Consider the following 143,572-nt stretch of genomic DNA (forward strand, 5'->3'; position numbering starts at 1 on the left):
CGCGGGGGTATGCTGGAGCCTAGCCCAGCTGACTTCGGGTGAGAGGCGGGGTACACCCTGGACTGGTCGCCAGCCAATGGCAGGGCACATATAGACAAACAACCATTCACACTCACATTCATACCTATGGACAATTTAGATCGCCAATGAACCTAACATGCATGTTTTTGGAATGTGGGAGGAAACTGGAGTACCCGGAGAAACCCACGCACGCACGGGGAGAACATGCAAACTCCACACAGACATGCCCAACAGAGATTTAAACCCAGATCTTTCCGATCTCCTGACTGTGTGGCCAACATGCTAGCCACTAGGCTATGCTAGCACTAATAATATACATGCAAAACAATACTAGCCTTACCAACCTTTGTCTTGCATGTGTATTTGTGTGTAACTGTTTATTTCAGGTACAGTACATTGTGTGTTCCACATTTACTGTTTGTTGTTATTTTTGTTTGGCATTTGGGTTCACGGCCTCCAGGGCCCCGTTCTTCAAAACTCGGTTATTTTAACCACTGGTTAAATCCTAACCGCCGGTTAAATTCTTAACCCGCCGTTGAATATGTGTTGTTCAAAACATGGTTAGTCACGTCGTTAGTTAACGGCACCGTCAAAGTTAACCGTGTGGCTGACGGCACCGGTCAGCGCCAATATGTCCCACAATCCCTCATTTTGTCGACTTCCGGTTTAGCGAAAAAATTGATCGTGAACAAACGAAAATATTTTAGTTCAAAATGTTATTAATTAAAGTAAGCAATATTTAACATAGTTTCCAGCTGTACAGCAAAATGAACCTCGGGCCCTACGCCGAATACCGGAACTACTTAACCAGCCTTCAAAGTAAGAGCCCAGACGCGCTTAGCTTAAAAATGTTCAAATTGTACTCTGCAACAAATGAAGCTAAACGCCTTACGAATTAAAACAAGCAATCAATTTATGAACGACACAATTAAATAAAAATGTTTTGGGTTAAAAAGCACAAACTGTTTGTTTAGTTTGGAAAAATACTGAAAGTGGGCTAGCCTTCAAAGTAAGAGTCTTAAGGTTCAGCTTGATATTGGTGCCAAGATGATATTACGTATCATAGCTATTCTTGTATAAACGACACATGAGCAATATTTATCAAATGTGTCACGACGGGGGTTGCTGCTGTCGTAGACTTGACCCCCGGTATGCAGAGACGAGGCGGCAAGGTGCAGAAATAAAAATAATTTATTGCACAAGGCAACAGGAACAAAACTAAAAGTGACAAAGGAAAAACAATTCAGAAGTAACAGATATGGTAAGTCTAGGTGACAGCACTGGCAGAGCAACGAGGTTCATCAACCATGACATAAACAATGAACCAGCGCCGCACAAACGCTGGCGCTGGCCTTTTAACCGCCGCTAATACAAATTGTCCGCAGGTGTGCGGACACCAGGAATGAAGCGGCTGTAACTTCCACCACACCGGAAGTACACCTCGCCAAAATAAGGGCGCAGGACAGGAAACACTCGCTCCTGTCCTGCGAAACATGACAAAATGTATGTTGGATTTGTTATTGTTCCACAAGTGTACAGAACACAGCTCAGGCAAGACAGCGTACGCCGTCAGACACACTTTACTTACAATTCCGGCCGATAAAGCCTCAGATAGCTCTCTGTACAATTATTGCATCAAAAAAGTTGTTCATAAACATGATTAAAATAGAATTTGCAAGCTTAACACGGTTCAATAAAAATAGTTTCCTTTAAAATCTAGGCAGTTAAAAGCATGTTTTTCTGTCTTGCCAATATAAATTATTTGTCATGTGCTGCATAGCCCAGACATCAGCAACGCACGCAAGGAGACATGACAGTATAGCATCATGAAGGCAGCGTTAGTCGCGAACTCCATCTTGAGAGTTAACCACCTGGTAAAAAGTTAGCGGTGGTCCTTAGGTGTGTTAACTTTAATGTCAAGTTAACAGGCGGTTAAAGTTAACCGGGTTTTGGACAACAACATAACTGTGGCGTTAAAATTAACGGTCTGGCATATTCTAAAAATATAATAAAAAAAAAAACTACACAAAAAACACAATAAAAATGGAAAAATCTGCAGCCATTTTGAATTAGCGTTCATTTTAGTAGCATAAAATTGAAATATTAAATAAAAAATGTTTTTTTTTAACTCATAATACTATGAGAAACAAACAAAACAACAAATAAAGTCAAATTTTGGTATGTTAGGTTGTGGAAAAAAGAATGTTATGAGAATAAAGTCAACATATTACGGGAATAAAGTCATGAATATAAAAGAAAAAAAAAAGTTAAAAGTTGAAGTAGCTGAAGTAGAAACTTGGGAAATTGGGAAAAAATATGAGAAAAAAACAAAGTAAAGTTGTCATTTTTGGAAAGCTAGGTGAGTTGAAAAAGTTAGAATATTATAGGAATAAAGTCATAATATTATGAAAAGAAAATTTACGATTATTATTTAAGTAGAAAGTTGAAATATTAAAAAAAAAAAAACAACAACAGCAGAAATGGAAGAAAAAAAAACCTGAAGTGCGTACTAAGAAGACGCTTTGTCACCTCCTGTATATCACGAAGCTGAGATGCAGTTGTTTTCTTGAAATATATCTAAATTCTCAGCATATCGCTTTACAAAATATCACAGTGGCCCCTTCGTCCTTTCATTCTGCAGTATATGGCCTTCGGTGGAAGAAGCTTGGACACCTCTGGAGTATCGTGTCGTGTCTTCGAGCATACGAATTAAAAACAACAGACAAACACAACTGACGATCCTGACACGGAGCGTTACAGAAATGATTAGATACAACCACAAGCAAATTCCATCAATATTAGTTGGAGCTATACATACTCATAATGATACACCCCTACCTGCTACAGCGTGTCAACATGACCACCTACTATACCAGCGGGTATCGTTTACATATTAAACGATAGGTGCCAAATCAGTACTTTTCAAAGAGTTCCGGTGCTTAAATGGTGCCTGAATGGGAAAACATACAAATTTTGCCCAATGAATACATAAAATGAGCATAATCTGTATTACTATTGCTCTTGTCCCGACCCTCCACTATCGAATGGAGGTGCAGGCCAGTGCTCTAGCAACAGCTGTGTGTGTGTGTGTGTGTTCATGGTAACGATTCAGCATAATATTAGCATAGTTACCAGACAGAGCAATTAAGCGTCCTCGAGTCAAAGTATGAAGCCACCTCTATCAATGCCTCAAACAATGTTTGTTCTAAAGATAATTAAATCTTTTGAACATGAATTCGGCTTGTGTGCTGACTTACTGGCAGGAATTCAAACTTGCTCAACTTCTTCAAATGTAATCCACTTTCTTGAATAATCAATTTGATATTCCATTAATTAGATTTATGGGGGCTGCACCAAAACACGCGCACATGCACACACTCTGAATCCAGTCCATCAGTACCATCTGCTGCAGAGCTGTAGCGCATAGAAAGCATTTTGTGGGAGGAGGACCTTTATGTTGAAGGGACACTTGAGAAGCAGCATGTGGCTGCAGCAGCAGACCTCTTCATGGCTCAAGTCGGGGCAGGGGGCAGACGAGGTTGCGCAGGGTGAGGGGGTTCAAACTATGTTTGCAAAGTACCATTTGTTTCAAATGCAAATGCATGCATTGATTTCTGCACTTTTTTTTTACAGGTATTTATTTCTAGATGCGATGCAAATATCAGTGTGACTTATGCATCTTTATGGAAATGTAAATTTGAAAAATGAAGTCATGTATTTGATGAATTACCGCAGCCCGAGGGCACATCTTCTTCCTGTGTTCTCCTTCATCTCCTCCGACCTTATCTCCCTTTCTCTAAGTCATTAAAGTGAACAGCAGATGGAGTGTTGGCGTGGTTGCTGGGGAGATTTAAAGCGCTGATTGCTTTTCAGCTGGTCCTGCTTTGTGTGTGACAGTGGGGCGTGGAGGCGACGGCAGCTGTTGACTGCAATGGTGACTCAAGACTTGCAGGTCAGGGTGACTTTTCAGTTGGAAGACAAAGTCACAAAAGAGTCAGAGAAATGGCATATAATCGCAGATGAAATGAGGGACGTGCGCAGGTCCAAAAGATCCCATTCATTAAGCTTGTTTGGGTGGATTTTAATTGACTTTGCAATGAAAGCACGAGCACGACTTGGAATCATGATGCTGATTCCAGCTTGTTACTAAATCGGTACACTCTTACTAGCTCTAACGAAGTGTGTAGGTAGGCACGAATCCACCATCTAATGAGCGTGGGTGGGTGGACTGATCCAAATATTGATAATATTGAGGGGTAATATCAGCATTGGATCGATTCTAGTGCAATGACATCCATATTTTTCAATTCCCGTTTATGTGAACTTGCACAAATATTTATGTTTTTTGTTGTGTTGTGTTGTTTATATTGTTATATTTATATATTGTTTACAAACCAAAACGGGCACAAGAGGGATTTGGGGACCAAAATCTGGAGAAAGTATTTATTTACACTAGTATGTACAGTAGATCCCCACTTTTCACAGGGATTACACTCAGTTTGTCAGTTCGTACATTATAGCGATCTAATTTATCTTATTTATTATGTATTGTGTAAAACTAAGACATGAATGACATCAAATTAAAAGCACAAAATGAATGCCGACCCACCATCCACCAGTTCAAGTTCCAGCCAAGTTTTTCCAGAGAGATTATTACATCGCTGTTTGACGTGTGTGGTAAAAGGCAGTATGCTAGCATGAATTAACTTGAGACAAATGTGCACATTAGCACTTAATAAGTCATCAAAACTTACCTTTATTCATTCCCACATAGTATCAGCATTTGAGACCAAATATGAGGTGAAAGAAAAATGGTAAAAATACAGTAGTAGTCTATCTGTGCGACATGAGATACAGTTAGCACACGCACAATGGACATGCGTCAAGTGAGACGGATGTAACAGAGAGAATCCGGCCACTTTTCAAAATAAAACATAAAAAAATGAAATAATGGAAATTATTGGTACCAAATGACCCACGGTACCGGGCCGCGGCCCGGGCGTTGGGGACCACTGCCTTACATGTGCCGTTATAAAGTGTTTTCTGTATTGTGGAAAAGATTTGTTTTATATTGTTCATAAATAAGTTTGTTGATAAAAACATTTTTTTGTTTCTTTGAATGTGTTTCATTCTGATTATAGTCATGATCAGCAAATTATAGAAAAAAAAAATCACAAAATCATTCCATGAGCTTGAACGATGTTAAAGACATCAATATTGGTATTGAGAATACTGTCCCTGTATTTCATACCAACACAAGCTGCATCAGAACATCGGCATTGGCAATTATAATAATGCTCAATTATCATTGCCAGAGAGCATCATTCATTTATTCTTGGCTGAGGTGGAGCCTACCCCAGCTGACTTTGGGTGACAGGCAGGGTACACCATGGCCCAAACCCGGGACCATACATGAATGTTTTTACTCTTCTTCTCATCATGAATTGTTGACCTGTTCTGACAAAACTGCCTTCATAACTAACTTAGTCCAGGCTTTTTAGTGGCCAAACACCCATTCACACCTGTGAGTCTCCACTTAATCTAACATGAATGTTTTGGAGAAAACTCCTGCAAAACATATGGAGAACATGCAAACTCAAAACAGACTTGGAGCCACACATGCGCCGTGCTGCCAGGGCGGTAACCATTCATTGATTTTTTACAACCGGACTGCATCATGTGGAGAGCAACTGCGTCTCATTTAGCACGAGAAGGGGGACGATATTAGAAACAGCTCTCAGTATGATCCAACCAAGATGGAGTACAGGTGTACCTTTTAAAATGGTTTTGTGAGAGTACTCAACACATATTTTCCCATTTAAACATCGGGTCCCGAGTCTGACGAAAGTCAGAAACTTCAACTTCACTGAAGAGTGAAGTAAAATATGAAACAACGAAGTGTTATTGCCCACTTGAATGATGCTCTGTGTGTTTATAGCTCTAGAACGCAAGAACGTTGAACAGCTGTGATGCTATGTCAACACCTGGTACAAGCGTGCGTCTCCGTGTGAGACCACCGACGTGATTTTTAGTTCATGTTTTTTCTCAAAAAATAGTCCGTTTTTCCCACAGAAAATACATCACATTTATTTAGTTACTACTACTACTGTCACTGAGGGACTTCATGAGTTCAAGTCAAGCAAAAAGATGTATAGGGACCATTTTTGGACATTTCAATAGCTTATCACTAGGAGTTCTTATGGGTTGAATGTACAAAATTGTCCATAATGTAAGATTCAAAGGCCACTAAGGGGGTCTAGGCTTAATCCTATTTAACTTTTGTCCAGAATGAGTCCAGATTCATCAGAATCTATTATATATACTGTATATACAGTATTATAATGATATATGATATACAGTATACAGTATAATGTATACTATTATACCTCTATTATACCTCTAGTATTATTTTACTTTTTTTGTCTTCCATCACAGATTTAAAGTGGGAAATTTCAACAAATTTCATTAACAGTAGTTGAAAAGTGATCACAAATTTATTGATCCGAATATTGATAGTATCAGATCGATACTCAGGTAATGAGATTGATATTTTTCAGTTCTCCTCTGTGTTTATTTTTGTTCGTTGCGTTCATATTGTTATCTTGTTGACATTGTTGCATTGTCGACAGACATTCTTTTGCATTCTCCTTCAGGATTTTTTGAGAGACAACAGAATTCATGGCTCAATCTTCCATTTCCTGAAGCAGCAAAACAGCCCCAGACCGTCACACTACCACCACCATATTTTACTGTTGGTATGATGTTGTTTTTCTGAAATGCGGTGTTACTTTTTCACCAGATGTAATGGGACACACACCTTCCAAAATGTTCAACTTTTGTCTCGTCAGACCACAGAGTATTTTCCCAAAGGTCCTGTGGGTCATCAAGATGTTTTCTGGCAAAATTGAGATGAGCTTTAATGTTCTTTTTGTTCAGTAGTGGTTTTGTCTTGGAACTCATGCAGCCATGCAGGCTGTTTGTGCCCAGGGTCTTTTTTATGGTGGAGTCATGAGGCCTGCAGGTCTTTGGATGTTGTTGTGGGGTCTTTTGGGACCTCTTGGATGAGTCGTTGCTGCGCTCTTGGGGTAATTTTGGTTGGCTCCTGGGAAGATTCACTACTGTTCCATGTTTTCGTCAATGGTAAATAATGGCTCTCACTGTGGTATGCTGAAGTCCCAAGCTTTAGAAATGGCTTTAGAACCTTTTCCAGACTGATAGATCTCAATTAATCTCAGTTAAATTATGTTTTAACGGGGGGCAATCACTTTTTCACACAGGGCCATGTAGGTTTGGATTTGTTTTCTCCCTTAATAATAAAAAGTTTAAAAAAACTTAATTTTGTGTTCCGTTGTGTTGTCATTGACGAATATTGGAATTTGTTTGATGATCTGAAACATTTAAGTGTGACAAACATGCAAAAAAAGAAGAAATCAGGAAGGGAGCAAACACTTTTCACACCACTCTACTGTATATACACTTTTTTTTCCCAAATCAGATATTCTGTATATAATTAAAATGGTCAACAAATTCAAATCATCGATATCAAAATTTGCAGCATCGCCCACCCCATTTTACATCAAATATTTCACAACTGTTGATTCTGCAGTCAAGGACAGAAAAGCGAGAAATGATGACTTGAAATATTTTATTTGCACACTTAAAAATAGAATTGCATCCAATATGCATCTAATATGTTCATTCATTAGACAAAGCCAAACCTTCAGAAAGAACTACAGTTTTACTCTTTATGTACTTGAAAAAAAAAATTTTTTTTAGATCACACATTTTGGAGTTTACTTGTAAATGATACTACTATATCACCTATTAATAGTAATCGTATTCTTTTTTCCATTATTTTTATCTGCCATATTTTAAAGTGAAACCTTTAGCGAAAAGGCAGAGTTTCCTTCATTTTTAAAAGCATTTTAGCGTTTTTTTTTGTTTTTTTTTTGTCGATGTTAAATTTCTAAAGTGAAACCTTTAGAGAATTAAGACAATTCTGGAAAGTGGGAAACGTTTCCGCTGACTGCAACTGTTGTCATGTTGCTCAGCCAAGAGGCCATCATTAAAAAGTCCTTTTTTTAACAAGTCCTCTTCCTCAGCACCGCTTCTTCTCCTGCTGCGCGTGCTTCTCCTTCCTCTCCAAACCTCATCCGCACAAAGAATGAGGGTCGATGTGTCGCTCTTGAGGCATACCTGACCTCATTCACACAAAGAATGAGAGTCATCTTGGCATGGACGGGACAAGAGGCGACGGTTCCACGGGGGCCCCCTCGGGCCGGCGCCGTGCTGCCTGGATCGGGGAATCCTCCTCAGGAGTATCCAGGGATGAGCAGAAACAGGCTCATCCTGTCCATCAGGATGAGTATTTCCAGATGAGAAGCTTGACAGCATCTGAGACAAGACAGGAGCCCACATCAGCGTCCGGGGAGGCTGATCTCGGGGACCCAGTCGTTCAGACGCCTGCTCTCCTCGCAGAACAGGTGCAGCTTCTCCAGAGCCGGGTCCTCCCAAGAACCATCAGCTGGGTTCTGTTCAAACAAGAAGAGGAGACAGGATTTTGAGTACATAAGTGTGTTCACACTGAGAAGTAAGTTCCAACACGCCTTTAATCATCGAGGAGAGCACTGGCAAACTTGAGTGGTTGCATTAATACAATTAGAGAAGGAAGTGGATAAATAAATACATCCTCATTTCTGTGGACTGAGCAATTTTGGACACTAAGTACACAGTGAGTCCCTTTGAGAATGCCTTCTCCTGATTTTGGATCAACATTTGCAATAAAAGTGATAGATGTAACATGGATTAGTTCCAGTTCCAGTTTCTTTTTAATGTACATTATTTGCAAGCGATGAAGGAATCTAGCAAGCTAAAACGGTGGTTGCTAACTGACTAACTCACTAACACAGCGCCCCTAACGTTTGGGCGTGTGAGCCGCACGTACCGTGATGAGGACACAGTGGGCGTCTTCGAGCTGCGCCGACTTGTCAGCGACAATCTCAGTCAGACGCTGCATGTCGCTCACTCTGACGATGCTGATGTCGTTGTCGAAGCAGAAGGACTGGATGAGGGTGAAGTGGATCTGCAGAGCGATGTCACGTTCGAACTCCTCGTCCGTGGCCAGCACGCAGAAAGACACGCTGTCCGGATCTCTGCGCAAGCAAGTCGAAAGCAGGTGAGCTTCATTCTGACAATGAAGTAAGACAACTTGGAAATGTGCGACTCCAACTTACTCAGTCATGATTTTGGCGCTCTCGTAGACTCCCACAGTGAGTCGGTCCTCGCTCTGGGCGCAGACCAAAGCTTCCTTCAGGGATTTTCCAGGAGACTGCATGGTGAGCTTGTATGTGGCTTACAGTTGGGTTGATGTTGAAGTAGTTTGTGCTGCCTTCAAAGACTCTGCCAGCTTTTATATCACGCACCCAGCACACGCCGCTTCTCCCATTGGCTCTTTGAGGCACAATGGCTACAACAGGCCTGCTGGCCCCCTGCCTGCCCTCTGGGACACGTGCCTTTAGAAGTCTTCTAAAGCTGGGGCAGCTTTGAAAGAAAGGATGAAATGTAGAGACTTTCTGACCTTTTGATGATTCTTCTAATGAAACCACACAGGAGGATCACACTTCTGCTGTCACGCGCCATGCATAAGTTTACACACCATATGAGTCACTCATGCAGATACGTATGTCCACGGAGGCTATGGTAGGCTCAGTGTAGTTCTTGACAATGATGTTTTAACCTTTGCAATGCAATGATTACTATAAGTCGCTCCAGGGTATAAGTCTCACCAGCCAAAAATGCACAATGAAGAGGAAAAAAACATACTTAAGTCACATTTTTGGGGGGAAAATGTTGACAAGCCTCTCCCGACAGCATGCTGTTCAAGCACCCATTTGTGTACTTGTTCCTCTGGTCGTTTCCCCGTCAAGACGATTCCCCGCCACCAGAAGTCGATTCCCCGCCAAGCATTCGCCCACAAATATGGCAAGACGTTTCCCCGTCAGACTGCAAGGCGCAAATGTATCTAAATGGAACAGTAGGCTTTATTGACGCGTGTACGTACATTCTTACAACAGCGTAACTATAATGCATAAATATTTATAATGGTTTTTATGAGTGTGATAGTTATAGTTACACATTTTACAAGTATTCTTTTGCGTAGTAAGTAATAAGAAACAAACATTTTTGTAATAGGTTAGACCATAATCCTTCCCCGAGCTGTGGCCCTCTAGCTTTTAGCCCGCAATTAGCTTTTTTTGTTTTCTTCGTATCCTCTGCTTTTCGCCAGTCCCTCACAAGTTTCTCCTTCGCTCCAAACTTTCTTTCTGCTGCTCGAGTACCGTTTTCGTTTGCATATTTCACTTCTTGCAGGTTGTAATCTGCAAAATATGATTTTCTTTTTTTGGGGGGGGGTATTCGTGTTCCGTCTTTCTCAGTTGTCTTTATAAGCGCCTGTGAATAGTCGCGTAGTGACACGCCAAACCATAGAAGAAGAAAGAATGGATGCGGATAAGTCCGTCGTCTTCCGTTTACGAAAGTGGAATTACTTCTGCAAGTCATTATGGAGGATAAGATAAGAAAACATCAGGAGAACGTCGACTGAAGTGAGTCTGTCGGAATATTCAGATATTATGTTGGCTTGCCGTCAGAGCTCACTTCTGGTCACGTGACGGCAACGCGGCGGTGACGTCACCGTTCTCGTACTGCCTGTATACACGGCAACGACAAGCTGGCGTTTTCAGATTTTCCCACTCTAAAAGCCATTTTCAAAAAATAGCGTTTTAGGTCACCCGGGACGCGGTTCTCGTGTGGATGAGGGGCCGAAACGATAAAATATTTTGCCGTTTTGACCTGAAAACATTTCCGTGTGGATAGCCCTCAGTTGTCTTTATAAGTTGATGTTTACATTGTACATTTTCAGTGGTACAGGACTGATAGGAGTAGCAGATACCGGCACACAAGCCTAGAGCGCCCTCTCGCGGTTGTCAGTGTGAAAAAAAAACATATAGAAGTCGCTCCGGAGTACAAGTCGCAGGACCAGCCAAACCATGAAAAAAAGTGCAACTTCTAGTCCGGAAAATACAGTATATCTTAAAATATATATATTTAATAGTACAAAAATGAAATGAAATAAAAATTTCAACTATTTTTTCATGAAAAAATAATATTGAAATATTTATGATAAATAAAATTGGAATTGCTAACCGACCGACCTTTGCTTGTTTTGCCTTTTGAAACATCCATCCATCCATTTTCTATACCGCTTATCCTCATTAGGGTCGCGGGGGTGTGCTGGAGCCTATCCCAGCTGACTTCAGGCGACAGGCGGGGTACACCCTGGACTGGTCCTTTTGAAAAAATTTGTCACATATCAAACTGTTCTTCCCTCACTCAGTACTGCCAATTATTATTATTATTTTTTTTTTTTTACTGACTTTTACTGAGTTCTTAAGAGTCACTCATTGAAGTGACTCGGGTACTCGACTCACTTCAGTCACTTGTCATAAAGCGCATGCGCAGAAGTTGCATCCGTGAGCCAGCGAGGCTCGAGTCGTCTTCGAGCACCCATGAGTAGGGTTCAGATTCTGATTCCTTGTTTCCATTCCGGTTCCAGACAATTCTCAATTCTGATGCTTTTAAAGTGTCATAAAGGTTTGCATGGGTTAAATGAGGGCGCAAAACCAATTTTTTACAGAGCACTTTTTCAGACAGCGTATAAATATCAAATCATTCAACTGGAATATAAATGTTAGGAAGTTTCTTTATACAGGAGTACACTTTCACAAAAGATGTTTACTTTTGAGAAGTAGTATACTTTGTTTGCTACCTCAGTGTTGCTACCCAACCATGTTAAACGAAGCTCCGCAATATAGGATTCACTGTTATTTTTGTAGTTAGAGCATAGCAAGCCTGTTTATGACTTTCTAAATACAGATTTTAACATTATTAGACCCCCGTAGCCCTAAAATAACACCCCATCCTCCTATTATTCATTGTTTACACCACATTGCAAGTCTTATGTCGCAGGGACTCGAGACGGCCACTCGCTAGCAAGCTAGCGAGCTAACCAGTGAGCCTCGAATTTGTTTCTTGTCAGCCAAAACTGACCACTTCCACACAGAATGAGAAAACTTTTTTTTCACCCTATCATTGTTGTTGGACACCATGGCTGACTGTATGCAGTGTTAAGGTAATGTAAGGTAATGCTTTGTGTCATTACTGCCACCTAGCGACCAGAATACTACATATAACTTGTATTTCTATATGTTTTGACTAATAAATAGGCCATAATCTAGCATGAAACAGTGATCATTTATTGAGCTGCAATATTGCGAAGGATGACTGTCTATATATAGAAAGAGAGAATCAAAATATGATGAAGAATTTAAGAAATACTTTTTGAAGTATTTCACTCTTTGTGTAGTGGATCTATAGAATATGACTTTCACTTTTTGTACTGAACTATAACTGAAATAAACGTTTTGTTTTCTATTGAGATGCGCCTAGATAAATTCAAATACCCTTTGATTTTTTCTTTGATTAAAGATAAGTGAATGAGTAAAGAAACACCGGGGTATCTCAGAAATATTGTTGATTACAAATGTTAATTCATCATATAGTATTATGTTGTGCTGATGAATTCAGAAAACCGATCCAAAAAACAAACACACACACACACAAAAACGTGACTTTGACTTCTGTAGTTCCAACGGGTTTCTGCTCCCAATTGTACTTTTCCAACTTAGGACATGTTTGCGTGATGTAGCTTGTCGGCAGCGGCACACGCCACCCTGCTTTGCATGTGTAAAGACCTCAGCCAAGGCGCGTGGCATCTGCATGTATGTCTCAAAGCTTTATCTCGTCGGTCTGCATCCGTCTCCATGGCGACCGCGGGGCGCCATCTGTCCCCGGGGGAAGGTGAGGGGAGCGTGGACAAAGGAAGTCGGTCAACACCTGCTGCGGGCGTGGGCCGCACACGAGGCGCTTATTCATTCATTCCACTGTAGGGGACACGAGGGGGTGGGCGGTTGGATCCAAAGATCGATACATGAGTGGTATCCTTATCGGAGCGATAGGAGCATGATGTATGTTTGTGATATATGTTTTATTTTGTTTTCACAAATATCTGTTTAATTGTTGTGTTGCTCATATTATCACATTGTCGATTTATGTTTGAACGTAAGGACGGTATTGTTGCTTATGGTGAGTTTTTTGGCGCTATTGTATTAAACATTATTTTGCAGTTTTGTATTATTTTTGCTCAGTTAAATGTAATTAAAGACAACAACTGGATAACTGTGTTATTTTCTCGATATTGTTATTTATTTTTAATTTTTAATTGTTGTAGTTGATCTATTTTTGTTCGCCTAAAATCGTTGTCACATGTTTCTGACTTTCAACTCATTCAAATCAGAAAATCATCCAATGATTTGGAAACGTTTCAAGTAATAAGAATCAGTATCAGGATCGTAATATTGGCCCTGCATTTACTTGGTATCGGATCGATACCAACTTTGTGTTATCGCCCGCCTTTTGCGCCCAAGTTTGCAACACAGATTTCACACCCCAAAGTTATTTTAGTATATTTCAAGACTTTTTCTTTTTTACTTTAGCAAAAGCAATAATGAATAAAACAAATAATATATCACTTATATCTTATATCACCAAGCTTATTATTTTTTATTTTATTCATTTTATTTTATTATTTATATATATTACGATCATCATCTTTGAACATTTTTAATTACAATTTCAAATATGACTGTAATGAATAATCTAATATACATGGAATGAAGCAAAGTCCAGCCCGGGGGCCCCCCCACTTCAGAAAAAAATCAAATAAAATATAATAAAATAAGTGCAGTCTGGACTTATGATATAGTTTATTTCAAACATGCCTAACAAAGTTACACAAAAGAACCCAATTCAACGTGTCCGAAAAGGAGTAGGAAGAAGCAGATCTGATTTAATCCAACTCCTCCATGCCTCAGCAGTTATTTATAACCTGCAGCACTTTCTAGCTGACTTCAATTACAGCTTTGCAATGAGGGGGTGGGACGCAGCAGGCCACAAGCGAGGACCACTTCCCCCAAAGCAACATCTGCCGCTCACTGCCCCGGTGTGGCAGATGTGTTGCAGCCACAATGGATCGTATCGATTTTGCACGCGCCTGCCTCGTGGCAATGCGAGCGTATCAATCCCACCGTATCTCCGCGTGATCTAGCACGAGCGCACGTATACGGGAGAGAAACTGAAAGTTGCGTGTTTGCAAGTAAACACTTGTTTTGTTGCTGCAATAATGCCCTTGTTGTTGCACAACACAACACGCTCGACGTTCTCTGTGATTGCAACACACACGAGCTGAATCCGTGAAGTGATTTTTATCAGCGTGCGCTGCTGAGAGATAAGAAGACTTTTCAGTGTGAAAGTTTGCACCGTAAGCTAAGTGTGACCCCTTTGGCATTCAAATTTAATCAAAACTCAGACAGCAGGGCAGCACATGTAGACCTGTGCACAATAGATGGGGGCGCCCTGGGGTTGGGTTGACCTGGGTTTAGGTTCGAGGAGGGACGGAGGGGGGGCTCATAGCGACACTTCTCCATCTGCCGCTTTGCCTTCACTTTAACAAAAGAGTGATTGAATCATTGTTGCACCGCCTCCTTTTTCCACACAGGCAGTGGCGTGGTGCCGTTTGGATTATTAGGCAATTTAGCAAATAAGTGTGGACGAATATGCGGAAATAGGTATGCACCGATACGAAACAACGTGTGCACAAAGTTAAAGCGTGGATGCATGCACATTTGCATTACATTTTGTGTCCCCAAAAAAAGCATGCAAGGATTTTTGCGGACAGCTGATTATCACGTGGTCTGCGTGAAAGGCACGCACAAGGTTCTGGCACGCGCTGCTCATTTGCATTTGTATGGGTGCTCTGATAATAGAAGGCTTCTGCGCGCGCGCGCGCACACACACACACACACACACACACAATAGGGGCACAGATGGCACCGTCCACCTGCCCTTTCTCTGGACAGCAGATAGTTAAAACTTTTAAATGCTTTTTTTTTTACAATCATACAAGACAAATACTGCATACAGTATAATGCATGTGAGTGTAATATTTATGTACTGCATTCAGTTGCCCGCACAAAAAAAGAAAAGAAAATATTGTTGCACACACACAAAACGAGGGGGGTTCAGGGGGTGCGTGGCGCGATGACCCCCATCAATCTGCCACGAGCCAGAAGCGTGACAATAGTATTATCATACCAATGCATTGAGGAGCTGCAGCCAATCAGAGAGCAGCTCTTTCACTGCCCTCGCGCGAGCTGCTGTGTATAAAAGGAGTGGAAGGCTCGGAGGAGAGGACATTCCGCTCTTTCTACGGATATACTCAAAACCAAGCTTCCAAGCTCCCTCTCTGCTTTTTTGAGGAATCAAACCGTCATCAGCATGACTCTTGAGGAAGTTCTCACTCAGAAACCCACCGAGCGTGCTCAGTGCACCGGAAAAGCCCTGGAGGAGGTGCTGATGGCCGCCAAAGACAACGACTCCCTCACCGTGGGCGTCTACGAGTGTGCAAAAGTGATGAATCTGTAAGTATTGCACCTGAGGTGAATTCACATCACCATCCTGTATCTTTACAGGTGATATCTAACCCAGTTCATTTTTATTTTGCGCAGCGATCCAGACAGCGTGTCTTTCTGCGTGCTGGCCACGGACGAGGAGTTCGAATGTGACATTGCTCTGCAGATCCACTTCACCCTCATCCAGTCCTTCTGCTTCGACAACGACATCAGCATCGTCAGAGTGAGCGACATGCAGCGTCTGGCTGAGATTGTCGCTGACAAGTCGGTGCAGCTCGAAGACGCCCACTGTGTCCTCATCACGGTACGTGCAGCTCACACGCCCAAACGTTAGGGGCGCTGTGTTAGTTAGTTAGTCAGTTAGCAACCACCATTTCAGCTTGTTAGCGTCCACCGTCGCGAGAAATGGCGATTAAAGAGAAACGCAGTGTTCCTGGAACTGAAACTAATGTATGTGTCAGTCACCACTTACACTTAAATATGTATATATGTACGTTTTGTACTTAGTTGCAGAGGGCGTGAATTTTTACAGTGTAGTGCTGTCCCAAATTGATTACTGCTCTTGCATACTTACCGGAAATGACGGTAGCAATATTTTCCACTTCCTTTTTTCACTAATTATATCCGGGTAATTATTTCTCAGTTTGAATGCAAGTAGCACTCAAATTATGGAATGCGGGATTTGGACGACACATGAGTTGGATACAGACAGGAAATAAAGTTAAAAAAAAACAGTCATAGTCTTTAGTCCACTGTGCATGGGTAAGAGAAAGCGCATGTCAAAATCCTGTCTCCTCTTCTTGTTTGAACAGAACCCAGCTGATGGTTCTTGGGAGGACCCGGCTCTGGAGAAGCTGCACCTGTTCTGCGAGGAGAGCAGGCGTCTGAACGACTGGGTCCCCGAGATCAGCCTCCCCGGACGCTGATGTGGGCTCCTGTCTTGTCTCAGATGCTGTCAAGCTTCTCATCTGGAAATACTCATCCTGATGGACAGGATGAGCCTGTTTCTGCTCATCCCTGGATACTCCTGAGGAGGATTCCCCGATCCAGGCAGCACGGCGCCGGCCCGAGGGGGCCCCCGTGGAACCGTCGCCTCTTGTCCCGTCCATGCCAAGATGACTCTCATTCTTTGTGTGAATGAGGTCAGGTATGCCTCAAGAGCGACACATCGACCCTCATTCTTTGTGCGGATGAGGTTTGGAGAGGAAGGAGAAGCACGCGCAGCAGGAGAAGAAGCGGTGCTGAGGAAGAGGACTTGTTAAAAAAAGGACTTTTTAATGATGGCCTCTTGGCTGAGCAACATGACAACAGTTGCAGTCAGCGGAAACGTTTCCCACTTTCCAGAATTGTCTTAATTCTCTAAAGGTTTCACTTTAGAAATTTAACAACGACAAAATCATGCTAAAATATATATATTAAAAAATGTATGTCTGTTCTCTAAAGGTTTCACTTTAGAATAAGGCTGAAATATAATAACGGCAAAAAAGAACTTAACTTGTGCAACTATTGAAAAAAGTAAATTCCAAAATGTCAAAGTAAAAACAGTGTTATATTCTCAAAAGGTATCGCTGGAGAAATTAGCGACAAAAAACAAACAAAAAAAAACCCTATTCTAAACTATTCTCTAAAGGTTTCACTTTAGAATATGCTTGACATAATTGAATGTTAGATATAAAGACTTTTAGTTATATACTGAAGAATTAGTCATTGTTGAAAAATGTGTTAAAGAAATTGTTGTAAAATTACAAGTGGAAATAAACTGAGATAATAAGGATCTTGTGTATGCATTTTCTCTGGTAGATATCGTGTGTGTGTGTGTATAGTTGAGTGGGCTAAAGAGGAGGGTTATCAGGCTTGTGCTAACAAAAGTTTAAAGCACAGCAAATTTGTCTGAAAGGGGCTCTGGTCTGTCATCTGCTCCCCGTTGTTGTCCCCTGCAGCATAAAAAGAACAAAAAAAGACCCCCTCCTTTCCCTCTCGTCTAATCTCCATGTGTAAAGCCTGGTGCACAATGGCGCAGCTCTGGGCCTGTCAGCCCCAGCGTCCCGCACACAGCTCCTATTGTCTGGCCTGCAGATGTCTCTGCAGCCAAGCCATCTGCCATCCCTGCAGGTGCAGGTCAGTCAAGGCTGGGAGGGGAGGAGCTACGGTTTTAGTTTGCACTGCCTTGCCAATAGGGCAAGGATCTGGTTGGGTCTAGCTGGTTTGGACCGGTTGTGGAAATGGGAGTCCTCCCATGTATCATCTGGTGTCCTGCCAGCTGCTGTCTGGACTACTATTTACTCACAGCAACCTGCTGAAACTTTGGTAAAGGATCCATAAAATAAGCAGTTTCAGCTGCTCCATGCTGTAATAAGACCTGCATGATGCTTTTTCTACCTTTTAAGCTTTAATTGAGTGCAGCATTTTTTTTCATAAAGAAATAAAAAACGCTAGATAAGACAAAAAAATCATTTGTCATGCTGATTTTTGCTATGCTGGTATGGCAAATCTAACCCATTGCATGCAATTAACAGAAGAGAGAATAACATTTTGTTTGTTGTGTCACAATATACATACTGTATACTTCTAAGGAGTAGGCTTAATCAGGCACTTTCTTTGAAAGTCTTAAAAAAAAGTGGCCCCAAGGATGTCATATCTCAGTATGAATAATTCACAAAGTGCAAACATATTTAGGTTAATGTTAATAGAAAATCATAATGTTTGTATGCACTGTATATTTTTTAAAACTGCTTAAGAAGCCTATGAAAGCACACAGAGTTTGGAAGTGTGCCTGAGACCCCGATATGCTCGAAGCCCCTCCCGCTTGGGGTCCCGCACCATCCCTCGGACCACGGGCAGACTGTCGCAGCCCCGCCTCCTCTGGGCCCGGTGCAGCAGGATTCGATAGACCCCGGTGACAGGGCTACGGCTGTTGTTGAGCTGATTGTTCCGTAAGTGTTCTGAGGTGATCCCAAGCTTCTCCAGTGAGCTTCTGACCTCCTCCATTTCATCCTCTTCCACAATGTCCCTTCGCTCAGATCCTTGGAGAGGGCTCGCTGTCTCCTGAGAGGCCAACGACCAGGGAAACTCCACTGGTAAAAGCCAATCGCAGCCCAGCATCTGGTCAACTGCATAACGCTCACCGGGCTCTGGCTTCAAGATGCCCCTGATGAGCCTCTGACAAGGACCAGGAACCCAGGGAGGGATAGTGTAGAGGCCTTGGATGATGCAGCGTCTCAGTTTGCCCATGGTTTCAGCACGGAATGGCATGGTACCGGTCACCATGAAAAAAAGAATGACCCCCATTGCCCACACATCCACTGGGGGGCCCAGGTAGCACTCCTCCCTGAAGAGCTCTGGGGCGGCATATGGCGGCGAACCGCAGAAAGTGTCGAGGGCATCATTTCGGTTTGAAATCTGCGTGCTGAATCCAAAGTCTGCCACTTTCACACAGCCACTGGTGGTGAACAGAACATTCTCTGCCTTCAGGTCCCGATGGATGATGTTAATATTGTGCTGCAATGCAAAATATTCATTTCATTATTCCTGTATGACTAAATGCTTTGATTATTACAGATAGTATGATAGAAACAGGGGTTAAAATCCTTGGGGGGAGGCAGAGATAGTGTCAGGTCATACCACTCTTGGTATTGCTGGCTGAGCATCTAAAAACCTGTAGACAGGTAGGATACGGACTGAGAAGAATGACACAATTTGCCTTTTATTGCCAACCTAAGGCACACCTGCACAATAATTATGCTGTCTAATCAGCATCTTGATTTGCCGCACGTGTGGGTGAATAAATTATGAATGCTCACTTAACACAGCGTTAAACAGATTTGTGAACAATATTTGAGGGAGATAGGACTTTTGTGTACATAGAAAAAAGTTTTCGATCTTTGAGTTCAGCTTGTGTAAAATTAGAGCAAAAACCAAAATGTTTATATTTTTGCTGAGTGTATATAATAAAATATAAATAAATGATATATATTATTAAAATTATTATAATTTATTAATTATAGTATATATTTTGTTTACATTATTAGTGTATATTTCTTGTATTTTTATTTTTTTTTATTATATTATTTTTTAAATAATAATGATTGATTATTATTAGTATATTTTATTTTATTTGTACAATACTAATATTTTTACATTTTTTAAAATGATTTTTATTGTAATTAATTATGCCATTTATTTTTAATTAATAGTTAAATTTAAAGTTTGTTGTGTAATGTGTGTACATTGTGTCTATCAGACACTTGGCATCTTTTTATGTCCTCTTCATAAACTACTGAAATTTTACTGGTCATTGTGATGGTTAAAAATGATGCATGAAGTAAATATGTGGTTGAGATTATGCCTTTGTTCATCACTAAAAGCCATGTTTAACTTAAAGTCAGTTTTTATGACTTGTGTTCAACACAGGTTCCGCTGTTTGCAATCCAGCCATGATCAACCATCAACTGCGTGACAGGAAAACCAGTCAGATTGTTGCACACAGCATGGTCACCCACCATATATTTGATGGCAGACAGCATCTGTGAGAAGGTGATCTTGCTGGTGTTCTCAGCAAGTTTTCCTTCGTTGCAGATCCTGTTGTGTAGGTCCCCCCCGCCGGCATATTCCAACACCAGGTAGAGACGGCTCGGCATCTCCACCACTTCATAGAGGCGGATCACATTGGGGTGCTGCATGGAGTCCATGCTGCTGACTTCCCTGGAGAGAAGTCGCTGGGCTTGCGTGTCAAGCCTCGTCTTGTCCAAGATCTTAAGTGCCACTTTGTCTATGAGGACAAATGACAACAAGACTGTTGACGTTTTCAAAGGCTGATATTTGCTGATATTAGTGTTGTAATTGTAATGTGACCTAGGATACTTGTTAGATAACTATGATACTGTAGATGTGGTAGTTATTATAGCAAAATTATGGAGAATACATACAAGAATAATAACACACAAACAACTAGAAGATTATAGTACTAAGGATTACTGATAAAAGTGTAGTCGTCAAGGATCCTTAACTCCTATAACTAGGATAACTAGGAAATATAATTTTTTTAAGTACAAAAAGGAATTCCATTCAGACACAGTCACAAATGGCTCTATCTTTCACTCGAATGAGCGCTAAGAATGTTTTTTAAAAATGCCTCCACAAATAATACGTGATGATGGCAGTGGTTTGACACATAAAGAAGATTATTTATATTCCATCATGTCATGTCATCATTTTTTAAAACAGAAGCTTGATGTATTCAACCTTTGTGGTAATATACCGTAGTAGTACAATGCAATAAACTGAATATATTGTCAACTCAAAGCAATAAAATCACTAACCTCTAGTCAGAGCATGAAAAGCCATTTTGACTCTGGAGAACGTCCCGTGACCAATCTCTCCTCGAACCTTGTAGAAGCCCACCCTGCGTCCTATGATCAATTCCTTGATGGTCCTCTCATTCTTGTGCATTTCTATTGTGAGCTTCTGCAGGGGGGTAATGCGCAGTGGGGTATCTGCCTCTTCATCCTCCTCTTGGTCCTGGTCCGAGCTGTCTGTCAGACTGTAACGGCTGTGGTGGAACCTAGGGTTTGATACTTGGAACTGTCCGGAAGGCATTTCTGAAGATACTTGTATCTGCAAAAGTTTGACAGGCAATTGTACAGAGTATAACAGCAACGTACAAATCCACATACCTGTCAATCCCCCCATTTTCTCCGGGAAACTCCCGTATTTTGGCCTTCTTTCTTGTCTCCCTCCCCTTTAAAGACTTCCCCTTACGTTTCCCTTATTTTAACTTTCACACAAAAATGAATAAATCCTCTCCGGTACTGTGAGTAAGTGACAATAGTGACGGTATCCAGTCTTGAGCCAGAGCAATCTTTGAGGACCATGGTGCAGTGCATTGGCAGGGGGCATTCGGGTCTTTACAATTTCCCTTATTTTCCGAAAAATGTTCCTTATTTTACAAATGCCAACAGGTATGCACATCTTGTACTGTTACAATACAGTGTGCAAAAAGCCATGAGTCTTAATGTAACACAATACTGCTGCAAAGCTGAGTGCACTTTTTTGGCGTAACCACCTGAGGACACGTTTCCAGGAAATACCTTATATTTACTTGCAACATTCACTTACAGCACACATTACACTACGGTGCACACAAGTACGGTCAAACACATTAACCAGATAAACACAAGACATATTTAAATGAACATTTTCTACTTCTTACCAAGTTTCCGAATTTCCAAACACAGATGTGGAATCCTTTTCAAGGTGTAAAACTCAGACCTAACCTCGAAATTGTAACATAAAACCCATCCTTGCCTTCCGATGGACTGGACTACAATACTACTGATGGGTAACAAGGATTCTCAAGACACACCCCCTCACCTCTGCCCACCTTTCACCCTCACTGAGGAAAGGTTCCCAATTACGGTGTCATGAACTCTAATACTGTTTTAAGTTAGGTCTGCCCCAATCCCTGAAACAGCTGATATCAGTTCAGACTAAATAAAAACAAAGCCCAAAACAGCTGAGAAATGAGCTCACATGCAACTGAAAAGTATCATATGTCAAATGGTTGCTTTGGTTTAGCAGATTGGCTGTGTTAAATGCAGCCGATCAATTGGCTTTTGTGAGATGAAATGTTACGCAATAGTATTACACAATGTTCTCGTTGGGATTAGCGCTGTGTTCCCTCTCGACACTGGCTGAGCACCACAGGTAAAGGGATTACAAAGCATCATGTCAGCTTCACCAGACGGCGATTCGCCATTCAGTTGTGTGAGAAGTAGCGTGGGAACGGCTGAGATGTATAACTGCAGATTGTTTACCCCTACACGCCATTACGTTGCAATTTTGGCTCAACAAATGTAGATCTAATTTCATGGAAAGATAAAGGATTTCATGTAAAGTACAAATAACCCATCCATTCTAAAAGAAATACCAAAATAAGTTTACCTATCTGAATTGCAGTTAGGTAACCTTTTTTTTTGCTTGAAAGAAGATATACTGTACAGAATTGATTTCTTGAATGGACTTGAAACTGCCCTTGTGTTGTCTACCCCCTCCTATGTGGGTATCTGATTGGATTAAAGCCTTAGACAGGAATACCGCCTGTGTTTAACTGTGATCTCAGCACACTGGTCACCTGTCCGCATGTCGGTTAAACTGCACAACGGACAAGACAGGACATGAGCCTCATGTCCGTTAGGATAATCAAATAAATAAAATTCACGCACCCAAAAATGCTATCACCTCAGGAACCTAAAGATGAGATAAATACTTATACTTGAAGCTTAGCTTTAAAACAAACTAGGTCCTTCTTTTCTTCAAACGGTTGTCATTGAGGCTGCCAACACGCTGGGTATCTTCCAGCTCTTTGATTCTCTGACGCAGAGCCTCAATCTGCTTGGTCTTCTCTTCCTGGATGAACTGCAGCTTCTAAAGGACAAACAAGCGCCGTTACAGAATCAGAATAGTTTTATTGTCGATGTCAGTGAAAGGTTTCACAACCTAGGAATTTTGCACGGTGCGATGGTGCAACATAAAAACATAAACTAGCAATAATAACAAACAGTAAAATGATAAGGGCATGCAAATAAAAATAGACTAGGGTAAAGAAAAATACACATGATAGATAAAAATAGCTCAACTCTGTGCAAAATAAATGAATAATAAATAATACATGAATTATAATAATTATAACAATATAATTATATTTACAGTATGTATGTATATAATAATAATAGAATATTATAATAATTGGCATGAATTACAGTATAGGGTTATTCAAAAAGAATGAACTGACTTCAGTACATAATATTTTAGGAAAAGGAAAAACTCCAGCCAAGCCACAAGTAATTTACTAACAATCAAGTTTTATTTCATGTCCTTCAAGTGTTCAATGTGGCCACCACCTGCAGCACGTTCATTCTTTTTGAATAACTGAGTATTCCAACAACAATTTCAATTAATTATCTTTTTTTTTCCAATTCAGTGATTGACACTGATTGAGTTGATCTGTACTTTACATGCCAGAAAAGCCAGAGTTTTCCTTCCAGCATTGCTTTGATGCAAAAATATATTTCTTAACGTTTGTTAGGCTTTAAAGGTCAGTCCCTCCAGGATTTTGCAGGCTTAAAATACCTGAAAATACCTGATTTGACAACAGCTTTTTCAAAAGTTGCAATGTTTTGAGTTTTCTTTTAGCCTGCGATTTTACCAATTTGCTGTCAATGCTTTACTGTGAAGGCAGTTAATATGACAAAAATGTTTGGGTTAAACCATTTTAACAACGCCCATTAATAATGTTTAAACACACACCAGAGATGCAGCCAAATAATCACATGTTCCGTGTTTACAGTACATTTTAAAGTTATTCGCCTTGTTTATTTTAGTGCTTGCAAAGGCTCTGGATGCATCAATTTCAGTCCTGGTCACCTGAAGTGTTTGCGACACCGTCCAGGCATTGTTTTGTGGATGAAAAGTGCCAGTCAAGTGATAATTGCTTGTTTTCCACCACAATTTTGCACATAGTGTAAAACAGTTTACTGCCACTTTCATGCAAAACACCAGGAAACTGACTTGCATGGACTTTAGCTGTAATATGTGTTAACAAATGTGATGACTGTAACATTTCCAAGTAAGTGTGCCTTACCGTGGTATTGTGTAAAGTATCACAAGATTTGCAAGTTGTAAATATGGAACTAAATGCAAGGGTGGACTAACAGTCTAAGTGAAATTTGAGGTAAAGGTGCTGTGGTTGGATAAAATTGAAAGGGCATGAAAAAATGGCGGGGATTGGCCTTAATAGTGAAATCAAATTCCTGGAGAGACTGACTAGTTAAATATGGTGGCCACAACAAACTATCTATTTGGAACCAAACTTTCAATAGATTCTTGAGAACATGAACATGGCTTTAAGCAGCATTGTTAAAAAGCACACTCACCCGCTTGAAGAAATTATGTGCCGTGTTGTTGAGTTCATGTTGTTTCTGCTGCTGTTGCTGGTTACACTGAGCTGTGTTTTGCATTCTGCTTAACTTTGCACCGAACTGTAAAAAAAAATCAAATCAGCACCAATCAGCCTAACAAGCATCAAACCAAAGCAAATTATAACACAAGTCAATCTACATTTTCATTTAGGTTAATGATCTGCAATGAGGTGCAAGTCAATTATACTTATTTAGAGTTTTGAACATCAAGACTTCAATGGCAACTTCAACAAGTAAAGTTCTGTAATACCCCAAACCGCCTGACAGTGTGATCTGTATTAGTGGACCATTACCATTAAGACTTTTGTGCAGTGCTTGCACAAATGTTGCCATATAATCAGGTAAAATCATGTTATAATAATGTAAATGACCTCTAGGCTTTAGCACTTGCATGTGCACAATTTTTTTTATTTTGTTTTCTGCATATCATTCACCAAATTATAAATATGTGATAATACAGGTCAAATGTACAGCATATATGTACCACTTCTACAAAAGCCCACAATTTTTACATGTCTTTATGCTTCAATTGTTGATATTTCGCATTTTACTCACTGGGCTTTGAACGCACCATAGTTGTGTACTGTTGTTTACTACGGAAGCACTAGCTTTAATTGGTGTTTGAGGCATATCTAGGTCTTAAACTTGGATTGTGCTTCTATGCCTTCGTCAAGAGTGAACAATAGCAATTGAAGAGAGAAGGGGAGGATTTTGGAGCTGAAGCTAATCTAATAATTACAACAGTCACTGTTGATGTGTTGATCCAAAATCAGAGGAGAAGGTCAACATCAAGCTAGCAGGAGGATTTGGAGGGGCAGGTGCGGGCAATTTCTGTGTCAAAAATAGATATTCTTAGATATTCTATAGATATTCTTATGGGTGTATCAATTACTTGCGGATCAGCACCATTGGCTAATAGTACCCCCCAAGAAAAGTAGGAATCTTAACTACTTTAGGTTTGTATTTACCAGTGGCTTAAAGGTAAATTACTGCGATTGGCTGGCGACCAGTCCAGGGTGTACCCCGCCTGTCGCCCGAAGTCAGCTGGGATAGGCTCCAGCATGCCCCCGCGACCCTAATGAGGATGAAGCGGTATAAAAAATGGATGGATGGATTAAAGGTAAATTACACCTGAGAGGAAGCCAGGCAGTGGACAGTGGAACCTCAGTTAGCATGTTTTTCTGTTGTCAAAAATTTACGGCAAAATTTTGCTGTAAGTTTTCCATTTTCCGGTTAGCGTACAATATGGTGCACGTGTTGTCGTGTTCTTAATACACTGCGTGAGTCTAACTGTGCTCTTAATGCATTTTTATCACATAACGTCCTTGTTAGCAGCCTATTAGTTTGCTAATTGGAAACAGGAACTGGAAGTCAGCGCCATCGCCCATCTATGATGTCATCAGCAGTTAACTATAGTTCTTAGCTAACTAAGACAGTGACGCCACAAGTCCTTGCTTTTCTTTTGATCACAGCTGCAGAATAGTCCACCATGGCGCCAAAACAATGGCAACTGCCTGTATTTTGATAAAGGAGTTGAAAAACACTATTGAATTCAAGAAATAACTTATAGCAAAACACGAGGCTCCTGTGCGTGCTGATCTCCCTTCATCTTTGTCAACGATCAAGAGAAAAGTGACCTTAAATGTTCATTTATCCCTTTCATTCATCATTTATACGCATTTCCAAGTAAATGCAAAACTATAATTGTAAAACTATAAAAACGTGTAAAGCCGTATAAAAACGTCTCTCTGGAATGAAATCATTGCATTTACATTATTCATATTAATATGATTATTCACATTATTCTTATGGCAAAACTTGTTTCGGTTAAAGGACATTCTGGAAGGGATTCATGAACCTAACCAAGGTTGTCCATAAACAGAGCAATAAAATATCTCCATCTCATTCAGCAGCACTCTTGCACGAGTAACTTTTATTTTACCTCCATTTGCAACTTCAACAACTCGCTTTGCTGTTTTCTCTCCTGGTCCTTGAGCGTCTTCTTCATCTCCTCCAGATCCAGGTCTTTTTGCTCCAGTAACGCGTTCACTTCGGCCTCTTTAGCTTTCACTGCGGTACCAGTCAGACCACCCAAATAGTACAGTTAGATGGTTAAAGGTTGGAGAATGAGATCTAGAAGTCTGAAATTATGAAATATGGTTTTACATTCAAGAGAGAATATCCACTTCACCCCTTTTTTAAACCACATATCCCCTTTTGGTGGATATGCTGAATGTTGGCAAAAGCCAGACTTCACCCTGGATACTTCCAGTCACCTCCAGTCACTATTGTAGCTGACTTAGGGCGAGAGGCAGGGTACAAGAAACAAGAAGTAGGTTTTAATATTAATAAATAAAATATTTTTGTAGTTAGAGCATAGAAAACCAGTTTATGACCTTCTAAAAATGTTTTTTTAAAACATTATTAGAGTCCCATAAACATGAAATAACACCCCTATAGTCACCTTTATACTCCTTTTACTTTATACTGTATAGTAGACATGATAAACAATAATAAGACACATTAGCGTCGGGAAAGTTCCTCGTTGTACTGTCTCAAACATAATGTGGGTCGATCGTGAATGGCATTAAAAAAAATATCATCCATCACGACTATAACGTTTGTAACTTAACTTCAGTCTGACATTCATCTGCCATACGTAGACCTACACTCCGACATTGTGCACCACTTGTACGCAGGCTACGGCATATCTGAAGTGACAGGAGAGACAGCCATCGCTTTAACCATAGCAATACTGTATACCGAGCTAACTAGTTAGCCTCCAATTTATTTATCCTAAATATAAGAATGGGTTTGAAATCGAGTGAGGGAGAAGGACAAAATAAGCAGGCAAAAACATACTACTTCCACACCACAAAACAGTGATCATTTATGAATTCATTTTGGAAAAAACGCGAGAGTGAGGGAGCAATGTTCGAATCGCGAGGTAGCGTAGGGACGACTGTATATACATTTGTATGTATTAACACTTCCAAATTAACTGAAAATTCAAGTCAAGGTACCACGCATGTCTGCAAATCTACTTGCGTAACACTCGTCTCTTTCATAGTAGCAGAACATCCGAATCACACTTTAGCCCTGAGCAATGAGGGGTTGCGTTGAAAGACTTTAAATTGTGCATGTTCTGGATTTCTGAGCACACTTAAATAAAGCAAATTGTACTTCCGCATTAAGAGTTACGAAGCGAGCGATAAGAATATCCACAGATTGTACTTGTATCTTTGTCTTTCTGTTTATTTAGACCACACATACTCGCATAATAAAGATGTTCGGCATGTCCGTGTGTAACCCGCCCTGTTTCGCACTGCCCACACGGGGGGCACAGGACCTTCACAATGGGAGACGAGAGCGCTGACCACACAGCCAAAATCCCGGACTGTCGACCGCGTATACAGCGCAGCTCTCAAGGCAGGGGGAGTGAGGTTTACCAACGTACACTTTGCGCAGCCTCACAGGCTGGCGTCTGTTACACGTGGAATTGCACTGTTACGTTACAAATTTATTAAAGCCCTGTCCACATGGGAACATTCTCGGGATTTTTTTTTTTTTTTTTTGCCGGGTTGAAAAAAGTTGCGTCCACACTGTGGCGGATTAGTGTGTAGTTGCATCCAGACAGGAATACAGTACATCACGGAGTGAAAACGATGTAATACACAAGGTACACCTACGTGTGGCGCTGTGAACAGGCACGCAGACGGAACCACATGACACACCAAACCATTGAAGAAAAAAGAACGGCTGCGCATAAGTCTGTCGTCTTCCGCTTACGAGAAGTTACATTACTTCTGCGAGTCGTTATGGAGTATAAGACAAAATATCAAGAGAATGTCGACTGAGGTGAGTCATGTCCATCGTAATATTCCCATATTATGTTGGCTTGTCGTCATAGCTCACTTCTGGCCACGTGACGGCAACGATGCGGCGATGGGTCGGTGACATCATCGTTCTTGTATTGCTTGTCTGCAGTATTTCAAAAAATATCGTTTCAGGTTACCCAGAACACCATTCCCGTGTGGATGAGAGGCTGAAAAAATAAAACACTTTGCCATTTTGACCTGAAAATGTTTCCGTGTAGATAGTCCCTTAGTTACTGCGTTATTTTTGACAGCCCTAACTACATATTCATTTTTTTAGTATCAACATTCAAACTCTTTGTTACATTTACACTTTTTTGCAGTTGTTTTCTTGCATTTTTAGAACACTTAAGCTTCACATACTGTATGCCCTGTATCAGTGTCTGATAAAGTCACCCCTCCCTTACAAAGTTCCTCAAAACTCGATCAAACTGTGCAGTATGAGACGCCACAATGTTTCTATGCCATGATTGTGACTGCGTGGTGTACTACTGTCTTGATGTGTCTCACCTACCAGGCGGATGGATTATCTTAGTGAAATTGACGTGTATACTAATAGAGATTTCGACAAAGTGGGGCAGATTGCGTGAGTGAGGTAGACTGTGAGATTTTACATTGATTGCCGGCCTGGGTGTGGGCATCTTCCACCTGCTTCCTGCACTGCTGCATGACTGACTCTAGCGCCCTCCCGTGGCTCTGTCTCTGTGCTTTCATTTCACTGTGCAGTCGCAGGATCTCAGCCTCCCCATCCTGATGATATAGAAACAAGACGCGGTATATTACTCAGCCATGGCATGGTATGGTTTATTTATTTCCGATATGCTTAACAATGGAGGGTTACATTTGTCCGAAAAGGAGTAGGAAGAAGCAGAGTTGATTTAATCCGACCACTTCTCAATGTCTTATTACTTATAACTCATTCATACCATTTCTATGTTGATATTCACAATATTTTCTTTGTTTACATATTTTCATTTTAAGTTTGTTCTCTTCCTGTGGTTAAGTGTTACCATATTTAAGGAAAAAAATTCATAGATGCAGTGATTAAGGAAAGAAAAAGTGTCATAATATAATATATTAGATCCTAATAAGCTAAAATAAGTGAAAAAAAAACAACTGACAGTATATAGCCTCTGCAATATTAAAGGAAGAAAAAAAGATGTTAAAAATAGAATATAAATGCAATAGGATTAATTCCATATCATGATAAATAAATTCTAAAAATAAAATAAAGTTAGAAATATCAGAGATGTCATAAATATATAAAATGAAATATATATATATTTAGGATCTTCATGTGTTTAAGTAAGGAATGTGCACTTTGATATTTTTATGTATTTAAAACTTTTGTAAAACGAATAAAAAAAACTTTATATGTATTTACAGACAAAACTTTGTGTTATTATTAGTTATTAGTATCAACATTTCAGCCTCCTCTCTGTACATTGTTACTTTTTGCTGTATTTTTCCCACTTTTGCTGTTCATTTTCTGTTCAATTTTATTTAATGTGCCGCAGGTCAATAAAAAAAAACAAGCTGCAATTGACCCCCGGGGCGCTGTTTTTAAAATCCACTTACTGAAGCACTTTGAGATAGGGTGGATAAAAATAAAATATTATACAAACAATTATTATTATTAAACATATATTGTAGTAAACAGACAGAAACACAACATTTGTATTCAAAAAATCTTCATGTTAAAAGGCTGCTAAAAAATCTATAGTTTGATTGGTATGAGCAACCTCACAGAAGTAACTATCCATGTGATTAAAGTCCAAAAAGTGGACAATGTAACATTTATGACTTAAATTTGACTTTCACTTGAGTATTTAAACATGTAACAGTATGTATAAAGTTCATTTAGCTTGAGCTTTAAGGTCCTATATACATCATGCTTAGCTGTTTGACACATTGTCATGACTCCAAGATGGAGAATTGAACTAACTGGATCATTTTTAATGGGATTGCGCCAACTATTAGGCGAAAAGGAGCCATTTACCTTCGTACAGTACTTTAGTCATTCCCGTTCTTACCTCTGCTGTTCTTTCAATCTGTTTTCTTAGGTCGGCCATATTCATCTTCAATGACTCATTCTCCACTAGAACATGAGAATATGAGAATATGTGATAGTGATTGAAGACTATAACCTCAGTATAATTGTGGTGAGTCTGTGACAAACTCAAAACAAGTTCCAACCAAAACAGAGTAACTAAAATCCTCTTTCACAAGTTTCGACAAATCTTTGGATAGCAATACATTACTACTAAGTAGTAGTACTTCATTTAACAAGTGTACGAGTGTTATTAGTCACCTCTGAGGTTGCACTGCTCCTGCAGAGTCTGCTGCAGGGTGTTCACTGTGACTAACAGAGTGTCTCGTTCTGAAAGAGTTTGTCAAAAGGGCACAAGTAGATATTTAAAACACTAACCATACCAATTACCACCAATGTGTGTAATAATATAATTTATTAGAAAGTATTTCTAAGTTATACAAGCCACTTTTAAGACACGCATGCTAACTATGTGAACTACAACTATACCGCCGCATTAATATTATTTGCACGACTGCATTATGTTTTAATAACTCAGTTACCTGCAGGAGAATGTTTTTGAATGTTTGATCAAAACTGTCAAAAACTTCAAAACACGCATTTTTTTATTTTAATTTATTTTTTAAAATTTATTTTAATTTAAAATTAAATTTTTGTTTGTAAAAAAGAAAAAAGTTTTGTTCTTTATTCATATTTATTTTAAACATTTATTTATTTATTTATTTACTATTATTATGATTAATGTTGTTGTACTATAATGTATATTTTGTTGTATTATAATGTATATTTTATATATACATAGAAAACATGACATGGAATGCAGGAAGTGAACTACATGTACTGTACTAGATGTAGAATGGATGGGAGGTAGGATTAAATAAGCTTTGCTTCTTCCTACTCCTTTTGGACATGTGGAACTGTGAAAAAAATAATTCACGAGATGTATTCCATTGTAACCTTCATGTTGAAATAAACTAAACCAAACTAAACTAAACTAAAATTTTCAGGCAGCTGTTGTAAATTCCCAATGTTGTCAGGCATGGTCAGTTGTTGTAATTTGCCAGAATGACCACAAGAGGGTGATACATACATATAGAGTACATTAGTGAACGGGTTAAAACTCATCACTTATCACTTAGACAATGCAGTAGTTTCCTGTAACTTAAAAGACAGACAAGTACTGCAACAACAAAGGCATTAAAAACAAGCAACATGAACTCACCTTCGGTCAAACGTTTCTCCTTGATCTCATAGAATTTCACGAGTTTATTGGCATCGTCTAGCTTGCTCTTCAGCAGGTTGTTTCTACCATTTAATTCGGTCATATTCTGTTGAAACAATGATCACAAGCTGATTCAACAGTGACAAGATGGCCGTCAATTTTTTTAAACGGACGTTTACGTTTAAGAGTTTCATAGTTTGTGGACAAAATAGTGCAACTTAACATTTAACACAGGCAACCTCGCATGAAACTCTCAATAAGAATCAGGACTGATTCATCACTGTTGACTTCACTTTGTGTGTTCAAAGTTAAACATTACCTGTTCGACTATGGCGAATTCCTTTACAAATTTATCAAGATTAACACTGTTGACCTTTGACATTCCGAAAACAAAATGTTACAGATAAACCTTAAAATTGGTGGCGTGAGCAACTGAGAAGAAAGCTGAGTTCCATTTAATAATGCAGTTGTTCCTTTGATAATCAATACCAGCGGCGGGAGGATCGAGCCAAATATCGATAATAAAGATACCAAGGGTTGTATCAGTACCGATTTGATACTAGCGTGATTAAATCGATATTTTCAGTACTTATTTTCACAAATGTGTATTTGTTGTGTTGTTTATATTGTTATATTTATATTTTGTTATATTGTTAACATACAAAAAGGGCCACGGGAGACTATGGCACCAAAAAGTCAAATAATTTTGCTTTTGTTCATTTATTTTATTTTTATCAGTTGCATGTAATAAAATGAATAATTGTTTTTTTTAATATTGTTACATTGTCTTCTATTGTTGTATTTATATATTGTTCACAAAAGTTTGTTAAGAAAAAATGTTTTTTGTGGGGGGTCCACCGATAATTTTATGTATTTTTTTTTTTATTTTGTAAAAGGGCTACAAAATTTCTATTAATGATTTATTGTCATTATAATATTGTATGTATTATGAGACAAACGTTTTGATTTCACCAATTTACCTCCATTATCTTTTTGGCATCTACTTACACTCCAACTGAAATGCTTTTTGTCATTTAAACAATACGTATTTAAGAGCTTGTACATGATATCATACATTTTCAACAGTTTATACGCTGCCAACATCTTGAAATAACTCTTAACAAGAATGATGGCAATTGGCTGCATAGAACAGTTCTCATTTATTGTGGCTGTTTACAAAATGTAGTGTCACAATGCAAAATGAGAAGCATTTTGGACCATTCATAATCTATTTACATGCATTTGTACTAGGATATAGAATACAAACACTCTGATTTAAGCAACAAAACATGCTTTGGTATTTCCAAAAGATTTGCAGGATATACCGGTTTACATTTGAACGACTGCGTGCACTAAAAAAAACAGCAGAGGTAAAATGATAGCCCTTTTTCATGACTGCAGCTGTGCAGATACAGGAGTAAATTTGACTGAAAAATGGGCTCATAGCCCATAGTCTGCTGGATGAGACTGTGAATTTGCCTCAGAGTAGTCAGACCTCAATGTAAATTTCCTTCTTTTTCCTGAAGTAATACACACGTTTACCACTAAAGATAGCGTAAGGTTGGAGGATGTTGAGGTGGTGGCAGGACAAGCATAAGATTCTATTTTAGGTGAGCTGACATTCAACACTGAGACAGTCATCAATCATAAAGACTGTTTTAGAAATCTGTCTCTGCTGTTGACTGAACTTTGGAGAGATCACTACGGTGCAATACTTCCCAAAAGGTCAAGGGTCAGGTAACTGTCCGGTGTGGGCACGGCCTTTGAGGTTGGTATTGAATTTGGTGTCAGCACCAGGCTGTTTTGCATGCCAACATCCTCTACTACCGTGTAGGCTGGTGCAGGGGGAAGAGAGGGTGTAGGATTTTTAACTGATTCCGGGCAAGGCTTGTGGTAGTCCACCGATGATGAAGACGGGACAGAACTCAAGTCTCCTCGTGCCGAGCACATGTCATTCGTATTCATCGTCGGCAAGGATGGGCTCATTTTCCTTGCATTGATCTCTGAGGTGTAACCACTGCGATCGGTGGTTACCAAGAGCCTTAACTCCTTCTGGTCCTCCTTGTTTTCTTTGACTGTGTCTTTCTCCACCTCTTCCTCAGGGGACAGCAGCACCTTGCCAGACGCCTTTACCTCACTCACCTGTGTATACAACGCTTCTCTAACAGGGGCTGCTAAAGGAGGATCTCCCGCTGTGGTGCTTTGGCTTGCAGAGCTGGGTCTGGCAGCAGCCTGTTCCTTATTGCGGACTGGGTTTGGGATGAGAGGATGGAAATGCGACGTTTCCGCGTCACTGGGGAGATCCGGATCACAGCAGCTGGCATGACCCGAGTCGTTGTCCCGGAAACCGATGGAAAGATGTGAACAGTTGGAGAACAAGGAGCGATCCATGAGGCAGTCCGTGTCCAGGTTTGTCAGCCTGTCGTTCTGCTCCTCAATGTCCAGGTCGATGAATTCCACCCATGGGTCGTTGGTGTACAGCTCTGGTCTCAGATCAGGTGGGGAACCCAAGATGGACGTCAACTTCTTCAGCTTTCCTTTCTGTGAGATGAAAAAGTACAGCAACTACTACAAGACAACCTTTGTTTGATAAGCATATACCAGGGCTGTCCAAACTTTTTCCACCGAGGAAATCACGAGAAAATCAAAAGATGCATTTTTTTTAATATGGTAAAAATCTGTCAAAAAAATAAAATATTTTTTTGTAAAAGAAAATCATATTTTTGTAAAAAAAAAAAAAAAAAAAATCAAATTTTAGCAAAAAAATCACATTTTTAATTAAAAAAAAGTAAATCATTTGGTAAAAATGTTATTTTATTTGTTAAAAATACATTTGAGGACATAGATTTGTATTATTATTTATTAGTATCAACTTGTACATTGTGCCGTGGGTCGCACTTTGGACACCCCTACAGTATTTTCCAGACTAGAAGTCACACTTTTTTCATAGTTTGGCTAGTCCTGAGGACTTATTGTCAGGTGCAACCAATATATCAAAATATATTTATATAATTTAACATGTTAATGATATGGAATGTGGAATGGGATCTTATTGTGTTAATTTAGCCTTTTCAGTCTTTACGCTATTGTGTAGCTAATTAACTGTTAATGTGTTACGTTAACATACCGGACACCTGTTCAGGCTGGTATGCTGTTGTGCAGTTGAATAATTTTGCTTTCCAGATTAAATGTCTATTCTTGGTCTTGGATTTTGTGAAATAATTTACATTATATAACATTTTCTCACCACTTACGATCATATGTTAACTTGTGTTCGCTTCACTGCAAGTTTTGAGGACGGACTGTGATATATGTTTCATGTTTGCACCTCACAGCAACTGCGGTGCACTCAAGGACCACCGAACAAAGTGTGAAAAAAAAAAAAAAATCAGTCAAGCACAAAGACATAAACATGTAAAAATGTTGGTCTTTTCTAACAGTGGCACATGTATGCTGTACTTTTTGCCTGTATTATCACATACTTATAAATTATTAACACTTTTTCTGCAGCTAAATCGTCTATGTATCAGCTGATTTGAAAAAAAAAATAATTTATTTTTTGGACAAAAAGAAATTTGCAGGGCTGTCAAAGCTGAATCACATGCCTGTATTTCAATAAGGGGGAAGGGGTGCTCAAAGTGTGGGTCAGGGGCCATTTGCAGCCCACAGTTAGTTTTTTTATGCCTGAGGCATATTGTACAAATAAAAAGTTTGGACACCCCATACAGATACTGCTCGACTAGTTCCCTTTTGCAGAAAGGAGTGCCAAAGAGGCAGCGATAATGAACAAACATTGTGACTCACCGTAGCTGGCGCTAAACAAATCAAAAGCTCGCAACTAATTTGTCGCACTTATTATCTGCCCTCATTGGCTGCTACTGTCACATGTTGGCGACTCTTATTTCCCCAATTCTCAAATATTAATATCCAGTAGTGCAATTATGCATTACATAATTACAAAAGTAATTTATGATTGTAATAATTTGTAATTGAAAACATGTAACCTTGCATAACATGTCGACTTACATACACAACTCACAAAAAGCTAGGGATATTTGGCTTTCGGGTGAAGATTCAGGATGAACCTAAGATGCACTACAGTACAGTTTAACCTTTACAGGTGTTCAATGTTTCAGTACTTTTTGCACAACTTGCTGTTCTGTGACAAGGAGCTGAATGGAAGTATTAAAAAAAATTACTACTGATTGACTCTTCTTGATCTTTATTACTAACCATTCAGAATATGAACGGTTCTTCAGAAAATGAACAGGTTCTTCTGAAAATGAACAGTTCTTCAGAACATAGGCTTCTCTTGCCCACTCCATGTGGCCAGACACATGGCAAACATAGCATCGCTGGGAGTGCTTCTGGCTTCCCAGCATGTCTTGCCGCACTTGTTTTTCAAAAAGTTGCTAAAGTTTGTTGCCTACATGTTTAGAGTTGTTAATTATTCCTCATTGTTGTAGTAGTTGTCCCATGTGTGTTTTCTTACCTGTTACATGTTGCGCTGTCATTTTTGTATCGTGATTCTAGTAAGTGTTCTGTCTGTCTCGTGACCCCCTTGTTCATTCACAATGAAAGCCCAGTCATCAAGACATACAGGATGCCTTTATGTGGCTCTTCCAGTCTCTCTGAATTTTAGTTTAGTTTTAGGTTCATCCTGAAATTTCACCCGGAAGCCGGAATATCCCTAACTTTTTGTGAGAAGTGTGTGTTTTAATCTCACAAATCTCGATTGTAAGCCTCAGACTAATACTTCTGTGACCTCCTCAAAAGATCAAATATTGCTCAAAATGTCCGTTTTGTCAAGATTAGACGATGTTTCATGGGGATGTGTTTTTCACATATCAAGATCAAAAATAGATGGATACCTTGAGTAGCTCAGAGTCAATTCCTCTTATTTTAGGTCCAGGGACAGGTGGTAGAAGAATTACCATCAACCTTAAGTAAGCAAAAGAGGACATTGTCACATGTAAAATGCACTTTATATACTGTATAACAAAAATATCTGAGTTGGCACTGTTGGTGACGCCCTGAATCATTTCCTTTTTGTATTGTATTTTCATTGTGGGAATGACGAACCCGGAGGTTCATACAAACAAAAATCACTTACTTTTCCTGCTTTGAAACCACAACCACCATCACGATGGCCACTAAGCACAAGGTGCCAAAGATCAATAAAGCCACCAAAGGGACTTGTGATGCTGAGAAAAAAACAAACACTGCATTATGCATTAGTTTGTAAAAATGATGGACGCTTCAAAAATGCTTTTTTCCCTTAGGTGCGTCATTGTCTGACCTCTTGTGCGGGACACCTGGTGCATAAAAGAAAACAAGCTACACAGTACGGTGGATCCCCACATACACACACTGCTTTCAACATATAAAAACTTCAATAGCATTTGTCCTCACAAACAGTAACAGTTTTCCTATATACAACCCCTGGCAAAAATTATGGAATCACCAGTCTCGGAGGATGTTCATTCAGTTGTTTAAATTTGTAGAAAAAAAGCTGATCACAGACATGACACAAAACTAAAGTCATTTCAAATGGCAACTTTCTGGCTTTAAGAAACACTAAAAGAAATCAAGAAAAAAAGATGTGGTAGTCAGTAACAGTTACTTTTTTAGACCAATCAGAGGGAAAAAATTATGGAATCACTCAATTCTGAGGAAAAAATTATGGAATCATGAAAAAAACAACAACAAAAGAATACTTCAAACACACCACTAGTACTTTGTTGCACCACCTCTGGCTTTTATAACAGCTGGCAGTCTCAGAGGCATGGACTTAATGAGTGACAAACAGTACTCTTCATCAATCTGGCTCCAACTTGCTCTGATTGCTTTTGCCAGATCAGCTTTGCAGGTTGGACCATTTTCTTCAACTTCCACCACAGATTTTCAATTGGATTGAGATCCGGACTATTTGCAGGCCATGACATTGACCTTATGTGTCTTTCTTCAAGGAATGTTTTCACAATTTTTGCTCTATGGCAAGATGCCTTATCATCCTGAAAAATGATTTCATCATCCCCAAACGCCCTTTCAATTGATGGGATAAGAAAAGTGTCCAAAATGTCAACGTAAACTTGTGCATTTATTGAAGATGTAATGACAGCCATCTCCCCAGTGCCTTTACCTGACATGCAGTCCCATATCATCAATGACTGTGGAAATGTGCATGTTTTCTTCAGGCAGTCGTCTTCATAAATCTCATTGGAACGGCACCAAACAAAAGTTCCAGCATCATCACCTTGCCCAATGCAGATTCGCGATTCATCACTGAATATGACTTTCATCCACAGTCCACGATTGCTTTTCCTTAGCCCATTGTAAACCTTGTTTTTTTCTGTTTAGGGGTTAATGATGGCTTTCGTTTAGCTTTCTTGGATGTAAATCCCATTTCCTTTAGGCGGTTTCTTACAGTTCGGTCACAGACGTTGACTCCAGTTTCCTCCCGTTTGTTCCTCATTTGTTTTGCTGTGCATTTTCTGTTTTCAGGACATATTGCTTTAAGTTTTCTGTCTTGACGCTTTGATGTCTTCCTTGATCTACCAGTATGCTTGCCTTTAACAACCTTTCCATGTTGTTTGTACTTGGTCCAGATTTTAGACACAGCTGACTGTGAACAACCAACATCTTTAGTAACATTGCGTGATGATTTACCTTCTTTAAGAAGTTTGATAATCCTCTCCTTTGCTTCAATTGACATCTCTTGTGTTGGAGCCATGATTCATGTCAGTCTACTTGGTGCAACACCTGTTTAACTGCAGACTAACGAGCAGATCTAATCTGATGCAGGAGTTAGTTTTGGGAATGGAAATTTACAGGGTGATTCCATAATTTTTTCCTCAGAATTGAGTGATTCCGTAATTTTTTCCCTCTGATTGGTCTAAAAAAGTAACTGTTACTGACTACCACATCTTTTTTTCTTGATTTCTTTTAGTGTTTCTTAAAGCCAGAAAGTTGCCATTTGAAATGACTTTAGTTTTGTGTCATGTCTGTGATCAGCTTTTTTTCTACAAATTTAAACAACTGAATGAACATCCTCCGAGACTGGTGATTCCATAATTTTTGCCAGGGGTTGTAGTATGTTGAAAAATGACACTGTTCCCATGTTGCCCCATTATGTATTCTTATTAAATCTTCCTTGACAATGTTCCCACATCCCAATGTCTCATGATAGTAAGCCAATTTGCACAGTACAGTAATGAACCTATATGCGGTTTACAAGGATTGCCCCCAAACTTGGTCAATGGAGAGGCCATGGGGTAGAGAGTGAGGACTCTCTGGAGGGACAACGTGTCACATGGAGGTCTGGGCATTCCTACTTATACTGCTGCCCCCTGACCCAGACCAGGATAAATGGAAGAATGTGTGAATGGATGGATGAATTGTCCCCATGTACTAACCCAAATACACACCCTGATTATCAGCAGTTCTTTTACTGCTGATAATGTTTACCTTCGGCTGGAACGTGGACGAATATCGAGTCACTGAACTCTCCAAACTCCTTCCCACCGTTACTTCTAGAGCGGACTCGAACTTCGTAATTGATATTACTTTGGAGTCCATACAAGGAGCGATGTGTGCTTTTTACAAGTTCAGCCTGTGGTCAACAGAATAAAAGATAGAAATCAAGAAACGATTCCGTTGTAAATCGTATGACAAAAAATACTGTATTTATGGGTTAGTAACAAAAGTAACAACAGACATGCCTTGATATATACAGTACAGTGGAACTCGCTTATGTCGATGACCCTCAGACTGGCTGACAGATGTCAACATAAGCGGTTGTCAACATAACCGAAACTTACCATTGCTTGCACATTTACTTGGTGACTTTTGGCAGAAACGTGAGGAAGGGCAATCGTGAAGGATTTTTTTTAACCTATAACCGTTTTGTTGAGATGGTTTTCCATCACCTGTGCATTTTTTTTTTATTCTACTGTTTTCATATGATATGTTTTCATATGATATTTTATACTCTCCTTTGCTTCTTCCTATTCCTTTCGGAGATGTGGAACTGTGAATTGTAAATGCGATGTATTCCAATGGGCCGCACGGTAGCCGAGGGGTTAGCATGTTGGTCACAAAGTCAGGAAATTGCGAAGCTCTGGGTTCGAGTCTCCGCTTGGGAATCTCTTTATGGAGTTTGCATTATCTCCCCGTGTGTGGGTTGTCTCTGGGTACTCCGGTTTTCTCCCACATTCCAAAAACATGCATGTTAGGTTAATTGGTGACTCTAAATTGTCCATTTTATGAATGTCAGTGTGCGACCAGTCCAGGGTGTACTCCGCCTCTTGCCTGAAGTCAGCTGGGATAGGCTCCAGCATACCACCGCGACCCTCATGAGGATAAGTGACATAGAAAATGGATGGATGTATTCCAGTGTAACTTGTATGAATGTTCAAATAAATTAATTTTGTTGTGTCCCGACTACAAAGACGATAAAGCAGTTGTGCGGGACCAAATCTTTCTTCCCGTGACTAACAATCTAAAATAGGGGTGTCCAAACTCTTTTGCCTCCTGAAAAACCAAAAGGATGCAAGGGCCACTTTGATGTTTTGTAAATCAACATATGTAGCTAAACTAAGAAGTTCTATATATTTATAAAAACTGCATCTCAGCTTTGTGCAATAGGTGAAAAAGTGTATTATTAGTATGAACCATGGGCTTTGTTTTTTAATTTTCAAAATATTTCCACTTTCTTCTTAAATCATCTAAACACATTTTCTTTTTGTAATATTAGGACTTTATTCCCATAATATGTTGACTTTAATCTCATAATATTATAACTTTATCCACAGCCTAATTTTCCAAAAAACAACTTCATTTTTATTTTACAACTTTATTTCTTATAACATAATGACTTAATTTTTTCCGTATTTTGTCTTTAATATGCTCTAGTCTATGCTCTATGCTACTATGACTCTATGCTACTAAAGTGACATTATTTTTCCGCATAATATAAAACGTTTATTCTCGTAAAATTGCAACTTTTCCTCGTTACAATAAAACTTTTTTCTCTTGATATTTGGACTTTAGTCTTGTATAATTACAGCTGCTTTTTCCATTTTTGTTGATGTGGCTTTTTTTTTTAATTTCCCAACTATTTCAACCTTCTTGTAAATATTCTTCCTGTAATTATGACATTATTTCCATAATATTTGGATTTTATTCTCATACCATTAAAATTTTTTACCTCAACCTAATTTGCCAAACATGACAACTTTATTCCTTGTTTTGTGTTTCTCATAATATTACAACATAATGGTACAACAATTTTCTGTTCATATTTTGACTTTATTCTTGTAAAATTTCTGCTGATTTTTCAATTTTTGCTTTTTGTTTCATTTTTTTTTTTGTTTTGTTAAATTAGATTTTTACAATGTGCCGCGGGCTGCAAACGGCCTCACTTTGGACTAAAAATTAAATCGCATTTTGCTAGTTGCTGTGGTTGACTCAAGGTTATTTTGAAGCTTGCTTTGCACTGACCAGGAAGTATGTGCACGTGTTTTAATGCTATGTAACAGGACAGTAGTTTTGTTGCTGTTGTTGTTTCACACTGCTTAACGATCATGATGACGTTGACAATACTAACACCAGAACACATTTTTCAAAGAAATAATCCCTTAGGATCTCAGATTTTATGTTGGAAAAAGCGGTCAACCACATATTGTATGTCGCAGCGAACTTACGACGGCACTTTTTAGTAATAAGGAAAACAAGGTGGACCGAGTCTTGATGAGTTGGGCCACAAAGACGGATTGGCGGCATAAATGAGGCTGACTTCGACTTTGTGCACGTTTGAATGCTTTTAACTAGACGGCAGTTGTCGTTTCAAACGATAATGAAACAATACTATAACACGTCGACATAAATGGAGTCCTTTGGGTCTCAAATTTTATTTCCACAATAGTGGTCGAGAATGTATGTCGACGCCGACTTAAGCGGGCACTTGATGAGCTGGTCCAGGTTGGAGTAGACAACCACTTAAGCCGGTTCCACTGGAGGATGCAATAGTTCACACAAACACAAAATGTATTTTAAAGCACATAATTAACACCCACCATTTCCCAGTTGTCAAAATCCACTTTGCGGTATTGGACCTCATACTGTAATGTCATCCATCCCATCCCCACGTCTGCAGACGGAGGCGGCTTCCAATTGAGTATTATATCATAGAAGTTACCCGTCAGACTCACATTCAGTACTGTCCAGTTTAGGCTGACTGGTGGATCTGGTTGCACTGCAGGGGGAGACTTTTTTTAAATCCTTCAATCAACAGGAGGAAAAGGCTTCTTGAGACGTCATCTGTACTTCTGTGAAGAAGGTGTCGGACGTTTCGCTCCTCATCCGAAGAGCTTCGTCAGCGAACTAATAAGTGCTGGTACCTTAGGCCTTAAATACAGTAAGAGTGGGCGGAATTGGTGTGCCAACACCCTCCTACTATTGGTTCCTTACACTAAGCCTGGGCGGAGTAGTGGTATAATCCTATCCTGCTGTTAACACCTCCGATAAAAGGGAAGTGTCGCTCCCTGAATTGGGTATGAACGACTCTGATACTGGCTCGTTAACATTTATTGTTCTGGCTCGGCCCTGGCTTCACCTCATTTGCAAGACTAAGACCTTCTTCACAGAAGTACAGATGACGTCTCAAGAAGCCTTTTCCTCGATGGACAACTCCTGTACGACTGAGAGCCTACACAGACGCTTCAATCAACAGGTATTAAACAACACTCATGATTAAAAAAAAAAAAAAAAAAAAAGTCCAACTGTTTAATCTATCAGTAAATTTGGGTCATACTACTTATGCCTGGATGGATGATGATTGCTGGACAGCCAAACATCAGACTTACCAATATCCTGGACACAGAAGTGTTTCTCATCATAGAGGATGGTTTGATCCCTTGAGCGCAGTTGAACGCTATAATATACCCAGACGGATGTGTGATTTTCATTGAAGAAGCATTCGTTCAGCTTCTCAGTGCTGTAATGAGGACACTCACTCCACTCTTTAAGAGTTGCATGCGGAGGTCTGCAAGGATAAGGAAGAAAGTGATTGTATCTGATCAGATCCATGGCGGGAAGTAACAATTTAAAATAGGAACAAGAGTTTGAACCACTGATATCCATGACGTGTTTTGTTTTGTTTTTTTACACACAAAAGCATCTGCGATGCAAATCACCTTTGTGTTATGCCTTACTCAACAGTGTTTGACTTATTTTTACACTTGTGTCCCTGTTAAAGGATGTTGAAATGTAACTTAGTAGAAAAAAAACAGACATACGGTGTGCCTGTAATTCAACAAATCAGCTGTGATGATTGTCACAGGGAGGAGCCAAGTGGGAAAGAACAGCCACACAAACTCAGACTCGTGCATGCAAAAGGCTGAAAAAACCTGGATGACCCTATTTAATCAATCATGTTTGAAAAAGGGTAAACCTCGACTCTGAGTTGCAAATATTTACGTTAAGTGTAAATCCAAAGTGAACTTTGTGTCCATTCACCACTGATAAAGTGTGCAAGGGCAACTGCAGCGCAGACGCAACAATTGTAGTTGTAAAAAATGTGAGTACTTGATTGACCTTGCTTTTGCCACAGACGCTCCCTTTCAACTCAAACTCGAAAGTGAGGACTTGAAACTGCCTACAAGTCTTTAAATGGTGAAAATATGTACAGTACAGCGGTACCTTGGTTAACGTCCACCCCGGTTAGTGTGTTTTTCAGTTAACATCCAAAATTTCTGCTAAAATTTTGCCTTGGTTTGCATTAACCCCCCTGCTTAGTGTGCAATATGGCACGTGTAACAAACTGTGGTATTTATGCTTGGTTTGTTTACGCAGCCATGTTTGACCACACGGCCAAGACGAAATCTTGCGCTACACGTCACGCTTTACTACGCCAGCCTGTAAGGCAAATGTAAGGCATCCGGAATCAAGTGGCCCAACAATGGACTTTTGGCGTTGATTACTCCTGTCCGTGCATTTATTTATTGAGTGCGACAAACTCTAAATGAGCCGCTATGAGTTCAAAGAATGTTGCGAGTGACAGCAACGCCCCACGTGCCTCAAAACTCCACCATCCCTCTCCTTTCTGGTTGTGCCCAGGGTGTCCACGACAATTAAATATGACATTAAATGTTCATTTCTCCATTTCATATGCCATGTTTGTGGAATTATTTTTTTAATTTAAAACTCTGCATGGTAAAAAGTCATTACCAGACCTCTCTGCATAGAGTTTTGTGCCACAGGAGTGAAATAACAGTTCAAAAAAGGAATTGCCCTCCAAGCTTAATATCCTCTCTTCTCCCTCCTTCTTTGATAAACTCCACTTCAACCCTCCCCTCTCGTTGTTGTTTTAAACGAGAGCTAAATAAAGAGAAAAGTGTTCAATTGTCCATTCATTTGTTATTTTTGCATAATTTTTTGTATGTAAAACTTTAATTATTGTCTATAAAATATGTTTTGTGTAAAGATTTTTGGGTGTCTGGAACGGATTGATTGGATTTACATTATTTTCTATGGGAAAGCTTGCCTTGGTTAGAGTCATTTTTTGTTTGAATTGGACCTTCTGGAACGGATTAATGATGAAAAACCAAGGCACCGCTGTAAAACAAGATTTATGATCTCAGACATTTACAGACATTTAGAGAGAGAGAGAGAGAGAGAGAGAGAGAGAGAGAGAGAGAGAGAGAGAGGGAAAAAAATGGCCAACAGTCCCATCAAGTAGTCAACTGATGCAAAAACACACATCATGGCTTTGAAAGGCCAACATACTGTAGGCCTGACTTCTCCCTTTGGATAATCAAGAATGTTATATTCAGCTTTCTTGAGGTGGACCTTGTTTTTTGAAAGGGCCATTATTTGTTGTGTACATAGTTCGTAAATTACGTTTTTGAATTACCGTAAAGCACCGTGTATAAACCGCACTTTTTTTCCACTGGTAAGAAGCAAAAAATCGGGGTGCGGTTTATACACGATGACAGGTCTGTGACCAGACGCAGAAATTGATGAGAAGTCCATTTTAGAATAGCCGTCTGTGGGTTAGACAGTTGCTTTGACTTTAGCGCCCTCTGCTGTACAGTTGCTGAAAATGCTTGTGTATGCAACTAACTTATCTGACGGCTGTCTGTATTTTCACACAGTGAAATGATCTCTATATACACTGAAGCTAACCTAAGCTTCCAATGTAAAATACAATACAACGTTGGAGTTTATTCAAATTCACACTGAAGCAATGCAATAAAATAATAATAGAGAAAAAGAGAAGCAATGAAAGATAAGATATCAAAACATCTCTGAAAATGTCAAATTTCTTTATTTTGATTTATTATTATTATTATTATTATTATTATTATTATTATTATTATTATTATTATTATTAATATGTGCTTAGCCATAATATTAAAGATCGAGATGCCGAAGTTCAGATTTCTCCTTTATTCTTCTTTTTGAAATTGCTTAGCACCTTTACGCATGTTGATTTGAGATGAAAGAGTTGGCAAGCATTTATGAACTAAACATTTTTTTTTTCCCTGCCATGAGCCTGAAAATGGGGTGCACGGGTGCGATTTATACACGGTGCTTTACGGTATACATTTTATATTTGCATTCTTGGTTATACTGTAAGAGGGGTTTCCTACTCGTTACACATTTGTAACACAGACTGTACTAAAAAAAAAAAACAACAAGGCAATATAAACAGTTTTTAAGTTGAGATTTAGAGGTCAACACAAAAGTACATAAACATGTTAAAAACTACCCAAGTGGGTGGCTGTCCACTTTCTACACTTGTATACATTTGCAAAAATTGACCTTTTGGGGTCAATGCTCTAACCTCTTGCACATTGAATTTCTGTTGACCGGCCTTTTCCACTTACGTTTTGCTAATATAGAACAGACGCACGTCTTCTGGTTTTGAGAGGTTCTGCACGGTACAAACATCCCATCTGCAGTAGAAAGTCTCCATGTTGGTGGACACACAGCCAGTGAGATGAGGACACCTGGGGTGTAAGTCTAGGGAAGCACACAAAGAGAGCAAAAGATTGTATTCAAATAACCAATGACACATAAAATAACTGCTATGATCTACTAATTCATTGGCTTTTGGCCTTTGTGGGAAGCTGAGCTGCTGTTTAGGGAAGCTAGGGAGTAAGCTTTTGTGAAGCCGCAGTACAAACATTTCCATTTTTCTGGAAGTCATTTGACTGCTCTCCATTGAAAGCTGCCAAATCACTGCCGCACCTTTTATGGAAGCAGCTACTTGTTGTTCCCACTAGTACTAAGACTAACATTCTTAGATCCTGTTTTACAGGCTTCATGTGCTCAGCGGCAAAGAAGGGGGCATTCAATGTCTTGCTGAGGTTATGCACACTGACTTGTTGAACTGTAGCCACCAAACACTTGCCTGACAATATTAGCCACCATTTGTTTGGTGGGAGGCTAGTCAATCATTTACTAGGCTGCAGCACATTAGTTACAGTGTAAACTGGCTGAAGGTAAAAATGTCAATTAGCATCTGTTAGCTGCTGCTGTATCATTGCTATAAATCAGTGTGTTCCACTTGGGGTCAGGACCCCAAAATATGTCACATTTCTACTCTCCACTCTTCTTGGAAAAATGGGTAGAGTTCATTTAAATTTTTTTGTTTTCCTGGCACGGTCCCAGATTTATATAACGGGTGTCCATTACGTCCATCGCGAGCTAGCGGACGATCCCGACCCGTTTGGGTCAATCGCATAAACGTCACTTTGTAGATACCATATGACATCAGTCAGCTGTCGTTGAGTTTCCCTCCTGATTTGCTGTTGCTCCCCCTACAGCAAAGATTAAGAGGTGAGCAGACATGTCAAGCTACACACGGAGATGCAACTTTCACCTTTATTATTCTGACTATGCATAAACTAGATGCTTATATGTATTACAAAAGTTATCCGCTATGTAGAAAAAAACCTCAATTGTTTGATGGCTTTGCTTCGCATCCTGAATTCCGCTACAGATATGAATGTTTTCTACTTTTTTGTTTGTTACGCTATTATTTCATGATTAATTGGAAAATGTGCCCATTGCTGAAGCTTGTTGAATATGTTGCGTTGACTTCATCTTCATTGTCTTTTGCATAATAATTTTCATTCCTTGTAAGATATCACATGCGATATGTGTCTCGTGGCATCTCCTATACTTCAGAACTACTATTTTTCGTTTAAATGCTGTGCCGCTTGCGAGTCAGTGAGGAAACGGTAGCGCTTTCTTTGGCAGGAGCCAATCAGGAGCTATGAGGGAACTCACAATGAGCTTGTCAACGCAGGAGGTCATTACTCAATATAACAGTCTGACTCACGGTGTCATCTTAGGCTAAAGGCTAAAGTCATTGCACCGTAACTTAACACCCAAAAGGTAGCTAAGAAACCAGACAAGAACCGATACGAGTTTAAAATAAAAAACAGCAACTATTTTAACTTCTTCCCAAAATACATTATTCCCAGCAGAGCAATTCATTGGCCAATGACTGCCATGGCAGCCATCATTTTATGGCATTTTATGCTTATCAAAATAAAGCACAGTGAAACATTTTTTAGAATATTTTAAATAGTTTTGAAACTAATTGTGGTCAATATTTGCATAAATAATAATCTATATAGCATAAAAATCCATTCATAAAATATATTACTCAACATTTTTTTAAAGTTAAAATAAAAACCCTCATTATAAGATGGCCAACATGGCCGTCAAACACAAAATTTACAGCATGTCCAGAAGACTTTGGGCTTGTGAAGCACACTTCCTGTCCATGGCGATGTAAAACTGGCTTCACTGTTTACAGTGACACAAGTGTTCCAGCAGTTTCCAGTTCATGGCAGGCTTAAGCCTTGGAAGTCCTGACAGTATAGGTCTTTTTCCAGACTTGGCAAAGTGGTGACATATCCACATACAGGAGCTTGTACTTATGTATATTTTTTTAAATGATGATGTAAACTTACCCAATATGTTTACTCTAGCGCCAACGAGTTCCCATGACGCTACTTTTTTCTTTATATCTCCCTATTCTTGTTTTAGAAATGTCAAATAGCTCCGGGAAATTAATACGTTTCATGTTTATTTTAATTGTGGATCATTACAAATAAAACTGACTGTTTTAGTGAGTTAAAAAAAATTATATATAGAAAAAACTTGAAAACATTTACAAACTATTGATCACATAAAAAGATGCATCGATAATTGTTTTATAATCGCATCGCAGGCCTCTGAATCATAATCGTATCTGATCGTTTCGATTCCCACCCCTACTATCGACTGGATAAGAGCACGGCATAAAGAGAAAGGTCACATTATTTGGTGTGGGAGAACACCAGGTACAATATGACAGTACTGGAAGGCATTTCATGCCCAAAACCTCTCACTATAACTGTACATTTCTAATGGAGGACACAAATAACAGTAATGTATTTATATTACAACATGTACAAAAAAGTCTATTAGGCAAAAAAGTTCATAGACAACAAAATTTGTCCTGACATGACAATCACTAAAAGCTCTAAAGCCAACCCTCTGCTAAAAATATACACACATTTTCCAAGAACAGTTGCAAATGGGTGACCAATAATGATTTCCAACTCTAGTGAACACTTTGTAAACAAGCGTACATATAATTACCAGCAACCTCTCCTATTTACATTTCGGCGAAAGCAGCGGCAGTCAGTTAGCCAAGCACAAAATTTCAGAGAGGAACGATAATACAAGACTGTGCAGGCAGAGTACTAAGAACTATGAAAACAACATCTGAGAGGCAGCGGTACAGATGATTGATAACTGCCTGGCTCCAATGTTTCAGGGAAGGGGTGTCAGAGGGTAAAAATAAATCTGTTTACTATATGATAAACTACTCTTTGGAAAAATGCTGAGCTCAGGATTTAGAGAACAATCTAGTTGACACTCAATTCAGTATGCCATGTTTGTGGCTATCACACTACTTAAAATCTACAGGGGGGTGAGGCAGTGGATATTTTTTTTAAGTTGCTTAGGTTCATGGATGTGAGTGTCTTTATTAGCTCAGGCCTTTCTTTGTGGCGCTTGCATATTCTGTCTTTAATTGACTGGATTCTCTTCATTTACTCAAAGCCTCCTCTCACAGTCCAAAAATTGGACACTGGGAGGTAGCAGAAGGTGTTGTGGACCTATCCACTGCGTTTACATGCCCTAAAAAATGTGAATTATTGCATGAATTTGGTTGAAACAAGCATGTAAAAACCTCATTTAGATTGTTTTCAACTGTTTAAGGATCAGATTATCACAACCATAGACTAGAGATGCTTGATAATACAAGTAGATGTTATTGTATATATCTGGTATACCAACATTGTCCAGCACTTCATTACCGATACCGATATTGGCCGCAGCTCTTCCCTCAAACTAATGTCAAACATTATACTGTGATGCCACTGGATGCATTTCACAAATAAACACCATTTGTGCAAAATACCACAAAGACTGCAAGATGCAATGTAAGTCATGACCAATTAAATGAATTGAAGATATTTTTCCGGGAACCCTTATTTTGCTATATGCCATGTGCCAGGATGTAACGCGCAGCTTTTTTTTTTATTTATTGTGAAGACCAAAAGTGAGCTGTTTTGTCATTGGGCTCTTGATGGCTGTGTGGTGCATGCTAATAAAAAGTGCCTCCCCGGCCTCATAGCTGGGTCGTCGCATTGAGCTAGCACAACGTCTTACTAAAACAGTGTTTACACACATTTTCCTTCCGCATTGTCCCGCAATTTGCCATGGCAATGAATGCCATTTATTGATTAATTTATGGCACACCTGAAAAGCGTTAAGATTAGTTTGCACACTGTTTGAGTTCTGTTTACGTGTAAAATTATGCACTTGGCATATTCGTGACCGAAAATGGTATGCATTGGCACGGAACGACCACGCTCCTGCACAACTTATTTATTGTTCCTTCATGGGTATGCATTGAACGGCAAAATTGCGTACCACTGCGGGTACAAAATCCGTGCAAGTGTAAACAAGGCTTAAGAGTTCGGTTACACATGTATACAATCCAAAGGCGAAACTTGCGTACATACCGAACTGGCAAGCATGTCGTCACTTGCACACTGATATCATTATCAGCAGAAAAACCGATGCAGGTATGAACCAAAATCAAATTTTTATGGCAATATTGACCAATATCTTCCCCAATGACTGATGATGGAGGGTACCCACACAAAGGGTGCCATCACTCCCTTGATCGTTCCACAAAACGTGCAGCAATACGGTGTTAACATGGACTCTTAAGCTCCAGTACTGCTCAACAATCTTTGGTTAAGATGGATTTATAATGCAGATCTTGCACTGTCTAGTTGCATCTAATTTCAATTCTGTCACCTTATTTGCATTAAATAAGCACATGAAAACTACAGGCCAATACAGGAAGTGACATTCTGAGGCCAATAACACAGATCCAATGATGGGCATGTGCGTATATCATTGATTGACAAGTCATTGTTTGTTGATGGTGCTGATGCATTGGCGAATATACAGTTCAAATGTCTCAGTAATGCCTCATTGGTGGTCATATGTGTGCCGATGTGGGGTTCAGGAAGGGTGATGGACACATTATCCTTCTTGTTTTTAGGAATACACACAGACACTGATCATTTCATTAGGTGCAACTTCAAAATCTAACGATATATTGATATATTATTACATTACAACCAAAGACTGATTGAGACTCATGATAATTCCATTTCGAGACCTGTGCAGAACGATGGATGCTAATGTTGACACAATCAAATTAGAAGGTACACCACAAGCAGATGAAACTACACGGATGACACGAAGAACACAACAGCAGTCGAAGATCACATCATTAAAATAGCGTCAAGCTGCAAACTCATAAGACGACATTCCTTTGTTGCATATCAAAATCTGTGTTTGCTCAATCTCTGCCAGGGAACTTGAGACAAGACTTGACATCTGTTCACACTTGTTAGAGCCTCACAACACATTTCTGAGACGACAATATCCAGTCACACCTTCTAACTGTTATTAGATTTGTCTTTCTAAAGCCATAACCTTGAAGCAGAAACATGTATCTATACTTTTTTTTTTTCCACCGAAGGAGTCTATTTAACGGTGAGGCAAAGCATCCGCCTTCGCTCTCCCTCATGTCGCGCTTAGTTCTGATGCGCTTCTCTTGTGATCTATTGATCAGAATACTGCTGTTTTTGTCACATTTCCCCTAAAGGACTGACTTGTAGCTGTATGAAGATCATAGTTGTAATAGTTGTGATAATAACATATTGAACAAAATATTAAACGACCCTGAAAAAACCTGTAAAAACCTTGAAGGCACAATCAAAGACAAAATAAATGTTTTTTTAATTTTGTTCTCAGTATTAGTTAAATCCTATTTCATTCATCACATTTCATTAATCATATTTATTTATCATATATGCATAAATCTCTAGACCCCTAATATTAGACGCCCCTTCTTTTTTCTAGGGAAAATATATCATCTTATATTTGGGTCAGTACGGTAATTGGTGTGTGCTAATCGAATTTCCCACCGTGTTCTTATTAACGGTCTTTCCTATGAGCTCACAGTGCACACAGTGCCATGGAGACTCATATCTGTGTCCCCTCAGATGGAAATACGTTGACCTCCGCATTCAGGGGAAAATGTTCCTTTTAGCCACAATACCCATATCATATCATTACTGTTGTGGATATTTTTGGTGATTTGATGAGCCTTACGCTAAACAGCTGCAGCAGGCACCTCAGTTTGACATCCTGAGTTTAAATAATTCAGAATCAATTATTCCTGATACCAGAAAACAAGGGAGAAGGGAACTACTATCTAAAAAATACAAATAAAAAATAACTTTCCACAAAATGCCCCAGCAAATAAGCCAAGGAGCAACACATTAAAGCTTGGTGAGGGTCTAGATAAAGGTGCAAATACCGGAATGTATTTTCACCATTGGAGTCAGGGGTCACAAATAAATATACCTGTGGTCGCTGGAGGTTGAGTCACAAGGCATGATGGGAATGCTCCTGACATGCATTGCGGTACTTGTTTTGTAAAAAGTTGCTAAAGTTACAGTTGTTTATTATTCCCCACAGTAGGTGTAGTTGCCATGTTTTGCTGCCATTTTTGCATTGGCACCACAATTGTAGTGGTGTTCTGTACAGTGATTCGCCCAATTCATTTCACTGGACTGTGACAGAAGGTTCAGGCTTGGCTTGTGTTTGCCCTAGCAAGTACCTCTGAATTTTCCCAGGCTTCGCAGGCAGCGCTTACATTAATCGTTCAGTCAAGCAAATGGCCGCAAATGGACCGTGGGTAGCTAATTTGAGACCGCCGATCTAAGTCAATATGGCATCAATGAAACCACCAATGCCTTAGAATCATGGTGGCACCACCTGTAGAAGTAGTATACTAACTCAACAACTTCACAAGTCTCACTTTTGCTAAAATAGGGGATGGGGGATGTCTGATCTTGACTGTGATGTAAGGTCATTATAGCACTTTCTCCTTAAACAAAACAAAAAAAAAATAAGAAGTGCCATTTTAAAACATCAAAGAAAAACTCAATGAAATGTACGACCATTACAAGGGAAAACATCCTCCATCCTAATCACTTCTATAATGTGACAGTGTTACATAACAAGATTAATCACAGGATGTCAGGACATGAATGGTCAATGGAAACCTAATTTATACCAGGGACAAAATAACAACCCCCGTAGTTAAAAAAAAAACACTGCTTTTCTTCTGCCTTAGCGGGGATGAGTGCTCGCAAACAGGAGGCGCTACACGTTCAACAGCCTGCCATTGTTAGAGTGGAGTACTCTGTGTTCTGCAGAATTCCTGGGAAGCCACTTCACTAGAAATCTGCAGGCTACTCTCCGTGTGCAGGGCTGTGCAGTTGCGCAACATATTTTAACACCAATGTAAGACTGTCCAAGCCTGGACTGCTCTGTGATACTCTGGATTAAAATTTCCTTGCAGCCTATTAAAAGCTAATGTATTAGTACACAGGTAATATTTTCCTATTCAAACCACGAAAAGCAGTTTAAAATGCGTGAATCGCGTACAGCTTGTCTAGGGATCTTAAGTAAATCCAAAGGTTTAAAAAAAAAACATACCTTTGTCAGGAGAAGATTCCAGCACCGAGACAGTGAGGCAGCTCAGGAAAAGGAAGAGAACAGTCGCCATGGTGTTGAACTGTGGAGAAACCATATGGCAAATGTTAGTTTCTCAGTGCAGTCCACGTAGCTGAACCTACACAGCACAGCCCACCTCCACCGACAACACAGGGGCAGTCATTTCAAACAGAGCACCAGAGTCGTGCAACTAAAATACGATCAACTCACTAACAATAATCATTCACAATTCAAATGATATATTTTTCAAATCAGATTTTTCCCCTCTCAAATTTAAATGTGTTTAAATGCACATTAACATGATTTCAACACATTGTAGCAAATGGATAAATGGTGACAATCCACACTTTCAGAAATGTCAGAAATGCACACGTTCACAATACGCTGGCAGTGGACCTTGCATATGTTTAAAACAAAAAACCTGAATATATAAACATGTGTAGAATTTCAATGCCTGACAATTGAACACACAACAACAATGTGTAATACATGATACTAGGCCCTGTTTAACACATTTTACACAACACATTGTATTTACCAGAGGTTCCCTGCTCCAGCTCTTCATCAGTTACATTGTACTTGGCCTGAAAAATGTTGATACAAACAATCAAATAACTGCTGTCTTTATTTGGTAGATTAAAGTACAGAAGGGTCTGAGGCGTAAATGTTTATGACGGGGATAGCAATGAAGCTTTAAAAAGCTAAGAACTAAACAACAGTTTCAATGTAAGACCAGTGGGTTACCACATACAGTGGAACCTCTACGATCAGCCCCGATTTGTAACCATGTTTCCCAAACTGTTAACTAATCACAACATTAATAACAACGGCAGATGTGCCTCACGCATCCCATTAGATCTTTAATTGGAATAAAAAAAAAAACAAAAGACAAGCTAGTAAATCCCTTGAGGCTCACTTAATTGAGGTTTCATATGGTAGACTGATGTCTCAGGTGATCACGTAACGTGTTAGAAGCTTTCCAAACCTTGACTGCTTTAGCATTTACTCCATCATCAAATTACACTTCACTTTTCTCTCTTGCTAATTCCAAGTCTTAATGAACAACCTTGGACTTTTAAATGGTAACTTACCAATTCAATTTAGCCTTTACGTGAACATGGGGATGGTGGAGGGGGGGGTTGTCAGAAGACTTCAGAGCATTTAATGAAAGGAAAGAGGCAGACACACATTCACAACTGTATTGTCTCATCCTGTATCTCATAAAAAAAAATATCGGTTTTAAATAATAAATAACAGCCCTATTATGAGCCAATTTAAGAAGCAGCAAATGTGTTTACAAGGTACGGTAATCCCTTGTTTATGGCAGTTAATTGGTTCCACATCCAATGGTAATTTCTACAAAGTGGTATTCCTTATTTATAGATAGAATATTGTCATTGTTAGGGCATAGAAAACCTGTTTACAATTTTCTACATAGTTTTTTTTTTATCATTATTAGAGCCCTTTAGACATGAAATAACACCATATAGTCACCTTGACACCCGTAACACCCAATATAGTAGACATAATAAGAGTAAATAAGACATTTAAGACATAAATAAGACTAGTGCTCATGTGTGTTACTAGAAATATGTTCCCAAGGGGACCTGAAAAAGAGGCGGACAGGAATTGACATTGGGTGTTCACATTTGAGTTTTTTTTAGATAATTGCCTGTTGTCAAGTCTTATCCTTGTGTGTCAACAGAAACAATACTGACACCTAGTGACCAGTTTAGAATACTACATTTCATCGTCTTTGAATGCATCTTTTGAATGCCTTATACCTGTATTAGTATATTAGTTCATTTAGCCATTTTAATGCTTGAAAATGCTCAATTTAGGCAAAAATGTGTAACATTTGCTTAAATCTGTATATTTTTGACTCTTTTTTTTTACTATATTTATGACTAATAATAGTCCATAATTAACATTCATGCATTCATTTTCTATGCCGCTTATACCTCATTGGGGTCATGAGGGTATGCTGGAGCCTATCCCAGCTGACTTTGGGCAGGAGGTACACCCTGGACTGGTCGCCAGCCAATCACAATTGTAATATATTGTTGAAAAACTGATGAAGTGAAGCCGCGAAATTCAAAGTGCCAAGTGGCAAGAAGCACAACACTTAGAACCAGAGTGTCCGATATTATTTATTTCACAATTTACTGTTATTTTATATTATATAGTCTGCATTTATTCATTCAATTTACAATGTATCTGTCAACATTCACACTTGTATGTATTATTTCATTATTAAAGATACTATCTATTGATTATGACAGTCTTTATTCTTTTCTATCCCTACTAAAACATGTGAATATGTTAACATGTTACCAGCAATTGACATGGAGAAGGAGTAGATAAATTCTGCTTCTTGCAACTCTTTTCTGGACGTATTGAATTGTTAAAGTGTAGTCATATTATGTTTCGTAATGTGTTAAGCATATTTGACATAAATGAAACATACATGATGTTATACAATTCTCATTACAATGGGGATACTTTGGGTTAAAAAAAAAAAACCTAAAACGCTGACTGTGATGGCATTCCTTATCCCAGTCACATCCCTTAGCATTCTAAGTGGGGATTGCTATGATATGCTGCAATGTGTTCATTGGCTGTATCCAGTCAAACCTGTTCTCATTATTCCAAATCAACTTGTCAATATGGCGCAAACAAGTGCAGCTGCACAACACAAGCGACAATACACATTTTTGGTAATGCTACATTTGGGTAAATACAAGCTCCGGTTTTAAAGTGTAGTACAAAGTGTTTTTTTTATAGTCCGTTTACATTTCCAGATAGGTTTCACTACCAGATGAATTTTTCCACGGTGTGCTGACGAGGATTGTGTCACATCCCGAGGGAAAACGTAAAGAACAGTTGCAACTTGCCTGCTTAAAACACTTCATTCCATGAGATTTTAGTGACTATGAGTACTAGAGTGCTACAGTTCGAGATGGTTCAACGTATAGAGAAACATTTGAGAGAGCTGACTCCCACTACTCACCGCTGAAAACAGGAAAACAAGCGTCCCCGCCCGCGCGATTCCATCGGGTTTTTTTCTTCCAACTAAACAGAACTGGAGGACAACTTCCTCAAAAACATCTGGGACTACCTTCATCTACAACCGGGAATGTCAACGCACACCCCGCTGTATAAAAGCAGAGACACGGCCTCTTTTTTTCAGCTTGGCTATGAGCAGTTAAAAACAGAGTGGAGGAAGAGCGCACCACCTGTCGGTGATGTTTGGGAAGTTCATAAAAAAGCTGAGATTTCCAGCAAGGGTAAACCAGCGGTTCTCAAACGGAAGTACATCGTTCCACCCGGAAAAATAATTACATTGACTTGCATTAAATCATTTCCTTGGGTGAAAATAACATTTTGTCAGAAAACGTGTACATTTCTTTTTTTAGGCACAGTCCTTTGCAGTGGACTATTTAGATTTTAGTGCAAACCGAATGATTCTCTTAATAAGACATGTTCTACCAAATAAATGACTTACAATTGAAAGGAGTTTATGGCTCTACTTGCCATTTTGTTTTATATTGACATGAAATTTCATGTCACATTTTTTCAGTCCTATTATGTATGATGCTATATATTGATACTAGGTGGATACTATATTGATTAAACACTCAATTTAAAAAAAAATGTATTTGGTCTCCTGCTGATGTTGTAAGTTTACCCCCTTAGACAGATGGACAGTTCAGAAATTTTTATGGTATGTTTATTGTATATATTTTCAAAAACAATATTAAATAAAGTTTATAAATGAATTTGCATTTGCATTTTGGAGCACATCTTTATTAGAATCCCAATAGAGGGAACCTTAATTTGATAATTATTTTATGTGCACAAATCTTTATTCATAATTAGGTTAATTATTTCTTTGTTTACAATTTAAGTTATTTTATAAGTACTTTTATTTCCAAATATTTCCAACAAGAAAGCCACATGAGCACTGTATGAATAGTAATACATCAGATATCGTTTTTTTAAAATCAAAAATGCTTTTATATCAATAATATCCCATACTGATATAGATACTGTTGATATTTGGATGAACCCACACACCCCTAATTTCCAGGAACTGACTGAAATAAGGCTAGCTGATGTAGAGATAGAGCTAACATTAACTTAAATGGTTATCTAATTAATTATACTTCATACAATTGCTGAACCAGCATTTCTGCCCAGCTACAACCATGAATAAACCTAAACTTATCTGGAAGTGGATGTTCTCCACACAAAAAATGGAGGATTTGGAGCAACTGCCCGATAGAGTAATGTTCATCAGTGATAATATGATTGAAGAAGACTCCTCAAGAGTGGAGCATCAAAAAAAAACTAAACATCCGACCACCGTGTGTTTAAAATACCGTAGTCCAAGTAACAAGTAAACATGGCATAGTCAACATGTCAGTGAAATGGAATGATTTGTGGCGCAACCACACTATCCTCCCATACTCCACATAGCACACTTGCAGAGATGCACGCAAACACTTCTTTGAAAGCGTTGCAACTTCTTGTTCATCTGTCTTCTTCAGCCGCCAGCAAGGCGAATGTTCTTGTTAATCTGCCAGCAAAACAAGTCAAACTGTCTTCTTTTGCTTATTTTAAGCCGCATATCTCAGATTTCAGTATAAATATTTCTTAAGGTAACAAAAACACATTCTTGACACATGATTAGTTTATTTTATAGTAAGTAATTCTGGTTCAGAAATGTGTATTTGTAAGTATTCTTCCTATATCTTTTATTTCAGCAGGATCCTTCCGTTTGAGTGGGTTGAACTTTGAAGCTTTACTTTTGTTCACTTGCAATCGCTATGTTTTAAGTCTGCATACCAAATAGAAAGGGAAAGTTTAACAAACATGATACGGCAGTATCCAAAGTACAAAAATACATACAACCAGCGATAAAGCCTCATTTTCGGAGGAATACCCACTCTCTCACCCTGACACGCACGTACACTCACAGTGCGGGGATTGGAACACCAGTATAAATTAAATATTCAAGATTAAACACCTAACGGCCAACATAGTGGTCAAACATATTTGTTTATATACCTCACACAGAGCAATGAACAACGTCATGCTCTGTCTCCTTCCTTCTTTCTGCTGTGATGCGTTCAGGCTCTCTCGGAATTGTGAGAATTAGACACTAATTTGTTTTTCATTTTTATTCACGTACCTCTAAGCATTGGGGGTATGCATACCCCACTGAGTCCTTTTTGGAACATTTTATTTCTATTTTAGGGGGGTTTTGTTTGTTTTTTTTAACTTCGGTCTTAAACTTTTAAACAGCTGATGAACAGCCTATTTCACTTTAATGGTCCATTCATCCATTTTCTATGCCGCTTATCCGGGGGTATGCTGGAGCCTATCCCAGCTGACTTTGGGCGAGAGGCGGGGTACATCCTGGACTGGTCGCCAGCCAATCGCAGGGCACATATAGACAAACAACCATTCACACTCACATTCATACCTATGGACAATTTAGAGTCTCCAATGAACATAACATGCATGCTTTTGGAAAACATGCATGAAAAACATGAAAAAACACTTCAATGATTGTTTGCATTACTCAGATTTTTTTTGTTTCACTCCCATTTCTTTTTTTGTTTTTTTTTCATTTTTATGTTTTTTTTTAAATCATTTTGATCTGACATTTTTATCCAACAAATTCAGCTTTTTGCGTTGAGTACAGGGTTCCCTCGTTTATCACGGCAGTAAGTGAAATTCTCTTGTTTAGACACACTCTAAACTCAAATTTCGCTTGAACTGAAACGATCAACCTCCCAGGTTGGACACAAGATATTATTAAGTTACCGTGCCGCTTCCTGGCGCTGTTCGGCTGTAGCGTTTTTGTATCCTTGTGAAAACATATGACTCCTGGCATAGTATTTTACTCCTCCTCCATGAACCGAGGATTCGTTTACAGTATTTCGTATTGGCGCCCTACAGCCGCCTAACTTCTAGCAAACAGCTACCGATCATACAAACACGGAAGCACTGCATGAAGGAGATTGATTGACACTGGTTTACAGCCAATCAGAATGCAGAACACAATGGGCGGGTTTTCCCTTAGCCAATCTGGACAGTTGTAGCACTATATTTAGCCATATGCATACTGGGACAGGTTGAGGGACATCTTTACTCCAACACCCTCTAATGCAATAATAGACACATACAACAGAGCACCATAGATTGCTTTAATACACGGCAAGGACGCAGAACACAATGCACGTTCATTCGCTGTTAAAAAAAAAACATGCAAAATTGCACTTAAAAAATCTGCAAAACCTACGAATGGCTGGCGACCAGGCCCAGGTTGTACCCTGCCTCTCGCCTGAAGTCTGCTGGGATTGGCTCCAGCATACCCTCGTGACCCTAATGAGGATAAGCAGCATAGAAAATGGATGGATGGATGGAAAATCCGCAAAACAGCGGATCCGCGAGGGAACACTGCATTTACTCTTCATTGTACAGTAGACACTTGCTATTACGGTCCAAGGTTACGCTCCAACAAGATCTCAAGCGAAAAACCATCAATAATGGACACTGATAAAAAGCCTTAAAAATGTCTATTTTTAATAGTGTAAACCCTGTAATATGCCTTTTGCAGTTATCCAATTACAGGCGTACAGTAGGTCTACTTACAAAAAGTGCAGTTTCACAACATCACATATTGTTAAAGCATCTTCCTGCTGGCCATTTGGAAGTGACTTGTGAGATAGCGCCCTGTGCTTGATTAATAGCTGCAGTTTTCTTTTTGTTCCCCTGCGGACAGCACCATCAAACCACTTCCTATTTAAGGTAACATAAAAAAAGCAATCATTTACCATATAAAGCACAGAAAAGAAATGCGAGCAAATGGTTTGTGTGTTTACTCAGCAATAGTAACAAACCTTACAAAATTCTAATGTGCTGACCTTTGTCCTCTCATGCTGATGTCCCACTTACTCAGAATAAACAATGATTGCACAACAATATAGAACAGTCTGACAGAAAGCATGAAGGATTAAAACATTAGCTGGATTTGTTATTGGACAGGCTGTGATGTTTAAATAATAAAGTTCACCAGAAGTGAAGCCTTGGAAAAGAATGCAGTTTGACTCTGTGCTCACTGTGTACTCAGGCACTCGAAACGATAGACGAGATTTTCCCCATTTGGGGGAAATTCCAGGATATGGAGTTCTGTTGAGTAATCGCTCTCTGCTGGTCACATGACACTGACAAGTGTTACCGAGCTGGACAAGACAAGGACACCATGAAGGTAAATCCCTAAAATGTTCATTAGCCTGATTTGTTGTACTTTTAAATGCCATACTACATATAATATACTGTACCTTACATTTCAAGATGAAGCAAGAACAAGAACATTTCTGCACAGTTTTTGAAAATATGTCCAATATCGTCACTGTTATTTTGAAATGATTAAATTAGGTAGGATATATTATTGTTGTGTGTTTACAGTTGGCTGCAGCCTTGTCTCCTTTGGCTTTGCTGCTCGTGTTTCTTTTTCCAGTTTGGTAAGTGGTAAGGTACCGCAAGCTTTGGTCATGGTTCATACATATCTCAGCAATACGGATTAAATCTACGTGACGATATGATTTTTCATTATTTTGTCTGTTTTAGCTGTCTGCAGCCAATAAACTGCAGATGGGGGTCTTACAGAGATTGGTCTGACTGCGATGGGTGCACCAGAACAAAGGTAACATACACATTCACGTACAGTATTGTGCATACCATAAAACTGTAGCTAGTGCCGTGCCATAAATCGAATTACTTAATAAATCTGTCATATTTCTAATTTAAAATTAAACCTAATTTACATAGGCAGTATTTGATCATTTATCCACAGCACAGAAACAGCACTCGTAAAACTTACGACCTCCTCACCACCTCAGACAAAGGCCTCGTTTCAGTATTAGTTTTATTTGACTTTACAGCAGCATTTGACCACCAAATTCTAATACAGAGATTAGAACATGCCCTCGGCATTAAAAGAACTGTATTAAAATGGTTTCAGTCCTATTTGTCAGATTGCCCGCAGCTTGTATCCATTAGTAAAAAAGACTCCAGACTCTAGACAATTTTGACTGTTTTTTCAAGGCACACAGAATATTGTGTTCTATGGCTAGATAAACATGGAACCTACCAAATGAAAGATTAGACTCTCACCTTTCATCGGAAAAAAACGTTTCTTTCTACCTCCATAGTAATCGGTAGTAGAACATAGGTAAGTTACAGGAAAATATCAGTTCTCAACAAAAAAAGGGGGAAAAACTTTTTGTGAAAAGACACTAAATTTCAAGCATAACTTTCACTTTGGCCCAAATTTTTTGGCTTTTTACAGCTCAAATATCTAAAGAACTGTACCACTACATAAACAATAAAAAGAGTTGTTTTACGTCAAAATAACAATTTATTTGCAAATGTAACACCATCAACTATTTTTTAACTATTTTCACATTTGGAACTAAACTGTATATGTGCACGTGCACGTGTGTGTGTGTGTGTGTGTGTGTGTGCATGTGCATGCGTTAAAGTTTCCCTACAATGTGTAACCTTATGCACGCTACACTCTTTCATGCGCTTCCACGTCCTCCTTCCTGTTGAGTGTGTAAATGCATGTAAAAGATCCATGCTATCAAATGCACTTCTGCCAACTTGTGGCTGTTTTTATGGTTTAAAACTACAGTGAGAGTGACTTCTATTTGTCGGCAGTTGCGTCATCACCTCTTTTTGCATGTCAAGCAAAAAAACCTTAAAAGACGTATAAATATGTCTTTGGGAGCCAGTGTTTGGGTTTAAAACAACTTATAAATACGTCTTTGGTACTGAATGACACACAACACTGAAACAAATCAGCTGTCCAAACTCCAAGCGTGTCTTAAAGGTGGTCTTGCACTCCCCCCCTACAGTACAGTCAGAAACCTGGGTGTCATCTTTGATCAGGATCTTTCCTTTAGTTGCCAACTACAACAAGTGTCAAGAAAAGCATTTTTTCATTTACAAAACATCAAAAAATCTGAAATTTCTTGCCACTACCAGATGCCGAAAAACATGCTTTCATGACCTTCAGGTTGGATTATTGTAACTCTCTGTTAATAGGTTGCCCTAAGAAATCTTTAAAGACCCTTTAGTCGGTCCAAAACACTGCTGTACAAATCAGAAAAGTGATCATATTTCACCTGTACTAGCCTCACTGTAATGGTTACCTGTAAAATTTAGAATTGAGTTCAAAATTGTCCTTCTTACATGTAAAGCACTACACAGACAGGCACAGTATATCTTAAAGAGCTCCTAGTACCTTATCAACCCAGTACAACACTGCGCTCCCAGAATTTACACTTACTTGCCACTCCTACAATTTTTAGAAGTAGAATGGCAGGTAGCGCCTTTAGTTATCAGGCTCCTCTGTTATGGAACAATATCACTGACTCAATCCGGGGGATAGACACCCTCTTTCTATTTAAATGTCAACTCAAAACCCACCTTTTTTCCTAATAGCATATAGTTACTGACCCCTGATACACTGATATGTATCATAGACACTTTTCTATGTTCCTTGGACTAGGATAAAGACTCTCATGTGTTCTGGCTTGATCAACCATCTATCACTGTACTCTATTTTTCGATCTCAACCCAACCGGTCGAGACAGACGGCCACCCCACAGAGCCTGGGTTCTGTTCAAGGTTTCTTTCCCAGAGGGAGTTTTTCTTTGCCTCCGTTGCCAAGTGCTTGTGGGGTTTCTGTTGGTTCTCTTTTTTTTCATTTATGAGTGTGACCATGTTTAAAGTGCCATCAGAGAACTGCTGTTGAGATTTGGCGCTATATTAATAAATATGTATGCAGATAGTGTGTGATTATTATCATGATAAACAAATTAAAGGCAAGATCACCAAATCATTCAATGATCTTGAAAAATTTCAAGTAAAAAGTATCAGCGTCAGTATCCGTATTGGCATTACTGGGCCTGTAATTACTTGGTATCGCATTTACTGGGTAATGCATTCACAGTGTCCAAATGACCTTGTATACATCTTGAATGAAATTGCCTTCATTTTGCTTCATTATCAGGTGCGCACAAGGCATGTGGAGGTGTATGCCCAATTTGGGGGTGTGCCATGTTCAGGAGAAAGCACCCAAACTCACCCTTGCGTCCCACAGAAAGGGTGTCCTCTGGAATCAGGCTGTGGAGAAAGGTTCCGGTGCACATCAGGTGAGAATTTTTTTCTTGCGCAATTAACGTGAAATTAGAATTCTAATTTCTTTAAAATGTTGCCAGTCTATGGTAAATCTAAAATACCCCCAATACAGGTCAATGCATAAGTCAGTCTCTGGTGTGCAATGGTGACCAAGACTGCGAAGATGGTCTGGATGAGAGAGGCTGTCATGAAGATAACAGTCAGTTTGTCTGTGATTTGGATAAAACACCTCCAAACTCTGACTTGACTGGCAGAGGGTGAGTAACATTTTTTATTCAGGTGGTCCTCATGTTACGAACGAGTTTCATTCATACTAAATCGAGTTTAGTGTAAGAAAATTACTTATACCTAAATTATACCAAAATTAACTCCAAATTCACTACTACTTCTGTGTACTATTCAGTACACAGAAAACATGAAGGACATAGAAAATACAGTAAAAAAAAAAAAAAAAGATTACATACGAGAATTAAATGAAACAGTAATATTTTCCTAAATTTTGTCCCAGGCCAGTCTGGAAGCATAACCTCCTCTTCCTCCCAAATCGCTTTACAAGGCACACAAAATCCATGACCCCTCTAACATTCATTAACATTCAATAATTTGTTTTTATTATTGTTACTTTATTAAAAGAAAAATCTTAATAAATACCCAATTATTTTTAGTACATCAGTATTTGTGTAACCTGCCCTGCTTTGCACTGCCCGCACCGGGGAGTGAACACAGTACCTCCGTAATGGGAGGCGAGGGCGCTGACCACGCGACTAAAAGTCTGAACTGTCGGTTGCGTCTTCAGCACCGCTCTTGAGGCAGAGAGAGTGAGGTTTACCAACGTACACTTGCACAGCCCACAGGCTGGCATCCGTTACACTTGTTTTGTGAGCACAAGCTACGTTTGCTTATGTTAAGACGTTATGTTATTCATAAAAAGATAATAACGTGTTAGTGGAAATACACAACTTCGTGTGCTCCATGTCATAAATTTTAATGTATTTTTTATGTTGGTTTTATGTTATTTTTTGTGTTGGTCAGGTCTTTGATTAGAAGATTTTTTCACCTTTTTCAAGCATAATGCTTTCAACGTTTTATGCAAATATTGTTACCCAAATATTTGCTTAAAATATTTAGTTATTGTCTTACCATATTTTTGTGTGTTTGGTATTCCCAGGTATGATGTGCTTACAGGGAAGCTGAGGGCAGGTGTGATCAACACTCTGAGTTTCGGAGGGCAGTGTAGAAAGGTGTTCAGTGGCGACCATAAAATTTTTTATCGACTGCCGCAGAATGTCCTCAGGTACAACTTTGAGGTGAGTCAAACAAGTTACAAGTGCACACACAGACACACACACAACACCGCATTATTTAGCATAATTTACTCCATATTCATATATTTAACCAAATTAGCTTTTATTGTAGATTGTTTTGATTTTTGAGTATTTGCAGTATTTTCAGTACTTATTTAAAATGAAAAATATGCATATACAGTGGTGGAAATTATTATTTGATCCCCTGCTGATTTTGTATGTTTACCTCCTCACAAAGACATCAACAGTCTAGTTTTTTGTAGGTTCAACAGAGAGACAAACAATAAAAAATCCTGAAAATCAAAATGAACCCTATGGAGTTCAGAGTAGGATTTAGCGTTTTTATGTACTTGGGTGTACATTGGGCCTAAAATCACATTAAAATCTAAACTCTTCACTGTGAAAATGCATTATGAACCTTTCTTCCAACTTAGAATGCAAATGTAAAATGTATAATTGGAAAACAAAAGTACAAATTTTGCAAACATCAATGGTAAATGTAGTGAAATACTTATAATACAAAGCAAATGATTTTGTCCACTTAGTTAGCTGATTATATTTAATAAACAGCAGTGTTGGCTTACCTGCCCCCTCTCTTTCTATAACCAAACAGCCTCTTCTACCTTTTAAACACACATACACACACGCGCGAGCGCACATTTGCACAACAATTTCCCACAAACAGAGATCTATTTCGGGGCGGCAGTGGCTCAGGAGGTAGAGCAGGTCTTCCAGAAACTGGAAGGTTAGTGGTTTGATCCTCGCTCCCTCCACTGTCATTTTGTCCCTCCAGTGCTGCCCACACTGGTGTATGAATGTTTGGTGGTGGTCTGAGAGGCCGCAGCCATGTTTCCGTCAGACTACCCTAGGGCAGCTGTGGATACAGGTGTAGATTACCACCACCAGTGTGTGACTGAGGAGTGGATGAATAATGGGTTCACTTCATTGTGAAGCGCTTTGGGTTCCTTGAAAAGCGCTATAAAAATCTGATCTATTATTTGCATCTAATGTTTTCTTTGATGACAAACGTTTGTCCGCCAATCGGAAGGTGGTGTGATGTTTCATTGCCTGTTTACTTTCGCTTTCAAAGTGGGTGCCTTCCTGCACTGAAAGTGAGAAATAACGTGACGATACAATGATAATGATAATACTAAATAATAAATATTACTGGTTATAAGTCTGGTTTTACTCGACCGATTTACACTGCTTAAAGACTTGGATGCAGTGTGACGTCTACACTTTGGAGGTGAGTTGGAACAGAGCGTCTGTGGCTGTGTCATCGTTCTGTACCACCTATCATGCTGTGCCGTCATAGACCGCGGATATGAGGTTGTGTGAGGTTGTGGACACAGTCACCAAGAGAACCACTGGTAACACACATTGTCTTATTGTCTCCTGTGGTGCTCATCAGGTCACAGGGCTCAGTACAGACTGTATATACCAAATAGTCTCCAACGTATTTGGGGAGATGGTTCCACTGCACATACAAACACAGAGGCAAATAAGGCAAATCAGTTTTTCTGGTGGAGGAGACAATAACACAGCATTTGTATGTATTGCTTTGTCTTCTTCTGCAGGTGAAAGTGGACAATGAGGAGATCGATGAATCTTACGAAAGCTCTTGGTCCTACACGCAGCACATCCAGGCCAACTCTTTAGTGGGACATGACCGTCGCACCTTTCACAAAGAGCTCACTGAAACAAAGGTACAGTAGCAGTGTAGCTGTAGTAGCCTTCGTGGCAAACAAGTCAAAATGATTCCGTTTCTCTTCATTATCCTACAATAACCTCCAGAATCACAGACTCTTAATCCTGAAGAATAAAGTGGAGTTGGCTCAGTTCCAAAACTCAGCCCCCCAGTATCTGCCCCTGGCTGAAGAATTCTGGAAGGCTTTAATCTCGCTTCCATTCACATACGACTATGCTGCCTACCGTCGACTGCTGCAGATATACGGCACACACTACCTCTCTGAGGGCTCACTTGGAGGCGAATACCAAGGCTTGCTGGAGTTGGACAGCCAAGATTTTACAACGTCTGGTAAGTACCTTCAGCACAAATGTACTTTCATATTTTCATCTTATCCATTTTTAAAGAAGTAAACACTTCCAATGAAGAAAATATGTCTGCATTTTGCATTTTAAGTGTGCATGTGCAAAGTATGGCAAAATGCAGTGCGGTTTCAGTCAACACGTCCCAAATGGACCCTAAGTACCCTTAATTATTGCTCTATAATGGAAGGGGAGGGACTAATCCGAGTGGTTGCAATTCACAATTAAAAAGTAGAGAAGAGGAAGAAGTGGATAAATGTTGCGATTGTCATTTCTGCAACGATAGTAATGGATATGGGACAGCACTACACTGTCAAAATCTGCGTCCTCAGGAACTAAATATACAGTATACATAGCAGTGGTGTGCAGTCAGGGCCAGAAAAGCCTTCTCTCTATTCTGCCCAGGGCCTTCAGAGTTAGGAGTGCTGGCCCGATGTCACAAACACTGCTAGCAATGGGGCCGTTTCTTTCACCAAACGGATTTCAGATTTTCCTCACAGGGCCAGCTAGCAGGCATACAGTAACATCAACATTTTTACGTCTTCTGATTGATCGATGTCTGAAAGCTGACGCCTAACATCCAGACTTACCAGTGCACTTGAACACCCCATCGCATAAACAGCGCAGCGCTAAATTTAACCTGTTCTGACACCAAGAAGGGAGACAGACACAGTGTTGTTCATCGTGTGTGTCATAAAAATAAATAAGTGAGTTTATATTAATATTTTATAAGTCAGCCCAGGAAAGGGCTTGTTCGACACAGTGCTTACAAGTGAGTGGTGAGTGGGATGTATTTTATTACATTTTTTATGTTTTTTGTCATGTTTTTAGATAAATACTGATTCTGAACTGCTCCAGATGATGTAGTGTAGGGCTTTGGAGCTTGGAGTTGCTGAGAGATGGTTCCACACATTGTTGTATTGCGTTTTTGTATATTATTGATAGCTTGTTTAATAGTGACATGGTAGTGGCGGTATTAATAGGAAGACTGATTCAAGTTCATCCCCTAAAGGCCCAGGTATGAAATGTACCGCCCACCAGTGGTACACAGTACACATATGGAAGTGTACTGATATTAGTATTCTGTTTAGGAGTAATTGTTGAGGAAAAGATTGCATTGTCGTATAATTAATGTGGTCTTTCGTTTGTTCTTTTGTAAAGAGGCAACAACAATCGACTACCAGAGGTGCTGGAAAAAGGTTAAACGACGCTTGTTCAGGAAAAAGGTCAAAATCATTTGTGAAAAACTCTCCAAATCTTTCTCATTTGATGATGGTGAGTAAAAGTGTTTTGATGTTAAGATGTGTCTCACCACCCGGTGTATATAACTTACAGGTTGTTATGACACAAGTTCTTCTCTACAGAAAGACGTGTAACCAAGATGCCCATCAAGGTGAACACTTTTGGAGGAGATCCATCATTTTCAGATGTCCTGAAAGTTCTAGACCTCGAAAATCCAGAAGTAAATGGAGAGGCCTATGACAACTGGGCCTCCTCCGTTAAAGACTTCCCTGATGTCATAGACCAGAAGGTATGACAGCAAGCACAAACAATCCTGTTTACAGTGGGTCAATATATGCTAAGGTATCTCAACAAGACATCTTAGCTTTGTTATAGGTGACATAGCACATTAGTGTAATAGCTCATTATATATCTCATGAATAATACATTAATTTTATTTAAAAATATGCAGAGAGCCATCAAAATATGAGGTACGGGCAGCCTTGTAGCAGTGTACTTTTTATACCTTACCTCTATAGTACGTTGATTGTCTTGAAACTTGGATTCCAGCTACGTCCTCTGTATGAGCTAGTAAAGGAGGTCCAGTGTGCGGGTCTGAAGAAGCTCCATCTAAAAAGAGCCACCGAAGAGTACCTGGCTGAGGAGCATCCTTGTCACTGCAGACCCTGCCGGAATAACGGCCAGCCGCTCTTGACTGGCTCACAGTGCCAGTGTGTCTGTCGCCCAGGAACCTCAGGACGAGCGTGTGAGCATGGAGCTGCAATTGGAGAACAACCAGGTTAATGATGGTTACAAACGTTTATGACAATTGATGTCTAGCTCAAATAATTCTCCTGTTGTTTGGTTGTGCAGCTGTACAGACACAGATGATTCTTTTGTCATTTAAGACCATTCCAGACATACAATACGTTATGTCAACGTAAGTGCATATTACAAATGCATAAGGGGCACTCAGCTCACAAGACGATACGACACACGAGAATCAGTCTCCTAGAACTAGAGGAGATGAGATTTTAACATTACTTTTAAGAAAAGTATATGGCAATATATTGCAATGTACTCGTTTAATTTTTACGTTACCTCGCGTTGCTCTTCACGAGGCTACTCTTCTGCACTCTGTGTGTATGTTACCGCCCCGCCTCCACCCACCAAGACAAAGAGATTGTATGACGGAGAAGAGGGCTCACTCCGTTCATGCCGTTGTTTTATTGAACAAACGCACCAAGGTGCTGAAACCGATGCACAGAGGGAACCCTCTTTCTGCCTGCCTCTTTCTTGCATGCACATGGTAATACATTGAGGCCAGCAAAATTATCAAGTTGATTTTCATTTATTGTGTGATTAATTCAGTTTTTGTCGTCCCAGGCTTGTGCCCCCAATACAGTTTTCTCTGAACGGGAAATCTTGTCACGTTTTATAGGTCTCGCAAGACCTTGTGACACGAGATCTTGTGACACCCCGAGTAGTACAAAATGTAAACCCTGGAGTGGCACAAATTAATACTTGCACATGAGTCATTTTTAAGACTAAGTGAGGAACACTTAAGTGATAATCTGATCTTTTCACAGGGGTGATCCATGGCAGTTGGAGCTGCTGGTCAACCTGGAGTTCCTGTTCTCAGGGACAAAGGTCAAGATCACGTAGCTGCACCAACCCCAGTCCCAGCGGAGGTGGTCAGCACTGCTCTGGGCTGACAGACGAGCAATCACCCTGTGAGGATGCAGATATACAGTATTTACAGTAAGGACACACACATGTGCTCAACTATTCTCATTCCAGAAATACAAAATGGTCCAGAAAGATGTGAATTTGTGTTTTCTGTCTGTAACTTGTGTGCAGGATGATGGAGCCTCAATGTTTCAGTCTGTCTGTTACTCCACCAAAGACCTGTGGGCCTCCTCCAAACCTCAGAAATGGTTTCATCCAGGTGACATGACTAACATATTCATCGGTGTCAATTTGAAATGACCATATGACAAAGACAATGTACAATTCCAGAGGTATCAGTGTTTGGCTGTAACCGGCATAGTGTTAAGTTGCATAGCCACCATACAGTACATACATCCATGTTGTGAAATGCAACTACTGCTGTTGTGTTTTTTCAGGATCCCAGAGATTTTTATTTGGTTGGAAACACCGTGCAATACTCTTGCATAGATGGTTATTACCTCAGTGGAAGCTCTTTGGCTGAATGCACTGAAGGTCCGAATTGGAAGACAGGGGCAATGGTTTGTAAAAGTAAGTACACCCTTCTAGGACATTCAGTCATGGCCAAAATCATTGGCATGCCAATCCAAACAGGCTTGGCCAAAAACATTGGCATCTTTGGCCAAAAACATTGGTATACTTGGCGTGCCAATATTTTGGCCATGACTGTATATGCACTACCAAACCACTTCTTCAGGTACACCTGCACAAATTTATGAGCGTCAATATAACTTTATAAGACATTTCTGACTGGACAAAGATGATGATCCACAATGATCCATTTAGGAACCTTTTTCATTTCATGTAATTAATAAAATTATTTTGTTTTTTTGCTTGGTTTATATGAGAATTTTCCAGATTTGTCTTGATTTTTTTTTTTGACTTTTTTTAACAGTACAGTAGCCCATCTGGAGTCACCATGGCAGAGACAGCAAAATGATTATTTAATTCTTGTTATAAGACAGTGGACTGCTAAAATTATTTTGTTTTTGTTATATTATGATGTAAGTTAATACTGTTGTTTGAATTGCCCCTTGGATAGGGGGACTGATTTGATTCATCAATCATACATTACTTATTAACATCTATGTCATATGTTGTTGCTGTAACAGTTGGTAATCGGTTTAACACTGCAATCAGAGATTGAGCAAGTAAAACAAGTAAAAACATTATTTGATACAGGGCTTACAAAGAGCAATACAAAGTACATTCAGTCAAATCTCAGTTTTGATTCATAAACCATTCCAAAAAGTCGAACGAAAATCAAAATGTACGAAACCGCTGTACGCCACTTTCATACTTTGTTGTTGTTGTTTTTGTTTTTGTTTGAGTTATTTCTTGAATTTAATAGTGTTTATCACCTTCTTTATCAAAGTGCTGGCACTTGCAACTTTGCTTGGCCCCGTGGTGGATTATTTTGCAGTCTCACTCAACAAAAAATACACAGAGACAGAGACTGTCACCAGTGGATGGATGCCTTGTCTGGGCGCACGATTCCTCGGAATGATAAACGGACTAGTTTGTTACTCGCAATGTTTGGTCATATGAAAACCGAGACAGTGAACAAAAACCGGGATGACGTTTCTGCACAATTTTTTGTCAAAAGTTAAATCGCACGAAAACTCGAGGTTTGGCCGTATGAACAAATCAGGGGTAAAAGAGGAGAAACATCGCAAAGCCAAAAATAATACACACGCAAAAAAGGCGATGTTGGGGGAAACAAAACAAAAGGCACAAGCAAAACTGAAAAATAACAACAAGAATAGCTACTCAGGGACGAGCTCAGAGCAACGGGGCACTCCGGGAAGAAGCACAAAAAAGAAAGAAGGAAGCTAGCGCATTAGTTGAAGAGCAGCGCAGGAGGAAAAAGGGAATGGATGATCAGTCAGGTGGCGGTTGAGATGCAGAACAGCACACAATGTCGCATGACGGCAAAACGAGGAATGAGCAAACTCAGTGCTTTCAAGTGGGTCTAATTGCGGATTTCACTCAGGTGTGTCATTAACAAAAAAATATGTAAGTCACTCTCAAGTTAACCATCCACTTCTTTTCACAGGTTCCACTTGTAACATTCCTCAGCTCAACAGTGACGTTATAGCCACTCCTACTAAAGTGGCCTATCAGATTGGAGACAGAGTGTCCTTGTCCTGTCCGTCTGGACTGATGATGACAGGTGACATATCAGACATCATATGTAGTCCCAGTCTGCAGTGGTCTCCTTCTCCATCCACCGCTCACTGCAGTGAAGGTGCAGTTCATCATAAAAAACCCTCATGGATTTGATGTTGTTAAAACATGTGTTATATGTTATTGAGGGTGCAAAATACCTAAATTATGAACCTCTAATTTGTGTGTCCTTCTTCTTAGGTCTCATAGCTCCTACTCGTTCTGTGCAACTGAAGTGTAAACTGTGGGAGAATGTAGGAAAAACTGAATGTGTGTGTAAAATGCCATTTCAGTGCCTGTGAGTATGATTTTTTTTTTTTTTTTTTGCTTTAAGATGTCTCAAAAATCTGTTGCTGCTGATTTCTCCATATGTATTGTAGGACTTCATTAGAGTTGTGTGCCAGATTTAGCTCGAGTCCGCCCCGTGTGCTTGGCGTTTGCCAGTTAGGAGCTCTGCGGTGCTTGGGCCGCAGCTTCACACTGGTCAATGATAGCGAGTGTAACTGGCCAGAAGAGACGTCGACCTCTTGTGAGCACTGCAAACCTGGAACAAAGTGTCACGGTGAGTCTGCTGGGGTAGTGGTTGGCATGTCTGCTTTTCCAGTCAGGTTTGTATGTGCTGTATGTGCTCTGTGATTGGCTGACGACAAACTCAGGATGTCTACAAACACGTCTTGAAATGTGCAAGTCTTGCTGAATGGGGACTCACGGGCACCCGTCTCCGTTGCTTCGTTCACTCACCCCTTGCCACCCCTAGGTAAATTGAAAAAGTAAACATGTCACTCATTGTACAACTGTTAATCTAACTGCATTTGTATAAATGCATTAGCACCGTGGTCCCGCCCGACCTGCATCCCAGGCTCGGCATCGCGAATGATTCAATCGCTCAGCGCGCGAGTTTCACAAAGTCACAGTTATTTGACAAAAACTCACATTTCACTCACTCACTGGTGCAACCTGCTGTTTGACGACTCACGAGGTACTCAAGCAAATCGAGGACCCAGTTCAGCGAGTGACATAAGAATTAAGAGTTTCCCATCACTACAGAGATCCACAGTATGTGAAATTTGAGAGACACTTGAAATACCATATCCACACGGTGGCCGAGTGGTTAGCATGTTAGCCACACAGTCAGTGTGGTTTTCTCCGGGTATGCCTCCCACATTCCAAAAACATGCATGTTAGGTTAATTGGCAACTCTAAATATTACCGTAGGTAAGAATGTGGGTATGATTGATTGTTCGTCTATGGCAAGGGTGTACCCCGCCTCTCGCCCGAAGTCAGCTGGGATAGGTTCCAGCATGCCCCTGTGACCCTAGTGAGGACAAGCGGCATAATAGATGGATGAAAATCGATTTACATATACTCGCAGAATCTTATTAGATTCTTATTAGAATCTTATTATTATTTCCCCCACTGTATTTCCCCCACTATTAAGGCTTAATTATAAGAATAATATGTGTTCTTTTTTCCATAATCAGCTGGAAGTTGTGTGTGCCAGAATGCGTCAGAATGCCCAGAAGACTCCACCCCACTTTGTGTGAACTCTGGCGTTGGCAGTGTTGCCACAACAATGACCGAATGCCAAGTGGGGACCAGGAGGTGTGCTGGGGAGCGGCTGACTGTGATCAACATTGATGCATGTCCGCAATAAATATGGCTGCTTTATTTCTTGTTTACAGTGAATTATATGTGCACAACAACATGACCGCCGTCACAAACTAATGAGAATCAGCCAATTATATAAATTAAGCAACATCATCCACTAAAATATTTTTTACTGGGGCAACACAGTGGGGGAGTAGTAGATTTCATCATCTATGTGTCCCCATATCAACGCAATGAATCAGGAGTGTTGGCCCCTGTCACTTACACACTATTAGCAATGGGGCTGTTTTTGCTTGCCAGTCAGTCTTATCATTCACCTCTCAGGGCCAGCTTGCAGGCCCCCAGTTTTAATTGGTTGATCAGAGCAAAAAGGCAGGCCTCCAGTCCTGGCTGACTGATCAGAGCAAAACTGTTAAAACTGTTATGTCAACAATGGCTGACTGAAGAGAAGGAAATTGACATTCTGGTGAGTAGCTGTATTTTATTTGAAAGGTTTTATATTTTGTCATGTTATTAGATAAATATTGATTATGAGCTGCTTCAGATGATGCTGTAGTGTTGGTGTTTGGAGTTGTCTGAACCTTTAATCACCGAACTGTTCTATTTATGCTTGTTTGGCTGGTGTACCGCTGATCACCGGTGGAAATTAATCACTAACTCTAAGTTATTAGCAGTAACGTAAGTCAGGCGTATTGGTGACTATGTATCCAACGATAAGCGGACTTATATTCTTATCAATAGAGTGTTGGTATTGCGGCAATCTTACGGCCGTTGCCGTAAGATGTGTTGGAGTTCTCCTCCCTCTAAATGCCTGAATGGTGCCTTGCTAATGACTCTGTTGCTCTGCACAGATAACCCTGGTTTGAAAACCCATCTGTGGCACATATTTGCTATCATTATTGTCTGGTTTATTGATACTGGCTCTCACGGCGTCAGGTGAAAAAAATTCTGGCCGGCCCACTGAAGGCCCAGGTACCAAATCACCCACCGCTGTTAGCAGCTGAAAATTGAAATCTAGCTAAAATACACCACATGTCAGAAAATGTATTTGCCTAACACTAGTCTCTTTAATAGTAAAGGAACATTTGAATCACACGTTAACCGTGTTATTATGAGCAAAGAGGAGTTGCGTTCAAAGACACCACCTAATTTAAGTCGAATTTACGTTTTGAGTGTATATTTTCAGGGATTTCCGAGCACACGTAAATACTAATAAGAATATTCACATATTGGTTTTCTTTTTTCTTTCTGTTTATTTAGACCACACATACTGTCATGTCTCTGTCCATGCACTTCAGTACAAACAATAATCGTAGAAAAAGAATGGAAGCCATCTGTGTGTAACTTGCATCATCACTAATGGGCGCCACACACGGGAGGTGACAAACGACTGGCGAAATTCATCGCCATCGCGTGCAGTGATGAAAAGTTGAACATTTTTCAACTTGCTGGGATTGCGTCGCATGACATGCACGAGAACAAGCATTCACACGCACGGATTTCGTGTCGCTTGGCTGGACGGTGACACGCGATTATCACCCTGTCGCGCAGGTTCCATTGAAAATGAATGGAGTCGAGGCGATGTCGCCTCCCGTGCGTGGCGCCCATTACGCTGCACACTCATCAGCACATTTGTTGGGAGTCATCAAATATATGGATGAGTAAGCACATTATTGCTTGAACGTGATGTTATTTAATCTACAATTGATTCCTATGGGAATAAAATGACTTTAACAACCTCATACAATGTGTGCTTATATTGTCCAAGTATGTGTTAAATGTATCCAGTAACGTATAACGGAGTTATCAGGATTCACAGACACCTTCATTGAGGATTTCAAACTGGTAGGCGGCGCACTTAAGGGCGGCCATGGAGCAAAGATCCAGGCTGCGAGTCCTCTGGCTTCTTGTCAGCTTTAGGCAGAACGTGTGCTCCATAACTCGGGGACAGTCCCGAGCAGCTCTACATTCACATTTTTTAGATGCTATGGAAGACATATGGAAGACAGACGTTCGTTTGTTTGAATTGTTGCCATTCAGTTGAAAAAAGAAGAGATTCAGCCACACTCACACGAGCAGGTCTCCCAGTCGTAACAAACGTCAAGGTCGCACGGCTCCTGGGCAGAACTCTTTGAAGCCCACTTGGCTCTAAACCTGGCCCACTCCAGTTTAGCTGAATCTACGGTGTCACAAGCGCCCTCACTGACAAAGAAGAGGGGATCGCCATGGCAACGGCCGGCGTTGAAGGAACAGAGGGACATCGACACGGTGACGTTGATGTCAGTGTTCAGAATACAAAGAATCTCTGGTTCAGCTCTGGTTGTACACACAAACACACACACACACACACACACACACACACACACACACACACACACACACACACAGGTTAGTTCAGATGATTAGATAATAATGCTCTAATTTTGAGTAACACTGTCTGGGACAATGTACTGTAGTCTAATATTTTGCAGCTTCTGATGTGGCTCACAATATTAAAACCCCTTCCTGTAGGTTGCTGTGCTTTTGTGTGTCTAATGTTGCGGATGGTGAATGAACTTTTTGAATACGTTGAACGCTCACATATATGCCATTCAACAATTACATGTGAGGCATACATGGAATATGCTTCTGTGTATTGAGCTTTCTTTGTCGCGAGCGAACGATGCCAATTAAAGAGAGACGGGGAGGTTTTTGGAGCTGAATATAATCTCCTACAACAGTCACTTTTATAGCAAATGTCTATCCAAAATTGGAGGATAAACATCAACGTCAAGCTAGCAGGAGGGGGATGGGCGTGCGAGTCTTGTATAAAGTGGCCCTTGACACAACAGCATCATCCAGTGTCAAAAATGGAATTTTTTTTACGGGTGTCTGAATTACAGTAATCCCCCTAATTGGTCAACATACAATAACACCCCCACAGTCACGTTTACACTCACATTACCCCATGTAGAAGAGAAAATAAGCCATTTAAGACATAAATAAGACTCACGCTTGTGTGTGTTTCAATAAATGTCTTCTGGACATGTGGACGTCGAGCAAGTGACGTCAGCGCGACAACAGTACCCCGTGTAATTATTATAATTATGTTGAGGATCATTATTGTTATTATTGTGCCTGTTGTGAGAATATTCAAACCTGCAATAACTGTTGTTGATCGCGATCAAGCCTGGTGCATGTTACTATTGAGCCTAGTGTCCAGAGTTCATCAGCGTCTTTTAATATCTTACCTGTAGTTGTATTTTAGTTCATTTAGTCATTTTTATACTTGAAAATGTTTAATTTAGGTCAGGAATACCTAAAAATTGCTTCATAAACATTTTTTGACCAATGATAGACAGTAGGAACCATGAAAGAGTGAGGGTGTGATGTTCAAACCCAGAAGTGGCGAGGGACAACACTGAAATAGCAAAAGTTTGAACAAGATATCACAATAAAACTAATATTTATTTAAATATATTTAACATTTTAGCATATCTTGACCTACCCTGAGATGGTTTTAGTGTGCTTAATAAAAAAAATGATATATATCAATATATCAAAGTGGCCCCCATGATGCAAGGTGGACAAAATGTGAAAGGACTAATCGAACAAAACTTACAGGCAGCTCTCCCGTTGTATGCAGACACACTGAGAGCCCTGACGTTTCTCACCTGGACCGCACTGACCGTCAGGTTCAAACGGTTGCTCTGCAGGACAGAGTCAGAAACAAGATTTCAAATCATCTGAAAAAAATCTTCCTTTAAATCATAACAGTTGACTTAATATCCTATTAGACTTCTAGTTCTCGCAAACCCATCAAACCGTAAAACAATGTGATGTACACTACAGCATGTACCATCAGTGCAGTGTAGTCCTGCTGGTAATGGGGGCTCCCAGGTGAGGCTGTTGCTACACCTGTAAAAGCCGGGAGGCAGTGGAAACAGGCCCGCCTCAACGCAGTTCAAACCCACCGAATCACCCACTTTATACTCTTCTTTGTTGGGGTACAGCGTCATACCGTCAGGGATCTTGGGGGGAAGGCAGATCTTTCCTAAAGGTGCAGGGGGACATTTTTTTCAAGTAGAGACACAGATTATGACACATGTGATTTGAATTTAACTTACTGAGGCACCTTCCTTGTGGTTGCCTCCATGTCCCATCAGGAAGGCAGTTGATGAACTGGAAACCTTCCAGGTCAAATCCAGTGTAGCACTGGAACTCCTCATCCTCACCGTAGTCATAGTACTGCTTTGCTTTCTAAAAATAGAAAATAATATTGGAAAAGAAATCTGCCCCACTATTTGATAAGCAAAAAAGAATTATGCAAAATGTCTTGGATCCAGAAATGCAAACCAAATGTTAAAAGGTGCTGTTAGTTTTTGCTGCATCTTTCGAATGTGCCGCACGCCTTATATCCTGCACTCTTTGGGCATTGCAAGCCATGCTCCACGTAACACACATGCAGGCGCATTTCCGTGTGCTGATTCAGGAATTAGTGAAGTGGACATGAATATCACGTTTTGAAGTCTTCTGCAACAATTGTGATGTGATCTGACAAATCTTAAGTAAGTTTGATCAAGTGTAGAATTACAGTACTGCAGCTTCTGCTTGGCCATATTTTCAAATTAAATAGAAGATAATTAGTACACCCTCTCATAGGCTGGTCTCAAATGCTCTGGATGACATGCTGCCATACATGTAATACAGATATCCTGTCAATGATCCAAATGTTCAATGAATTCAATATGTTTCCGATGCCCCTGCAAAGACCTTTTTGGTCAACCGATTTTGTTCCAATTTTACCGACATGTCCTTGTCGGTCATCTAAAGGTGAGTACCAAAGTTTGTGGTAATTCAGTTAAACACCCTAAATTTACAGGGGCTGTTTTGTAGAGCGTATGGAACAGTGTGAGAAATTCCAAGTCAATCTGACTTATGGGGTCAAACTTTGGTGTTTAACAACAGCGCCACCATGTGGGTGGTTTGTCAGAAAAATAATAGCACAGGCAACACAGTGAGGATGTATGTTTTGCCCAAATTCCGTTTTTTTGTGTGCAGCAGTTCAGTAGAAGTAGAGTAGTCGAGTTAGCTTACACACAAATAATTACTCTTGTAGTACAGTCATTGCTAGCCATGCTTTGATTTTCGCGCCTTCTCTCTGTCAAATAGCCACAGCGGGAAGTATTGTGCAGAAACTGGTCAGTAAAAAGGGAACAACGACAATAAACTCACCCAACACTAACATGTGTGAGTATATATTATGTTTTATTCATGTCTTATATGTCTTATTTTCTGTTATGGCTACTATATTGGGTAACATGAGTGTAAAGGTGACTACAGGGGTGTTATTTCATGTCTCTATTTCTTGGCTCTAATAATGTTAAAAACTGTATTTGGAAGGTCGTAAAGAGGTTTACAACATATACAAATATCCTCATAGTTAAAGTACGCTCTAACTCCGAAAATAATGATGTCCAATTAACTGCAATAAACGAGGGTTTACTGTACCCTGAGGAAGCTGTTGTCAGGTGGGTGTGGCCTGGGACAGCCCTTCACACCAGGAGGCAGCTCTTCCCTCCATCCCATAGTGAAGTCATCATCATTGTCACATGTTTCCTGTCTGGACATGAGAATATACATGTACAAGGTTAGCAATTGCTGGAGAAATGAGGAAAAAACGTGTTAAAAACGCAAGTTGAAATGTCGCCAATATGCAAGGAAAGGAGAGCACTGTATGTGCATATTTGTGTTAAAAATGTGAAACAACTTCTCTGACCGTTTAAAGATGGAGATGTGACATGGCTCCTCATCCGTGTCAGAACCCTGGCAAGCTTGGCCTCCTCTCAAGGGGGCAGGGTTATCGCACCTCCTGCTGCGATGTCTCTTCATGGAGGCTCCGCAGCGACTCCATGGGCCCCAGCAGCTCCAGGAACCATCCACTTCCTCTGTGCGAGTGTGTCCAATGTTGTGTCCAGTTAGTGTAAGTTGTGTAATAGTACAGGTGGACCTCGGGTTACCAATGAGTTCCGTTGCGAGTTTTAGTGTGGAAGCTGGAACTAATTAACTATGTGCTAAAATTGTATAAAATACAGTAATTAAACGATTAAATCCAATAATGAAATGAAACAGTCATAAAAAGAGAACCACTCTTGGCTTTTGTCCCTGTGTTTCTCCTATCTTCTTAAAATACTGTCCCAGGCTGGAGAGATAACCCCCTCTTCTCTTCCTAGATCTCCTTGGAACAGCGAGCAGAATCCATGACCCCTCTAGTGTTCATTAGCATTCAATAACTTTTATACTTAATGACAATCGGGACAGTCGAGCAGCCAATATTGGTGAGAATTTATCCTCTCTCTGAGATTTTTATGATGTTCATCTTCACTTCCATGGTGATGGCTTTCCTTTCCTTTGACGCAATGTCGCTAATAAACGAATAACCGATGTTATCAATCCTCAATGTGGCTGCGCAGAAACACACTGTATTTTTCCGCTGTGTGCTCGAGGCACACACCACAGTCTTGTCTTGTGGGTTTTGTGTTTAATTAGTCTATGAGAGCACGTTCAACACCACAAATGATTGGAACACTGAATGTCGTAAACCTAGGACCACCTGTATTGTATATTGAGAAGTCAACAATACCTGAGGTGTAGTCAGGAGCTCGTTGTTCACAATTGGGGCCAAAGGTGCCAGTCTGGCAGGCACACTTACACTCAGTACCAAAGAGAAAGGTTTTAGCATTATTGGGGCAGGGAGCACACTTGCACATGTCAAACTCCTCCAAATACTGCAGTAGGGCCTTCTTCAGGTGTCTCCTCTTTGTCGCTGCACACGGAATACCCCGTACGAGATCTATGATTGGCAGCAGCTGGAAAAACGTACTTTCCAATCAGCTTTCCATAAATTGAATGAATATGGTCAAGAGTTGAAAATGCAACCTTGTAATCGACCACAGCAGGATTGTCAAGGACAGACTTGGCCCAGTTCTTAAACGAGGTTCGATCAGGAGCAGGACCCTGCTTCTCCCAGGCCAGAGCTGCAGCCTCTCTGGTTCTACCGCCTGTCACCTCTGAGAAAGACTTCTCCGCTGATTGAATGTACGAGCCTGGACCAGACAACAAAGACGTTTATGAGAAAACAGCCATTAGGGGAAAAATCATGCTAGTTGAAGATACCTTGATATTTTTGAGTCATCTTGTTGTCAGAGCACATGGGTACATCCCTCTGTTGACTGTACAGAACAATTGTCCATGTTGTTTCTCGGCCCAGACAACCTTTAACATGCTCCTCCGTTTCACCTGTTGAAGGGAAACAGTATTGTAGGGCTGATGTAGGCATCAGTAATGTTAGCATTACCTTTCACACTGTACGGAGACTGGCTACTGAGCCAGCAGAGCCGCGCCGACATGCCATGGATGATGTCGAGTGGGAAATAAGGGTTCTCCTCTCATTCCATGTGGAAGTGGTAAGTTTTTGGCTTCTTTGTCCTTCTTTTCCACTCAGTTGGAAAGACTTTCTTAAGTTTAGAATGAATAAATTGGAGAGGCTAACTAATTAGCTCAGTAGCTTGCTATATTGGCCATCTGTTATGTTCCTGCAGTGATATCTGCAGTGATGTGAGGTAAAGAATAATAGGAGTGTAAAAGTGACTATGGGGTGTTATTTCATATCTGCAGTGCTCTAATAATATTAAAACCCATATTTAGAAAGTTATAAACAGGTTTTCTATGCTCTAACTACAAAAATATTCCGTTTATTAAAATTGAATCCAACTTTACGGAAATTTCACTGTTCGTGGTTGCGTCTGGAACCAATTCACCACTATAAAAGGAGGGATTGCTGTATTGCTGTATACAGGGACTGTATTGCTCCTCATATCCAGAAATGACGTATTAAAAAAAGCTGACCAATCACAGCTCTGCGGGCCATATCGCCATTGACGCAAGGTTTGAATTTTTCGTACGTGCATGTCGAGCTCTGCTGGAGGTTTTGGAGGGGGGGGAAGCTAGCTGGTGTCGTGTATGCCGGCGCCGTGGCGCAGTAGCATAATGAAGCCTTAAGTGTGCCGCAGTGCAAGTCCAAATTGATGAGTTCAAATGAAAAATGATTTCTTTAACCAAAATCTGATCTTTTTTTATTTTATCCTAGTCCAAACCCCGCCTATGATTTCTCATTTTGTCCTCTCAACGTTTTTTTACCTGAACTGGTGAGCTCTTCTCGACTGTATTGGTACAGCAAGTCGTAGCGGCCACCCAGTGTCCCTGAGCTGTAGTAGTGTGTTCCAAAGCGCTGGAAGATGTCCCTGTAGAGGGCGAAGTTGTATTGGAGCGGAAGAGCGTGGAGGAACTGGAGGAATGGTCCTGACAAGACCAAATCGTTTGGGTCTCGCACTTTGAAGGTGGACACAGGGAGAACCTGATGCACCCGCAAAAACACAGAGTCCTAATAGAGAAAAATAGATATGTCTATGAGAAGTGGCGACAAATAGGAGCAGTAAAAGACTTGCTCTGCACGTTTATCACCATGTCTGTCGCTTGGGCTCACTCACCATTTTCTTTGAGGCATCAAACACAGACTTATATGTTTTCATCTGTGGTCTCAGAAGGAAGAAGCCAAATCTCCGGAGGTGTTTGTCCTCTTCAGTGCCACTGGAGGAAGTAGACTTCTTTATGTTAATAGACTCAGTGTGCAGCGGCTTGGGATCTGTGCTGAAATCTTCCAGCATGCCAACCTTATCAACCACAACAGCACAAACAGAAAATAACATAAATGACATCCATACATTAGTTGTGAGATTAGCAAAAACAAAATGTTTGATGATGGTTGAAGCAGTAGTTGGTCATGATCCGTGGTTCAGACATAATAATACAAGGGTACAGTATAACAGTGGAACGATCTGATGGATGTTGTGTTCGATGGCTCCAAACAGTACAGTAGATTACATTGACTAAATGCTATTTGACTAAATGTGTTATTTGGAGTTCTAAGACAAGTCGAGAAATAGTCATAAAAAACAAACTTTCACCTTGTTTAATATACAGTGGTGTGAAAAAATGTTTACGCCCTTGCTGATTTCTTATTTCTTTGCGTGTTTGTCACACTTAATTGTTTCAGATCATCAAACAAATGTAAATAGTCAAAGTCAAAGTCAATGACAACACAACTGAACTTTTGAACTGAACCTTTTTATTATTAAGGGAGAAAAAAAAATCAAAACCTACATGGCCCTGTGTGAAAAAGTGATTAAAACATAACTTTACTGAGATTAATTGAGATCTATCAGTCTGGAAAAGGTTATAAAGCAATTTCTAGAGCTTTGGGACTCCAGCGAGTCAGAGCCAAGTCAGACCCATTACCCGCAAATAGCGAAAACATGAAACAGTGGTGAACCTTCCCAGGAGTGGCCGGCCAACCAAAATTACGCCAAGAGCACAGCGACGACTCATCCAAGAGGTCACAAAAGACCCCACAACAACATCCAAAGAACGCAGGCCTCACTTGACTCAGTTAAGGTCAGTGTTCATGACTCCACCAGAAGAAAGACACTGGACAGAAAATGGACTGCATGGCAGAGTTCCAAGACGAAAACCACTGCTGAACAAAATTAACATCAAGGCTTGTGTCTGATTTGCCAGAAAACATCTTGATGACGCCCATGACCTTTGGGAAAATACTCTGTGGATTAACATTTTGGAAGGTGTGTGTCCAATTACATCTGGCCTAAAAAGTAACGGCGCATTTCAGAAAAAGAACATCATACCAACAGTAAAATATGGTGGTGGTAGTGTGATGGTCTGGAGCTGTTTTGCTGTGATAAATGGAATCATGAATTCTGCTGTCTACCAAAAAATCCTAAAGGAGAATTTCTGGCCATCTTTTTGTGACCTCCTGAAACCAACAATGATCAAAAACACACGAGCAAGTCCACCTCTGAATGGCTGAAGAAAAACAAAATGAAGACTTTGGAGTGGCCTAGTCAAAGTCCTGATCTGAACCCTATTGAGATGCTGTGGCATGACCTTAAAAAGGTGCTTCATGCTAGAAAACTCTCCAATGTGGTTGAGAAAAAACAATTCTGCAAAGATGAGTGGACCAAAATTCCTCCACAGCGCTGTAAGAGACTCATTGCAAGTTATCGCAAACGCTTGATTGCAGTTGTTGCTGCTAAGGGTGGCCCAACTAGTTATTAGGTTTAGGGGGCAATCACTTTTTCACACAGGGCCATGCAGGTTTGGATTTTTTTTCTCCCTTAATAAGTAGAAGTTGAATTTAAAAACAACATCTTGTGTTCAGTTGTGTTGTCACCGACTAATATTTAAAAGTGTTTGATGATCTGAAACATTTGTGTATTTTATACAGTTTTTGTGACAAACATAAAAAAAATAAGAATGGAGCAAACACTTATTTACACCACTGTAGTTTGTATACTGTACGATTCCATTTAGAATTTTTGTGTCAAAACATTGGAGAAGGAAGCACTGTGTATGTTACCTTGATGTCAAAGCTGTCAAAGTTGTGAGGGATCCGATGGTAGAGAAGTGTACTCTGAGGCCTCCTGATGATGCAACTTCCGCCCATAAACATGTTGTCCAGCACTGCACCCCTCGGCTCATTTGCTAGTGCATCAAACCTTCCAAAAAGATATCACTTACATATAAAATATATAATACTTTCAATGTAATAGGAAAATTGTTTTTTGTAGAAAATTTCAGCATCAATAACAAGTCAGATGTGCTTTATTAGTAGCCTTCCTCGTGTTCTGTCATATGATGCCCTTAGCCTTCTGCAAATGCCAGCGCACAATGGCATGTTGTAACAGAGTCCTTTGTGTAGATGTCCTCCATATGCTCGACTTCTGATTCAGGTGTCTGGGCATGTGAGTCTGTCCTTCACCGTCTGTCCCTCACAGGAGGAGATCACCTCTCCCCTGGCATATGTTGCTTCCTGTATTAACTAACGTTTCTGTATGAGAAGTTAGCCATTTTAAAAGCTGTCTGTTCAGATTGTATTGATTTGTCTCATTTTTCCCAAAGAACTTGCCTCTTCTGTCATCTATTTTGGAGCCAGCATATTTTTCCAACTATAATACATTTCTTCTTCTTCTTCTTCTTTGTATTATTATTAGTCTTATATTACATTATTATTGATTATGGTGGCATATCTTTTTTTTTACATTTTTACAAGTATTTAAAGTATTTACCTATGCTTCTGAAGTCACACAAGACATCACTACGCATGACTTTGTGCGAGACCTCACGGTAACTCACTTAGCTCAGCAGACATGAAATGTTTTAACTGCTTTTTCCTTGGCTATCGTTTTTCTATCTTTTCTGCAACAATTATTGTTGTAAAGAAGGAACAAACTAAACAAGTTACGTTTATTTTTGTTACATTTACGGTGCTGTGTGTTCACATGATTTGGTACGTCTTCTAGTCTGTTAAAGCCCTCAAAAAGGCGATTTAGTTGTAGAATAATATTATAAGAATAAGAATAATGTTAAATAAGAAGAACAACAACATTTGCATAAAACAATAACATATCTTGACCCCACATTTGATTGATTTAATGTTTTAAATTCATTAAAGTGCACAGAACATTCAAGTGGCCCCACACCCTCGTATTCTAAGTGGGGGGAAAAGTTTGGACACCTCTGATGTAAGCTAATAACAGCTGGCGAGCACAATTTCAATAACAATACTCTCACGTTGTGCGGAGCTGTCGAGTGCTTGACCCCCAGTAGGCAGAGACAGGCATCGGTGGTGGAAAACAAAAACTACTTTAATTAAGCAGGTGCAGGAAAAAAACAACAGAAAGTCATACACGGAAGACTTGGGCTGGAGTGACAGCACAGGCGAGGCACACATAGGCAAAGAAACAATCAACTGAGCTTTTAAACACCACTAATTGTGATTGCAGCCAGCTGTGCAAACCACCACTGGGGCGAGACGACTGCAGCTTCCCCCCAGCAGGAAGTGCAGCGCACCAAAATAAGAGCGCAGCACAGGAAGTGCTCACTCATGTCCTGCAGAACCTGACAAATACTTTCTAATAATAATTACTGATACAAATTAATAATTTGTAAAAATAAAAGGGAAAAAAATAACAATAATACATTGCAACTTTTGTTTAAAATATCCGAAATGCACCATTGTTGTGTGTCATAAAACTAGGGGAGTGCTAACAAGGAACTGTCTTTGTCACTGAACACCAGCTATTGCAGTGCATTCTGGGACTTGTAGTATCAGTGGTAAACACAATGCTAGTAAATTAACGAATGAAGTAATGAATGCATTACAATTACAGCTGTCACCAGTGGTATTTTTAGGATTTGTAAGATTAAATGTAGGGCTGCTTGAGGACCTTTTTCAAAGTGGAAGCTGGCTGAAGGACACTTAACATGAAGGAATTTCATTTATAAACTCAGCAGGGTGGAATGCAGAACAATTTTTTATTAAGCTGAGCAGTGATCCTTGGACCTTCAGCTTACCCATTTCCCACCAGGTCAGCGCCTGGAGCCACTCTCTTCTCAGCTGGACACACAACTTTGAAGTCACCGCAGTCCCTCTCATCAGAGTTATCTCCACAGTCGTTCTGTTTGTTGCAAGTTAGCGTGGCGTTGAGGCAACGTCCTGAAGCAGAGAATAATGACTTAATGAATAATAGTGCTTTGATATGCCCTGAGAATGAATGAATGAACTTTTGGTCATGATCCAGTTCAGTTTATGAAGATGGACAAAGTCTCCTGCAACAACACAATATGATACAGACAAGTAAAAAAGTAACATCGAGTAAAAAATACAGTATTTTAAAGCAAATAAAACTTGATATACTGTAGTTTGACTAAATTAAATTACAATAATTAAAAATTTAAAAAAACTTACGTTAGAGGTAAGACATTAGTGAGGTGGATAACACACCTCACTACAATAATTACACTACAATGCACACTGCCTACTAGTGATTTACTCGTGATTTACTTATGAGTCACTCACTGAAGTGAGTCACTTGTCGCAAAACTCATCCTCAGAAACTCGCACATGTGCAACAAGTGGCACCCGTGCATTGGTGAAACTCGAGTCTTTGTCAAGCACCCGTGAGTCAGCGACACTTGAGTCATTGCCAACCCCCCATGGATCACTGAGACCTGAGCTTTTGTCAAACCTGCAATAAAAGCCTGTTGTACCCACAATCAAGTTTGGTGCTTGTGTGTCTCACCAAACATTACAGTAACATTACTGACACCTAGTGACCAGTCTTGAATACTACATGCCATCACAGCGTCTTTGTGTCTTCTGAAGGCAATATTTTTGTATTTTAATGCATTTAGCCATTTGTATGCTTGAACATGCTTAATCTAGGCAAAAAAACAAGTAAAACGTGCTTAAATGTGTATATTTTGTACTAATCATAGCGCGCATTCAACCACAAAACAGAATGACTCATTAAATGAATATATTTTGGAAAAGCTGTGATAGAATGACGCCGCAAAATTTGGAGCGCAAAGTGACAAGGGATTACTGTCCCTTTATTCGAATGCATTTAGAGTAACAGTTGCAGAATTAGTGACATGTTAACTGGTTTTCTCTGTGCCTACCATTATCACATTTGAAGTTGTCCCTGCAGTCGATCGGCGCCAGCTTGCACTCGGTAGGAGCATAACAGGGCCTCTCCTCAGTCAGCTCCGCGCTGCAAGAAGAACCACCAAACTGCGACGGGTTTTGGACAGATCTGGTCCGTAACTATGACAACAGCATAAACAGAAAAGCAAATCAATGCTACATGGAGACAGAATTCCACTATAAAGAAGTAAATATGAATTGTTTCACTTGATTCAGGAAGTATTTGTACAGTGCATGTGCAGAAGTGTAGCAGTTTCTCTTGCCTGTTTCTTGGCACAGGGTGAGCAGTCAGACCAGGGCCCGAATTCTGTCAACAGACAATTGATGGGACAAGCCTGCACATTACAAGCTCTCCTGTCATGTGTCTCGCACAGCTGATGACAGCTGCTCTTCCAGTAGTAGTCATCATATTTAATCTCCCTGTCAAACAAATCACATCTGCTGGAATCCTCTGACCACATTTCGATTCCAAACTCTCAAAAGAAATGGAGACAAAAATAAAAAAAAAACGAATTGCCTCTTGGTGTTTTTCCCATCAGGATCCATGTACGGAATCTCACCTGCGTCTGTGTTGTGTACCGTGGTTGCAGCTCCGCGAGCAGGCTGACCACGTGGCCCAGGGATAGCGGTCACAAAAACAACACAGGCCGACTGATAGGAAGCTTAGGAACTGGAGCAGCAAGAATAAACGAGCGGTGGTAGCCATCGAGCCAGTTGCCAGTAGAAGTTGGAAGAACTGAAGAAAAATGGAGAGATTGAATTCATTTGCAGCAATATTGTCATGATGAAACAAAAACAATACAAATAACTATTCTTATATTCACTGTACATTCAATACAGTCGTCCCTCGCCACATTGCGGTTTGAATTTTGGCCTTCACTCTATCATGGTTTTTCCAAAATATATGCAATAATCAATCATACTGTTCTGTGATTGAATGCAGCCTATTATTAATCAAAAATATGCATATTTAAGCAAATTGTATGTATTTTTTTTTGCTGACTTTTTACAGCCTCTGTAATGACTTGTGTGTCTACCAGTCTAAGGTCTTGTCCACGCAAGAACGCTGTTTTTTAAAATATTTTTTTCATCCATACTGAGTCAGAATAGTAAATACGGAGTTGCATCCAGACAGGAACGGATCACTGAGTGAAAATGATGTAATACACAAGGCACGCCAACATATGGCGCTGTGAACAGACACGCAGACGGAACCACGTGACACTCCATAGACGAAGAAAGAATGCACGCGCATCAGTCTGTCGGCTTTCGCTTTCCGAGGCTCATCTAGACTTACGAGGAGTGGAATTGCTTTTGTGAGTCATTATGGAGTATAAGACAACAAACTATTAGGAAAAATGTCTACCCATGTGAGTCATGTCCGTCGAAATATTCAGATATTATGTTGGGTTGTCGTCAAAGCTCAATTCTAGTCATTTGACGGTGACGAGGTGGCGGTGTGGCGGTGACGTCATCGCGTAGACAGCCTACACGAAAACGACAATTTTCCCACTCTGGAAAACGTTTTCAAAAAATTCCTTTTCAGGGCACCAAGAACGCTGCAATCGCTTCATCCTGTAGAGGTGGGGATTGCATTACGCATGAGCTGGAAGGTGCTTGTCACTGCTGTCCTTCCACAGAGAGGAAAAGCCCGCATTTTGGGGGGGAGCAGCTGGAGAGCAGAAAGTGAAATGCAAGATATTTTTATGTTCTGCGGAATATATGAATGAATTTGACTGCCAAGATGGAGCATTTTATATCCAAGCTTACCAGGAGGTGATCAGACTTTTACAACAAAGTATCAGAACTTTTCATGGAGAAGAATAGGGTGCACGTCCTTCAGGTAAGAACGTTTTTCAGGTAATACAAAATTAAAACATGGGATTAAGAAGTAGAGTCATGGAAAAAAATGACTAGACCACTCATTTTAATGCCTGATACAACAAAAGGTACACTTGTTTGGACAAATATAACAATGACAATTTTTTGTCAGTACAATGCTATAGCTATTCATGTAAGAACTAAAGTGATTTTGGTTATCATCAAGAAAACCATGGAAGTTGCTAGATATCAGCTCTTAAATTAAACTCTTATGAGCTATATTTGTTATCATCATTATATTTGTCCAAAGAAATGTCCCGTTAGTTGTCCAAACAAATGTCCCATTAGTTGTACCAGGCATTAAAATGGATCAATAAACTGAAGAAACAAGGGTGGTCTGCTCATTTCTTCCATGACTGTATTTAAAGACAATTTCAAGAATCTCCTAGGTCACTGGGTTATAGATAGTATTGTAATATAGCGATCCATTTTATCCATACAGAGGAGGCATACTTTAAATGTAATGAAATTATAAGGCATTTTTGAGTAAACTTCCAAGTATCATTTGAAGATCTCTTCTCTAATCAAAATATGGTGACCCTACCTAATGCAATATATGACTAATCTATGCAAATCAATAAAATATTTGAGTGTATTTTATTTTGTTTCTATTTAAGAATTTGATTACTATTCATTCAAGCATGCATCCTGCATCGTATGCACACTAAATTTGGATAGATGCCACTACAGTAATAAAACGAAAAAGGAATGAATAAACAAACTAGCACAAAGCAATAATGCGATTTCAAAGAAAAAGGTTTGACTCACCACACTCAGCCAGCACCTGCGATGGTGTGATAGTGATGGCGTCTGCACTGCAGGCAGAGCTGAATCTGAGCTGAGGTTTGTGCTGACCTGAGAGAGATATAAACCCCACCCTCTGGAGTTCTCCCAGATTGTTTTGGAGCAACATTCTCTCTCAGAAATCACAATTGTCTGAAAATATGCTGAATCTGACAACAACATTATATAAACCAGTTGTCCCCCCACAAAGTACGGGAAGGAAAACATCGTGGAGTTTCCCGTCTGCATGATGTGCTCCAGATGTTTTGAGTTGAGTCTTGACAGCTTTGCACACTAAAATAACTTTTACTCCCGTATTTGCTCAATCTGGCACAAAGCACTAAGAACACAGTGTTTCTCTCCACAAGTCATTCCAATCTATTTGGGACTTATTCTTCCAGACTTATTCTGTTGTGTGAACGGCACGAGCTAATTATGTAGCTTCTACGGTATAGCTGATGCTCCAAACACAGAAATGACTCAAAACCACACAAACAGCATAAAAAATAAGCAACAGGAAAACGCTTCAGATTAAAAATTCTGCAATCACATACTGTAGATGCTGCAAGTTCACGGAACAAAACAAGACCCCTGTATTTGGCTCCTCCGCCCATGTTTGGGAAATCAGAGTGACAATGAATATTATAATTACTGCACATAATTACATGAATTATGCATTAAAATGAACTGTAATATTTAAATAATTATTACTATTATTATTCTTTTTCTATGCCACTTGTGCTTCAGTTGTCTCAGGGTTATGCTGGAGTCTATGCCAGCTGACTTTGGGCGAGAGGTGGGGTACACCCTCGACTGGTCTGACCATGGTCGCCAGCCAATTGCAGGACACCTTTTCTATTATTATTATTATTATTATTATTATTATATTGACATTATTATTGCTATATTGTCATTATTAATGACAATAAGTGTCATCAATTCATCGATTCCATTAAGGAAGTAAAGCCTCGTTTACACTTGTACACACTTTGTCCCGCAGTGGTACCAATTTTGTGTGCCAATGACGTGCCATTAAGTAAATTGGTCGTTCACAGGTGTGAAGGCCGTGTAAACTGCCAGTGCGCGAAGAACTGTTCAAAATGTGTGCCATAAATTCCGTGAACTAGTCGCGACACGAACGCACCCCAACCTATATGTAACCAAAGCGGACTGTGCGTATCAATGCGGGGCTCTGTGTGTCTCAGTCACATGAATGGGTTAACTTTTCCAACACCTCTTGGAGCAATTCGGCGGGAATTCTCAAGTAATTTCTGTAGCATCTTGGATTGTTTCTTGTGATTTTCTGTTAATAACTAATAATTATGCCCAATAATGTCTTCTAGTCAGCAATTCACTCTCTCACTCTTTTTTTAAAAAAGTTTTTTACCTCCTTCCTGCTTTGCACATTCTTTACCTGCACCTGTGAGAAAATAGACTCACCTGTCTTTATTGCATGAGCTTCTTCTCTGGAGCTAAGGGTGATGCCTGATTTTGCATGGCGTCACGTTGGATGCAGCGGGACCAAACAATGCCACGACTGATGTGGCAAGTGGTGGTGACGATGCACACCCATGCGGGAGCAATGTAACTCGCGCGTACTACTGTCGTGCACGAGACCTAAACAATAATAAGGTGTAAGTAAGTAAGTAGTGCGGGAGCCTGGGCATTTCATGGCAGCGCACACCATTTTCGCTCACAAATTGCGCGCCGCGTGCATAATTTCTGCGTAAACAGTGCGCAAACTAGTCTTTACGCTTTCCGGGCATGTCATAAATAAATAAATAAATGACACATTTTGCCAAAGAAAATGCGCACAAGGCAGCTTAACTCTATCAACATATTCTATTTTTATCACCATTTGGTACCATTTGTACCAGAAAAATGATCGAAAATGCACCCACTACATACAATACTTGAAAAATGAAAAAAAAAAAAAAAGAAAAATGAAAAAAGAAATGTGAACTGCATATAAAACTTTATTCACATTATAAAATGTCCTAACCTGTACATACAACCTGCTGTTGCTTCTCTGAAGTACAGGACACACTAACTACACAATACATGCCATGACAAAAGATGTGATTACACATTAAATTAAAAAAAACTTCCTTATACACACAAAATTTACAGATGACCATACAATACATTGCATTGACACTGAGTGTGGGAATGATGCTATCGGAATAGGTCAATGTGATAAGTGAACTGTGTTTTCATGGCATCTTAAGGTGTGTTCAATGTACATGGCTGTGGGATGCCTTCAGGCTGAAATGTATACTAGTGTCCACTATATGGAGCCCAGAGGGAAGACTACAGACACAGAAAATGTCACTGTTGTTGTTTTTTTGTTGGTTTTTTTTATACTGGTAGCAAGTGGGAAATGTCGATTACAAAAAGTGTACATTTGATCTTTGACTGCTGATGGAAGGGCCACCAGTGGGGATCATTAAAACTAAATGTCATGCTCTTAAATCTTGCAGTTTGAGACATGTCATAGTCGATAATAAAGCACTGGATAGACCAGGTGACCAATACAACCATGCATCAACACTAGAAGAGTGAAAACAAAGACGGACAACACCTACAAGGGAGAACACTTGGACTTATCAGACATTAATTTGAATTCCCGCTCCAGCTTCTCTATAAAAATTGTATCACTGGAGCCAGTTATGTGTAGGCGACGTAACACTGATGCACTATTCTGTCCACAGAGTGTAACTGCTGCGGCACATTTGTATTTGTATTTGTATGTAATGTGACACACATGACAGAACACAAGCACAGTGAGACAAGAAAAATCTGTTAATGCTTGTGCATAGCCCAAATATTGTATATACAGTTTAATAATGTATATATGGTGATAATAGATTGATTAATGCAAAGATAACCTTCTAATCCCCACAAGAAACAGAACTAAAGGTTGAAACCTGTCTCGGCCTGTCCATTAGGGCTGCTGGAACCTAAACGGTTTAGCTTGTTGACAGAAGCACAGCCACGTACTGGAAATAAATGCTGGCTGAATGTCGACTGATCACGGTGAACTACTGTGTAAAATGATATGAAAAACAGCAAACTAACGTGTTGACAGTACTAATACAGTACGTTATGGATGGAATAGTGGGCTGTTAACCAGACACCATGCAGCAGAGTCCAGGGAAACGTCTCTTCCGCTGTTGCACTAGTGGGTGTGGAGTCAGGTTCAGCAGGCTGCTGTCATCTGTCAAAATAAGAGCAATAATAATATATTAAGAATGTTCATAAAAGCACTGATTCATTACGCTGATGCGAGCTATAAGTAGTCCTCAAATTCATTTCTGTAGTATTATCCCTTGATAAGATACTGTATATAAAATGTGAAGAGGGGATGCACTTTTCGGAGATATGCTTATACTGTAGATATACTTATATAGATATGTACGAAAACACATACACTTGCAATTTATAAACCCTGCATATTTATTGTATTGATATATTTTTTTCTCCAAAAATAGGCCGTTTTCTTAGCACAAAACATGTCATTCACCCTAAGTCAGTATTCATTTCTAAATATGTGATGGCACAGGTAAAATCTAAAAGCTGTTTTGTCTTTATGCTTCACTGATAATGTTTTTATGAGATTTGGAGTTTTTAACCGTCACATCACTTTATTCTATTTACCATAAAAAAGGATTTATTTGCAATTTAATGCCGAAACAAGAAATCTTTGAATATCTACAGTATGCTAAGCTAACTGAACAAAACATAGCATAAAAAGTATAAAAAGGGCTAAATGAAGGAAAATACAAATATAAGGCATTCAAAAGACATATAAAGTGTAATGCAGCGTCTGTGACTTGTGTGCGTCTTTAAGAAGCGGGGCCTGGGAAGTGACGTGTGTGACTTCATCTAGCTAGAGTTGACTCGTTAGCTGAGTGCTAGCAGCAGGATAGCAGTGTAGAGAGTGGCCGACAGCAGCTCCTGTGTGAATGTTCACTGCATGTGTTCTCTGCTTGTTAATAAAACGATTGAAGTGCATCGTGAGTCTCTCCTTAAGCACACACACCACAAACAACTGCAGTAAAGTAGTATTCTACAGTGGTCTCTAAGTGTCAGTAACAGTACATTGATGAGACAATAGCCACCAGGAAGTACGCTGTCTATGCTAACGTGTGCTAACGTCTTATCTTAGGCCCTGTCCACACAAATACTGTATGTATTTTTAAAAACACATATTTTTCTATGCGTTTTGTCCTCTCATCCCCATGCAAATGGAGGTTTTTGTCCTTAAAAACTGAGTTTTTGGAAAACTCCGGCTTCAGTGTATACGTGTGGATGGCGAAGACAATTATGTGCCGCTATTTCCACATTAGATGAGTATAATTGAATGATGTGTGCGTTGGCAAACATAACAATGCTGCTTTTAAGCATACCGAAATGAGCTTTTGTGTGTGTAAACATGCGTGTGTGTGTGTAAACATAAGCCTACTTTCGCTTTACATTGATGAACAAAGGCGCCATTATGGGCTTTGGATGACGCTACTGCTGCTGTTTTGCTCTCTAAAACGGCTACCCTCGCCAACGGTTGCCCTCGCCAACAATGGCAATTTGGGACAAGACGCGATTGGACCCCTAGCCAGTGGGACCACTTTCAGAAGCAATTCGTTATTTTGGAAGAATGGCGTGGGGATGTTAGCATGGCAAGAAGATCGTGATTGTGTTTGACTGAGCTGCTTCCCCCGCACATTGAAAGCTGTACTTATGTCTATGATGGCTTTTTTTCTATTAATATGTCTACTATAACGTAATGTCTACATTCCTGTCATGTTCAGTGAGGCAACCAAGCATCAAAGTTGATCACCAGAACAACAGGCTTTTATTCCAGGTTTGAATTATCTCACAACAGGCACGATAACAGGCACATTTGATAATAATCATAACTGCTACTGTTGCGGCCGTAAACCACTCCAAGCTAAAACTCAACTCTGAACCCCCGACGTCACTTGATGCCCTCCACACATTTAGCGCAACGCACTCGAGCACACACACTTGTTGTTTATGTCTTAAATGGTCTATTTTCTCAGATTATGTCTACTATATTGGATAACACAAGTGTAAAGATGGCCGCACGGTGGTCTAGTGGTTAGCACGTTGGCCAACACTGGAACAACCTGGAGATCGCTTGGGCATTTCTTTGTGGAGTTTGCATGTTCGCCCCGTGTGGGTTTTCTCCGGGTACTCCGGCTTCCTCCCACATTCCCAAAAACATGCAGGTGAGGTGAGCCCCTATACGGCTGTTACGTCATGCCTTAAGGGTTCTATTCATGTTAAAAAATGCATTTAGAAGGTCATAAAAGGTTTTCTACTGTATGCTCTAACTGCAAAAATATTCCATTTATAAATAAGGAATCCTAATTTGCGGAAATTCAGTTATCACACTCAGGTCTGCAACCAATTAACAGTGATAAATGAGGGATTACTGTATTGCTGTCCATGCTTTCAACACAACCTCTCATCATAGATGTTTTTTTTCCCCGATGAAAAAAAAAACGGTTGCGCATGCATTGATCTAATGGATGTCTTTTCTGTTTAAGGACTGTGGAATCAGTTACGATTCTGTATCATCTAAATAACATTGAACTGAATTCTTAGATTTTTATTTTGTGGTGCCATTGACTATTATTTTCATGCAATTTCAACTGCTTTTCCTGTTCAGGGAGATGGAGCACATCTGGACTGGTTGCCAGCCAATCACATCAACTATTACCACTACAGTAACATTTTTTTTTAACAAAGAAGTAACAAAATAGTTCACAAATGTTACACACCTTGATTTTTCAGTGGCAAAGGCATTGTGTCCCTGAGTTTGCTGAGCAGGTTCCTCATCTCCTGCATATCTCTGGCAAGATAAAAAAAAACACCTGCAATGAGCAGCTTGCAGCTTTTTTTTATGAGAAACATTTTATAGCACTCAAAACACACAAAAAAAGTCACATTAAAATGTGTACCTCTCTATGTTTTCAATATGGACTCCCACCAGCCACGGCTCATGAGGGTAATCAATAGGAGAAGAGGAACGATCTTCCAGGATGGGAGCATCGGAACTTTCATCCACCCTGAAGTCCATCCTCGGCTCTGAGTCGGTTCCTTGAAACCGAACGCAGAATACAAATAATAATATTATAGTCAACATCGAGGGATTGGAAATACTGATATTCTCAAAATGTCAAGATGATGAAATTTAAGTGTACGGTCGTCCCCGCTTCATCGCCATTCGAGCCCCTCGCTGTATTACGTTTTTTCAAAGTGTGTTACTTTGTCCTTCTTCCCCACTTTGATTGAAACATTCTTAAATTCACAACAAATAAGTTTGCTACATGCTACGAGCGGCGGCCGTCTCTTATGTCCCTGCAGTGATTCCGTAGCCTGCACGTTAGTGTTGTTTAAAGTGGCGTAAACAAAGAATAATAGGAGAGTAAAGGTGACTATAGGGGTGTTATTTCATGTCTACAGGACTCTAATAATGGTAAAAAAATATATATTTAGAAAGTCATAAACAGGTTTTGTGTGCTCCAACTAAAAAAATAATCCATTTATTAACACTGAATCCTACTTAGCAGAAATTCACTTAGCGCAGTCGGGTCAGGAAGCAATTAAGTGTGATAAATGAGGGACGACTGTAATCCTAGGGGGAAAATCTTGAATCTTGAATCTACTCACTTTCTTCTGTGATTGAGTATTTTTTTATGTTTTTGTTTTTTAAATTGATTTTATTTTTGTGGCAGCCCGCCACGAATAATTTTACACTACCATAGATAGATTTTTAATTTTTTTGTATTTTTTAGATTTGGCGCTACCTGTTACACATTACAACGGTGGCACTGCCTGTTGAGCTTGTCATTAAAACTTCATCTGTTTCACTCTTCCATACATAGAAGAATGAATCATAGTTGCTGTGAGACCCAAAAGGGAAAGTTACTCCGATTCCATCTGTTCATTGATCGTCTTACTTTATCATTCATTCGTGATGAGTACCTATAGATTTGATCATTTTAAAAAGTGTTCATACGTGTGTGTGGTATATTGAAAAGAGACGTTGAGGGTTCAGGAGCTGAATCCAATCTAATAATTACAACAGTCACTGTTATTGCAAATGTTGATCCAAAATCGGAGGAGAATGTCAGTGTCATGTTAGCAGTTTGGAGGAGGAGTGTGTCGAACAGAGACATTTTTTGGGGAATCTTAATGACTTGCCACGCTATTGTATCCTAAAAAAAAAGCATAACTGATGTAGAATTAAAGTCAAGTTCATTCTTTGATCGTCAAAGGCACAAAAACAGTAGTTTTCTGTAGCAAATTGTCTATCAGATCAGCAAATTACAGCATGGTTGCTGATAGGATGGTGAACAAAAGAACATTTTTACATAGTTTATTTCAACAGTATATGTGATGTTGTGCAGCTGAAAACAAATATGTTTTTTTTTCAAAAGAGTGCCGTTAACGTTTTCTGCCATATACTCTGCCGTACTTTTTCTGTGAAGCTGCAGCACCCCCAGCAGGCACATTGACTTCAGCATCTCAGTGATGAACATTTCCAGGCAACACTGCAGCTGGATGAAGAGCCGACAGATCTCAGGGTGGATCTCTCCGTCCTCTGGACTGCGAGGGTGGGGTGACGAGGGCGGGGTATTCAAGTGGGTAGGGAAAAAAGACAATTTAGGAGGAGGTCACATACGTGTGGAAAATGACCAATAATAGCACACTATATTAATATTGTAATCCCAGGGCGATTAAAGGTGTGCAAGCAGTAGCGGTGGACGGATGGATTCACATAGCATTAGTATCGATACCGACGGTGGTATCAGTATTAAATCGATACTAGCGTGATGAAATATGTTTCAGTTCTCTTGTATTTATTTTTCCAAATATCTGTTTTTGTCATCTTGTTCATATCGTTTCATTTTTAATATAGTTATATATATACATACTGTATATGCCTGTTTAAAATCTCAGAAAATAAGTTTTTGGACACAAGAGGGCTCTGGGGATAAAAAGCCAAAGGATTTGAATGACAGCCAATGATAATTTTTCCTTTTGTTGAATTATTTTGCACTATTGACCTTATTTTGCTCAAAAATTATATGTAATAATGGAGAATAATTGTACTATTTTGTCATAGTTGTCAGTTTTTGTCTTATATTGTTGTATTTATATTTTGTTTATAACAATATTTTTTGTCTAAAATGTTTCTCCCGTGTTTTATTGGGTAGTAAAGTTAAGTAATTTATCATCAAGTAAAAAGTAACAGTAATCAAAGCTTGCAGTATCAGTGTGTCCCACTCCTAGCAAGCAGTACAGTATTTGACGGTATGAAGAATCATTATTCTAGTAATCAAGGTGAGACAACATGGAATGGTTTGGTCTTATGGTATCCTTAGATCATTAACACAGTAATTTCTTCATATTGGCTGACATTCTTAAGGCAGTGACCCCTGGTGTTATCCCAATAATTGTCGGGTCTGTGCTGCTTCATATAAAATACTCCCAAGACAATAGGATATGATGCAATATGAGTATAAACCATTATCAATATAAACCGTTTCACACACTGTTCTCGCAAAGTTGGGTGTATGGGTTTCAGTGTTGAGAAAAAACTGTTAAAAAACAGTCTTATGATGCCGTTATTTGTTTGGATTAATCTAATCCAGGGGTGTCAAACATACGGCCCGCGGGCCGGATCCGGCCCGTCTGGTGGTTTGGTACGGCCCGGGGAAGAAAGCTGCATTGTATAAAAAAAAATATTAATTTTCTTTAAAATTTGTAGTTCTTGTATTATCCGCTAGGGGGCGCAGTGTTTTAGTACGTGCAGACAACATGAAAGCAACACTGCGGCGGAACTAGGACCACCTTAACCTGGTAAAATTGAACGTCTGTACAGCGTCTATTGGCGACAATTGCATTATCTACTTTTCCGTTTGCCTCGCACCCTCATCAGCAAAATGTCTTTGTCAAAAAGGAGAAAAGTAGACACAGAGTGTCGGACTTTTCAAGAAAAATGGACATGTTCTTATATGTTCACGGAGGTGAATGGGAAACCCGTGTGCCTGGTGTGCCAGCAGCAAGTTTCGGTGCTTAAAGAATACAATATTCGGCGCCATTACGAAACTCAGCATGGTGAAAAATACAACAGTTTGCATGGAGAATTGAGAAAACAGAAGGTAAATGAAATGATGGCGCGTCTGAAGAAACAGCAATCTGTTTTCACCCGGAGCCGAGAAGCCAGTGATGCTGCGGTGAAAGCCAGCTACCTAATTGCGAGCCAAATAGCAATGGCATCAAAGCCGTACAGTGATGGAGAGTTCATCAAAAACTGCTTGCTGACGGCTGCTGAAATTGTGTGTCCTGAGAAGCGACATGCTTTCGCCAATATAAGCTTGACAAGAAATACCGTGGCAGACAGGATTTCGGAACTCTCTGTAGATTTGGACCACCAACTAAAACGCAAAGTGGGGTCATTTGTGGCATTTTCTGTTGCGATTGATGAGAGTACTGATATCACGGACGTCGCTCAACTGGCCATATTCATTCGTGGAGTTGACAAGACTTTGAATGTCACAGAGGAGTTTCTCGAGCTGGTGCCGATGATCGACACCACAACAGCTGAGGACATTTTCAGCTCCGTCGTTGGAGCGCTGGACAGAGTCGGAGCGGACTGGTCACGCGCCGTAAGCCTGGCTACTGATGGTGCGCCGTCAATGATCGGTAAAAAGGCAGGTGTTGTAACAAAGTTCAGAGATAAAGTACAAGCCGCAAATGGGGGAGGTAATTTTTGGACATTTCATTGCATTTTGCATCAGGAGGCATTATGCAGCAAATCGCTAAGAATGGATCACGTCATGGAGGTGGTTGTCCGAACTGTTAATTTCATCCGAGCCAGAGGTCTCAATCATCGTCAATTTGACAGCTTTCTCAGTGACTGTAACATTATCCATGGTGTGCCTTATCACACGAACGTACGATGGTTAAGCAGAGGTGCTGTGCTAAAGCGCTTCTTTGATTTACGTGATGAAATCGGACAATTCATGGAGAAAAAAGGTAAACCTGTTAAGGAATTACAGTGCCATCTGTGGCTGCAGGACCTTGCATTTATGGTTGACATCACTGAGCACTTGAATATTCTTAACAAAATGTTGCAGGGACGCAAAAAAATCGTAACACAGTATTATGACAGCATACGTGCATTCAAGTTAAAGCTCGGGTTATGGGAGACGCAGGTGGCAAGCGGTGACCCTGCTCATTTTCCCTGTTTAAAAGATATGTGCGCAGCAAGCGTTAATTCTGACGTGAAACGGTACAAAGAGAAGATTTCAGGGCTGTTGATGGAGTTTGAGAAAAGATTTCAGGTTTTTAGCGAACTCGAAACAGATTTTGCAGTTTTTCGCTCACCATTCACAGTCAAAGCTTCTGATTTGCCCGTTGCCATGCAACTTGAAATCATTGATTTGCAGTGTGATGTAGAACTGAAGGACAGATTTGCCTCTGTAAGCTTGGACACGTTTTACAAGTACCTCCTACCAGGCTATCCCACATTGACAGCACTAGCTGCTAAAACATTGTCCATGTTTGGGACAACCTACCTTTGTGAGCAAGTTTTCTCACTAATGAACATTAATAAAACAAAGCTGTGCTCAAAGCTCACACATAAGCATTTGAATGAGATTCTGAAATTGGCTGCTTCTCAGGACATGATGCCTCATATTGATGCACTTGTGCAGGATAAACGATGTCAAGTTTCAGGGGCAAATTCCAAGCAAGACGAATAATTTCTGTGAAAGTTATTCATTTGTTCAAATTGCTTTCCAGATGTTGAAAAACAGTGTTTTTAAGTTCCACAAGGCTGGTACTAAATGTTTTTGGAACATTGTTACTATTTCTGTGATCAGTTTTATGTACAACACACTTAAATATATGTTTAACTGTGTAAAAGGGTTGTTAAAATTGCACATACTTTATTTATGTTCTTATGTTATTCTCTTGTTCATAATATATTGTTCATAATGTAAAAGGAAAATTCTGTTAATAAACATTTTGATAATTTACTCATTCTTTGCACTAATTATTAGTATTAGTGACTAATACAAAGGAAAAAAGTGGGCTTATTGTTAGTTCTATGTAATTTTGCAATGAGTTTACTGGTCCGGCCCGCTTGATCTCAAATTAAGCTGTATTCGGCCCGCAGACCAAAGGGAGTTTGACACCCCTGATCTAATCCATCAGTATTTCATTTGTTACAACGCTGTTTCCATTTTCGAAAGGCAAGTAATTACCCACTGACATCTACAGCAGTGATCTGGATGTTGCTTTGGTGAAGCTAAAAAAATCAGTAAGACTTGTGGTTGCTCACTCGCAGGAGAACACTGCCCCCTAGCGGTTTGGTAGAGAACTGCAAGTCGTGAGAGCAGCGTGCGAGCTAACCACAAAAAAAATCTGTCAATGGCCCAAACTACCATAAAGCTGCATCCTATTACTTTTACATATTTCAAGATTTCAAAAACATTTTTAGTAGGCTGTTTTGTTTTTGCAATAAAGGGAGTGAGGATTGATCGCCGTCTCCTCAGCCTTATAACGTTCGAGTATAGATAGTAGATACTACAAAATGTTCCTTTTTCTCTCAATGAGCACTAGTACTTCCGTACGGGAAACACGATGGCTTTTGCACATCCGCAAGACCTACATCACCTCCTCCAGCTTTATATACCCGGGTTTTTGTGCGACTGATGCCAGCGATTTGCGAAACCACTGATTTTATTTCCAATCTGATACTGGGTACAATTCAGGCTGGTATTGGTGACACCGATTTGCTATACTTTCTGCAAATACACGTAATGTTTTTGATAAATTTTAACATCAGGCCAGTCTGCGGCTGGAAAATCTGCACGTCACACAGGTGCCCTCCTGGAGGTTTTTTTTGCATGTAGAATGGCCGTGAGAGCCCATACGACCGGTTCTGACCTAGGCTTTAATGACGGTCACCAGAGTCCCGTGTTGAGAGTAGTAGGCTGCGAGTGAAACGCACATAGTCTATTCTTCCACTATGACAGTTTTTGATCGAGTCTCGTGTTTAACAACCAAAATTAAGCAATTAATTAACTTATGGGAGTGCGTATGTAACCACAAAACAGCAAAACGTAGTAAACTAAGGACCATCAGTGTTCATAATCGGATTGAATCGTTACTCATCTGAACTGAACCAAAAACACTGTACTCAATTTTCCGCTCGGTACACATTTCAAGTGAGCGACAGGAAGCATACAATCGCCGTTGCGATGCATGTTGTGAGTAAAAGTGGACTACATTTTGATTGATTAAAGAATTACTTGCTAGCAGATTACAATGCATTTCCATGCCTCATTTTAAAAATCATTCAAAACAAAAGCTAAGCAGTTTCAAGTTTTACATTTTGTTCCCTTACTGTGCCGAAAATGAACCAAACCATAACCTTAATACCGTGGTACGTATCAAACCGTCAGGATGCCTGACCGTTACACCCCTAATCCCGTGCTGTGTATAAATTAAAATGAGTATGTTTATTGTCATGCATACCACTAGCATGTCTTCTGTCATGTATATACAGTACACTAACATGGCAATGGCATTTTGTATTTTTGTACTGATACCAGTGTAGGTCATTGTCTGTCCAGAGCAGGGCTGTACTAACTTTTTCCACTGTGGGCCACAAAATGAAAACTCAAAGGATCGGGTGAGGGGAGTTGCATTTTGAAATGTTTATTGTCCGACAAATTGACGCTGAAGAATATTATTGTCAACATTTTTTTGAGACCAAATAACCACTAGTTTTAGTATAATATTTGATAATGATAAAAAATAATATATGTTATTAATGCAATATTTCCTTTAATATGTCATCTTTTACTCTATAAAGTTGCGGAATTTGCGTTTGTGAGACATGTATTTTCTCACAGGCACTTTGTGCTGTCAAATGTTTGCAGCATTTCTTGAAATGCTGGCTTTTCAATAAGGGTGCCAGCATTAATAGTTCCATCTTGTAGTTGAATAATGCCAGCTCACTGTGTTTTTGTCTTATCTACTTGTCTTTGTTTATTTATGTCAGGGCTGTCCAGCTGTCCTTTGATATTTATAATGAACAAAAAACTATTTCTAATAATAAAAAAGTTATGCATATCTTCAAAGACAAATCTTTTTTTTTTTATTAGTTTATTAGTATCAACATTTTAGCTTTTTATAGTTACAATATGCATTTCTGCTCTATTTTCCCACTTTTGCTGGGTTTTTGTTGATCTTATTTCTCCAATGAGCCATGTTCCACAGATGGCCCCTGGGCCACACTTCGGACACCCATGCGTGTTTCACCAGGAAGGCAAGGTGCTGCCAGGCGGTCGATGGAGGAGGATGGGTTGCATTGTGAAAGGGTTTATGCAGCTTTCAGACCTGCATTTGCACAGCGGTACAGAGGTGGAGCTCCACTTCCGCTTCCCTGCGTGCGCACCCTTACTCTGAAAATATAGCAACCGTGTTGCTAAATTGTCAACACGGATCCCTTCTACATATGAGGTGTGTTATGAAGCGAGTTGGTCACCACAGTACAATTATCAATGAAGCAGGACATCATTTAACCCTTTATTTTCCAATACATCGTCACCAATACGCCTGACTTTCATTTCTGCTACTAACTTGGAGCATTAACACGGTGGCAGGTGTTCAACTCTGATGGAAAAAACAGCCACACATCACTCCTTGACGCTGAGATTGGGAACACAGAGGTAGGTTGGATTGCAAAGTTAATAATGCGCGCAAAGCACTTAATATGCGGTTCCAATAATGCCTTAAGCGTGCCACTTCCATATTACGTGCATTATCATTCATAGTAGCGATGCCATAGTTCACGGCCTCCAGGTGCCCTGTTTGGCTTCTAGCTTTTCTCCAAAGCTCGTCACGTTTTAATCTTGCGAGATTTGCGTGACGCCCCTAGTCATTAGTACCAACAAATCAGCTTTGTCTTAATTCATTATGCCTTTTTGCTCTATTTTTCTATTGTTTTTGTTTTTTAATTTCTACACTATGTTGCGGTTGCCATTAAAAAAAAAAAACGAACAAAAAAAAAAAACAAGCAGCTGTCCTTAAATGGCTCCCTGGCCTCATTTTGGACACCCGTGGTGTTGAAACAGTGTGAAGTGAGTGTGTTTTACAGTTTGCATTCTGATACAAACACAAATCGTCCTGTGTCTACGCAGGAAATACTTTTTATGTTGTGTTACCTGGGGTTTATTTCTGTTATTTCTTCACTTGCTTGACTGTGCTTACCCAGAGACAGCAATGAGGGCGAGGTTTTGGTGCGCAGCGCGGGCCATGGAGCATCCTTTGGCCCTGGTGTAGTGCATCTGAGCCCGCAGCGAGGGGCAGTCGGCTGACATCTCACCGACAGAAATGACCTGTTCGCGGTACAGCGCCACTAGGGTGTTGAATTCCTGCACAGTCTGAACAAAATAGCCGGCGTGATGCTCTCTAGCAGACTAGCACAAATACTATTTGCATGCTGCCTTAAAATGACAGTCAGTGGAGTCTCTGTTGCACCTGCACACGAAATGGGTTCTATTTTGTAAGTATTATATTTTGCAAAAAAAACACTACTCAGTACTAACCATCCTGCTGCCGTCCACGGTGCTCTCCCGGTTCTCCGAATCCGCCTGTGCCCCTTTAGTGATGGGCAAGACGCTGCCTGCGGATCTGGGGCGCTTTTTCCGCCCGCACGGTGCAGAACTCATGCATGCAGAGCGCCTCGTCTTCTTCTGGAGGCTTGCTGTGTCCTCGCAGCAGAGCACCAAGACACCGGCTCGGGCACCGCAGAGAGCCGCAGTTAGTATGTGGAGCCCGGGTTGAGGCGAACAGATGTTCCCCGGATGAGGTCCCCGCCAGCAGCTCCCTCTGCATCCCCCAGCCGAGAGGAGAGTCACCTTCAGCCGCTCCTGAAGGCCGAGGGGGAGGGGAAGGGGGCGGGAGAGGCTGCGACGTCTTCCGCTGCACGCTCACGTGTGAGGAGGGAAACAAGTCGTCACCTTCCCGCCTGACTGTTAACCCTTTGGATGCCAGATCGATTGCATATGTGAATAATTGAAGTCTTTCGAGTGTAATTTCCTGCTTCTCCTTTACAGTCCACCAATTACACTTATGGGGATAATTATTTGATCGCCTGTTAATTTTATAAGGATATGTTTACACCTGTACTCTGGGCCGTACCTGTCAATCCTCCTGTTTTCATAGGGAAGCGCCCATATTTTACCTCTCAGTCCCGTCACCCTCCCGTTCAAATCGTTTCCGGTAAATTTCCCGTATTTGAACTTTTATCGAAAAAAATACAGTACTGCAAGTGTCAATGGTGACCAAAAGAAAGGAAACTTTCGGGTGGTTTGGTTAGCATTCATGCTATTTTTGCCAGTGGACTAAATGATACACTTAAGCGTATGCGTGATACCTTGATTGGACGGTTTACTATGACGGGATTTTTACCAGTTGAGATGCAACAAAGAAGATATAAATTGCATAAAGACGTCAAAAAGTTGCCCTTTGTTGAAAAGCACCCGGTATGATTACTGTATTTGCACCTCTGGGGCTTACATTTTTATTTATTTATTTATTGTATTTTTTTTTCTCTGGGCTCACATTTAACTCTTGATTTTCACTCAGCTTTTTGTTGGACGTTGCGAACCGTCGCCTGGTTATACTCGCACTTGGTACCATCATATCTGTTTTTTTGTGCGTTTCTGCGGTCGGCGTTTACCCTTGCTTCATTCAGGACTGGAGTCCGCTGACCCATCTCTCAGGCAGTCTTGGTCCCCCTGTTTGGTTTGGTCCTTCTGATCCTGGACTGCACAGTCGCAGTTGACTAAACGAACCATACTAGCGGAGCAAACAAGCTTGTTTGAAATTGACCAAACATGACAAGTACCCAAAGCGTGCACTATTAGATCGATATATAAAAAATTGAGAAAAAAAACAAAAACTGGTTAGGTGGAGTTGTTCCATCCTGCTTTTCAGTGAGTTATTTCCACCTGTTTGTTGTAACAGTGCGTTAGTTTACATTACCCACACAGTTGTTTGTATTACTGTCTGCCCAATGTAGTAAAGACTCATTTCATGCAACACCTCTGATGCTGTTTTTATATACAAACCAGACGTAACACTTGCTCTGGAGCTTGACGCAAGATTTCACCTGGTGGGGTAAGGATGATACTGAGAAAGGTGTGTCATCAACCCAGGATGAGCTTGACATTGATCTCAAGGGAGTTCAGCAAGAAAAGCACGAGTAACACACTTTGCCCTAATGGACTGAGATCCTGCCGTGCCCGCAAGGTCAAGAAGAACGCCTGAATGATTCAGACAAGGCTTGGGAGAATGTGATGCATTCAGATGAGACCAAAATGGATCTCTTTGGCATCAAAAAACTCCAAGAACACATCCCCTACTGTAAAAGGAATGGAGTTTGAAACATTCAGTTTTCTTTGTTAAGTATAGGAAGGCGTCTGTGGGGCAGATGAACGGGGCCATGTACCGTAGGATCTTGGATGAGAACCTCCTGGCCTCAGTCTAAACACAGAAAATGGGTCTTCCAGCGTGACATATCCAAAAACATACAAACCTGTGGACCCCCTTGACTTTAACACTCAAAAAAGCATTTGACTTTTGCCTCTAGGGAGCCAGTGAATGAGATAACAACAGTTCCCCAAAAGGCAACTAGAACAGTTCAAGTTTTCAGCGTCTTAAACACATAAGTAGTACACGAGCAAAGTGAAAAACTACAAATCGACGATCCAGTTGACTGAGTGGTTGTAGACAATGGCGGGTCCTGTATGAAAGAACAAGCTACATATGTCTGTCAAATCAAAAGGCGACATGGGCAAATTGCCAACTACTGTGAGCCCAACTGCATACCTTCTATGTCCTGGAAGTAAAAAGATAAGCTGGCAATGGGGCACCCAAGGGGATTTATCACCCGAGCCCATGGATTGAACCCGAGACCTTTTTGTGACAATTCTTTTTTAAGTCCTTGTCATGCCTGATACGCTTCACTTGTCAGTATGTGCATTAAGTTAAAAGGGACCCTCACTTACATTTCCAACATTTTTGAATAGTTTTGTGTGTACAACATTTTCGGCTTGTGTTACACACTTTTAAGAGACCGAGCTGGTCGATATTATCCATATTTTATATTTTCTATGCCACTTCTCCTCTTTAGGGTCGCTGACTTAAGGTGACAGGCGGGTAACACCAGCCAATTGCAGGGCACATACAGTATAGACAAACAACCATTCACCTATGGACAATTTCGAGTCGCCAATTAACCTAACATGCATGTTTTTGGAATGTGGGAGGAAACCGGGGTACCCGGAGAAAACCCACGCATGCATGGGGAGAACATGCAAACTCCACACAGAAACGCCCAAGGGAGAATCGAACCCAATCTTCCCGATCTCCATGTTGCCCAACATGCTAACCACTCGACCACCGTGCGATCCGTACCCTAAACCAATGGTTCTCAATTATTTTCTGTCACGCACCTTTCCCCCAGTATTGATTTACTATTTATCTTTTGTTAATATTTATATTTAGTAGTCATTTTAGTATATTTAGTAGGTTTTATTTATCTGCAGACGCCACTGTATGAGTTGCTGACACCAGCATTGTTCAAGCATGAATAAAGACGCTAATAGACCTGCCAACCTTGAGGACACGCTATGATTATAGTGCCCCCGCTTCTCATGTCCCCCATCCACCACTCCCACCACCGACACCTCACCACGCCCCCCAGGGTGCCTGTACACTCTTGATCCAAATTTTAAAATTTAAAAATGGCAAGAATTTTATATTTTGCATTGTTGGATCTTAGGGAGGTTCTAAGTAGAGCTCCAAAATGTAACAAGAAATGGGAGTGACAAAAAAAAAATAGTAAGCAATTCATTGCAAACAAGCATCAGCTGATCAAAGTTTAGGATAGTCTTTAAAAGCCAAAATTTTGGCAAAAATGTGGATTCAATGTCATTTTCTTATGATCTTAAAAAAGATTTCGCTCTCTGAATGTGGTGGTATTGTTGAGCTGCATAAGCAAGGCCTCTCGCCATGGAGTTTCAGGTTGTGCAGGGGCGACAAACGGCAACTGCTATGTGGCGATGTTGCACGGGGCATCCGTCATGACTGAAGGCTGGTGATGGATGGCAAGGGAAGTTTAGAAATCTGTTCCAGACAGTGAAGCCATCTTCACCACCTGGAGCAACATTCCCACTAGCCTCCTGGAAACACTAGCATCAAGCATGCCCAAACCAAATTTTGAGGTGATTAACAAGAACTGGGCAGCTACTCATGACTGATTCATGTTTGGAAAATTGCATTTCTATTTTAAGGAGGTTTTGGGTTTTTTTTTTAGCTATGGTCTTAAAGGTTTGATCAGCTGATGACCAACGTAATTCACTTTATTGCTTGTTTGCAATAAATTACTTACTCGTTTTTTTTTGTCTCACTCCCACTTCCTTCCTTTTGCATTTTGAAGGTCTACTACTAGTCTTAAAATTTTGATCAGGAGCGTACCATTTCCCTTGCCTTATGACCATTGCACATTCCCCCTCACTTCTACTATTTCTATCTTTGCGTATGTGAAAATTCCCATTTATTAGCAAGCTTTATTCTCAGCTGCACTGGTATCAATTAAATTCTTGTTCATTGGATATAAGCTTCGCGCATTCCACTGAAGGATGAACGTCATGGAATGATTTGTGAGCGTTTCTCTGCTGTTAATTCTCCTTAATCAACACCTTTCTGTATGTTTTCCCACTATAGAGATTCTCCACATTCAGAAATATCTAATATCCGTCATCATGCCAAATGCTCTTCGTGTTTGTCTGGTTGTTTTAGAATGTCTATGGCGGTGGACCACCACCAGGGGGCTCTAGTGTGGTGCTGACAGAGGAAGGCTCTGCTAATACAGTGTATGTTTGAAAACTTTATCATTAAGTTGACGTTACTCGTTAAAATGTGCAGCGTTTTAGGGCAGTTCCATCATCAGGTGTTTGAATTGGACAATCACACGCATGTTTTAACCAATGTGTATATTGATGAATGCAATACCTTTATTCTCAATTAGAGAAAAGCAAAAACTACCATTGGCTCTCATTTAAATCGGTTGTGTACAAGAACAAATCCCCACAAGTTTGTATAATATATATAAGTATAACAATATCAACAACAAAAGAACGAACGCACATATTTGTGAAAATTAGCATAGCAAAAGACTACAAAATATTGACATCATCAATTGTATCGACCCGAGATTGATACTACCCGCAGTGTCAAAATGACCGATATTAGGATCACCCCGAATACTTTCACAAGCGAATAAATTAACAAAAGACCCATTAGCACAGAATATCTAGTTCAATGTAGACAATAGGTACAAATTCGATGATGATATGAAATATTCCCAAAAGTCTGGATTGCTCGAGACACATGCACCCCCTTTACATCCTCACACACACAAGTGACGCACTGGTATAAATACGCAACGTCACTCTGCATTGTGAGCCTCAAACAGTGGACTTGCCCGCTATGCGCTCTCCAACGTGGGACAGTGCGCTCTGGGCCAACTAAACTGCGTTAAACCGGCATGGAGGACGCAAACAACACGCCGGCATTGTTCCACTTTGACCTCCCTCTCAACAAAACCTCCAAAGGTGAAGAAGAGGAGGTGAAGCTGAGTTACCAAGTCATCACATCCTTCCTCTTAAGCGCGCTAATCCTGTGCGCAATCTTTGGGAACGCGTGCGTGGTGGCGGCCATCGCGCTGGAGCGTTCCCTGCAGAACGTGGCCAACTATTTGATCGGTTCTCTGGCCGTCACCGACTTGATGGTGTCGGTGCTGGTTCTGCCCATGGCGGCGCTGTACCAGGTGTTAAATAGGTGGACTCTGGGTCAAATTCCGTGCGACATCTTCATCTCGTTGGATGTGTTATGCTGTACTTCGTCTATCCTGCACCTGTGCGCCATCGCTCTAGACCGCTACTGGGCCATAACCGAGCCCATAGACTACATGAAGAAGAGGACGCCTCGGAGAGCAGCGGTTCTTATTAGCGTCACCTGGTTGGTCGGGTTCTCCATTTCGGTGCCGCCTATGTTGATTATGCGCTCTCAACCGAACAGCGTGGATGAAGACAGGAAGAACCCCAAAGAGTGTAAGATCAGACAAGACCTATGGTACACTATTTACTCCACGTTTGGTGCTTTTTACATTCCGCTCATGCTCATGTTGGTTCTATACGGGCGGATATTTAAAGCGGCACGGTTCCGCATCAGAAGAACCGTGCGTAAAAGTGAACCAAAGAAAGTGGCGGACTCCGGCTTGGCTTCATCCCCCTCTCTCTTCCACAAAAAGACTTCCAGAGAGGCGCAGGCGAAAAGCTGGAAACGGAGCGTGGAGCCCCGGCCGATGCCGTGCGTCAACGGCGCGGTGAAACACGCTGAGGATGGGGAATCTCTGGAGATCATCGAGGTCCACAGCAGCCTCAAAGGCAACCTCCTTCTCCCCGGCACGCCGAGCACCGTGCCGCTGTTCGAGAGCAGGCACGAGAAGGCCACCGAGGCCAAGAGGAAGATCGCTCTGGCTCGGGAGCGCAAAACTGTCAAGACGCTCGGCATCATCATCGGCACATTCATCCTCTGCTGGCTGCCCTTCTTCATCGTCGCATTGGTCATGCCCTTCTGCCAGGAGCGGTGCTACATGCCCCGCTGGCTGATGGACGTGATCAACTGGCTGGGATACTCCAACTCGCTTCTTAATCCCATCATTTACGCATACTTCAACAAAGACTTTCAGGGGGCTTTTAAGAAAATCATCAAGTGCCATTTCTGCAGACCCTAGTTCACTTTTCATGGCTGGCATCTGGACAGCAGCAGCTCTGAACCAGAACAGAAATTGTTCTAAAAAAAAAAAAAATAAAAAAAGACTTCCACTGATGACCATGATCATCATGCAAATATCAACCATTGCCAGTTGCATTTGTGCATAGATAAAGCTGTGACCCTCATCTTGTTCTGCCATGTCCAATAAATACACGCTTTATCATAACTGAAGTCATGATTTTTAATACTGCACCTCAAAAAAATCCGAACATGTACAATTTGAAATGATTCACTTGGCATGAATAATTATTGAAGATTAATTCATATTCATATTTCAGCAGGATCATGGCTGGATGGATGGATATTTGATGTGAAAGCCATGATTATATCTTCGGATGGGAGGTATGGACTTTTATATCTTTTGTATTTTGTTAGAAAATAGTAGAACATTTGAAAATCTCACTTTGAGTCTAGGAGCTTTTTCATTTTATTTTCATTTAATTCAGTTAAGGTTATTTTCCAAGGTGACATTGTCTCACTGCGATATGTTGTTAAACATTCAAAACATAGAGCGTATAATACTCAAAAATGCCTCCACATATTTGTGGTATTTCATATTTCAAGCATCTTTGCTTCGAACTTTTGTTCCCCGTCAGAAGAAACGCACATAATCAGATATTACGAAGGACAAGATCTGAATTTCATTCCTCAAAATGCAATTGCGGCAGAGGCCAAAAACAAAATACTCAGACGAAAACACATCATTCATTAAAAAGATCTTTTTGTGGTGGTCAGGGTGTGTCTCTGTGCCCTTTTCCTTTGTCATGCTCGGCCTCATAACATAGAAGTCTATCTTGAAAGGCAGCGGAGGGGGCCACCTAGATGGATGCTTGAGAGGTGGTCGCCATAGCGACATATGGGAGATGCAAACTCTGGGAGCCAGAGGGGCAATTACCTGATCAAAGGCCTGTTGCTACACAGGAATACAGGGGTGTGTTTTAGTGGCCCGCAGCTGGCATCCATCACTCACACAATAAACAGGTGTTATTCTTTATTTCTTCTTCTTTTCTTTCCATTTGTGTGCAGCAAAGTGCAGTTTGCCATAACTGTGGTGAAAGATGGAATCCAAGAGTGTTGTAGCGTCTTTGCCCGGGCATGAAGCTGTTGTGGTGCCAAAGCCCCCACGAAACTGAAACTAAAAACTCAAACATTTTCTGTAATTGGATGTTCACTGTGACATTCCTCCCATTGAAGATGGATAGACAACTTCAATGTTGGTGGAAATTCATGTTGCATTGCACATTACACATTAAGAATGTCACAAAAAGTACACTACCGATCAAAAGTTTTACAACACCCCTATTTTTCCAGTTGTTTATTGGCATTCAAGTCGTTCTGCTCCAATGAATAGCTTGAAATGGTACAAAGGTAAGTGGTGGAGTGCCAGATGTTAAAACAAGGTAAGGGTACCCAAAACTGAAAAATAATGTGTATATCAGAATTATACAAACAGGCCTGTTTCAGGGACCACAAAATGGGCCAACAATTTAAAGGTGTTCTGCAGAAATGGAGGTTGGTCAAGCCTCGGCAGTTTTTGCAACTCATTCCTACAGGTGTACCAAGTTCTGGAGTACTTACTACCTCCTCTGTCTGCATAAAAGCAGTGTTCGGAACACACTGTGGTACTATACCCTCGTGAACATTACTTGACCAGCATTGTACTGGAGAAAGTCATTTGTTGCTACAGAAACGGCAAGAAAAAAGGGAATTAACAATGGAAGAGAGACAGACCATCTTAACACTTTAAAATGTAGGTTTTTCCTCCAGGGGAGTTCAAGTGTTCTAAAACTTTTGACCGGTAGTGTGTTTACGGGGGTTCATTTTGTACATTCTGCCATTTAATTGTTCTTCCTGCTACTATGTGTCAAATGGCTTAGCTAGATGAACAAATAAACATTGTTTGTAGTAAATAAATATACATTTTTGGACAAATAAAGTAAAATTGCATAAATTCTGCGGCACATAATGATGCTTTACTGCTTTAACGATGCCCGTACCTTCTCCAGAACTGATGGGCAAGTAACAATCTAGGCCTGAACAATACGGTGGTGGCCCTGATTGACCACCTTGAGACCAGTGTCCCCTTCTGGTGGAAATGTCTCCGTGTTTTCTTGAATTCACTCGTGTTTCTCACCTTCTTTAACAAAATGGAGGCGCTTGTAAGTTTCTTTGGCTCCATTTTGGGTTATTTTGCTGCCGTGATCAAAAGAGAAGCAGAGACTTGAGATGAATTCCAGAAATAACTCATGGCAAACCTCGAAGGTTTCCTGTTCACATTTTTGGGTTTGAACGGATTCATTGGCTTTACATCATTTCTTACGGGAAAAAATGATTCAGTGAGAATAAGTTTCAGTTTGAGTCAGACTTTCTGGAACGGATTCATGACGCAAACCAAGATTCCACTGTATAGTTAAATATATAACAATAAAATACTGTATGTGACTAACGGGTAATCATCATGATATCACAGATATTTTAGCATTTATCTTGAACCAGGATGGTCTGTCAAGTGCTGTCTGCATACTGGAGGAGGTGAAGAGCCTGGATCAGACTTTTCTATTGTTCAGTCATACTTCCCCTGCAGAGACACTGTCGGCATTCTGCTGTCACAGCAATTATGTTTCCACCTTTCACAGCCTTACTGCAACCCAAACAAGACATTGACACTGGTCTTTTGTTTTTTTAGGCTTTTTAAAAAAAGTTGTTTGTGTTATAAAGTTTTGCAGAAAAGCAGCAGTTGCATATTATCAACCGAAAAAGGATTTTTTAATTTGGTGGTGATTCATATTTACATAACAGAATGTTGACTGAATGGCTGGATCCTTACATGATAAATAGGATGCCCAAAATATTTAATTGCAACTCTCCTTCCTTGAAATGAATTTTGTGTCGTACAGGTACAAGGTCATGCTTGCTAATTCAAGACTGACAAAAGTGAAAATGTATTTTTCAAACGCGCTATAAATAGGGGTGTCACGAGGCATGAGATCTTGCGAGATTAAAATGTGACAAGAGTGCTCGTTTAGAAAAAAAACTGTCTTGCAATAATAAATTTCCTTATTTCCTTATCTCTCACCTCCAAACACACAGGAAGAGGGTTCACTCATTGGTTCAGTCACCTAGGCTCTTTATATGTGTCATAAACAGTCATGGAAAAAATGATCAGATCGCCCTTGTTTCTTCAGTTTCTTGTTCATGTTAATGCCTGATACAACTAAAAGTACCTTTGTTTGGACAAATATAACAATGACAACAAAAATAGCTCATAAGAGTTTATTTTTTTGGCAGTACAATGCTATAGCTATTCACGTAAAAACTTCAGTGATTTTGGTTATCATCAAGGAAACCATGGAAGTTGCTAGATATCGGCTCTTAAATTAAACTCTTATGAGTTATATTTGTTATCATCATTACATTTCTCCAAAGAAATGTAGCTTTAGTTGTACTTTAAACTGTACATTCACTGCATAGTAGCCTAGTGGTTAGCATGTTGGCCACACGGTCAGGACTCTGATGTTTGCATGTTCTCCATGTTTCTTGTTTCCTAGTTTAGGAGGACGGTTTTCTTGGCGACAGCTCGGGCTTTAAACAGTGTATAGTGTGCAGCCTAATATATGTGACAGGTGAGCCGTGACTTGTGTCCAAAACTGTACAACTTAACAGGTGTACAGTGCCAGAAAGCATGCATGTAATTGCCTGTGGTGTGCAGTGAGCAATAAGTGCATTGATCTGATGTTGTGACACCCATTTTATATCATCTTTCACCCGTGTAGTGCATTCTGTGGATAATCTTGAATTGGATGAGCTGTAAATTTGGCTTTTTGCCAAAGTCTGTATCCTTGAAAGTAACTTATCTATGTTCAAAAATTCCTCTATGATGATTGTTTTGTTTTGGGAGTTAGGTATGTTGTTAATTTGGGGTAGCATGGTTGATTTAAGCTGTAAATACTGGAGATACTGACTTACAAATGTGGAACTTCTGGGTTAATTCTTGAAAAGGGATGATTTTAGAGTTTTGGACAATATATTACGACAGTCTTTAAGGTACAGTGCCGTGAGACTTCTGCCTGCCCAGTTTAGGTGGAATCACAATTGTTAATAATTTTCCAAATAGAACTGTCCTATCTAGTCTTTCAGCATGGACTGATAAAGGCTGCTTGGATGAGAGGCCAACTGTCTTCTAAGACAACCTGCACAGTCCAGTTGCAATCGATTCATTGCCCTGAGAATACCCACTCAGATACATCATTCAAGGTAATACATTCATGTCATGATTATATGTACAGCGGGGGTCGCCAACCCATCGATTGCAATTAATTAGTCAATCTTTGGGACTTTGCCAGTGTAAAAATACATGCATTATCACATCAGTGCCCTCCCCTGCTGGAGAGTGACCATATCAACAGGCATGCATTTTGACCCCCGAACATGCCCGCACGATTCCCTACTCTCCAGGCACGCATCCTGCCAAACCTGCCCTGAGCCCAGTCCCCGAGGTGCCAGCGCACACCACGTGCTCATCCACATGTCTGACCTCCACGGGTCGTTAAGGCCGACTGTTGTAACACATCCACCAGCTCCAGCAGCAACAAAATCCCCCCTCTCTCCCCTCAACCACCGTGGCTCGCTGTAGTTGTGTTCTGCTCGCAGATGAACCCAAAGAGCCACAGAAGCAGAGGCACGATGCAAAAAACAAAACTGAGCACAATAAACTAAAATAAATGGTAAAAATAGAGTAAAAGACGCAATGAGAAAATGTTGACACAAACCAATATTAATGCAAAGCTTTGTCTTTAGATATGTATCACTTAAAAAAAAACTTTCTACAAAATAAAAAAAAAAAAATCTGTAAGGCCATCTCTTGCCATTTTGCGGCTCAAATTTTGCGGCTTCACTCTATCACGGGTTTTCAAAAATATATTAATTAATAAATCATGCTGTTTTGTAGTGGAATGAGGCCTATTATTAGTCAAAACATGCATATTTAATCTAATGTTCCATATTTTTTTTGCCTGATTTAATCATTTTCAAGCATAAAAATGGTTAAAAATGAACTAAAATACAAATATAAGGCATGCAAAAGACGCATTCAAAGTAGTAGTATTCTACACTGGTCACTAGGTGTCAGCAATGTCATTAATCGCCGGAACAACAGGCTGTTATTGCAGGTTTGGATTATCTCACAACAGGCACAACTATCAATCCCATTCACTCATCTCGTCTAGGGAAAACATTTTGTCATGTTCCGCAGGACAGGAGTGAGCACTTCCTCTCCTGCGCTCTTATTTTAGTGTGCCGCACGTGCTGCTGGGGGGAGGCTGCAGCCGCTTCACCCCGGTGTTATTGTGCACAGCTGGCCGCAATCGCAATTAGTGGGGTTTAAAAGGTGCGGCGCTGGTTCATTGTTTCTTTGCTCGTTGCCGGTGCTGTTACGTGAACATTCCTACGCCCTGTTTATTATTCCCGTGCATATTTTTCACAGAGCCTTTTTCCACCCCTGTTGCCTTTTGTTGTTATATCCTGCACAAGTACTGCACCTGCTTTATTAAAGTATTTTTATTTTCCACCACCGACGCCTGTCTCTGCATGCTGGGGGTCAAGCACTCGACAGCTCCGCGTTTCCTGACACATTTATAGCAACACACATGAGCATGAGTCTTTTTTATGTCTTAAATGACTTCTTTCCTGTTATGTCTACTATATTGGGTAATACGAGTGTAAGGGTGACTGTAGGGGTGTTAGTTTATGTCTAGAGCAGTGATCCCCAAACCCCGGGTCATTTGGTACCGGCCGCGCAGAAAGAAAAAATAATTTCCATTATTTCCTTTTTTCATGTTTTATTTTGAAAAGTGGCCGGATACATCCGCCTCACTTGACGCATGTCCATTGTGTGTATACTAACTGTATCTCATGCCGTACAGATAGACTACTACTGTATTTTTACCATTTTTCTTTCACCTCATATTTGGTCTCAAATGCTGATACTATGTGGGAATGCATAAAGGTAAGTTTTGATGACTTATTGAGTGCTAATGTGCACATTTGTCTCAAGTTAATTCATGCTAGCGCACTGCCTTTTACCACACAGGTCAAACAGCGATGTAATAATCTTTCTGGAAAAACTTGGCTGGAACTTGAACTGGTGGATGGTGGGTCGGCATTCATTTTGTGCTTTTAATTTTATGTTATTTATGTCTTAGTTTTACACAATACATAATAAATAAGATAAATTAGATCGCTATAATGTACAAATCCCCCCCCCCGGTACGCGGGAGATTTGTGGGTCAAAAAAGGTTGGGGACCACTGGTATAGAGGGCTCTAACAATGTTAAAAAAAAAACATATTTAGAAGGTAGAAGGTTGTAAACAGGTTTTTGGATGTCCTAACTACAAAAATATTTTATTTAAAAATAAGAAATCCTACTTTGCGGAAATTCACTTATCACGATCAGGTCTGGAACCAATTAATTGTGATAAACGAGGGATTGCTGTAAGTATCACAGTGGGTGGGGGAAGTGGGGGGAGGGTTCTCAAGACCAAGGATCTTGGGCTCAAAAAGGTTGATGATCGCTGTTTTAAGGGATACTTTTAATGCTTAATATTCATAACAAATATCGACACAATTGTATATGTGTACAACACATGTCTATATAACTATACTATAATATCCTCTGTACAAGAAAGACCACAGTCCATGTCTTCCTTTGCTTCATTACGCAGGACTTCCTGCATATCGGTGGGGCTGTCCCAGGGGTTTTTACCTACTAAATGAATGTAGATAAGATAAAAACAGAAACGGTGAAGAATTTTTAAAAGCAAAGTCGAGCAGTTTTAAGTTGTATAGCTTGTCAGTCATGCAGTATTTAGGGTACATTTGCGATACGTCCTATCTACCATCTTCCACTTCCACTCAGGTCAGAGAAATGAGTGTTCAAAAAGAATGACCTTTGAGTGGCTCGAGAGGCTCGAGAGCCTGGAGGGCCGATAAGCTCCAATACGAGAGTACACATCTACTTCTGAGCAAGCTCCCCATGACAGGTGGGGGCTTGGTGGAGTGGTGTGGATCACAGGCAGAGGAAGAGTCTGGAGAGAAGGTGTCTTCGGAAGTGAAGGTGCTGGTGGATAGGCAGGTGCTGGGGGGAGTGTACGAGCTACTGGTGGGGCCGGCGCTGCGGCTGTGGCAACAGTTTGGACAGGTGGTGAAGAATCAGGAAGTCTGTCATTTTGAGCTGGCAGCTTCTCGTAGGACGAAGGATGTTTGAGTGTGTAGGTGGCGGTGTGGTAGAAGCTATGGTACTCCAGAGCATGCCTCGCACTCACCATCCTCAACCTGTGGAAGAAAAAACAAAGTACAGCTATTCATACTATAGTATAGTAGTGTACAGACTCACCAAACACAACATAAGGAACCCCTGCAGAGTCTAAAGTGACGCAGTATCAGACTGAGGTATATTGTGTCTATCCTGTCACTATTATGGTAATCATGAGCCTACAGATAGACTTTTATACAGTAATGGGTCAAATTTTACAATAGTACTACAATATTACATTACAAAAATACAGTACTGAGAAACTAATGAAGAACTAATGAGGAACTAATGACTAAGACACGTAGATTTAGAGCAGTTCGTAACGGATTATGAAGAACTAATGAGTAATGAGTAGTGGTTAGGGTTAGGGTTAGGTAGGTTCGTTCCTCATTAACTACTGTACTTGTGTGCACCTTATTGTAAAGTTTTAACCCAATAATGTTTTTGTTATGTATCGCATATTTCAGTCCAAAGTGCATCTTGCAGTTCCGAGTTCCTGTTCTTCATTCAAGAGAGATTCAAGAGAGTTTTATTGTCATGTGCATAGTAAAACAGCAGTTATACCATGCAATGAAAATCTTATTCTGTTCATTCTCCCAAGAAAAGAAAGAAAACAAATGAAAGAATAAGAACATAAGAAACATAAACACATAAACATAAATACCAATAAATTAAGCAACAACAACAGAAGAGACATTAATACAAGTAAATAATACAAATAAATAAATAAATAAATAAATAAATAAATAAAGTGCTATGAGTGTGTGCGTGTGTTGCGTGCGGCGTGTGCGAGTGCTTCGTTGAGGAGCCTGATGGCCTGTGGGTAAAAGCTGTTAGCCAGCCTTGTGGTCCTGGACGTCAAACTCCTGTAGCGTCTGCCTGACGGTAGGAGTGTGAATAATGAGTGTTGTGGATGTGTGCTGTCCTTGATGAGGTTGTGTGTTCTGCGTAGGACTCTAGATTTATAAATGTCTTGCAGTGAGGGGAGGGCTGCCCCAACAATGTTCTGTGAGGTCTTGATCACCCGCTGGAGTGCCTTCCTATCACGTATTGTACAGTTACCGTACCAAACAGTGATGGAGGCGGTAAGGACACTTTCGATAGTGCATCTGTAGAAGCAACTCAGGATTGTGGTGGGCATGCCAAATTTCCTCAGTCTTCTCAGGAAGTACAGTCTCCTTTGGGACTTCTTCATAATTTGTTGGGTGTTGTGAGACCAGGTGAGGTCCTCGCTGATGTGTGTGCCAAGGAACTTGAAGGTTTTCACCCTCTCCACCTCAGTCTCATCAATAAACAGGGGTCTATGCGGCTCCTTTTCCCTTGTTCTTGGGTCAATGATCATCTCTTTAGTCTTATCTGTATTGAGAAGGAGATTGTTATCACGACACCAAGCTATGAGGTCCGCCACCTCTCTTCTGTATGATGTTTCAACACCACCAGTGATCAGGCCGATGACTGTAGTGTCATCCGCAAATTTAATGATGCTGGTGTTGTTCTGGGAGGCCACGCAATCGTAGGTGAAGAGCGTGTAGAGGAGTGGACTTAGCACACACCCCTGTGGGGTCCCAGTGCTCACAATTCTTGAGCTGGATGTGCGATTGTGGACTCTGACTGACTGGGGGCTGCCTGTGAGAAAGTTAAACACCCAGTTACAGAGGGAGGGAGACAGGCCAAGTGTGAGGAGCTTATTTGTGAGTTTGTGGGGGCTGACTGTATTAAAAGCAGAGCTATAGTCTATAAATAGCATTCTGACGTATGTGTCCTGGCCCTGTAGGTGAGAAAGGGCTGTGTGGATGGCAGTGTTGACTGCATCATCCGTGGACCGGTTCTGGCGATATGCAAACTGTAGAGGGTCCACAGTTTCCGCCGGGATGCTCTTTTTGATGTGGGTCATGACTATTCTTTCAAAGCACTTCATAACAATAGGAGTGAGTGCTATAGGGCGATAGTCAGTCAAGCAGGTCACGTTGCTCTTCTTGGGTACGGGCACTATGGTGGTGGACTTAAAGCAGGTCGGTACAGATGCTTGTGCAAGCGACAGGTTAAATATGTCAGCAAGCACATCAGCTAGCTCTGATGAGCAAACCCGAAGTGCACGTCCTGAGATGTTGTCTGGCCCTGCTGCTTTTCGTGGGTTTGTTTTGTTTAGAACCCTGCGCACATCAGCTGATGTCACCATGAGAGGTGAGTCCTGTGTGCTCCCCAGGTTCAGCCACCCTCTCTGCTCATCAGGAGTTTGGGTGTCGAAGCGGGCATAGAACTCGTTCAGCTCATCTGGAAGTGTGGTTTGGCTGGACGTGGCTACGCTACTCTGCTGTCGATAGTCTGTGATGTGCTGGAGCCCCGCCCACATTGGCCGAGGGTCTGAGGTGGAATAGTAGCCCTCCAGCTTCTGTCTGTACTGTCTTTTGGCCTCCCGTATGGACCTCCTCAGGTCATATCTGGCCTTTTTGTAGTCATCAGCGGTGCCCATGACAAATGCAGTCGAACGAGCACGTAGCTTAGCCCTTACATCACAGTTCATCCACTGTTTTTGGTTAGGGTATTTTCTGTAATACTTGGTGGTGGTAACAGTCTCTATGCATGTGCTAATGTAGCCGGTAACAGCAGAAGCATATTCATCCAAATCAACAGTACAATCTTCCCTCCCCGCTGCAGTTTTAAACACATCCCAGTTTCATACACACCTGTGCCGTGTTTGTAAGAGTCTGTAGAGGAGCAGGAGGATGACAGCTCCAGCAAGCGTCACCAAACCAATCGCCACCCTGGGATCCAAGCTCCAGCATGATTTTCCAGTTACTTCGGATGAGCTGCAAGGCCTAGGAGCCTGTGGCGTTTGCATGGGTCCATCCATCTCTTTTTTATGGCCTCAGCCAGGACTGTCTGGATGCTGTAAGCGCAGCTGTCTCAGAATGGGTTGGGATCTGGACAGAAATGCTGCTGGTGAGCTCAGGGCCAACCTGCATCACTGCCGGGCTTGATCAACAGATTCGAGGGGCAAACATCTTGAGGAGACTGTAAAAATGTCAAATTAAAGTTTTACAAAATTACGCCAATGGCTATAACATACTGTATAATACAAATAAGTAACGGAGCAGCAACACATATACAGCAAGTTCATCCCACTTATGGATGTTTTAAGATCTGTGTTTTCTTAAGAACAATCCACAGTTTTTTACACACATTTTAATGTGTCATTATTGAGCAAAATCATTGTCTAGTTGTGTACGAGTAAAATGCCATTACAGATGGTCCCTGGTTTATGATCTCCTTTGTTCGACATTCCGTGGTTATGAAGCGCTAGAGCATAATTTTGGTCCGTAAATGCGAGACTCGCTCGAGAACAAGTTAAAGCACGTGCCATGCGCAGCTCTGGAGTGCAGTGTGTGCATCGTGCTGGGTGGAAGACACACTGAGACAGAATAACATTGCTTATTAGATAACTCTTTACACTTCATTATGTCTCCCAAATGGCAGTGAGCCAAAGAAAAGGAAAGCCATCACCATGAAAGTGAAAATTAACATCATAAAATGGTCTGAAAAGGGAGACACGCCCACCAGTATTGGCCGCTCTTTCGGTCTCTACTGCTTAACCGTTACGACCATCATTAAAGATAAAGATTATTGAATGCTCATGAATGCTGGAGGGGTAATTCATCCATTCATCGATTTTCTATGCCGCTTATCCCCACTAGGTTGCAGGGGTATGCTGTAGCCTATCCCAGCTGACTAGCGACGAGCGAGAGATGGGGTACACCCTGGACTGGTCGCCAGCCAATCGCAGGGTGTTCTCGTACAGTTAAACTTGGTTTTCGTACACCCCAGTTTTCGTATGAATTTTCTCCAAATATTGCATGTAGCAAACTAGTCAGGTTGCCCTTTATTGTAGTGTTAAGCAAAACCAAATGCCCACTCGCCATGCGGCTAAAGAAAGAAGTGCCAGCAGTTTAACAAAGAAGGTGAGAAATAAATTCAATAAATTCTGTGCACTTGTCATCATTCATGACTACGTCCTTCCTGTGTTCTGCGTACAGTGTGAGTGACTTAGGAGTGAATATGGGTAGAATTTAGGTATAAGTTACGGTTTACACTAAAATCTGATTTATATCACAGTCTCAAAACGGAACTCAACCTGTATACTCAACCTGATCTTTGAAACGGGGGAAGCTCTTTAGGGTCTTTCATACATTTAATATGATTTTAGAAAGACGGTCTGGTGCCATCGCGGCTGGGCTGTGCTAACCAGCAAGCTACTCGTCCTGCAAGGGTGATATGATTTAATGGACCGACAAACAAACAAAACTCCATAACACTGGGAGTATGTTGTTACTTACAATGTAGTATGTACAGAGTGAGAACATACATAGAACTGAATCACTGTGAAAAAATACACTCCGGAAAAGAGACTTCGCGTCTGCTCTGACCGCTGTCTCCTCTCAAATCTGTGTGACTGCGTCGCATGTGGAAAAGGGGGGAAAAAAAACCTCTGCTCACTCATCTGACTGCTGTCAGTCAAAATCACCGTGCTGCTCCATTGGCAACCAGTGAAGCTCAGCTTCCCTGGATGTGACGTTTTCTCAGTTTATCCAATCAGGGTCTCACTTTCTCGCTGTGAGCTTCCATGTGCTGAAGCTAGAGCTTCAATGGAGATTTACCATAGCCTCCGTGCTATGCAGTGAACAAACTCAAGCACATTGTAGTGCACTTTTATTGCAGTTGTAAGTCTGCAACAATGCATTGTTGACCAATTACTTAATTAAATTTAAAGGGGAAGTTCAGCTTCTCTAGTCAAATGAGTAATTACCATTGCTGTATATTGTCATCATGAACTCCTTCCACACTGAGATTCCACTAAATTGGTGTGTTTACTGAACCCAACATAGTGGAATATTCCCAAATGTGAATGTGTGCATATTCACTTACCAGTGTGGCTTCCTGATGTGTACAATACGTGTCGGACAGAAACTACAGCTTTCAATAAAAACAAAATAGGGGAAAGTGACTTTCGGGTGTTTATCATCATATGCCAGTCCCACCAAGGTGGAAGAGCTTTTCACAACACTGCCATTTAGCTTGTGATACTACGACGGTGGTTGAATTTGGCCAACTAGTCCGTGTTGGTGCAACCCGAACATGCCTGGCATTGATCTACTTATCATGATTTTAATTTACCAATATATTCTTACTTTTTTCTTAAGTCTGATATGATGGGGGTTGCTTCAGAAACGTCCAAGTTGGCTTCATGAAACTTTCTTAACCAGCTACATTTTTCTGAAAATCCATTTCCTCGAGCAGGTATGGACCAATTGGTCCTAACTCGCATACTGATCATGCCTTTATAAAAACATTGTGTGCATATAAATAACGTCTCTCATGTAAAAAAAAAAAAAAAAAGCATGCCTTTGAAGCAGTTAATCAGATCCGATTAGAATTTTAAAGGGACAAACAACTACTACTTGCTCAAGTTTGTCGAAAAAAATATCACTTACCTCATTCAAATTGTGAGAAAATGGTTCAAAACCTGACCACCGCCAGGGCACATGTGGCTGATTAGCTTCCTAAGACTAAGTGCAGAATTCCAAGCACGTACAACTGGAGGGAAGCTGGTAAAAACAACAGGAAGCAGTGCACTTCCTGAACAGAGCACAGAGAGGACTTCCTATCACTATGGTTACAGGAAATTAGTCAAGGATGTCTTTTTTTTCCAAGGACTCCTCTGAAGATTAGTGCATCTCTGAATGATGTAGACAAGTGCTTCCCAAACTTTGCACAGCCATGTACCCCGCACTCCTGCAAGCTTAAAAAAACATAAACCACACAATTAAACATCTTTGATATATCATTTTTATATATCATATATTATGACATTATGTATTCACGTACCCCCTACGGCAATCTACGCCACTTTGGTTCCTAAACTTTAAAGTCGTGTACCCCTTTAGACATCCGACCTGAAGCCATGTACCCCCTCCTCCTGCACACTTAAAAAAACATAAACCTTTCTATCGTAATTAACTTGGAATTAACTTGAACATAATTCATTGGTTAATTAATTGTATTCTTCCCGGTCAAAAATGTGTATTTTACATGGTTTCACGTGAGCATCGATAAATAGATAATAGATCCTTCTATATCTCTTTTATTCCAGTTCCTTCCGTTTCAATAGCTTGAATTTGAGCTTTGCTTTTTTTGTCCACTCACAATGGCTACTGTTTAAGTCTGCATATTAATTTGATACCAAATCGAAGGGAGAAGTTTAACTATCATGTTGAAGCAGTGTCCGAAGCAGTAAAATTACATTCAGCCAACGATAATGCTTCATTTGCAGAGGAATCCCCACTCACAGGGCCGGGGTTTTCACCACAGGCGGGGATTGCAAGACAAATATAAACGCAATCTTCAAGATTAAACACTCTTAATGCACAAAATAACCATCCAACGTACTTATTTGTTGATACGATGCACGCAGAGAATGAACAACTCATGTTCTGTCTCCTTTCTGCTCCGTTCTCCTTGCGCCGTGAGGCGTTCGGGCGCACTCGTAATGTAATTGTGATTGTTAGGCGCTAATTGCTTTTCATTTTATTCACATACCCCCTATGATAATTGGTGTACCCCTGGGGGTACGCGTGCCCCACTTTGGGAAGCTAGGGTGTAGACTGAACCAACATAGTGGTAAATAAAAACCTTGACAAATGTTATTGCGTTATCATTACACCTCATCTATTCTGAAAGAGCAGTGGCTTGATTGCCTCTGCAGGTGCTGATAAAAGTCAACAGCTTGATGTTCAAAGCCACATACACACAGTTTGACATTTGTGGTGCTGCTTTATCTGGAACAAAGACCAAACTAAACAAAAGCTCTTTCAAGGTGAAAGTAAACCTCTGCTTCAGTGCCACCAATTGCCGCGGCAATGTTGGTGTAGGTCAACAGATGCTGACAGATGGTGCCGCTGTGAAAAGTTTGCTATTATCTGATTGAGCCAGTATTCAGGGAACATATAAATGACACATTAGCCCAAAAAAAGGCTTGCTTCAATGTAAGTCCTGTTGTCATTCAGCGGTGTAATAAGTTTTGATTTCAAGCCAAGCCTAAAGGGAACAACTCTTAGCTCGCACTCAATATCTCTGGCTGGAACCCTCACAATCCTCTCATATCGAAGAGGGTAATATTAAAAGATCTGTTATCACAAGCCCAATTGTGGTTGAGGGGAGAGGTGATCCGCCCAGACAACCTGGCACAAAATGGAACAAGGAGCTAGGCTCCAGCCTAAAATCACATACAATAAAAGATAGGAGTGTCATTTTCATTCTTGCAAGTTTTAACTATCTATTTATATCATGTTTAATGATAGCTGTTGAGCCCCTAAAGAAACGAGGATATGTAAAAGTGGGGAAATAATCCCCAATGTCTTTGTATGTTTACCCCCTTCAAAGATAGGAGTCCATCATTTTTATGGTGGTGTAAAGGCTATTTGTTCTTTGTAGCCTTTCTTCCTAGTTCTTTGGGCTCAGAGAAGTAATGCATTATCACACAATTTCAAAGGTTTTCAAATTGTATTAAAAAGCAATATAGTATTTGGTTGCAGCGCGGGACTCTGTTATCAATGAGGAAGATTGAAGAAGAGGAGGCCAGAATGAAAATTCACAGTCCATGTAGCAGTTGCCACGCCCCTGTAGAAAGTGAAAGTTAAGTTTGTGTAGAAGTGAAAGTGAAGCTGGGGTGAGTGAGAACAATGCATCTTTGGGTTTCTCCCGGTGTTTTTCCATCAGTCGTACGTATGTTGTACAACTCTGATTGCGCTACGTGTGTGTGTGTGTGTGTGTGTGTGTGTGTGTGTGGGTGTGTGTGTGTGTGTGTGTGTGTCGTGAAGGCCTCGATGAGAAGCAATTAAACTGACAACACACTGAGCTATTAAACTGAATATAAAAGTGTAATAATGTAATAATGTAAAGTAATAATGATCTAATAGTAGGTTCATTTTAAATAATATTTTTTAGTGACAGACTATCAATTAAAAGTGCAGAAAAATATTAATTAAATAAAGGTTACAAATGAATTTGTCGATTTCATCCGCACATGTAAAGACTGTGAAACACATACGCAACACTGGGCAGGCGGAGGCGCGCAGTGAGGTCTGACTTTTTCATGTCAACTAGCCGGAAGTACTTTCTTCAAGACCAAAAACTGACCATCACTCAACTCACGAGAAGAAGTGGAGGAAAAGTCACAGTTGTTGCGCTATCCTGCTTATTTTGTTGCATTTCTGTGATTTCAGGTTTGAGTTTTCAGGACAAAAAGTGAACCGTAATTTCCGGTGTATAAGACACACCTGGGTTTACGCCTCACCCACTATATTTACCGCACATGTCCACGTAATAAAATGGCATATTGTGGCGTGCACGAGCCCATGAGGACCAATTAGGTCTTTATTTGGAGCCAGTAATGAGCAATGAAAAAACTCACAACAAGCTTGTCACTGGAAATCGCAGGAGGTCATTACTCAATATTAATCTGACTCACGGTGTCATCTTACAAAGAACGCTAAACTCATCACACGGCAACTTAAGACTCAAAAGCTAAGAAATATACAAGTACCAATAAGAGTTTAAAATAAAAAACAGCTATTTTAACTTCTTCCCATAATGCATTTCATCCCAGCAAAGCATTTCTTTCAGCTGCCTCTGTCCACAAGCTGCCGCCAGCCTTTGGCTCTTCTGGCGCCCTCTGGTGGACAGAGGCAGCTGAATGAATGACACCGATGACACCGTGAGTCAGACTATTATGTTATGTTGGGTAACGAATGACCTCCTGCAATTTTCATTGGGTTAACAAGCTCGTTGTGAGTTCACTTATAGCTCGTGATTGGCTTCTGCCAAAGAAAGAGCTACCGCTGTCGCACCGCTGTATAAGCTGCGGGGTTCAAAGTTGAAGAGAAAATTGCGTTTTTACAACAGAAATTACGGTACATTCGTGTGCACACTAAGGGCGTGGCATTACATTCATGTGCTCTTCTAGCAAAAACAAATCTTGTGCAAAGTAATTAATCAGAACGACTCCGAGTAATTATTTAATGGGATCGCGCCTCTTCCAAGTAATTAATGACAGCAGCAACTGCAAAATAAATAAAGTGCCCTCCAGAAGTACTGAAATGGTGATCGGCAGTTCCTTTATTTTAAAGATGAACATGGGACCAGACCCATTTTTCATATGAGCAAAAGTATTGGAACATGTGACTCTCCTATTACATTGATTATTCAATCAATAAATAGACTGAATGTCTACGCTCAGCTTCTGATTGGTTAGGATAGGTTTTACCTGTGGTGACTGAGTGGTCAGCATGTTGGTCACACAGTCACAAGATCGACTTGGGCATCTCTGTGTGGAGTTGGCATGTTGTCTCCGTGTGTGTGTGGGTTTTCTCCGGGTACTCCGGGTACATTCTAAACACTGCATGTTAGGTTAACTCAAAATTGTCCATAGGTGTAAATGTGAGCGTGAATGATTGTTTGTCTATATGTTCCCTGAGATTGGCTGGAGACCAGTCTAGGGTGTACCCCGCTTCTCGCTCGAAGTCAGCTGGGATAGGCTCCAGCTCCTAATGAGGATAAGCGGCATAGAAAAAGGATGGATGGATAGAGGTTTTTGCCTGTGCGGACTGCATTTAGAGGTGAAAACAACATGAAAACCAGAGCTGAGTCTCAATCTGAGAGAAAATGGAAAATGAATGACAACCATTGCACAAAAATCAGTCGTAGCCAGCACTACCATTGGGAATGTCCCGAAGAAGAACAAATAAACACTGGTGTACAAAGTTACAGACACTGAACAGGTAGACAAAAATATCAGCAGATGATGACACAAATATTGTGAGAGCTGGAAACTGTTGGTGACCTCAGCAACAACCTGCATATGGCAGGGGTGAAGGTATCACTCTCTACTGTTCATAGAAGACTTCATGAACAAAAGTAGAATGGCAACACCAGAAGATACAAACCACTCATTAGCAAGAAGAAATTAGGAAGGTCGGGCGGGAATTTGCCAATTCAGTGATCTGTATTCCTCATTCTGCTAGTTCAGACATACAATGGGTAAGGCTGGAATACTCCTGTTGTGTACTTTATTTGTTGGGAATGCCACTGGACTGTACATAATTTGAGAGGCGACAGAGTACAAAGTCTTCTAGGTTTTCTGACAGAAGGTCTTTGAACCGGCCATTCTCCTCCCTAAGCCTTGTCCTTATGAATTAACAGCCATAAAGACCGTAACCACAAAATGTCAGACTGCAGTACATTTTTCCACTAGTACTGTTTTAGTCCTTCTAAACACTGTAAACGTTTTATGTTGTGCATGCAACCAGTTTCATGCTTGTCATTATATTAAATTAGTACAATTGCGTATTTAATGGTAATGATGAATATCAACCATAGATTCACTCAGTCGGTGGTGAAAACATAGAAGGTGATGACGGTAATGATAATATTATTAAGTGATGCAGGAATCATTTGTATCCATACAAGCAGGTGCTGGGAACCAAACACAGAAATGCCGAATGTGGCAGAAAACATTGTAAAGTAATACAAAAATGATGGTCATTATGAGAACGCAAATGATAATGAAGTTATGAATTCGCATGGCGATAAAGATGCATGAAAGCTGATGGCAACGACCTGCCGTGGAATGATGCCTGGAAGATGGTGCGTTACAAAAGGCACCAGAGACAATTATCTAGGTAATGAGCCCAGATATGTAAAGCTATTCATGAGCTCTAAATATGAGGAGCAAATGTGATCTTTTCATATGTGGAGTGCGGCGCTGCCACTCTGGTAGGCTAACGGAGACAGCTGATGTCTGACTTCATCATTCTGTAAAGAGAATGCAAAGGATTAGTTAAGTGCCCTCTTACTGTCCATATACCATTTACCTCCACTGTCAAGTACTACACTGCAATTACTGTCAAATTTGAAAGGATGATTAACTGCTTTTGTGCTTTAAGAAAGTTAGAAAGGTCATAATAGAAGTTTATTGAACATCTAACTATGATAACTGTAGTAAAGAACACTGTAATAAAGAGAGTAGAGACAGAGATTTGATCAGTTGGGGAATAGTCATGTATTTTTACTAAAATTTTTAAGTGGACGGGAGACTCAAAGTTGTGAAGTCTTCTTTCAAATCTAATTTCATATTGAGCAGGCTGTCCAGTGAAATCGTGCAACAATACAGTGGTGTGAAAAAGTGATTGCCCCCTAAACCTAATAACTGGTGGGGCCACCCTTAGCAGCAACAACTGCAATCAAGTGTTTGCGATAACTTGCCAAGAGTTTCTTACAGTGCTGTGGAAGAATTTTGGCTCACTCATTTTTGTAGAATTGCTATAATTCAGCCACATTGGAGGGTTTTCCAGCAGTCAGGACTAGGCTGCTCCAAAGTCTTCATTTTGTTTTTCTTCAGCCATTCAGAGGTGGACATGCTGGTGTGTTTTGAATCATTGTGTTGCTGCAGAAAACAAGTCCTTTTAGCTTCAGGTCACAAACAGATGGCCGCATATTCTCCAGGATTTTTTGTTAGACAGCAGAAAACATGGTTCCATTTATCACAGCAAGTCTTCCAGGTCCTGAAGCAGCAAAACAGGCCCAGACCATCACACTACAACCACCATATTTTACTGTTGGTATGACGTTCTTTTCTGAAATGCGGCATTACTTTTATGCCAGATGTAATGGGGCACACACCTTCCAAAAAGTTCAACTTTTGTCTCGTCAGACCACAGAGTATTTTCCCAAAGGTTGGGGATCTTCAAGATGGTTTCTGGCAAAATTGAGTTGAGCCTTAATGTTCTTTTTGTTCACCAGTGGTTTTCGTCTTGGAACTCCACCATGCAGGCCGTTTTTGCCCAGTGTTTGTCTTATGGTGGAGTCATGAACACTGACCTTAATTGAGGCAAGTCAAGCCTGCAGTTGTTTTTATGTTGTTGTGGGCTCTTTTGTGACCTCTTAGATGAGTCGTCACCGTGGTCTTGGGGTAATTTTGGTTAGCTGGCCACTCCTGGGAAGGTTCACCACTGCTCCATGCTTTCGCCATTTGTGGATAATGGCTCTCACTGTGGTTTGCTGGAGTCTCAAAGTTTTAGAAATGACTTTATACCCTTTTCCAGACTGATAGACCTCAATTGATCTCAGTTATGTATTAATGGGGTGGGGGGCAAACACTTACACAGGGCGATGTAGGTTTGGATAATAATAAATAAAAATAATAATAAGTTAAATTTAAGTTAAATTTAATAACTGCATTTTGAGTTCAGCTGTGTTGTGATTGACTAATATTTAAATTTCTTTGATGATCTGAACAATTTTAGTGTGACAAACATGCAAAAAAAAAAATGAAATCAGGTAGGGGGCAAACACTTTTTCACACTCCTGTAGGTATCTTTGTCGCTCAACTTCACATAGCTGACTTCAAGTTGTGCCTCTTCTGACAACACACTCAATTAACAGCACATCTGTTACTTGATCTGTGAGTCTGGACCGCAGATGCAGAGGCGTGAGGTTGAAAAACAGTCATAGCCTCTTTAATGAGAGTCACACAAAGTACAACAAAGCCAACAAAGCAGCTGAACTTTGTCGTGAGGTGGCAAAAGGCACCATCAAAATTATCGTTTTAAAACAAAGAAGACACAACTATTAAATGTCCAAAAAGCAGAAGTTCAAGTGAGAACATCCTCCAAGCATAGAAGAAAGAACTGGCATCTCCCATCTCCCGGTACCTCAGTAGTAGTAGAAGCCAGACAGCCAACCAGCAGCATGGGCGCCCAGCTGTCTTTAACTGTGGATCATGTCACAGTCATTCACTGTAACTCAAGGCGCGCCTCAGGGATCAGTCTGAGGATCCTTATTATTCATTATACATCCATGCCATAATATCCACAAGGTATCATACTGTATAATTTCTATCCACCCCATACCATGTCATATTTCTCAGCTTCTTCTCTCCATCACGCTATCACAGAACTCCAACTCGTCTAATAACAGGCCATCGTCAACCACATTTTTAAAAAATGAGTACCTTCAAGGTCCTCATTCACCTATGGATGACGCAGCTCCAGGATAAACTGGAACTGGGGGTTCAATATCTTGCCCAAGGACACTTTGACAAAGTCACAGGGGCGACTGAGGATGTGTACTGAGACTTGGTATCATAATGGCACTAGAGTGGCAAGCTGGTAGTAAACAGACTGAAAAATAAAGTAGCGATCAGTGCCTCATTTTGATGCTAAATGAATGCAGATCCAGCCACCTGCAACAAGTGGTTCAAGGTGATATTGCGCAAGTCTTGTAAGTAATGTACCATGCCAAAAGACCAACACAGACTCTGACCCTCTTTTTCAACTTTATTGCCGACTTCAACACGCCAACAGCAGAGCTCAGTTCCAAAAGTGCACATGCATTCCACTGTCATAACAGCAACGCAACACTTCCTTATTATCCACCAATCACACTCACAAGTTGGGTTGGGCATCAAGCATTGATAGGAACTGGGACTAACATTACGATTCTCCCAGGATTGTACATTTTTTAAATTTTCCATTCCTCATTTCGATGATCGACCAGCCCGCAGACCGGAAAAAATGGTCGCATACCACCAACGCAGAAGAAGTGGCAGGAAGCGACCCATTTCAACCATGGCCAGTGTGCGACGGCGCTCGAAATTGTGTAAGTTGGGCTGAAATTCTGCAAGAAAAGTAGTGCAACATTTGCAGCATCATCATATCATGCAAAAGTGGGTGCACCACTAACATGATTAAAACACCTCCGGATTCACAATTTACAGAGTGCCCTGATTTTGACGCTCTACGCCGGACTTCTTCCAACCAATCAGGTAAGAAAAAAAATAAATTACGTTGATCTTATGCCAACATTGAAGCAGCAAACAAATTATACGAATACGGTGGCCAAGTCTAATATCCAGCTAATGTAAGGCTGTGTACGCTAGCTTCACTGTACTTGTTTGATATTCGGCATGCAGGTTAGTTGGAACTCAGTAACATGGTTAAGTTACACTTGGTCTATTCTGCATCATAAGACACTCTCCAACACATAAACCATTGTTTTTTCATGAGTATTCTGTTCAGCTTGCATGTCACAACATTGCAGAAAATTATTATTTTTTAAATAACAAATTGGTTTTGGACAAAATTTGTAGCTTTCCTTTTGAAGTACTGGTTTGTAAGCATTTTTAAGCATTTCAAAAATAGCAAATTTGTCACAGGTATAGGATAATATATAAACCAAGTCTTTTGGAGCTATTTTTTAAAGAAATGAAGATTCCAGAATCATCAGTTTGAAGGCATACATGCATAAATACAAGTTATTTGGATGTGTCAATACTTTGCCAAGGTCTGGAAGAAGACCTATACTGTCATCCTCAGATGAAAGGAAGTTAGTTCTGATGTTCGGCAACAACCCAGGAACCACCAGATCTGCCATGATAACTGCTGCAGCTCCAGTGCCATGGACTGAGAGGGTGCCGACTAACAAAGACGCCCCACCTTCAAGGAAGTGAGGATATTGTATTAGTTCAACTTTATGCCTACCGTCTAAATGTCGTTTAATTGATGTGAAAAGTGCACAAAGCCTTCCTGTCTTTCTGGTCCAATTGAAAAAAAAATCTGCCACATCTGTGAAGTATACAGTATGTGGTGGGTCGCTGTGTGCACTTCCACCTATATGTCTCCAGCCTTAGGCCTCGCGCTGTCAGATCGACTTTCCACAGCAGACAGCACAAGGTCATCAGATGATGGCCAGTGGCCGGAGGTGCCCCGCAGTGACTCGCTGTCCATATTCATCCTCAGTGAGTTTGCACCATGCACCCATCAGACATTTTGGGACCCTCACTGCTTTTTTGTCTAGTTGTCGGATATCATTTTCACCTTTCGGCATACAATACAGACTCTGCTCTGTGTACAGTTTTACCTCATCTTAATTTTCTGAAGGTTATGGCTAATTTTGTATAACTATTGTCTTAAATTATTTGTACATGATGGTTAATAGCAGAGTCGGGTGCAGAATGTCAGCCATTTAGGACTCCTGATGGCAATCATCGGGTGGCCAGAGCGAGAGTGGAAAGTGGTGCTGCTGTTTAATGTGTCTCGGTATTAAAGGAAAAACACTCACGCACTGACAAGCACCATTATATCACTCCTTTCCTTCTAGTTTTTCATTCACATATTTTCAATGCTCCAAATGATGACGGCAACAGTCTGAGAGCTAGTTACGTGCACGGTAGAAGAATAAATAGTCACGCATCACGAAACAGAGGAAGGACGACGGCATTTTTTGTCATTTTGGGTTAACTTTTTCCCATTCATAATGTCTCCCAACCACGATGCAGACTCTTCTGACGGAGGAAACGTTCAAAGAAAAGTGAAAGCTAAAAGTGAAGTGGTTTGGAGAAAAGCGGGGGAAACACGCAATGGAACAATGTTAACTAGGTCTTGCATTTGCAAGCACATGAAGACACGTGACACATTTTGACCTTCTGTCATTGTTCTCAACACCATAATCCTTCGCCACATCGCGCTTCGAAGTGTCACTCCATCAGAGTTTTGAAAAATATTATTAATTAATAAATCATCACCGTTTAGTGGTAGAACACAGCCTATTATTTGTAAAAACGTATGCACATTTCAGTAAATTAAGCATTTTCAAGCATAAAAATGGCTAAATGAACTAAAATACTAATGTAAGGCATTCAGAAGGTGCATTCAAAGATGTGATGATATGTAGTATTCTATACTGGTCACTAGTTGTCAGTAATGTTACTGTAATGAGACACACAAGCACCAGACTTCATCGCCGGAACAACAGGCTTTAATGCAGGTTTGAATGATCTCAGAACAGGCACAAGGGCTATTTGTTGTGGCCGTAACCCATGCCGAGAGATAAACCTCAACTCTGAACCCCAGATGTAACTTCCTGTCCTCCCCCCACTTATCTCCCCTAGCACCGGAACACACTTACAGCAACACACAGGAGCACAATAACATGAGCACAATAATAATGCATTGCATTACATTGATGAGACTGTACAGAACAAGAAGTAAAAAGCAACAACAAAACAACAAAAAGGACCTCTCCCATTTCTAACATGTGTAAGTCTATATTATTTATGTCTTAAATGGCTTATTTTGTCTTATTATGTCTACTATATTGGGTAATAGAAGTGTAAAGGTGACTATAAGGGTGTTATTTCATGTCTAGAGAGCTCTAATGATATTAAAAAAAAACATATTTAGAAGGTCATAAATGGTTTCTATGCAAAATAAAAATATAGAAATATAAATATATAAAACCAAACTCCCTATAACTGTCATCATATTTTCCAAGCTTAGCTTTGGCCTTTGCATAAGTGGATGAACTTAAATATTCACCCGTTGTGCTATTTAGATCTGCAGTTGGAGTTTTGCACATAGAGCAAACAAAACAATTGCATGTACTACAGTATTAGAGGCTGCATTGCGGGTGATCTACTGTGATTGCTTGCACAATTTTTAACACGTGCAAAAGTGGTGCAGACAGCCCAGAGTGGCCATCCATCCATCCATTTTCTATACCGCTTGTCCGCACTAGGGTCGCGGATGAGCAGAGTGGCCATAAAGGAAAAATGAGGTTTGAAGCCATGAGGTCAGAGGTGTTGGTGGACGATGCGAATAAACACACTGCTGAACTACAGCAGATACATCACATCATAATAATATGATAATATGTTTTACACTACATGGTGTCTAAATATAAGTGTTCAAATGTACAATTAATTGTGTAATAATATTCATGTGATCATGTGGAAAATGTACTTACATCACATTATCGACTTACACATTAGTTAGAGCTGCATATCCAGGTGAAATCCACACTATATTACCCACTATTATGTTTTTTTGCACTATGAATTTGAAGTGATCTGTTCCGTACTTGTATTTTCTTACTTTTCGTATCTCTCCTTTCTTGCCTTTTTGTTTTATTTTTTTTATTATTTTTTAAGTTCATTGTGATATTTTTGCAGCGCTGCTGGAAATGTGAATTTCCTATGGAGATAAATCAACGCAACAGGGGTGCATTGCTCGTTATTACACCGGCACCAACTGGTGTGCTGGAATGATTCCAGACACAAAAAAAAGCAGTGTTGCAAGAAGCTTTTTCATAGGAGATATGGCATGGCTTCTTTTTGACTGACTCCAAATCAGCCCTTCCAGGAGCTTAAAAATGGCGTTGCTGGATAGACGACGATAAGTCTCTACTATTTTTATTTCTGACAGCCCAAAGATGTTGATGACCACTGACCAACCGTGCGTAATGTGCCAGAACAGCTTTGTGAATGGAATTAAGTTTTTTATGCAGGCGAACTTTTAGTAGATCAGGCGCATTGTGTGTCCAGAGAGAAGTGAGTCATTTACCTGGTGCGCCACAGTTTTTGAATGCACAAACTCTAAAGGAAGCGGGAATTATTGACTCAGGGTGTTTGTTTTATTGGCCGGGTTATTGCTATTCATAGGTATGCACTTTTTTAACAATACGCCATAACCGCATTCAACCCCCCTGTCAATCCCCCTGATTGTAATGTCTACATGTATGTATAAGTATGAAATGGTCCTTTGAGCGCACTGTGAAAGAGGCAATTAGTTTCATTCTATGTACTTCCCTCTGGTGTTGCAGCGGCAGTGGCTTTGTCCATAAATGTGATTAATATGAGCTCTCATCTGCATGGTGAGGGTGAATGGCAGGACTGTAAACGTGTGTGGGCTCAGAGAAATTGTGTTAATGGTCAAAATTAACATTTCACTGGGCGGTACATGTTCAGTGCCTTCACTTTAGATCATGAAACCACAGAGAGGGAAGTTGTAACGGTCCCTCTATGACATTCTCAGTCATGAACTGGCATTATGTTGAATTGTACTGTTAGGATTAAAGAAGAGGAAAACACAGAAGACACAGTGGCGATGAGCTAGCTATCATCACAGATTATGTATGGATATCATCTCCTGTGGATACCATAAAGGGCTTCATGTTAAAATTTTATAGACACTGAGGTGTAGGTCATCTTTAATTCATTATTTTTGTGCCCTAGAAACATGGTAATGATAATGGTAATGGTAATGGTTTAATTTATTTGAGTTACATTGGAATACATCACATAGTACAATTCACAGTTCCACATGTCCAAAAGGAGTAGGAAGTAGCAAAGCTTATTTAATCCAACCCCCCATCCACTTTATATCAGTTACAATACATTTGTTCACTTCCTGTATTCCAAATACACTCTCTTCAAGTTGAATACAAATGAATGACATAATGTAATCATGTGACAAATAGTAGAAAAAATAGTAGTCAAGTTTCAAATTTAGTACGATTTCTTGTCACCGTAACGACCTCATTTGACAATCCTAATAAATAATATGAAACAGACATAGCAAAACGTAGTTTGACAATAGGTGAGTAATGACAATGAACTCATAAAAAGGAAGAGTAAGCAATAAGTGTGGTAGTGATTAGACATAGCATTGACATTAATGGGTGAGTAGTGGCAATGAAATAGAGCAGTGGTCCCCAACCTTTTTTGACCCACTGACCGGCTTGTGTTCCCAAAAATCTCCCGCGGACCGGGGAGGTTGTGGTCCTACATTATAGCGATCTAATTTATGTTATTTATGATGTATTGTGTAAAACTAACACATGAATAACATCAAATTAAAAGCACAAAATGAATGCCGACCCACCATCCACCAGTTCAAGTTCCAGCCAAGTTTTTCCAGAGAGATTATTACATCGCTGTTTGACGTGTGTGGGAAAAGGCAGTGCGCTAGCATGAATTAACTTGAGACAAATGTGCACATTAGCACTCAATAAGTCATCAAAACTTACCTTTATGCATTCCCACATAGTATCAACATTTGACACCAAATATGAGGTGAAAGAAAAATGGTAAAAATACAGTAGTAGTCTATCTGTGCGGCATGAGATAAAGTTAGCATACGCACAATGGACATGCGTCAAGTGAGACGGATGTAACAGATGAATCCGGCCACTTTTCAAAATAAAACATAAAACAAAATTAAATAATGGAAATTATTTTTTCTTTCTGTTCTTTCGGGGTTTGGGGACCTCTGAAATAGAGGATTGGGGGTTGGGGTTTGGGTGAACATATTCATGTTCACATATTCAGATTACACTTTTACTTCAGCAAATGGCAAATATAGTCATATATAAAGTCACAAAATCATAAATTCAAACAGATGTTAATGCGAGTCAAAGATCCCCTATACCAGTGGTTATTAACCTTTTTTGGACCCACGGACGTGCTCGTGTTCCCATAAATCACCAACGGACCGGGGCGGGAGTATGGGATTTATACATTTAGCAATCTGATTTATCTTATTTATTATGTATTGTGTAAAACTACGCACAACATCAAAATCAAATCACAAAATGAATACAGACTCACCATCCACCAGTACTAGCCTGGAGTGTGTTTTTCAGAGAGAAGATAATAATGTTGCTGTTTGATGTGTGTGTTAACAGGCAGTGTGCTCGCATGAATTAACCTGAGGTTGTGCACAGAACAAAAATATACACATCAGCACTCAATAACATCATCAACTCTTACCTTCATGCATTCCCACATAGTGTGAGCAATTGGAACCAAATAGGAGGTGAAAGAAAAATGGGAAAAACACAGTATACTAGTCTATCTGTCACACGCACACAACTGGTGCTTTCAAGGACCATGGAATAAAGCGGATCAGGTCGCCACTCACAACAAACAACATAAACATTAAGAATCTGGGGATTTCTAAGTGTATATTATTTTTTGAATAAAACAATGGCTCATATTTCCACAATTGATATACATTTACATAAATGGGATGGTAATCATTTACATATTTATTTTTTTTAAGTGTATTTTTTTTTCATCATTACGCCTAAAAGTTTCCCGGCCCTGCCCACGGACCTGTAGTGGTCCGCAAACAAACAAATTTCAGGTCCTGACCCACCAGTCGAGAATAACTGCTCTATATGACAGATGGACTCTGAGGATGGACTTTAAGGACCTACTGCAAAAAAAGCTAGTCAAAGATCCTCTATAAGACAGGAGCGCTGTGCTGTTTTTAAGGTCCGACTGCAAAAATGCTTGTCAAAGATCCTCAATATAACAGAGGCGTTCTGCTGTGTATAAAGACGTACTGCAAAAACACGAGCCAAAGATCTACTATATGACAGGCTCGTTCTTTTCCCAAAAAAACCCCAAAACAAACACACAAAAAACGCTAGTCAAAGGCCTTCTTTTGAGCTGAAGTCAAGCTGATGTCACTCATGGACGTCATTTGACCCACGGGCTGGCAGTTGAATGGGCCTGCCTTTAGTTTTGTAAATACATACGATCACTTAAATACATATACACTAAGTCCCCAACTAACGAACACAATTGGTTCCAGACGACCATTCTTATGTCGAATCGTTCTTAAGTAGGAGAAAAGGTAATATTACCAATGATACCGGTACTACATGTACGTGTATACATATACAGTACATGTGTATGTATGTAAATATGAGTTAAACGAGGATAATTAATGAAAAAAACAATAATAAAAGTGATATAATAATACGTAATGATAAATGTTATTTACCTTTGAAGAGGAGTGGTCGAGCATACGTCGTTGTGGAGGAGTTGGAGGAGGAGTTATTGAAAAAAAGGACAAGTCGTCGTCGTTAGACTCTTCTAAAAGAGGTAGTGTTCTGTTGGTGGTGTGGAATTAAGCAGGCCTATTAACTCTTCATAAACTTTAATCACACGCTCTGTCCGGGTTGTACAATTTAGCTTTTTATTTAGCTTTATCGCCCCAGCGTCTAACTCTTCTTCTGTTGGTCTCATTAGCTCTAAGGCTGCATGAGCAGTGTCACAGTGCCCTCTACTGGTCAAGCATGTACAGTAGCAGTATAAATACTGATTGAGCGACTGACTACAAGGCAAAATAAAATAAACCAGTCGGCTTGTGTTCGTATCCACGAGTGTTCGCTAGTCGGGTGTTCGTTAGTTGGGGACCTAGTGTATTATTTAAACTGAAAGAGTTACCGCTTTTTTAAACGTGTTCTGCTTCAGACAACTTACTCTGGCTCTACACCACCAGACTCTTCCATCTAACAAAAGTTGCATTTAAGCTTTATGTAAGAGATCCAACACAAGCATCTGTTTGGACTACAGAGATAATTCCTGACAGGGAGACTGTTAAAATCACTTTTTATTGATCTGACGTCTCTAAGATGAATTTGGGCAATTAGAGGCAGCAGAGGGCAACTAAATCAATTACCATCGTGCAAAACAAATATCTGACATCCAATTTACCGGGTAGTGAAGAACGACCAAAACAAAAGCACTGACTACGTTTACATGCAGTCCGTATTCGGGTTTAAGGTCAATATTCCGGTTTCAGAAACATTCGGAATAACCCGTTTACATGTGTGATGTGAAAAACAAAAACCCCTCACAGGCAATGTTTCGGCACACGGTAAACGTCATGACGCAATTCGCGCCATTTCTGCTTCTTCTTCCTGTATCCAAAAACAATAACAACACTGGCACGGCGGGTAATCAACGCCCTTTTTTGCCTTTTGGTGCTGGTACTGACCCACCCCCAGTACTTGACACTATTCTTTCTCACTTTCTTCATTAATGGAAGGCGAGAACGTGAAGAAATTGGAAAGGGAGCCGGAGCTGGGGGCCACTGGAGGTAGAGTCTGGGTGAGGCTGGGCCGCATCATGTATTAGGAGTGGGGCTGGGAATCTCAGGGTACCTCACGATACGATACAATTCACAATACATGGCTCACAATAACGCTAAAGGGCCACCCCTCCCCTGGTCCATGTGATAACACCACTGTTAGTTCAGTGTTGGTGTTTACTTGCCCCCCTGTAAGTATGGAAGTAACACTGAGCTTGCCCGGATTTTGCGGGCTGCAGTTACAATACTCTTTGATGTCCAGTCGCGGGCCGCAAGATACGATTTGGTGGGCCGCAAATGGCCCACGGGCCGCGAGTTTGAGACCCCTGATCTAAGGGCTTTCCTATAGAGCCTAAATCATCCATTGGGATTTGAGAATGAAATGTGTTGGTAGTTACTGTATGAACACCAAAATGAAAACAGATAGCATGTCTCATTTATAAAACCGAAGTGGACAAAAGCATTTCAGTATTGGGGAATGATTTTAAAGAATCAAATCCCGAAACTTTTAGGCTCAAATACATGCAGCATGTGATAAATAGAATGTGGTGGAGAGCAAAGCACACAACACCACGAGGGGGGCTACACAGTTAGTAACAAGCCTAACGGGTATTGGCAGTGAGAGGAGAGAGGAGACAGGAGCTTCCCCATGCGAGCCTGTCTTTAAATGCAGAGAGGGTGTCGACAGCCCAGAATCAATCTAAAAGACGATTCCCAAGAGATAAGAGCCCCGTTGCTGAAGGTTCTACCTCCAACTCTACTTTTAGAGATTCTACCGGAAGTGGGAGAAAGTCAGTCTCAAGTAAATCTCAAGTCTCGAGTCAGGTCTCAAGTAAAGACGTGCGAGTCCAATTCAAGTCTCAAGTCAAGACACACGCTGGACTGGTCACCAGTCAATCGCAGGGCACATACAGACAAACAACCATTCACAGTGACATTCACGCCAAAGGATCATTTCGAGTGTCCAATTAACCTAACATTTTTTTTAATGTGGGGGAGGAAACCCGAGCACCTGGAGAAAACCCACACACGCCAGAAAAACATGCAAACCCCACACAGAGATGCCCAAACGGAGATTTGAACCCAGATCGTCCCGATCTCCTGACTGTGTGGCCAACATGCTAACCACCGGGACACCGTGCCTAGTGGTGCTAATTTCAATACGTTACGACAATACGTTACGATTCTATATACTTCCATGACTTCCGGGAAATGTGAAAGGGACAGTGTGATTTTGGTGGCATCTTGTGAGTGTTCCATTGACTTGGACTGACTGAAATGAATTGAAAAGTGAAAGCATCAGTTATCGTCTTTGTGAGGGGGCAAATTTGCAAAACCAACAGGGCATCATATATTATAACATTTCACCCTAAAACCAGAGCAAATGGCACAGTCATTTCAATATGATTGTTCATTGTATGCTAACTCCTTTCACCAATTAACCACAACGAAACCATCTATGTATTGTTAGAAATGCTAAGAGAGAAGAGATGAGGTTTCACAAAGACGAGGCTTTTTTGGCACACGGTAAAGTGCACTACATTAAAAATTCCACCTCAATATGTACTCAAACCACATGGCGTTCTGCAATGACACCTACTGAGTCTCCCGGCATAAATGTGGAAGATGTACTCATTTGAGACGGGAGCGTTATCAGGCGACGCCTTGCCCACACAGCCACTGATAGCCGCAATCAGCAGGAGGAGGAAGAGGGGGACTTGAGAGGCCAGCTCGTCAGCTCGGATGTGGCCTTCTCTATCACCCCTGATTGAGTATGAATCCTTAAAGAATGCACTGTAATGATTGTCATCTTGGCAAGTGCTTTCCTAGTTTTGATGTCTGAAGGTGGCTGCAATTTTGTATTCACGTGTTTGTCCATATGTGTGCCATTGGCCAGAAAAAGACACAACGTTGTGTCTGTCACCAGAAAATCCAAACAAGGGCAACGCCGCGTTTCACTGAAGATTTATTTGAACACGTTTAGGTTTATTTGGGGTGATAAGTATACAGATTACAATGCTTTCATTCTGGTGGGGAAAACAAGATGTTGCAATCTTGTTTAAAAATTTTCAGACATTTGCATCCGATAAGATCAGCAGACTTGATATTGGCATAAAAATGAGATAATGATATTGCCGCACAAAGGATCACGTGCTCCACACATATCAACAAGCTTGCTAGCAGTATGTTCGCGCTCTGGAATTATTAATTATTAAGTTTGGCCTTGGATTGTAATTATGCAATTTGTAAATGCTGGAAAGCAATACGGGTGGGAGTACGGCGTCCTCCTTTAATATTTGTAATCTAATATCACACCTCAGGAAAGAATCACTTGGAGTCACACGCAGACTTGTTCATACTTTGCACTTTACTCTGCTCTTACATGGATGTGTGCACCGTACTGACGTGTGCTGCTTTCCAAATTGTATCATTGCCAGCATTAATTCATTGGATTTTTATTTGTAGATTTATTAAGACTAACTTGACTTACTTATTGATAGTAGGACTATTGGTCATGATTTTTTGAATGACAATTTTGCTGTGAAAAAATGGTTTTGTTTTTTCTGCAACTTACATTGCATCTCCACTACGGGTCAAAAGTTTTAGAACACCTCAATTTTAGGTACAAAGGTAAGTGGTGACGCGCCAGGTTCCCCAAAACTGAAACATAATGTGTATTTCAGAATTATACAAAAGGGCCCTTCTTCAGGGACCACACAAAAGGTCAACAATTTAAAGCAGTTCAGCAGAAATGGAGGTTGATCAAGCCTTGGAAGTTGGTGCAACTCATTCCTACAGGTGTTCCAATTCTGGAGTACTTACTACCTCCTCTGTCTGCATAAAAACAGTGGTTGGAACACACTATGGTACATCAATTGAACAGCATTGTACTGGATAAAGTAATTTGTTGCTACAAAAATGGCATGAAAAAAATGGAATTAACAATGGAGCCGGACCATAGTAACACTTACAAATGTAGGTTTTTCCTCCAGAGAAATTGGAGTGTTCTAAAACTTTTGGTAGTGTGTTTGCCTTATTTTGCACCAACAGTGTTTATTTGTGGCATAACAGCAAAACATACATAATGTGTTCATTCCTTACACGAGATGTGTGTCATTAATTTGAGGGAAGAGCTTCAGCCATTATTGGTATCGGTTGATATCGTTATATGGGTAATGAAGCGCTGGACAATATCCGATATCGGTAGGAAAACGGATGAAACTTCATTTTCTGTGATTATACAGTACAGGCTAAAAGTTTCACTTTCTCATTCAATGCGATTTATTTATTTTCATGACTATTTAGAGTGTACAGTAGAGTCTCAAAACTATGAATGGACACGTGCAATTATATACTTAACCAAAAAGTCTAAATATGTCTTATAAATTAAATTCATGAAAGTAGCCACCCTTTGCTTTTTTGATAGCGCTGCAAACCCTTGGTGTTCTGTCAGTGACCTCCATGAGGGAGTCACCTGAAATGGTTTTCACTTCACAGGTGTGCCTTGTCAGGGTTACGGAGTGGAATTTCTTGCCTTATTAAAGGTCTTGGGACCATCAGTTGTGTTGTGTGCGTCCAAACTTTTGGCCGGTACTGTAAAATAAATTGCAGATGATCTAATTTAAAAAGGATATCTGCCAATGTGACTGCAGGGAAAGCAGACATGCACAAACATCTACACAAACAACACGACTGTTGTAAATACAACCTACAGCGAAGGCTTGAAGGTGCAAGAAATGAAATGAAAATGGCTTTTGAACCGATGGAGGAAAGATTCAGCCCAGGTTAGACAGCTGCATAGATCTACGACCCAGTATACGGTGTCCTCCGTCTCTCCGGTCCAGGCCAAACTTAACTGCATGGAATGTTGCTTATCATGCTTGTTTTCTTCCATGTGTTTGCTGTCTGATGTTAACCAGTCATGTGCCATCAGGGGAGGCAGGTCATGATGAAAAATAAACAACAATGAACAAATGATGACGGTTTGTCCATTGAACTCTATTATAAATGTATTTTAAATGTATTCGGATGCCAATCGTTTTGAACATTTTCTCAAGTGAAATCACTG

General features: G+C 40.3%; 8 protein-coding genes and 1 long non-coding RNA gene across 15 annotated transcripts; 3 read left to right on the forward strand and 6 right to left on the reverse strand.

Moving 5' to 3' along the window:
* Positions 1–7,974: 7,974 nt before the first annotated feature.
* On the reverse strand, positions 7,975–9,390 carry LOC129170012 (growth arrest and DNA damage-inducible protein GADD45 gamma-like). Its single transcript, XM_054757131.1, has 3 exons — positions 9,255–9,390; positions 8,966–9,173; positions 7,975–8,552 (listed from the first exon to the last, which is right to left on the reverse strand). Exons 1-3 carry the CDS (start codon positions 9,353–9,355, stop codon positions 8,439–8,441), a joined length of 423 nt encoding a protein of 140 aa, XP_054613106.1. The 5' UTR covers positions 9,356–9,390; the 3' UTR covers positions 7,975–8,438.
* A 4,451-nt stretch (positions 9,391–13,841) lies between these two features.
* nim1kb (NIM1 serine/threonine protein kinase) lies at positions 13,842–21,960 on the reverse strand. Of its 3 annotated transcripts, none has more exons than XM_054757518.1 (4): positions 21,814–21,960; positions 20,924–21,218; positions 20,105–20,373; positions 13,842–19,103 (listed from the first exon to the last, which is right to left on the reverse strand). In XM_054757518.1, exons 2-4 carry the CDS (start codon positions 21,198–21,200, stop codon positions 18,348–18,350), a joined length of 1,302 nt encoding a protein of 433 aa, XP_054613493.1. In that variant the 5' UTR covers positions 21,201–21,218; positions 21,814–21,960; the 3' UTR covers positions 13,842–18,347. The 3 variants fall into 3 exon arrangements, with proteins under 3 accessions (XP_054613493.1, XP_054613494.1, XP_054613491.1); XM_054757519.1 differs by lacking the exon at positions 21,814–21,960 and adding an exon at positions 21,278–21,400; XM_054757516.1 differs by lacking the exon at positions 21,814–21,960 and having other exon boundaries at positions 20,924–21,293.
* gadd45gb.1 (growth arrest and DNA-damage-inducible, gamma b, tandem duplicate 1) lies at positions 15,335–17,598 on the forward strand. The gene is made up of 3 exons (XM_054757521.1): positions 15,335–15,614; positions 15,702–15,909; positions 16,418–17,598. Exons 1-3 carry the CDS (start codon positions 15,472–15,474, stop codon positions 16,529–16,531), a joined length of 465 nt encoding a protein of 154 aa, XP_054613496.1. The 5' UTR covers positions 15,335–15,471; the 3' UTR covers positions 16,532–17,598.
* Positions 21,961–22,881: 921 nt separating the features above from the next.
* Positions 22,882–32,213, reverse strand: LOC129170209 (coiled-coil domain-containing protein 152-like). The gene is made up of 8 exons (XM_054757520.1): positions 32,047–32,213; positions 31,728–31,833; positions 30,767–30,835; positions 30,489–30,553; positions 29,070–29,205; positions 26,523–26,650; positions 24,536–24,640; positions 22,882–23,027 (listed from the first exon to the last, which is right to left on the reverse strand). Exons 1-8 carry the CDS (start codon positions 32,107–32,109, stop codon positions 22,899–22,901), a joined length of 801 nt encoding a protein of 266 aa, XP_054613495.1. The 5' UTR covers positions 32,110–32,213; the 3' UTR covers positions 22,882–22,898.
* Positions 32,214–32,847: 634 nt separating this feature from the next.
* Positions 32,848–56,104, reverse strand: ghrb (growth hormone receptor b). 3 transcript variants are annotated; one of them, XM_054757355.1, is made up of 11 exons: positions 55,918–55,950; positions 53,999–54,057; positions 53,446–53,491; positions 52,890–52,968; positions 45,617–45,752; positions 42,593–42,771; positions 41,804–41,982; positions 39,195–39,339; positions 36,841–36,931; positions 36,599–36,668; positions 32,848–34,268 (listed from the first exon to the last, which is right to left on the reverse strand). In XM_054757355.1, exons 3-11 carry the CDS (start codon positions 53,470–53,472, stop codon positions 33,429–33,431), a joined length of 1,746 nt encoding a protein of 581 aa, XP_054613330.1. In that variant the 5' UTR covers positions 53,473–53,491; positions 53,999–54,057; positions 55,918–55,950; the 3' UTR covers positions 32,848–33,428. The 3 variants fall into 3 exon arrangements, with proteins under 3 accessions (XP_054613330.1, XP_054613328.1, XP_054613329.1); XM_054757354.1 differs by lacking the exon at positions 53,999–54,057 and having other exon boundaries at positions 32,849–34,268; positions 55,918–56,065; XM_054757353.1 differs by lacking the exons at positions 53,446–53,491; positions 53,999–54,057 and having other exon boundaries at positions 55,918–56,104.
* Positions 56,105–59,983: 3,879 nt separating this feature from the next.
* c7b (complement component 7b) lies at positions 59,984–73,261 on the forward strand. Of its 2 annotated transcripts, none has more exons than XM_054756923.1 (18): positions 59,984–60,186; positions 60,387–60,442; positions 60,549–60,624; positions 62,998–63,139; positions 63,238–63,382; positions 64,294–64,432; positions 66,007–66,135; positions 66,224–66,467; positions 67,640–67,753; positions 67,843–68,009; positions 68,270–68,498; positions 69,289–69,460; positions 69,560–69,647; positions 69,826–69,958; positions 71,484–71,675; positions 71,795–71,891; positions 71,998–72,155; positions 73,075–73,261. In XM_054756923.1, the coding sequence occupies exons 1-18, from the start codon at positions 60,181–60,183 to the stop codon at positions 73,245–73,247; spliced, it is 2,460 nt and encodes an 819-aa protein (XP_054612898.1). In that variant the 5' UTR covers positions 59,984–60,180; the 3' UTR covers positions 73,248–73,261. The 2 variants fall into 2 exon arrangements, with proteins under 2 accessions (XP_054612898.1, XP_054612897.1); XM_054756922.1 differs by having other exon boundaries at positions 59,987–60,186; positions 71,974–72,155.
* Positions 73,262–73,798: 537 nt separating this feature from the next.
* Positions 73,799–104,472, reverse strand: c6 (complement component 6). 2 transcript variants are annotated; one of them, XM_054756921.1, is made up of 23 exons: positions 104,123–104,472; positions 103,785–103,957; positions 96,970–97,100; positions 95,450–95,588; positions 95,171–95,177; positions 90,871–90,879; positions 87,362–87,471; positions 87,065–87,221; positions 86,777–86,921; positions 85,670–85,811; positions 83,673–83,811; positions 81,730–81,912; positions 81,380–81,623; positions 80,357–80,479; positions 80,120–80,286; positions 79,824–80,049; positions 78,960–79,128; positions 78,692–78,803; positions 77,308–77,440; positions 77,040–77,234; positions 76,803–76,890; positions 75,273–75,517; positions 73,799–75,186 (listed from the first exon to the last, which is right to left on the reverse strand). In XM_054756921.1, exons 1-23 carry the CDS (start codon positions 104,243–104,245, stop codon positions 75,008–75,010), a joined length of 3,339 nt encoding a protein of 1,112 aa, XP_054612896.1. In that variant the 5' UTR covers positions 104,246–104,472; the 3' UTR covers positions 73,799–75,007. The 2 variants fall into 2 exon arrangements, with proteins under 2 accessions (XP_054612896.1, XP_054612895.1); XM_054756920.1 differs by lacking the exons at positions 90,871–90,879; positions 95,171–95,177; positions 95,450–95,588; ... (1 more) ...; positions 103,785–103,957; positions 104,123–104,472 and adding an exon at positions 89,451–89,729 and having other exon boundaries at positions 73,827–75,186; positions 87,362–87,537.
* A 4,597-nt stretch (positions 104,473–109,069) lies between these two features.
* On the forward strand, positions 109,070–110,564 carry LOC129169936 (5-hydroxytryptamine receptor 1A-beta-like). Its single transcript, XM_054756924.1, has one exon. It carries the CDS (start codon positions 109,132–109,134, stop codon positions 110,380–110,382), a length of 1,251 nt encoding a protein of 416 aa, XP_054612899.1. The 5' UTR covers positions 109,070–109,131; the 3' UTR covers positions 110,383–110,564.
* Positions 110,565–113,764: 3,200 nt separating this feature from the next.
* On the reverse strand, positions 113,765–123,362 carry LOC129170028 (uncharacterized). The gene is made up of 3 exons (XR_008566519.1): positions 123,223–123,362; positions 120,421–120,748; positions 113,765–117,753 (listed from the first exon to the last, which is right to left on the reverse strand). It is a non-coding gene; the product is annotated as an uncharacterized LOC129170028 (long non-coding RNA).
* Between the last annotated feature and the right edge of the window lie 20,210 nt (positions 123,363–143,572).

Source organism: Dunckerocampus dactyliophorus, chromosome 17, assembly GCF_027744805.1.
Source record: "Dunckerocampus dactyliophorus isolate RoL2022-P2 chromosome 17, RoL_Ddac_1.1, whole genome shotgun sequence".
NCBI lineage: Eukaryota > Metazoa > Chordata > Actinopteri > Syngnathiformes > Syngnathidae > Dunckerocampus > Dunckerocampus dactyliophorus.

Coding starts and splice junctions, on each gene's coding strand:
- LOC129170012 (XM_054757131.1), bottom strand. CDS start 9,355: ATGCAGTCTCCTGGAAAATCCCTGAAGGAAGCTTTGGTCTGCGCCCAG. Junction 9,174..9,254: donor AGCGCCAAAATCATGACTGA/GTAAGTTGGAGT, acceptor TTGCTTGCGCAG/AGATCCGGACAGCGTGTCTT. Junction 8,553..8,965: donor CCCACTGTGTCCTCATCACG/GTACGTGCGGCT, acceptor TTGTTTGAACAG/AACCCAGCTGATGGTTCTTG.
- gadd45gb.1 (XM_054757521.1), top strand. CDS start 15,472: ATGACTCTTGAGGAAGTTCTCACTCAGAAACCCACCGAGCGTGCTCAG. Junction 15,615..15,701: donor TGTGCAAAAGTGATGAATCT/GTAAGTATTGCA, acceptor TATTTTGCGCAG/CGATCCAGACAGCGTGTCTT. Junction 15,910..16,417: donor CCCACTGTGTCCTCATCACG/GTACGTGCAGCT, acceptor TTGTTTGAACAG/AACCCAGCTGATGGTTCTTG.
- nim1kb (XM_054757516.1), bottom strand. CDS start 21,293: ATGGGGGGATTGACAGGTATGTGGATTTGTACGTTGCTGTTATACTCT. Junction 20,374..20,923: donor TTTTCATGCTCTGACTAGAG/GTTAGTGATTTT, acceptor TTGTCCTCATAG/ACAAAGTGGCACTTAAGATC. Junction 19,104..20,104: donor TGTCTGCCATCAAATATATG/GTGGGTGACCAT, acceptor TTTGCATTGCAG/CACAATATTAACATCATCCA.
- LOC129170209 (XM_054757520.1), bottom strand. CDS start 32,109: ATGTCAAAGGTCAACAGTGTTAATCTTGATAAATTTGTAAAGGAATTC. Junction 26,651..29,069: donor CACCCAGGCCGGCAATCAAT/GTAAAATCTCAC, acceptor CTGGTACCGCAG/TGAAAGCTAAAGAGGCCGAA. Junction 23,028..24,535: donor CACATAATTTCTTCAAGCGG/GTGAGTGTGCTT, acceptor TTTGTCCTTTAG/AAGCTGCAGTTCATCCAGGA.
- ghrb (XM_054757353.1), bottom strand. CDS start 56,031: ATGAAGGTAGTCCCAGATGTTTTTGAGGAAGTTGTCCTCCAGTTCTGT. Junction 45,753..52,889: donor GGAATCTTCTCCTGACAAAG/GTATGTTTTTTT, acceptor GTGCTTCCCTAG/ACTTACACCCCAGGTGTCCT. Junction 36,932..39,194: donor CGTCCACGTTCCAGCCGAAG/GTAAACATTATC, acceptor TTTTTTTCTCAG/CATCACAAGTCCCTTTGGTG.
- c7b (XM_054756922.1), top strand. Junction 63,140..63,237: donor AAGGTTCCGGTGCACATCAG/GTGAGAATTTTT, acceptor CCCCCAATACAG/GTCAATGCATAAGTCAGTCT. Junction 72,156..73,074: donor ACCTGGAACAAAGTGTCACG/GTGAGTCTGCTG, acceptor TTCCATAATCAG/CTGGAAGTTGTGTGTGCCAG.
- c6 (XM_054756921.1), bottom strand. CDS start 104,245: ATGAGTTCTGCACCGTGCGGGCGGAAAAAGCGCCCCAGATCCGCAGGC. Junction 87,222..87,361: donor GGTACACAACACAGACGCAG/GTGAGATTCCGT, acceptor TTTGTTTGACAG/GGAGATTAAATATGATGACT. Junction 81,624..81,729: donor TTGATGCCTCAAAGAAAATG/GTGAGTGAGCCC, acceptor TTTCTCTATTAG/GACTCTGTGTTTTTGCGGGT.
- LOC129169936 (XM_054756924.1), top strand. CDS start 109,132: ATGGAGGACGCAAACAACACGCCGGCATTGTTCCACTTTGACCTCCCT.